Below are 142,491 nucleotides of genomic sequence, written 5' to 3' on the forward strand. Positions count from 1 at the left end.
TCTAGTGACAATCAATTCTTGTTGCTTGAAGACAGTTCTTCAAGTGATTCAAATAGTTATTCCCAGTCTTCATGTGATTGTGTAGAAAATTGTCTTTGTCAAATCCACCAAGTTAACATGATATCTAGTGAAAATAATTTTCTCATAGAAATCATAGAAATAAAAAAGAATACTTTAAAAAATTCTTAGAAATTCAAAAACAAAGTAATCAAAAGAGTCTAGAAAATAATAATAACTACAGTCTAAAAACTGTGTTAGACAAATTTTCTAATAAACCTAAGTCAATAGGAATACATGATCTACAACATGAAATAAGTGAAATCAAACTTCAAATCAACACTATGCTCGTTCAAAATGAAGATTTAGATTTAAGACTGAAAGTCTTAGAAAAATGAAAAGGTCAAATTAAAGAATCAAAAGAAGAAGAACAGTTGGAAGAAGGAGAATCTTCTCAACTATTTGTGAATACTATTACAAAAATGATTAGACAAAAATGGCATATCAAAATAAGACTTTTTTATCAAACCTGATTTTTCAAAAAACATTATCGCATTAGTTGATTCTAGTGCTGATATTAATTGTATTCAAGAAGGATTGATTCCCTCAGAATACTTTGAAAAAACTCTACAAAGAGTTGTTGGTGCAAACAAACAAGCTCTTGGTGTAGAATACAAAGTTTCAAATGTTCATGTTTGTTATAAAATTTCTCTTCTTCTTGTAAAAGATATGAACAAAGAAATGATTTTAGGAACACCTTTCTTAAGCCTTCTATATCCTTTAACTGTTGATAAAGAAGGAATCAAAACCATTTATGAAAACCAATAAATTTGTTTCTATTTTCTAAAGGCTCCAGAAATAAAAGAATTAAATTTTGTAGACAAGCAGGTTAATTTAATTCAAAAGAAAAAAAACAACAAATCAAATTTCTAGGAAAAGAAATTCATCATAAAAACTAGAAGAAAATATTTTAAACAAAGAAATTCAAATCAAAGTTGAAAAGATTAAAAACCAAATTGAACAGGATTTATGTTCTTCTATTCCTAATGCCTTTTGGAATAGAAAAAAACATAAAGTTTCTTTGCCCTATGTGGAAGGATTTGATGAAAGTCAAATACCTACCAAGGCAAGACCTATTCAAATGAATACTCAGTTACTTGAGTACTGCAAAAAGGAAATAAAAGATTTATTAAACAAAAATCTAATTAGAAAGAGCCAATCTCCTTGGAGTTGTGCTGCTTTCTATGTTCAAAAGCCTTCAGAAATTGAAAGAGGTGCCCCTAGACTTGTTATTAATCACAAGCCTTTAAATAAGGTTCTCAAATGGATAAGATATCCTATACCTAACAAAAGAGACCTTATTGGCCGCCTTCATAATGCTTCAATTTTCTCAAAATTTGACATGAAGTCTGGATTTTGGCAAATTCAACTTCATGAGAAAGATAGATACAAAATTGCATTCACTGTTCCATTTGGGCATTATGAATAGAATGTGATGCCTTTTGGTTTGAAAAATGCTCCATTAGAGTTTCAAAATATAATGAATGACATTTTCAATCCCTATACTAATTTCTCCCTAGCATATATTGATGATGTTCTTATATTTTCAAATTCTTTGGATCAACATTTCAAACACTTATAAACTTTTCAAAAAATTGTTAAAGAAAATGGTCTTATTATTTCTGCCCCTAAGATCAAACTGTTCCAAACTAAGATTAGATTTCTAGGATTTGAAATCTACCAAGGTACCATAAAGCCCATTCAAAGATCAATAGAATTTGAAAGTAAGTTCCCTGGTGAGATCAAAGACAAAACTCAGCTTCAAAGGTTCATAGGAAGTCTAAACTATGTGTTAGACTTTTATCCCAACCTTAGAACCACAATCAAATCTTTGTTTGCTAGGCTTAAGAAAACTCCAAAGCCTTGGACACAGGAACACACAGACATAGTCAAACTAGTCAAAATTTAGGTTAAGAGTCGTCCTTGTTTAGGAATCCTCCACCCGGATGCCTTTCCTATCATAGAGACAGATGCCTCTAATTTAGGATATGATGGTATACTTAAACAAGATTTTCAAAACAAAATCTCCGTTATTCGATTTCATTCAGGAATATGGAGTGGACCACAAGAGAACTATTCAACAATCAAAAAAGAAATTCTAGCCATTATCTTATGCATTCAAAAATTTCAAGAAGATGTTTTTAACAAAAAATTCCTTCTTCTTGTAAAAGATATGAACAAAGAAATGATTTTAGGAACACCTTTCCTAAGCCTTCTATATCTTTTAACTTTTGATAAAGAAGGAATAAAAACCATTTAAGATAAGTTATCTCATCACTTATCATATTTTATATTCAACCAAATATGAGATATGTTAAGAGATAAGTTATACATATCACATGTATCAAAATTTTATTTTATTTTATCAACTTTTTATTTTTTTATAATATACTCATTTTACAAAATATTTTTTTTATTATAAATTAAATTTATGATTAAAAAAGAAAAACTAAAAAAATATTTATAAAATAATATTAATATATTATATATAAATTATATATATATATATATATATATATATTAAATAACACAATATTAAAAAAATATAAAGTTTAAATATTTTAATCATAAATATTGTTAAACATAACAAAATTTTCATTTTTGTAAAGATAGAAAATATTTGAATGTGATATAGTTTTTATTTTAAACATTGAAAATAATATATTTCATATTATTATTATTTTTTATTTGGTAAATCAAATATAAATATAAATAATATGACATATTCCATTAAATAGGCTACCTTAAAATATTATGTCCATTCAATATATATATATATATATATATTGTGAAACCAAGGTTTGATTAATCTTGATTTTGATGACAACAAAACAAGGTTTAGATCTAATGATCATATTTCAAGTGTGATTAGGTAAGACGACTTCCAAAGTGGCAATCCAAAGACAAATCAAGTCAAGGAGAAATCATGAAGAAGAAGACCACCTCAAAGAGAAGAGTTTTTCAAGACCAAAGCTTCTTAAGATCTCTTTGCAAGGTTGTTGGTGCACTAGGACTTTCATGCATTTCATTCTTTATTTATGCACTAAAATCATCCAAGAGTAATATTGTTTTAAATATATTAAGAATTTGATGATTTCATGTTTTCAACTAAAACCTTGTGTTAAATGATTTTCAAACTTGTGTTAAAAGGTTTTAAGTTGAAAAAGGTTGAGTGTTGAGCCAAAAAATGGCTCAACCGGTTCAACCGGTCGACCGGTTGTGCTCGTCCGGTCGAGGACCGGTTGAGGGAGGCTAAAAAGTTTATCTCTCTCCCAGTGGCCTTCTCTTCCCGGTCAAGGTTGAACCTCAACCAGTTGAGGTCCGGTTGAGACCCAACGGTCACTTTTCCTAATGGCTAGTCAATCGGTCGAGCTAGGTCGAACCCCCAACGGCTAGTTTGACTTTTTTTCTTCTATAAAAAGGTTCCAAACTTCATTGTTTCAAGAGCTTAACCTTCCCAAATCATTCTTGAATATATTTGAGTTTTGGAAGAGTGTTTTTGAGTGCACCATTGTTTCATAACTTGCATATCTTTAGTGCACCATTCAATCCTAGTTTTTTTTGTATTTTTGAGCCTAAAGTTCTATTACTAGGATTTTTGTGAGATCAATCTTTGTATATCTTTGAGAGGAATTTTCTTAAGTGAGGGGTATCACTTAAGAGGTTGTTCAATAGTGGGATAACTTTTGAGAAGTGTAAAGGGTGCTTGGAGCCAAAGTCCAAGATGGTGAATTGGAACCATAATCTAATTGTAAAAAGATTGGAAGCTTGGTTGAAGCTTCAAGATAGTGGAACCCTCACTTGGTTAGGAGGTTGAGGAGAGTGGACGTAGGCAAGGAAGTGTCGAACCACTATAAACTCTCGTGTTTGCACTCTCTCTTCCCTAACTCTTTTAAATTATATGTAATTGTGTTTATTTTGTTTATTATATATTTGCATAGTCTCTTATCTTTGCATAGTTTAAATTTGTGAAAAAGAAACCATCACCCTTTTACCCCTCCTTTAGGGTGATTACCATAGTTTGGATTAGCCTCAAATTCCAAATTCCTAATATATATATATATATATATATATATATATATATCTAAAGATATCCTATCTCATTAAAAACCATATCGTATCAAATGAGATATATAAAATAAGATATACATATCGTATCATATCCCACCTACCAAACATAACTTAAATATTTTCTTAAAATAAAATAAAAAGGTATTACCATGAAAGAAATTAAATAATTTGGATTTTTTTAATTATTAAGTGATATATTAAAGATAAAAATAAATTCACATTAATAATAAATCTATATATAATTTATTTATTATTTGCAACTAAAAATAAAATTGAACTTTATTAAAAACAAAGTTTTTACTATATAATATGCACAATAATAATCTAACAATTTAGTGTCCATTTAGATGTTTTTAAAAGTCAAACATAGTATAACTTCTTTAAATAGAATTGTTATGATGAGTTGCTTTGAAGATTGGATTTCAATTTTTCAATGCCTCTTTAAGTTTAAGAATTATTTTTAAAATTAACATAAATCATGTAAAAAAAAAAGAAGAAATATATTATTAAAAATAATGAAATAATTCTTAAATTGTGAATCTAATTATTTCATGTTTTTTTTTTCTCAAAAACTAATATAAATGTTATTTACCATTTCAAATATTTATATATAAATTTTCAAATAATTTTTTTTTTAATAATGAGGATATTTTTATCAAAATAAGACAAAAAAAAAAGTATTAAGGATTAAATTTCAAAAATTAAGTTTTCACTTACCCTTTTAATCAAATTATCGAAAAAAAAAAAAATTCTTTCAAGGTTTTTCAAGAATTGTATTATTAACAAGAATTATGATTTATATTTACGACCCATGTACTCAAAAGTTTGGGAATTTAAAATATTTTTATAAGATAAATTGAATTTTCCTTTTTATCCGATTATGAAATGGAATCGTCCGACCCATAAAAAATAATAAATTAATTTTGATTTATATATATATTAAGGTCTTTTTTGTGGTGGGGTGGCAGGGGTGGATGTGGCATTGCTTGTTACTTGTTACGCGTTACGTTACATGAGGATATTTTTAGGAACACGTTGCTTACTTCCCCTTTAAGGCTTTAACTACTCCTCTGCGCCACGCCTCCACTCTTTCTTTCTTTCTTTCTTTCTTCCTTGATACTCACAAGCTTGAATCGTGTCCGTTTGGCTTCTCAGAAAATTTTGTTCACCGACCCATATAGACCTTGAATCAGTGAGCGACTCTTTTCTCAGGGGATGCACAACTCTAATGAAGACGGTGATTGGTGAAGAGAACGATGGGAAGAATTAATATAATTTTAAAATTAAATTATATTAATTGTTCCCACCGCTCTCCTCATGAGAAACCGGTTTGTACAAGATAACATTTCTTTGTATTTATTTTTTCTTTTGATTGATTGTGGCTTCTCTCTCGTATCGTATTTTTGTAATCATTTATTACATTTTGTTTAGATTTTTCTTGACCTAAGGTATATAAATTAATTTGATTTAAGTTAGATTTCTTTGAGACAAAATTGAGAAAAAGATAAGGGTTTGTTTGACGATTGTTTTTGAGAATGAAAAACTCTTATCAAGAACAAAAAAATAAGAAAAGAAGTTTAACAATCAGAATCTATTTTTTATTTTCTGTTATTAAAAATAAAAAATAATTATTTTATACGGTTTTCACATATTTTTTTATAAATTTGTTTTATAAATAATTATATAAATATGTAGAATGATTAAAAATATAATATTGAATCTCAAACATATTTTTGTTTTACAAAACATTTGAGGATAATTTTAAAAACTATTTTCAAAAACTATTTTTTAAAAAGTAAAGGTAAGTTATAATAGATTTATTCCTTCTTGATTGATCTTTCTTACATTTTTTTTTTTTTTTGGTATTTGTTGAATATAATTCTTATGAGGATAATATTTATTATATTTTCTTGAATCATTTGTTTCATTTTTTATTGATTTTTTTTTTTTAATGTAAGGTATAGATTTTTATGAGGCAAAATTAAGAAAGAGAAAAAAAATACGTTTTTAATTTTTTTTTTAAGTAAAAGCAATAAATTAATTTGATTTAATTTGGATGTGATGAAATTGAGAAGGAAATAAATTTTGGGCTTATTCATGTAATATAGAGGGAAGGTTACAAAGATGTAAATTTTTTTAAATTTTAATTTTCTTTAAAATATTTAGCATTCTTTAAAATGAAGAACAAAGTTTTTTGTTTTTTTTATTTATAGTTTTTTATTGATTGATTTGGCTTTTCTTTCTTGCATTTTAGAATCATTGCATAAGAGCTTCCTACATTTTTTTAAAATTTTTTTAAAGTAAAAGCAATAAATTAATTTGATTTAATTTGGATGTGATGAAATTGAGAAGGAAATAAATTTTGGGCTTATTCATGTAGTATAGAGGGAAGGTTACAAAGATGTAAATTTTTTTAATTTTTAACTTTCTTTAAAATATTTAGCATTCTTTAAAATGAAGAACAAAGTTTTTTTTATAGTTTTTTATTGATTGATTTGGCTTTTCTTTCTTGATTTAATTTGATTTAATTTAGGATTCATAAGTCCCATTTTCAATAAAATTGGTTGTCATTTTCTCTTCAACAAACCATTTTCCAATTTTCCCTGTTTTTAAAATGTTTTAAAATAAACATGAACTTAATCCCATAATTCCGAATAATGGAGTTAGTGGAATTGATTCATGCCAAATAAAATAGGGTTTTGGTGGAGGCCAAACATCAAATAAATTTTCTTTAAAATAAAAATGGCTTTCAATAAAATGTCATGCATGCTATTGGTGGTTTTTCATCTTGTTTGGTGATATGAGTGACATATTTTGTATTCATTAATTATGCACTAACCCCATTTCTTGATAGCGCATGGTGGCTCGTCACCTAGGTACATATCCACTCCCATTCTAGTAATTCTCTATGCATGTACTGTTTCTCACATGTGCATGATCATTTTCAGTATTAATTGATTTACTCATCAATTGGCATGACAACTTCATTTCATTAGTAGAGACCCGACTTTAGGGACTTAGAGGGGTGCTACGGTCTTTACTGTATCTTCCCGATAAGTAACCTGACCCCCGACCCGATCTCGTTTTTTTACAGATCACCTTTTCCAAAATAAGGAGTCATACTTAAAATTTTCTTTCTTATTTTGTTTACCCTTTAAAAATAAAACAAAAATAAGTGGCGACTCAAAGTCATTTTCTTAATCAATAAAATCATTTTTAAATAAAAATCAAACTCGCCATCGAGTGGAAACGTGTGAGCTGAAATGCGAGGTCCATATTACCATATTAATCCTCTTTTATTATGAACTATGTGCTTATTTAGTTAGCTTTGCCTCCATTTCAACGCTTAGGATTGCCTCATCATTGGATTAGATTTCCTATAAATTCATTTCTTCAAAATTCATTATTTGAATTTCCATACATTTACCTTTCTAAAAAAAATAATAAATTCTATATTAAAAAATAGAACATCTTATAAAAAAGTATAAATTCACTTTATATTTTTAAAATAAAAAAAAAATTCAATACCTCAATTTTAAAATTATTACTTTTTCGATATAAGCTCTAAAAATTGTTATATAGTATGACATTATTGAGTGACATTTGAAGTTAGGGTTATGTTTTCTTATTTTGGTTTGGATGGTTTTTGGGGGATTTTTATAAATATTATTAAAAAAAATAGTTGTTTAAAAAATAAATTAAAAAATATAATATATTTTTATCACTTATTTTATTTTTCAAAGCAAGTATATTAAGGAATAAACGGAAAGAGAAAAGAGCAAGAAAGGCTGTGCTTCCAAAAATATAATATGTTCTAACATATTTATTTCATTTTAATCAATTTTTTTCCATAAGTTATAGTATATTTATTTGTTTTTCACAAAAAAAAAAATTATAAAAAAACAATAAATTAATTTGATTTGAGTGAGATTTGTGTGAGACAAAATTGAGATCTGTTTGGTTGTATGATTTAAAAACAGTTTTTTATTTTTAAAAATAGAAAACTATTTTTAAAAATTTATAATATTGTTTGCCCATTATTCTTTGAAAACAATTTTTTAAAACAAACTAAAATAAATAACAATTTTTAGAGAATAAATAGGAGTTGTTTTCAATAGTTTTTAAAGACAAAAGAAAAATATGAACCGATTTGATTAAGCTTTTTAAAACTTGTTTTTAAAAATTATTTTTAAGTTAAAAAATAAAAAAGCAGTGTTTAAAACACAAGTTTTATAAAACATGGCAAAAATGGGCTTTTATTTTTTTGGAAGTAAAGCTAAGTTTTAACATATTTTTTTTTGGTATTTATTGATTATAGTTTTTATAATAATCATATTTTCTTATATTTTTTTGAGTCACTTGTTTCATTTTTATTGATTTCAAGAAGGAAATGAATTTTGGGTCTTTTCTTATAGGGAGATTGCAAAGATGTAAATTTTTTTAATTTTAATTTTTTTTAAATATTTAGCATTCTTTAAGGTTATGTTTTGTTCCCAAAAAGTACTAAGAAAAATTTTAATAAAAATAATATATAATTCAGATTAATTAAAATTTTATATATTTTCAAATTATTTAATCTTTATATTGAAAAGTGAAAATGAGTTAAATGAGATTGAAATAGCTGTTAAAATAATTTATTGATTTTAAATATATTTTTATTTTTCCTCATTTTTTTCCTTTTATTTTTTTTCTCTCGCATTTTTCCTTTACATTTTCCAAGAACCAAACATAGCTTAATATTTTCAACTTCCTTGAGAATAATATTATTATTCTTTTAAATTCACAATCCCAAATTTAACTTCTTTTTCTATGAAACAAAATTGAAGTTTATTTTATTAAAAAATTTTATATTTTTTTATAAATAAATTAAAAAAAACATAAAGATTTTAAAAGAATTTAAAAAATAAATGCAAAAATATAATATTTTTTTATTACTTGTTTTATTTTTTTGGAATGAATTGATCTCTCGCTTAATGGGTGTTTGATAAACCAACTTAATAACTTAAATAATTTAATAACTATTAAGTTATTAAGTAAATTAAGTATATTTGATAAAATAACTTAATAATATGATTTAAAGTAAAAAATAATTTTAAGTAATAAGTAAAAACAATTAACTTATTCATTCACGTCTTCATTTTATTTTTTTACTTTTATTTATCTTAATTATCTTTACAATTTTTTTTACTACTCCATGATATTCGTCATTTACCCAAGTTATAATTTATGAAACCAAGGTTTGGTTAATCTTGATTTTGATGATAACAAAATAAGGTTTAGTACTAATGATTATATTTCAAATGTGATTAGGCAAGACGATTTTCAAAGTGGTAATCACAAAGACAAATCAAGCCAAGGAGAAATCATGAAGAAGAAGACCACCTCAAAGAGAAGAGTTTTTCAAGACCCAAGCTTCATAAGATCTCTTTATAAGGTTATTGGTGCACTAGGACTTTCATGCATTTCATTCTTTATTTATGCACTAAAATTATTCAAGAATAATATTGTTTTAAATATCTTTAGAATCGGATGATTTCATGTTTTCAACTAAAACCTTGTGTTAAATGATTTTCAAACTTGTGTTAAAAGGTTTTAAGTTGAAAAAGGTTGGGTGTTGAGCCAAAAAGTTTATCTCTCTCCCAATGGCCTTCTCTTCTTGGTCGAGTTAATTCTCTTCCCGGTCGAGGTCCGGTTGAGGACCGGTCGAGGTTCGATTGAGGCTAACGGTCACCTGCCAAGCATTTAATGCTAACGGCTAGTCAACCGGTCGACTCCTAGCTCGACCGGTCGAACCCCCAAACAACTAGTTTGACTTTTCTCTTCTATAAAAAGACTCCAAACTTCATTGTTTAAAGAGCTTAACCTTCCCAAATCTTTCTTGATTATATTTGAGCATTGGAAAAGTATTTTTGAGTGTACCATTATTTCAAAACTTGCATATCTTTAGTGCACCATTCAATCCTAGCTTTTCTTGTATCATTTGAGTTTAAAGTTCTTGTGCTATGATTTTTGAGAGATCATTTTATTTGTAAACCTTTGAAAGGAAGTTTCTCAAGTGTGAGGTATCACTTGAGGGGTTGTTCAAGAGTGGGATATCTCTTGAGAAGTGTAAAGGGTGTTTGAAACCAAAAGTCCAAGAGGGTAAATTGGAATCATAATCTAATTGTATTGCATGAAGGTTTGGTTTGGAAGCCTTTAATTAGTGGAACCTCAAGTTCCGGATTGAAGCTAGAGGAGAGTGGATGTAGGCCGGGTTGCGCCAAACCACTATAAATTCTTGTGTTTACATTATCTCTTTCCTACTTTTTAATTTATATGCAATTGTCTTTATATTGTTTATTATATACTTGCATATAATTGTCTCTTCATTCACATAAGTTTAAATTTGCGAAAAGAGACCATCACCCTATTCACCCCCTCTGAGGTGATTGCCATGGGTTGGATTAACCTAGTATTTCTAACATAATTGATGATGATAAATATATCAATTTAATAATTTAAAATAAATTTTAAATTAATTTTATAAAATAATCTTAATTCTAAAAGTAAAAATTAACTAATAAATTTTAGGTTAATTACTTAAATAAAATTTAACTTTTGAATTAAGTTATTATTACTTGTTAAGGAAGTTAAGGAAGAAAAGGAAAGAGAAAAGCGCAAGGAACACGGTGCCTCCAAAACACACGCTTGCCGTTGCTTCTCCTTAGTCCTAACTACCCAATTTCCGCCAGTCACGCCCACGGCCTATCCTTTTTCGTTCTTTTTTCCTTATTTAAAGCCCCAACCTAATCCTCCTCACAAGTTTGAATTGTGTACGTTTTGGCTGCTGAGAAAATTTTGTTTACTGACCCATATACAAAAAATGGACCTTGAATCAGTGAGAGACTCTTTGATCAGGCAAGAGGATACCATCGTTTTTAGCCTCATTGAGAGGGCCAAATTCCCCATCAATTCTTGGGCCTACTCTCCCCCTCAGAATGGAGTTGATGCTTTTTCTGCCTCCTCTTTCCTTCACTCCTTTGTCAGGGAATCCGAGGCTCTTCACGCTAAGGTACCTCTCTCACACCTTGTTTTTTTTCCTTTCCTTTTGTTTGATTTTCCCCTTGACTTTGTCAATTCTGTTTTAGACTACCATATACTAATTGTAGAAGATGATATAGATTTCAGTTAGGGTTTTCGTTTTCAGTGTTAGTTTGGATAGTGGAATCATGACCCCCTAAACGGGAATTCTCTCCCATCTGCATTTTCTTAATTCTTGAAATGGTTTCTTTGCTTTTCCAGAAATGACTCCAACTCAAATGGGTTTGTGGAGGACTGTCATTTAGGGTTGGCATCCCTTTCAGAGAAACTTAATGGTCTGTTTGGCCATTTTGTTTCCTAAGTTAGGAAATTGTTTTCAAGAATATGTACCAAACAGGCCCTAAATTTCAGAATGTGGCTTTTCTAGTCCTAAATTTTTCAATCTTATATAGAAATTTTGACTGGATGTTACAGGCCGGTAGATATGAGAACCCAGAAGAAAATCCCTTTTTCCCAGATGATTTACCACCTTCAATGGTGCCAACCCATGATTATAAGCAGGTAACACCTCCCACCCGGTTTCTCCTGTCCAAAATCAAAACCTCTGTTCTGTTTTTGTCCACTACTAATCTAAATTATAGGTTTTGCATCCTGCAGGCTCTTCCATTAATGTAAACAAGACTATATGGGATATATACTTAAACAAACTGCTTCCATTGTTTGCTGCTGAGGGCGATGATGGCAACTATGGACTAACTGCAGCTTGTGATCTTGCGTGTTTGCAGGTATATCATAAGTAATAACTTTTTAGTCAATGATTCGGTGTCTTATCTATTCTGTACCATGTTATATCTTAGAAAGAATAAATTGGCTTTTCAAGGTCTTTAATATAGTATTGATGTCTCCTTTTGGAGATGAACATTAGGAGCTTTGGCCATGAGTGGCTTCAGTGGCGGAGCTAGGAATGTGGTCCAAGAGGGACAATGATATATAGTGTAGTGAAAAACCGCTTTCCCTTTAAGAATAAGGACAAGGGTTCAAAGCCCCTATTATAATTTTACCCCTCCTGGGCCTTCACTGGCTCCACCAGTGAGTGGCTTGATTGAGTACCATTACAGTTGTGTGACCTAAATTATTTCTTGCTGCAGGCCATCTCTAGAAGGATTCACTATGGAAAATTCGTGGCCGAGGTTAAATTCAAGGAATCCCCAGAAGAATATGGGCCTGCAATCCATGATCAGGTATTTTTGGTTGATCTAGGAGACTGGAGAGTAGTATCACAAAAGAAAAGAAGGAAATAAAGAAAGAAAGAGTGAGAGTAACTTTTCAAAATGGGAAGGTCACATTGGCAATGATGAAATAAGGAAAGGGAATAGGAAATCAATGTTATTTCTATTCATTGACGTGTTCGATTGTTTTCTAGAATATGAATAAAAATTCATGGTTGCGGAAACCAAATCTCATTCTCACTAGGATTTTGATTTCTCTCTTCTACATGGAATTATGATTCACCCTATCCCCCCAATCCTATTTTCATTCTTATTCCCGCATAAGAGAGGAATCAAAATCCTAATGAGAGTGGGATTTAGTTTCCATATGTTAATTTTATACGCCGGCCAGTAACACTTTTGAGGTGGGTATATTCTGATATTGTACAACAATTTCTTGAATGGAGCAGCAAGTGAGAATGAAACTATTGTGTTGTTTTCCAGGATAGAGCAGGTCTGATGAAAATGTTGACATTTGAGAGAGTAGAAGAGATGGTGAAGAGAAGGGTGGAGAAGAAAACTATGGTTTTTGGACAGGAAGTGAGCCTGAGCAACGATAGCAAAAGCAAAGAAACCTATAAAGTCGATCCCTCCGTGGTTTCTCGGCTGTATGAAGAATGGGTGATGCCACTCACCAAGCAAGTCCAAGTTGAGTATCTTCTTCGCCGGCTTGACTGAAATCCTGGGGAGTAGTTTGTATGCATAATTTTGATCAATTTGATCATCAAGTAATACTTGTTGCAAAATAAAATGCAGTTGATGTATTTGCCAAAAGATATCTCTGTATTTGCTGATGAAGAACCATCAAATTTTATATGAAGATGTATTTAGGCATATGGCATTATATTTGTGTTACAAATATATGAATAAAAAGAAAGTTTCATTACGAATTTTTGCTTCAAGTCTAAGGTTATGTTTGGTTATTGTAAAATTTAAATACGAGAAAAAGAAAACAGTAATAAAAAGTGAAAGAAAAAAAAAAAAAAAACTTTTAGACGTTATTTGAAACTCATTTTATTTATTTTAACTATTTGATGTAAAGATTAAATAATTTAAAAATATATAAATTTTTAATTAATCTTAATTATTATTTTTTTTATATTTTTTTGTAGAACAAAAAAAAAAAAGGGGAAATCATCAAATTTTTTTTAAAATATTTAATTAAAATATCCTAAATTCAATAAAATAAAATAATTTACATTAAAAATTGAAATTGTATTTAATTTGGCATATTCAAAATTTCGATCTATTCTAATATAACAAGATTTCCCATTCTCTCAGGGGCATACTCGTCTTTTTACAAGATTGCCCAAATCAAGTCCCGGAGGGGCCATTCTCGGACGGGCAGACCCACCCCATCGAAGGGCAAAGCAGGAAAAAAGGTGCCACTTCCAATTCAGTCATCTGATTTCATAATTTAACCCCTCAAATTCCATTACTGTTTTACCAAAAGTATACACCTGAGAGGGTGGTACGGTCTTTTCAAATTGTCTGAGTACCATGAATGAAGCGCTCTGGTGCATTGAAGTGCCTCGTCTTCATTGTTCACTCTCACAAAAGCATTTTCTGTTCTCTTCACGCAGAGTGCGTTGTGTGTATGTGAGATACACCGTACGGAGTTACCAACCCTAGGAATTCTGCTCCTCCTTGTGGGCATCAAAGTGTAAACCCTAGAAATTGCAAATAGCAGGGTTTTAGTGTCTTTGGTTGGGAAGTCCTCGTCCAAGTGTAACGCATTTCGGAGAATCTCAATGTAAGCGACTCTTTCTCTACTTTCTCTCTCTAAAATCTGGAATGAAGTGTTTTGTTGTGTTTTTTTATTTTATTTCTGTTTATTTATTTATTTTTTTTTAATGTTTGGTTTGGTTCTCTGAAAAATGAAGAGAAGCCACTTTGAAACATTTTCCTTTGTTTTTTCGTCTCTTGTTTTTGTTTCTCTTTGGCAAAGGATTTGTGCATGTTACCATCTGTTTGGTTATCGGGAAAATAGAGGAAAACGTCTGAAAAATGAAGCTTTTTATTTTTATTTTTTTATTTTTAGGATTTTGCGGTTTTCCGTTTTTTTTTTTTTTTTCTTAATAGCAGAGCCCTAGGCCTGTGAAGAGAATTCATGGTATATTAGAGTATCATAAAGCTTAACCTCTCTGCCTTTATCTCTCTCTCTCTCATATATATATATATATATATATATATATATATATATATATATATATATATATATATATATTATTCTTTCTCTCGTCTGTCTCCCCATCGAAAAGATGCCAAAATATTGTTGGTAATGGTGTTGCTAGCATCTATTTGGTTCCCGGGAAAGTGAAGGGAGGCTTAAAACTAAAACTCATTATAATCATTTTCCTTGCAATTCACACAAATGTTTTCCTGAGAAACAATGGTAGCCTCACAGTCAGTTTAGCGCAAGGGTAGGGAAAGGAAAGTAAAGACATATTTAGCTTCACTTAAAAATGTCTGCTTAATGCTTAGGGTTAATGGGGAGTCCGATGATTCTTAGTAAACAAACAAATTAAAAATCATCCAGACAAATGTTTGGGTTCCAAGAAAATGTAAAAAGCTACTACTTAGGTCCTGTTCAGTTATCTGATTGAATGAGTCATAAAAAGTGTTCTTATTTCTGAGGGAACTAAACAAGTCACAATTGCAGACGGCTGATTTCTTTTCCTCAGATTTTTTTTTTTTACAGAGTTTGGGGTTCAGGTTTATAATGATTCGATATCAATTTGATTCTTTTTCTTTTAATGTTCTTTTTCTCTTAACAGATTTCAACTCTAATGGGGGCATCTGATGCCAAGGGAGATTTGGGCATGAGCAGTAGTATGGGTGAAAAGCTTTCAAATGGAGTCCAAATGGAAATAGATGATGATCTGATGGGCTCAATCGAGATAGACGACTTAAACAAAGAATATTTGAAAACATTTTGCAAAAAGGTTGCGGTATCATTCTTTAATGAGTATGGACTCATTCAGCATCAGATCAACTCCTTCAATGACTTCATCAAAAATGGAATTCAAAGGGTTTTTGATTCTTTTGGCGAGATCCCTGTGGAGCCTGGGTATGACCCATCTAAGAGGGGAGAGGGTGATTGGAGATATGCTTCTGTGAGGTTCGGGAAGGTCACCCTTGAACGGCCGAGGGTATGGGCTGGTGAATCAGATGGTAAGGAGTCCCTGAATTTTTTGCCGAGACATGCACGTCTTCAGAACATGACGTACTCATCTCGGATGAAAGCTCAAGTTCATTTCCAGGTCAATATATGTGATGCATTTTGAGTAATATTTTCAATTTATGTTTAGTTTCTTTACAATTGCCTATTTGTTATGAATGGTGCTGCAGCTTTTGTGCTATAAGCATTTGGCATGCTAACTATAGATAGAAAAGGTGTTGCAGCACAGCCTTGGTACTGAAAATATATGTTTGGTGTAGCCTATAGGCTGTAGTTAATTCAAAGTTAATTGTTGGAGAAGAATGTTTCTTTTTTACCTCCATGACTTGTATACTGGTTTTTTTATACTGCACATTTTTGTGCAACTTGTTCAGTTATATTTTGGAATAGTTAGCACTCTCTTTGTTTTTCAATAGATTTTGTATATTTTGTAAGAATTTATCATCCTTGGTGTAATTATTAATTAACATCAATGTGTTGTTGTTTCTGATAAAAGAAAGCCATATTGTCAACTAGGAACTCAGCTTGAAAAACTATGATATGGAATCGTGTGGTTATCTTGGTGGTAGTTGGTCTCTGGTGCACATAGAACTTCTACATAGAAATTTATAATAACATATGCAATGTTATGCTTTATGACTAAAGCTTATGTATTCAAATAGCGTTCTTTTTCCAGCTTTCAATTGCTCATCCCTTGTATGTTAGTGCAATTGAATGCAGCAAAGTTGGACTTCATATATGCATGTAAACTGAACTTTAATCTTATTATTTTCTTGGTTTTGCACTTAATGTCCTGCCCTTCTGATGTAATGGCTCCATTGCTGTCTGTGGCATTTAATTTATGAACTCTTTAGAAAAGAGTTTTACAGCTGGAAATCTGCAGCTCAACTTTGTAGTTTGGATAATTGCTTGTTTATTTTACTTTAATGTTTCCCTTTCAGTCAATGCTCTCCCATATACAAACAACTTACAGTTTGTTTGAAATAACATCTCTTGAGCTGATAGTTAGAGTTATCTGGGTTTTGTTGCATTCTGTAATCTCTCAGGTATATACTCAGAAACTTGTAAGAAGTGACAAGTACAAAACTGGAAAAGACAACAAGTATGTTGAGAAGAAGGTTATATTTGAAGATAACAGGGACATATTAATTGGGAGGATCCCTGTGATGGTGAAGTCAGAACTATGTTGGATGAATGGTGTCGAGAGAGGTGACTGTGAATTTGATCATGGAGGATATTTTTTGATCAAGGGTGCAGAGAAAGTGAGTATCCAGTTTTAATTTTTGTTCTGTTCGTATCTCTGTGTCTTTTTGTGGGGAGGGGAGGGTTGTTCGGCTCTGTTAATTCAGGGTTGCAATTCTACATGATAAGTCTTTATTGTGGCATGCTGAGGTAATGAAATAAATGTTATAACATTGATGCATATTTTGCTCTATGGAGGAAACTGAATTTCATATTGAGATCATCAAATGTCACCAAAATAGTTTTAGTAATGTCCTTATCCACAGATTAAAGTAGATGGTATCCTTTTGAATTGAATAACAGCATAGGCAGCCTGGTTTCTTTTAAAGCTATTTTGAGCTTCTATTGATTGTTTTTTACTTTTAACTCAAATTGTTGACTTCAGATGTCACTACCACAATCTGAATTTACCTGTTATAATTTTTTATTATTTAAATGATAATACAGCCAGTAATCAGTCTAGTTATTTACTACATTTGGGGTGCATCACCACTGGAGAATCTATTAGCTTCATAATAATTTGGCCAGTTGTACAATTTACTCAGCTTATTACCATGCAGTTAAAAGTTTTAAATTCCTGGACAATCTGGCTTTGCTCTCCCTTTCTTTTCTTTTTTTAAATACCATTTTTTGTTGTAGAATTTATATTAGCTTTCTATTGGACTGTAGGAAGGGTTTATCAATTACATAGTGGTGGATGTGGCTTTTTTTGGAATTGAGCTAGGATTTTTTACTTCACTAGTTAGATTCATAATGGCAGTAACCACTTTTCTAGGTAGTCCTTATATGTCTGATTTGCATAGAAATATTTTGAACTAAATTGTGCCAACTGGAAATTTTTATGGGATGTATTGGTCTATTTCTATTAGTCAACATGTTCACTTCTGGTAAAAGTGAAAGGGGAGTTGCACTTCTGCTTGTCTGCTGCAGTGAGTGATCATTTGTGTCACTGTAGCTTGTTTCAACTCATGCTATTAAAGAAATGCACTATTGTGTTCCCTTTTAATATTTATTGTTTCTTTTGCTTATTTTTCCTTCTATTAGTTTGGGCTAGAACAGGGCCAGCAGATTACCACTTAAATTTAAATTTATTTTATTCCCAGGGTCTAATTTAGCCCTTTCCATAACAGCATAAGCTTTTGTATTAGGTGACATGGTTTTTCCCTAAAGTTAAGTTTGCTTCTGTGAGCCACTCATCTTGGAAATTTGTGTCCTTACATAGGCTTTCTCTCTCTCTCTCTCTCTCTCTCTCACACACACACACACACATATTTTTCAGTTTCTTAAAAAGTTGATTTTGCTTATGATATCCAGTGAGGGTATTATTTTAGAAGAAAATAAAGTTGAAGTTTTTTTTTTTTTTCTGACAAGCTACTCATTTTGGAAATTCTTGTTATTTCATAGTTAGTCTCTCTTTCATCTTTTTTGTGCTTTATAATAGTTGAGGTTGTTTCCACGTGCTATCTTGTGCTGAAAATCCTAGGTGTTACCTCTCTCTCCCATTGTCTTCATTTCTATTTTCATCTATATTTCTTCTCATATGATGTTCTTTGAGAACCTTTCTTTTAAATAAGTTGTAAGTTTATTCCCTATTATTTCACAAAAACCCTGAGTCAACTCATCAAGCATGTGTGATTCCAACAACAGTGGAAAAGCAAAAAAGAGTCCTTCTTCTTCAGAGTTTTGATTGAGGTGCCTGCTTATATTGCATCATAACGCTCGTCTTGGTCATGATTCCATAGCTCACAGTGCTGGGCGAATATGACATTTACACCGTTATTATATTGATATCTTGTATTGTCCTTTTTTCTAAGTTTATTTTCCACATTATTAAACCCTCTAAGACTCTCATAAAAACTTCTTTCATATTTTCTTGGCTTTGCAGTTTTATACATAGCTTGTTCTTGATTTCATTTAGTTATGGCGTTTGGTTCCTTTGAAATGTTAAACATGACTCAAGTGTATGCACGGTTTGATGATTATAGTTGGCTTCTTATTTGCCCTTTTTCCTTTCCCCTGTTTTGTCCAAATAGATCTATGATGTCTATACCATGTTTATTGCAGACATTCATTGCACAAGAACAGATTTGTTTGAAGAGACTGTGGGTTTCCAGTAATCCAACTTGGATGGTTGCATACCGGCCAATCTGGAAAAGGAAAAGAGTATATGTTAAATTAGAACCTCCAAAAGATGAAAATAATAGAGGAGGAGAAAAAGTTCTTACAGTGTATTTTTCATCAACAGAGATTCCCGCTTGGATATTGTTTTTTGCACTTGGTGCATCGTCAGACAAGGAAGTTGTTGATTTGATTGATTTCAACATTGATGATGCTGGTATTTCAAATATTCTTGTTGCATCTATTCATGAAGCGGACAGGGAAGCAGAAAAGAAAGGCATGTACTTCCGTAGACAAGGCAATGCTATCAGTTTTGTAGATAAACTTGTGAAAAGTTGTAAATTTCCTCCTGGAGAGAGTATTCAAGAATGCATTAGCAAGTATTTGTTTCCCAACTTTAGTGGCGTCAAGCAAAAGGCTCGCTTTCTTGGGTATATGGTGAAGTGTCTTCTACAAGCCTATACTGGGCGCAGAAAATGTGATAACAGAGATGATTTCAGAAACAAAAGATTAGAATTGGCTGGTGAGCTGCTTGAGCGAGAGCTTAGAGTGCACATTAGACATGCTGAAAGGCGCATGGTAAAAGCTATGCAGAGAGAACTTTATGGAGATCGTGACCTGCGACCTATTGAAAATTATCTGGATGCCTCCATTATCACCAATGGTCTTTCCAGGGCATTCTCAACTGGGCAATGGTCCCATCCTTTCAAGAGGATGGAAAGGATATCTGGTGTAGTGGCAACTCTTAGACGAACAAATCCCTTGCAGATGACAGCTGACATGAGGAAAACACGTCAGCAGGTCCAATACACAGGAAAGGTTGGGGATGCCAGATACCCGTAAGTAATCTCCTGAACTCACATTAGTCCTTGAATGTCATGTTTATTTGTTTTTTCACATTACAGCTATAACTTTACATTATTTATCTGATTGGTAATTGGTATGTTACTGTCTTATTTTTAATGCATGGACCCAAAAAAAAAAAAACCATACTCCTTTGATGCATGAATCATATGAAAGACTGTTCTGTCAACTTGTATGTCATTTCAGTTCATACCTTGTTGCTTGACCCTTATGATTTCATGATCAGAAATTTTGCTTCTGATTGTTCTCTAGTTCATGAAAAAAATTATTCTAGACTTATGCAAATGATTGGATATTGGTGGCTAATGATATCTGGTCTTTCAATTTCACTCAAAGCACTGGTGTTAGGGTATGGGTTCCGTGTTGGATATGTCATTTTTTCATTGAACGCATACCTGCACCAGATCCCAGCATTTGAAGTTCTCTAATTTATTTATTCATTTATATTTTTTTTGCACATTTGTTCTTGATTTATTGTATGTTAAAATTTTAGATAATTGCATTATTTTTTTGTTGGACGTTGCTTTTAAATGCTTGCATTTTGATCTTTTTGTTTCTTGGATTGAACTTTGAATTATAGTTGATAATATATTGGCTGACGCAAAATGCTTGCATGTCCAAATTTGTAGAATTTAATAAAATGACATGCATCCTAGGCTGCCTCACTTCACTCAAGTGTGTACCTTGGGGTACATGCCTTTGGTTGTGCCTTTTGCCTGGCCCAAGAGACCTTTTCATCCTATGTGTGCCTTGCACCTTTAAGAATTATGGTTTGAACATTGATGAAGTAATTATCTGAAAATACAGGTAAAGATTTACTAATTTTGCATGTTATATACGTTGTGTGTGGTTTCATTGTAAGCATTTGTTTGCATTAACATGAACATAACTGAGAGGGATCTAATTTAATCATTTGGGGGATTTGGTCATTTGACTCTGTTTATTGTTTTGAATGTTTGGCAATGATTGTGCCATCTTATTTTGATGGAATTTGCATGATGCAGACACCCTTCTCACTGGGGGAAGGTTTGCTTTCTCTCTACTCCGGATGGTGAAAATTGTGGGCTTGTAAAAAATTTGGCCATTACAGGACTTGTCTCAACAGAGGTATTGGATCCATTGGTTGATAAATTGTTTGATTGTGGAATGGAGAAACTGGTAGATGATACCTCTACCAAGCTGTCTGGAAAGAATAAAGTTTTTCTGGATGGTGACTGGGTTGGAGTATGCGAAGATCCCATTTCATTTGTTGTGGAGCTAAGAACTAAACGGCGGCACAAGGAATTGCCTCAACAGGTTCGCTCTTTTCTAATGCATTATGAAGGCTTTTCAGATTCACAATCATCTTTCTTTTATTCACATACCAATTTTGCAAATGTTGTAATGTGGGAAACAGATCAAAAAATGGGCAGGATAAATTTGATGAAACAACTGTTAATATTTTATATGACCTGGTGGCATCAGAAAGTAGATTTAACCCAACTATATCAATCACAAGCATGTGAATTCATCAAAACAAATGATAGTGCAGTCTGTCATAGGCTGCCTCACCTTAGGCATTCTATAGCACAGTTCATAATCTAAATCTAAACCAGCATCTGACAGCCAGGTACCAACAGGCTACCCTGATGGTGAATGCCTTACCTAGTTGGTTTGTTCTCTAATGAATGAGCCATGGGAACATCCTACTGTAACCCTACCTAGGAATCTTGTTCTTTATATTGTTTCACTCTGAATTGATAGAATCTCTGTGGCATCTATTACTCTCTGTTTTTGTCTAATTCACCTTCAAGCAATTAATATTATGTTGTATATGAATGAATATCATATTGTTCTAATTATTCATGCTGATATTAGTTTCTTTATCTTCTTATTAAAATCAATTGTAAGTCATCCATTTTTCCATTTTTCCATTTATTGAGCAAAATAAGTTGCAATGCTAATTAAAAGTGTCTTGTGCAGATAAAAATTCATAAATTTAAGATTTTCTTTGACATGATTAAGGTTGTTAATTTACTGAATTGGACAAACTGGTTCTGGGAGACATCAAGAATCAATTTCTCTTTCCCTTGACTTTAAATCTGCCCAATTTTTGATTGTTTACCTCTTTAAGGCAATTCTCCTTGGGTCTCAATTTAATTTGCTCGTGTTTGTAGTGGTTTTTTTAATTTGTTTATTTTTTATTATCACTCTACTCTTCCTTCTCTATTTAAATTTTGTTTTCTATCCTTTCAGATTAAAATTGCTAAATTAACATATTAATATTTTATAGTTTTGTAGACAATTCCCTCATCATGCATTTCACTTAATAGTTTCTCCAACTGAAGTTGGGTTTAAATCCTTTATACACTTGATATATGAGGTCCCATGCTCTCGCCCTACCATTTTATGACGCAAGGACATTTTGGTGTGGTTTGCCCGTGGCAGTTTTACATTGTAGAATGTGTTTCACAAATTGAGCAGACACATCCACTCTATAGTAACTTTTATGGTAAAAAAGTTCTCTTGCCAGGTTGTTCCCATTATAGTTGTCAAAAACTTATGATACATGATACGAAACAACAATATAATAAAAGACCTTTGATTATTGTTAATAGTTTCTAAGAAAATTTGAATTAATTTTTTTTCTCAAGGAGTTATTATATTCCTTGTATAAAATGTACTTTAAGGTTAGAAATAGATGAAAAAAAGGAAAAGAAGCATTAGAATGATCTATGTGAAGCACTACAAACATGTTGTGAAAGATGCATAGGAAAGATTGAAGCTTAACTGCAAGGATCACTGCAATAAGTATTGGGGAGGCATTATTTGAATGATTTGAATGATGTGGTGAAAATGATTATGATGGAGGCTTCTGCTTAATAAATTGATTTTTCCTGGGGGAGAATGTGACGAGTTTGGAAAGTTAGTACTTTGAAGATAACACAAATTACACATCCATTGTTTATTCAAGCATATTTGACTAGTTGAAAATTGTAACTAAAATTTTTGTTGGAAATGAAATATTTTTTTGTGGATTTTATGATGGATCTATGCCATAAAGTGCCATAGTTTGTTAGTTTGATTTTGTTATGTTTAATGTTTTCATATGCATGATATTGAAGAATGCCTATTTTTAACTCTTTCAACATTATAATCTTTCATGAAATTACTTATCAAAAAAAAAAAAAAAATCTTTCATGAAATTAAATCTTTATTGCTCTATACATCATTCATGCAATTTATATGCTGTTCAAATAGGTATAAATATTTTTTCTGTTTATTTTCTTTTTGTATTTGAAAAAAACAAATCACAAGAGATAGTATGATATTGTACACAATGTGGAAAGGAGAAAAATGATAAATTAATACTATTTTTGAGTTGATAATTTTGGCTCACATAAAAACTATGCAACTTTCTTCATTTCAATAATTGAACCTTGAATAATCAAATGATTGACAAGGTCTCTTATATTGCCAATGTAAGTTGGGTCATGTTAAGGTCTGATCATGGGTTGTTTTGTACACCACTGGAGGTCTTTTCAGAAGTGTGTCATGTTGTGTGCTTTTAAGTATTTAGAAGGATTGCTACAGGTAAAAATGTTGAAGATTGGGGTCTTTCAATCTTAAATTTGAGGGTTGTCTTAAATCAATGTTGAACTCATCATTGGATTTCTTGTGGGAATATTCCTAGCTTGCATTCTTTGCATTCATACTTTGCCCTGTTTCTTTAAAATAAGTTTCTCTAAAATAAGTTTCTTTTCAAAAAAAGGCATATCCCTTTCTCAGTTAGGTTTATAGTTTTGCAGTAATTTCAAAGATATGCAATCTGTGGTATGTTCTAAAATATTCTAGTTGTCTGATTGTCTATCTTAATATATTTAATACTAGCCTCCCCACATTGGTAATTATCTTTCTATGATTGTTTGTGAAGGTTCTCCATTCAAACATTGCTTTTAGACATGGGAATATTGAACACTGTTCCATTTTTAAAGGTTTTAAGCAGTGAAATTATGCTACTTTCTTTTCTTTGGCTCCGACTTACAAGGTTGGCTTTTCTAAGATTTTTTATATTGATGAATTCACTTATTTGTTGCTTTTTTAACATCTTTAGTAATGATATTCTCTCATAGGTGGAAATCAAAAGAGACGAACAACAAGGAGAAGTTCGCATTTTTTCTGACGCTGGAAGGATTCTACGTCCTCTCTTAGTAGTTGAGAATTTAAAAAAGGTTAAAACATTTAAAGGGGATGATTTTACTTTCCAGTCTCTTTTGGACAAGGGAATCGTGGAGCTCATTGGAGCTGAGGAAGAAGAAGATTGCTCTACAGCATGGGGCATTAAATACCTCTTAAAGGGACATGATGACCCACCGGTGAAATACACACATTGTGAACTTGATATGTCTTTTTTATTAGGGTTAAGTTGTGGAATAATCCCTTATGCAAATCATGACCATGCAAGGAGAGTACTATACCAGTCTGAGAAGCACTCTCAACAGGCTATTGGTTTTTCCACAACGAACCCTAATATTAGAGTGGATACCCTCTCTCACCAACTATACTACCCTCAGAGGCCACTTTTTCGGACAATGATTTCTGATTGTCTGGGAAAACCAGGATATTCAGAAGGTCATAAAGGAATAGTGCCAAGGCCTGAATACTTCAATGGGCAGATTGCTATTGTTGCAGTTAATGTTCACCTGGGGTACAACCAAGAGGACTCATTGGTAATGAACCGGGCTTCATTAGAGCGTGGTATGTTTCGTTCAGAGCACATAAGAAGTTATAAATCTGAGGTCGACAATAATGAATCATTGGACAAAAAACGAAAGTCCGAGGACTCTGTACATTTTGGAAAGATGCAGAGTAAAATTGGACGTGTTGACAGCCTTGATGATGATGGTTTTCCATTCATCGGTGCAAACCTGCAGAATGGTGATATTGTCATTGGAAGGTGTGCAGAATCTGGGGTTGATCACAGCATAAAACTGAAGCATACTGAGAGGGGCATGGTTCAAAAGGTTGTGGTGTCAGCAAATGATGATGGAAAGAATTTTGCTGTAGTATCTCTGAGACAGGTAATTTCAGTATATCATTCAAGTTAATATCCCTTTACATGCATCTAGGAGCACTAGCTTGTCCATGCACACTAGCATAATTTGTCATACACAGAATATGGCCTGTGGAGGATGGCATTTAGAGTTAGATGATGCAAAAGCACAAATCATACATGGGATGCTAGCAATTTTGTTAGATGTGCGTAAGACATAGTGCTGGATAAAATTTTATTGATTTGCTGTTATGCTTTTCTAAAGTTGACACACCGTAAGAGAAAGTTACCATTCATGAACCATATTCCTGACCCTTTTTTGCAGGTCCGAACTCCATGCCTTGGAGACAAGTTCTCAAGCATGCATGGGCAAAAGGGTGTTCTGGGGTTTCTAGAGTCCCAGGAGAACTTCCCTTTCACAATACAAGGAATAGTTCCAGATATTGTAATAAACCCACATGCATTTCCTTCACGTCAGACTCCTGGTCAATTGCTAGAGGCTGCTTTGGGAAAGGGGATTGCCTGTGGTGGTTTGCTGAGACATGCCACCCCTTTCTCCACCCTCTCTGTGGATGCAATAGCAGATCAACTTCACAGGTAAATTTGCTGCTATATAAAGCTTCATTGTTTATATGCATAAATCAAAATGTATATTTTCCTTGGATTTGTCGTCTATTGCAGTTCATTTTATTAGAAAAGCCTGGTGTTATACAAAATCAGGAGATGCCTGTCTCTACCATTCATTTCAAAGCGAAGTGGGCCTTATCCATCAACTTAAAACAAATTTATATAGTTTTTTTTTCCCACTTTAAAGCATTCTTCTACTATCTTGTGGATACCATCCACATATGTGCTTGTGGTATATTTTCATTGTAAGATCCTGCAACATATCACTGCCCAAAACAGAAATGCAGTATGCTGCTATTAATTTGATTTGAATGCCCCAAATTGCTGGTGTACAGTGCAAGAGTTGACTTTAGGCTATCTGCAAAATAGATTAAGTCATGAAAGAAAAGAAGCCAAGAAAGATGGCCGGTAGAGGCTAGTTAGTTTCTTTTAAGATTGTTGCTGTTGTGTGATATAGTAGTCCCTGGATGGTTCTGTTAATGTGTCAGTTCTGGTGTTTCATGTTTGCTGTTCTGTTGGTTTTCTGTGGCTTGATTTGCTAATGTGGTGCATGGTGGTTAGGATGCCTTCTGGATCTATGGTGGTGATCAAGATCTAGAATCTAGAGGTCCCAATTCTTCTACCTAGTTTCTTGTATAAAGGGATCTGTAGCTTACTCTTTATGGGTACCTTTTTCAGAAATAAAAATCCAGAAATTTCCAAATCTAGAGGGAAATCTCTTAGTCTTCCTTTCTTAAACAAGTTATATGGAGTTTGTTTCTGATGTTTAACCTAATTTTTCTAAGAACACAAGTTACCCATTTGTGGTGTCATAAGCATTTCCTTATTTTTATCTTGGAGATGAAACTAGAAATGCATTTGCTTAATAGGTTCCTTTTAAAGAATTAGAACATGGTTTGTCTTCTAGTTTAAGAAGAAATCGAATACACCTTTACTCAGTCATTACTTATGGCCATGACTCGACCGTGCTTGAATGGGTGGGCCACCATGTTTTGGAGGTGGGTGTAGGGAACCTAATTACGGTAATTACTAAAATATTAAGTCGGAAGGAAATTCCGGGTTTCCCTTGTACATGACAGGGCTAAAATCCCAACTTCATGACAACTTTCAGCCACCGGTCAAAAGTGGAGTCACATTGAAAACCTCATTAGATGTTATTTTTGGTGTTAAGATTGGCTGAGCTTAATTACGTCTTGATTAGCTGCTCCATCTCAAACTTACTTTCCATTAAATAACCGATTGCATATGATGAAATTGTACTAGCTCGCATTACATGACTTAAGAAATGATCTTCAAACAGTATGCTTTTCATATGTTTGGCAGGGCTGGATTTTCAAGATGGGGACATGAAAGGGTGTACAATGGACGCACTGGAGAAATGCTTCGCTCACTCATATTTATGGGGCCAACATTCTACCAGCGCCTGATTCACATGGCTGAGGATAAAGTAAAGTTCCGCAACACGGGGCCAGTCCACCCGCTCACCCGTCAGCCAGTGTCGGATCGGAAGCGCTTTGGTGGGATCAAATTTGGGGAGATGGAGCGCGACTGCCTCATTGCTCACGGTGCTGCAGCAAATCTACATGAACGCCTCTTCACCCTCAGCGACTCATCCTATATGCACATCTGTCGGAGATGCAAGAACATATCGAATGTGATCCAGCGTTCTGTGGCGGGTGGGCGGAAGGTAAGGGGCCCGTATTGTCGATACTGCGAGTCTTCTGAGGAAATAGTGAAGGTGAACGTGCCATATGGGGCGAAGTTGTTGTGCCAGGAGCTCTTCAGCATGGGCATATCTTTGAAGTTTGAGACCCAGCTGTGTTAAAGAGTGCAGGCTCTTCAAGTAACCAGTGGAGGACCTAGTTGTAATTACAAGACAAACATTGGTATTATTATGAATGGCATTTTACAAGCTTGGTAGTGTAAATTTTTGTTGGCCCATCGACTATCCTATCTTCATTTCCATGGAAATATAATATATATATTTTTTTTCAAATTATGCTTCACTTTCACTTTCAGTTGAACTCATTTAAGACCAAACAATATTTTAGTCCAAATTTGACCCTAATTTGGTGTTCGTTTTTAAACAATTCATTTATCTAGCCCTTTCTGCATATATAGGCTCCCTTTTCGAGTTTTAAACAAAAATAATATATTTGAAAAAACCCTAGAAAGTGTAGCTCCTGTCAAACTAGTTTATCTTATTCACTCATTTATACATGTGACTTAATATTTTTTTTTCTTTTGATGTTATAAAATGGTAGTTAATAAATATAATTTAAAAATTTTTGAATATAAATTTATAATTGATGACTATGATTTTTACCGTTATCTTAGTTATCAATTACAATTTTGTGACTTAGTTAGAGAATATTTCATCTTTAAGTTTGATAATTTAATTTTTAATGTATAAAAGTTGATTATATTGATTTGGTTTAATTTTAATACTCCCTCTATTTTTTTACTTTAGTTTTTTAAAACTTAGAAAAATACTACTATTGTGAATATAATTTTAGGAAGTAAATGTTTTTATAAAACAATTAATAAAAAGCGTTTTTAAACTTCATATGTTTTTACATATTAAATAATAATTTCACATAAAATTTTACCTACAAATTTGTCTTATAAGTTTTAAGTTATTTTTTAATTAAGATTTGTTAGTTTTTTATTTGGGGAAATGATTTATAAATCAGATAATTTATTTGATTTGATTTTTTGAAATAATTAATAATATTATTGATATTTTTTATTTATGTAAAATCAAAGTTATTTACATCAGATCCGTTTTCATTGAACACGCGTCTTAAGAGATAAATTGAAGTTGTGAGTTAGCAACTTAGTTACTATTGTCTTTAGAAACCGGTATTGGGTATAGCGGTTTCATCAAAATCAAAACACATCTAGAGCGGGAAAATCTCTGTCTATACATCTCCATCTCTCCTTCCTCTTTAGTTCAGTTGAGCACAATCAGACTTCACTCTCTCTCGTTCTCTCTCTCCCTCTCTCTCTCTCTCCATTTGAATTTCATCTCCTAAACAAGAACAATGTCGAAATTCGAATACCCAATGCTCCCACGCTCAGATATCATAGCAATCCTTAACGAATCCAAAATCGCAACAGTCTACGAGGACAATCTCATCAATCCCAACCCCGATTTCGTCTCCGACCTCTACACCAGGCTCCTCATTCACCTCGATTCTCTCCAGTATTACCCTTTTCCTATCTTCTTCTTCTTTTTCCTTTTTCTCAGATTTCAGACACTCCCTTTAGCGAACTTCTCTATTGCATGGCTTTTCTAGGTCTCTAAACCCTTCTTTGTTCCCATGGGTATCTGAACATTTCTTTTTTCTTTCTGGGTTTTGTCGGTTTTGCAGGGAAGATCCTGGGCAAATCGAATTTGCCGCATTGGAGCAGCTTGAGAACCCAGATTGGCACCGTGATTCTGTTCGTGTCATGAATTTGTACAGCAAGATTAAGGAGCTTGTGGCTTCTCTGGAGTGTCCTAAGAAGTTTACCCTCAAAGATCTTATACGCCCCGATAGGGACAGGACCGATCGGTTTCTCGGCACCATACTGAATTTCTTTCTTCACAAGTATGTTACACACTTCCGTTTTCATTTTCTCTTCTTTTTTTTAGAATTTTGTTTGTGATTTTTTGGCTGTTTGGTTGCTGAGAAAGCTTAGGAAAAAAAATGGGAATTTTGCATTTTGGAAACTGAGAAATAGGTCTGGACCCTGGACTTAGGTACATAGTTATATGGCTTAGTTGCGTTGAAATTTATGTTTTCTTGGATTTTCCCAAATTTTGAGAGTAGTTTAAACAGTATTGGAGAAGGTTACTTGCAACTGTTGCTGGGATTTTGTTAAAAACTGAAAAGAAAAATACAGCATTTGGTGGTGAAAATAAGCACTCCTTTGACTTTTGGAAAAGGGGAAAAAGAAGTGACTGACAAAAAAAAATGTCTGATCACATACTTCTAGAAATTTTTTCAGAATTTGTCATGAAAATAGGTCACTGTTAGAGAGTACTAAAAGTATTTTTCTCACATTTTAAAAAATTCATGTAATTTTAACGGTTTAAAATGATCAAACTTTTTCATTGTTTTCAATTTTGAAAATGAAAGCTTTTTGAAAGATCATTTTTATTTCCACTGCCAACAAGCCATTTGGTTTTGGTGTAGTGACAGTGGGTGATCCATCAATGCCATGTCATTGTCTTGTTGGCATCTAGGTATTAGGTGGCACATGGAAATAATGGGGGGTTCAACACTTCACAATGAGCTTAGAAAGCAGCAGGAGCCATTTACTGATTCATTTCAATACTGTGCGTAGGAACTACCATTATGTATTAGTTTACTAACTTGTCTTTAGTAATGGCACTTAGTTTTGTAAGTTTATCTTGACTATCTTGAAAATGGGGCAAAAAAGTTTGCTTCCCTAATAGGGAAATGTAACTCATCCCCATTCCACATCTTCTATAGAATCTAGAATGATCTCCTGAAATTGATGCTCTATGCTATCAACCAAACAGAAAAAGAATGCAATCTAATTTCCTTAAAGCTTCTTGGTACTCTAAAGTTCTCAATTGCTCTTCTGTTTGTTGATTTGGCAGTCCCTGGGCAATCAATAACAGAGCTGCCCTGCATAATCTCAGTTAAAACTGCCATAATATTAGGTGATTGCATCTGCTTTACTCAGTAGAGTAACAGTGGCATTGATTCAATGGGGCTGGCTGTTAACCAAAAGGTTCCCATGTAATTGATAATTCTGTTGTGGTTAGCGCAAAAATTCTATAATGCCATTGATGTTGCACTTATATAACCAACCTTACTTCGTCTTAACATGATTTCTCCAAATTGTTACATTTCTTATCAACTCAAAATCAATCTTAACTAGCAATTTAAATGATTTTCATAACTATGCAACCACAAAAGAATGTTAACCATATGGTTGTTGTAGTGATCAATCCAACAATTATTATTATTATTATTATTTTTTTTAAATTAGAAACAAGCATATTTGTTCATTGAATGATTATACAAAGAAGGACGAACAATCCTTGCAACGTGTACAATTGCTGATTAGAAAGTAAACAAGTATCTTGCTCTGCAAAAAACTAGAGTCAACTGCACAAACAAAAGAAAAAACAATGTACACACCAGATAAACTTCATACACTCAAAGGGGAATAAAACTTCCAACAAAGGAGACCAAGTGCTTTGCTCCTTGCTTAGCTAACCTGTTTGCAGCTTGAATAGCTGAACAAGGGGCCAAAGAGAAGGAGCATCCTACCTCATCAGCAATGTCTATTATTTTGCAAATCTAGTTGTCAAACTTTCATGAGCCTTTCTCCCTATTAGACACATAAGATATTACGGTAGCCGAATCTTCCTCTATTGTTAAATTGAATGATCTCTTATAATGCCTCCAATACCTAACAGTCTCGGACTGCCCAAAGAATGTCTGTCAAAGTTTAACCTTACCAAACCTATTGGAGGTGGTAATAATCAATCATAATTTTCCTCTCCAATCTAGTAGCAAGCATTCTTCCAATTTGAAAATAGAAAATGCAAAGGAATATCCCCAAAAGGCTCAATGACTAAGACCCATAAGGAAGAGACAAAGTAAGTCAAATTCTAAATAACATCCATAGGATCTCCATCTACCCTCAAATATTCTAGCATTCCAGTCTACTGATTTCCTATGTGTAATTTCGTTTTTTGTTTTCTTTTTATTACTCAGTAGCCTTACCCCTGATTTGCTTTTCATACCAAGTGCTCTGCAGATCTTACATTGTGAAAAGAGAGAATAATTCCTACCCTATTATATGAAGCATTCTTCTAGTTTTGAACAAGGAAGATTTCCAATGAACTAGTTTATGGGAAAATAAATAGTGCTAATGAAATATTAAGACTCTTTTAAATGACATGAATTTCTCTGTGTGGCTCTGAATTGGTGACTACATTTTCAGACAGAGGCTTTCTTAATGGAAACAAAAATAATTTCTAGTTTAACTTATGAAGATGGTCATAAGTTAATCTTACGGATAGAAATGTAAATTCATGATTCTGTTATGCACATGACATGTTTCTTTTATTTTGTTTCATAATTATTTGTGCTTTCATTTTATTCTTGTTGTTCTTTGGTTCTCCCACTCTCAGAGATTCAAAAATGAATGAACTAAGACCAATTGTAGAGGAATTGACTCTTCTAGATGAGCAGCGTAACCAGTTCAAAGATAGAATTTCCCAGGTATCTCTCCTGAAAAAAGAACAGAAGAATGCTGTTTTGACTGCAAGCATCAGTTTTATCAAATTTTATTTGAAGTTATCTGTATGCATTGCAGTTGGATGCAGAGATTGCAGACTACAGTGAAGCAAGAGAAAGAGAGAGGCCGCTTGTTGAAGAGGTAGAGGTAAAAGTTAAAGAACTGCGTCAGACCATTCCAAGCCTCAACAATCAGCAGATGTCATTGAGGGCATCTTTTCGAAAAATGAAGGAGAAGGTCACAGAAATGGATGAGAAGGTCAGGTGTTGACACACTAGCACTTATTATTTCTCTTCAGCTCAATTGAATAAGCTCCAATTAAGGTTATAGAGTTTATATCTCATCTCAATTTTGTAATCTCCTTCAGGTAGGGAGTTCTCCTTTTTATTTTATTTTATTTAAATTTATTTACCGACATTTTACATGAACCATCATTTGTGAAGTTTCATGTCTACCTTCACAACATTTGGAATCTAATTTCTTTTATGATAACCATTGCTTTATTTTTCAAGATCATTTTTTTGATGGCTGTGGACTATTGTCATTTATTTACTAAGGTAGCAAATTGTATATTTAAGTCCCCTCTGGTATGTTTCAACTCTGATGTTCTTTTGGAAGGGTGTCATTCCCATGTTTTTACTTAAAATTTCTTTGTTGGGCTCCACTTTTGTATGTTTCAACTAGATGTTCTATAGGAAGGGTCTCGTTCCCATGTTTTTACTTAAAATTTCTTTGTTAGGCTCATCATGAAGTTAAGTTATTGATTTTGTTTTTTTCCTTTTTAATTGGAGCATTTAATGCTGTTATTTTATTCCTTTTTTGTTTTTCCTTTGGCTCAGATTTCTAGCGCTGAGTTTGCCCTTGTACAAAGTGTCCAAGAAAATGCCAATCTACGTTCTAAAATCATCCAATCACCAGATAAACTACAGGTACACTTGATCTCACTAAGTTTATTTAGAAAGTCATAACATGGAAATTTGTAATGCACTACTGTTGCTGTATGATATCCATGATATACTTCATGAGCTTTTGCCAACTATAAGAGGTGTTTTCAGCTACAAGTAAAAGATGGTTTCCAATGTTCACGCGTAGAATGTGAAAATATAATGCCTCACATGACTAACATTTGTAACCTTTATTATGTTATTAGGACTATATATGATGTAATGCTGAAACTGGCAATAAAACTGTGGTATATGAAGAATGATTTAGCAATCTCCCTTATCTAAGTACGTTAGTTGTATATTTTATGATCTTATTGATAAATTAACATTTTGCGTCTTATCTTTTAGTAGCTTGAGATCTCATGTCCCATTGATGTTGCCTTATGAAGAGTGGACAATGCCAATTACTGCAATTAAACAAAAGTAAGAGAAGAAGAACCAAGGGGAAAGTTGAAGCAATTCATGTTACTAAACACAAATAGATGTTAAAACTAAAGATTCTTAAAACTTTTATGAAATATTTATAATCATCCCAATCCAGGATGAGTAGGAAAATAATCCTAATTGTAGTTAGCTTAGTTACCTAAAGATAAAATATGAAATTTAAAAAGGATATATGATGTAAAAGATGAAAAACCAAAAAGAAGGAATCTTAGAAATTAGGGGGAATACTAGAAAATAGGAAACACTCTATGAAATTGTACAAGGATTCTTATTGTTTCCAAAATTCTTCAAGGACTAGGATGCATTACCTCCCCTTTTAAATCATGATCTCATGTCCATTCACTCTGATCTGGTGATGATTTCACAAAACCAGCCATAAAATGGGGAAGAACAAAATCCATAACCCCAAGCAGCTGTATGATTTCAGCTTTCAATGTGACTGATATATTTACTTCCACCTTTTTCAGTCCTAATAACTGATATGCTTAACAGGTTTATTAAGATGTGGGTCTATAGGTTATCTCTTTTAATTAGGTGAGAGGAAAAGGAACATTGGAAAACATATGGTCACATCTCATCTCAATCCTTCCTATTTCTCCAATCTTTTTGGGTCCAATTTGGGCTGGGAAAAATGAAACTGAACCTCCCTAATAGTAGCTCCCAACATTCATGTATCAATGTGACTGAAACAGGGAAGAGAGAGAGAGATTCTGAAATTGGAGTGACTTCGTTATATGGACAACTTCATGGAGAAATTCATCGGTCTTTCCTATTTTCCCCTGATTTAGTTTGTTGGCTAACCTCTTCTTATTATGTTCTGTCATCCCAGTTTGAACATGATGTCAAATTTGTGTTTACCAAAAGCAGTAACATGGGATCTAATTCTTTTTTGTATGTGAAGAAACCTTGATGTACATCCAGCTAATCATGCCTTAAAAATAAAGGGTTTGCAGTAGCAAAAATTGTAGTAATGCAAAAACCTTTCATTCGTCAGTTATTAGTTCTTTTTCCTGCACTTCCTATGCCTGTTTTCATTTCTCTTTCTCTCTCTCAAATCTTTCCTTCTTAAAATTTCCAATGATTTTACTGGTCAACCCTTATATACCTGGGTTTCAGTTATGAAAGCTGTCTTATATTCCCCATTCTTTTCTACCTAGTTATGCATGAGTAACCGTTTTGCAAGCTTGTATACAGACATCAAATTTTCATATATTTCCCTTTTCATGCATGTAGCAATGGCTATGAACCTTGATATCATATAGTTCTGGTTGCTAAATAAGGGCCAATTATATCAATTTTTTTTTCATATCCTCTTCTTTTTAAGTAATTGTTAAAGAGCATGATATATACATTGTAGGCCCAAATCCTACAAGCTTAAGCTTTTAGGAAAATTGGTTTTCTAACATGGTATAAAAGTCTCATTTGGCGGTAGGTCATGTGTTAGAGTTTTACTGCATAATATTTATTTCCTCAATTTATTAAGCTTACACGTAATAATGTTTATTTCCCCACTTTATTAAGCTTGCATTTAAGTCTAAAAGAGACTGATCGTGATTGTTTGCCTACAGACCTGTGTGTCTCTCCATGTGCACCTTATGAGGTCGCAAGTGAGGAAGAGTGTTAACAAATATGATATACATTGTGGACCCAAATCCTATAAGCTTAAGCTTTTAGGAAAATTGGTTGTTACATTGTGGACCCAAATCTTACAAGCTTAAGCGAAAATTGGTTGTCTAACAGTAATAATTCATTTTGTTCATTTTTTGTTAAGATACTGCTTAGAAAATTTCTTGCATCTTCAATCAATTGTCAAATGATGGATTTTCTTTTTGTTGGTTGTTTCCATTGTTTGCATACTATAATTTGTTTTCTTTTCCTGAATGATACTAATTGTTTACCACTTTTTTTTTTCTTTTGCATAAAGAGGGCTTTAGAGGAGAAGAAATCAGATCGAATTGAGGTGAAGAATGCTGAAAAATCAGCAATGCAATCTTTTCAGGAGAAGTCTGCTATTCTTGAGGTTTACACAAAGGTACTTTCCGATAAAATAATATGTTAAACTTTTACCATCTTTCATCAGCCTTGCAGCTTGGAAAATAAAGCTCATTCATTTGGCTAATTTTGCCTATTTATTTGTAATGCTGCCTAAACTTTTTGTGTACATGTCAATGTAGGTTTGCTAGTGAAAAGGTGTCTTATTGCCTTGATGTTCTTAGCCTTATTGTTGATACTATTATAATGTTCATTTGGTTAGTCCTTTGAGGTCCCTGAAATCTTATACTAGAACTATAGATATGATACTTAACAAATATGGCTTAAGATTCCATTAATTTCTACAATTTGCATGCCCTTTGTAGAACAACCAGGTGCCTTGAACTTCAATTATTATATAATGAAATAGTATTTTAGTTGCGAACTTCCATTAATATCCAAAAGTAGGAAGTGCACTCCCCTTAACTTTCATGCATGGGGTTCCAGTTCTATACATAATGAATTTATCTAGAAGATGAATTTTGGAAAACTGTTTCAGAGCTATTGCCATGGAAAAGTTACCAATCCTATTCAGTTGGGGAATAGGATAAGTATTGTATTTTATTTGTATTATTTTTTGATTGATTGGTGTTTAAATTCTTAATGCTGGCTGTATACAGCTGATGGGTATTGGAACTCTTTGTCCATTTGTTTATTTTCTATTTTTAGAATAGGAAACTGAAAATCTTTTATTAGAAAGAGAGAAGAAAGCACTATTAATCATGAGCGACTGATCTAGCCAAACAAGGAAAAAGGAAAAAGGCTGGAGCATATGCACATATATGCATAAGACCACCTTAACAAACTAAGTAAATCCTTTCTTAGGAGGCATCCAACCGGCTACACCGCCCACCCTGAGAAACCCAAGAGCCATTGATGTGGAGCCACCTTATTCCTGTGTCTCTGTGCTAATACTTTGCTAATGAATCTGAGCAAACCATATTGTTTATTTGGATAATCCTTCACTAAGCCTATTAAGGATTATTCAAGAGCAACTTTTCTGAATCTTCTAACATAAAATTTCTCTTATGGTTTTCATGATATAAAGTTGCATTACATTTCTATTCACTGATGGTTGTTCTCATGTCATCAATTAAGGTCACCTTTGCTCCTGAAGAAAAACTACAATATCCTAACCAATCTTCTCTTAAACAAAAAAAGAAAAAAAGAAGAAAAAGGCACAGTGAGCATATTCCTTGAGATTGTTAAAAGTTTCCTCTCGACCATCCTCATCCGATCATATATTAAAAGCTCTAAAGATTGCCTTTGTTATTTTTAAACTTCTTTAATGTCTGATTTTCTTGTTTCATTAGACAAATTTTTTAGAACAGACTGCTCTCTAAATATCAATTTTTGGCTGGATTTATCAAGAAACTAGGTATATTCAATACATGGAAAATACATTTCAAGTCAATCACATAAGTTGTATTACTTTTCAGTGAAACTTGGAGGTCAACTTGTACAAGATTACTGCATGAATGCCTAGATACACAAATGCATAGAAAAATTCCTAAGATCTAGTCTAAAAGGTAATTGATGGTACTTTTGCTCTTCTTGTTTCTCAGGCTGGCAAGAAAATGTCCAAGCATTTTGCCCAAATGCAGACTATACAAGAACAGGTTTGCTTGTATCTTAGCTGGTCTTCTGCTCTACAATTGCATAGTTTGGTTTGATGATTCATGACCCCAGGAGAAGAAACCTCATAATGAAAGAAATCAAATACACCGTCAGTACCATGGTGTCCTTGAACTAGAGTTTAGATTTAGTGTTAATGATGGCCGTAGGAGAAGAAACTTCTTAATGAAAGAAATCAAATCTTCCGTCAGCAATGTTGTGCCCTCGAACTAGCATTCAAATTTAATGTTAACCTAGGAACTTCTGGGGCCCAAAATCTTTCTGAATTTATGCTTCCAGTGTAAATTATATTGACTCTTATATTACATCATCATCATTGATTGTTGGAGAACAAACTCATGACTGGTATTTCGGCGATTTTTAAAATGAAGGGGGAGGGGGTTGTACCTTGGCCTCTCCCATAAAATGCAGGCCCTGTTGCCACCAGGCCAATTTAGCCTTTGTTAATATATACACCCATATATAATACCATATTTTTTTCTTTGTGTATTCCAACTCCAAAGCATTAATTTTATATCCATATAGAAAATGAAATATTAAAATTAAAATTAGTAAATAAATTAATTTTAATTATCTCATTTCAAATTCCAATAAACTAATTCTTCAAAATATAAAAACTAATAATATTTTGAATGAGTTTGTAAATAAAATTATAAACATATTTTAACAATCGTCATTTCTTTCATATTCTTAAATACATCCAACCTAGATAGATGTCATTTCAGTATTAAATGTGTTGTTAAGTACTACATATTGTCTAATGTTACAAATTTTATCATATATTTTGCTTTTTAAAAAAAAAAAATATATATATATATATATATATATCTTCAACATGTGTATTATTTCTTGGAGTTTTTTCTCCAATATTTATAAGAGCACACCGATATGTTTTTCTGCTGATATTTTCAATATTTCCAGAAATTTCCTTAAAAATCTAATCATTGATATTCCAACAATTTCTAATATTTTTATCCTCAAACATCATTGCTCTTTCCTACTATTCAAAAGGATTGGATAGATTGGACAGTTTCAATGATATAATCAAGTTTTGCTGATAGTCTAGTTGCATTTGCCAAGGTTTTCCTCCTGAGAAAACTTTGTCCTTGCCTATCTCCATTTCCAGTAATCATTATCCAAGGTGTGTTGCTTGCTAAGATTGGCCCTGTAACAGGTGAATTCTGCCAAAGCCATTGAAAAAGATCTTAAGGTTATAAAAACTAAGCTGAGTGAAGAGGGAGTCTTGGATAAGTCTCTTGAGGCTAAACTTGTTGAATGGCAAGGAAAAGGTACCTTTTCATTTGGGCTACCATGAATTATTGTTTCAGCAAGAACTCATAACATTTCTTTTCCCAGTGGAACAGTTGGATGACCTAAGAAAGCAATTAGAAGAAGAACGAGATTTTAAGTGTGAGGAGGCTGCTAAAGAATTGAATAATGTCAAGTTGACAGTGGAATCGAGAAGGCATGAGTTGGAAGCAAGGCAAAAGAAGGTTGAAGCCCAAGCAGCGGAGGTACTCTTCATGCACTATGATGCTTATACTGATACAAGTCATCTTTACATGAAAATGTTAGATATTTACCTTTTTCTTCTCACCTTCGATTTTCAGGTTGATGGTATAACTTTAAAGATTAATTCAGTAAAAGAATCTGGAGCAGCTAAACAGCAAGAGTTGATCAGCAAGGGTGAAGAGATTATGAAAGAGGTACACTTCCATTGATATCCTTTATTTGTTATGTGCACGAAACTATTAAGTAACTGAAATTCTGACTTCATGCTTGACTCAACCTGCACCAAGATCCAGAGATAAAATTTTAAAAGTTTGCAGAAGTTCAACACAAACATGCACATACAGAAACACAGTTCAATAAGTTCATCCTTTTCTTGGCATGGCACAAAGGAAGCCAGACTTTAAATCATTGCCTAGAGATACACTGAATCTCTAGACAAATATTTTAATTCCTGTTGTCCTCCTTGTGCTTTATTGGGGATCATCTCTACCCTCAACATTACTGGGTTATTTTCTATATTGGGGTTTTTGGGCTCTTCATAATTATCTTTTGCTGTCTGAGTACTCACTAACTTGGTTTCATTTGATGGAAGAAACCCTCATCCTTGTATATAACTTTCCTCTCTCTCTCTCTCTCTCTCTCTCTCTCTAATTCTTCTTTGATTTCTAATATATATTGTTTGATGTTTGAGGGTATATGGTAAATTTGGGACTAAAGAAAATTCCTAATGTTGTGTGTACATGTTTGTAGTTCCACCTATATGCGAACTCTATTGGGGTCTTGCTGCCAAGGATTCAAGTGGAGACAGAAGTTGATCGAGAAATGTGCACATCCAACTAAGTCTAGTCAAACTTGTTGGGTTACTTGTCTGGTTGACAGCATGCAACATCCTTTTAAAATTCCTTTGTAGCACAACTGAAGTCAGCAATACACTATCCTTGCCTTGATGCAGACGTGAAGTTGGCTTTTTCCTCAAAGGGTTGTTTGTAATTTGATATTGGCAGCATTCAGCATATATCTTTGTATGGGTGTAAATGAAGTCAGTAATGGGGCTGGTCAAGGTTAAGTTGGTTTAACATGGATCAAGCACGATCAGAAGTTTTATGCCAATACCTTTACCATAACGGTATCCTATATGGGCTGTTTAAGGCTGCGTTTGGTACGTGAGATTGATAAATTTTTTATTCATATTCTCATTTTGAAAAACAATATAAACACATTAACGATCGATAATTGATTTTTCATTCCTATTCTCTATTTTAGCATTTCGAAAGTGGTCTTATTTTCTCGAGGGTTATGTTAACGCCAAGTCTATCTAAATTATACTTAAGTCCAAGTTTAGCTACACTTTGTGTCATTAAATCTAGAAACACTTTTACTAAAAACAATTTTAATTAATATCAAAATATTTTTAATCATGAATACATAATAAAAGCAAAATGATTTTTAGAAGTATCCATGAAATGTAGTGTGAAAATCACTTCAAATGATTCTCAAGTTTTTTTAAAGGGATTTTTAAAACTATAAAAAATTCCCAAATGGTACACACACTTTGATAAAAATACTATTAGTTAGAAGTAATTCTAGCAAAATCACAATCAAATTTAGGGCCTATTTGGCAGTGATTTTAAGAAATGTTGGTAATATTTTTTATATTTGAAAAATTTTATAATTCGGGTGTTAGATTAAATATGTTTTTTATAATCACTATCAAACACACTCTTAAAGTATGTTTGATATTGATTTTAGAAAACATTTTTAGACTTTTTAATATTTGAATGACAAAAACTTTCAAGTGTTAAAAAAAGTTAAAAGTGTTTCCTAAAATTACTACTAAACAAGTTCTTATTCTTATTTCTCGTAACAAACAAGCAATAGAACTATTTTTGTCAAAGAAGTAAAAAAGATTCCACATTATTTATATCTTCAATATGGTGACATTTTTAAATAAATTTCGATGTTCATATTTTACCTATCTTATTCATCAGGTGTATTTCATAAAAATGATGTTAAATGTGATTTATTAAAGAATCCATTGTACAAAACAACGAGGCTAAGGTACAAAATAATATGACAAAATGATGGAAGTTACATCTATCGTTATAATTTTATCATTTGAGTGAAATTACAAATATTAGAAGTAAAATTTACTTGTAATCGGAGCATTTTGCGGTTAACACATATTTTATTTTCACCTTATAAATTGAGATTCCAATTTATGAGAGTGGCCAAAACATTTACATGAGCAATTTGGTTTTTAACATACATTGAAATTCTACCCTCTAAAGTAAAATTACAACATTTAAAAGTAGTTTGTCTAATTTAAGGCTATGTTTATTTGAAGAAGAAAAAAACCTTTATAATGCATTATGCTTTTGGAACTCAATGACTCTATTTCTATAACGACCCGCTCCTAATCGTGTAGATATTGTTTGCTTTAGACCAAAAAAGGACCCTCACAACTTTAAAACGCGTTTACAAGATTACGAGAAGTTCATACTTATAAAACGCCAAAAACTTTCCCCCCTATCCAATATGGATGTCACAATTTCTTTCCTCAATCCTCCTATGTTGGCATCATCCATCCACAGTGAACATCTCCACCCTACTTTCTTCTTCATTTCCATTTTCCCACTCCATCATCCTTCATCTTTAAAATTGCAAAATGGGTACCCGCTGTAGGGAGCCATTGATTGTTCTCACTATACATGACAAACATTGTTTATTAAAATTTTAACACTCGAAGGAACTCCTAAAGGCTTCTGAAGGAAGGGTGCTTCACTGACACATTGCCCCTAAGTATAAATTTGGACAAAAGAAATGGGCATTATGGGATCAGTAAGTATCTTGATAGGTCCTCCATTACTTTTACTTTCTTGCCTTGTCATGTTTTATGAAGTGAAAATAATGTTATGATTGGGTGTTGGTGTGGCATCATGGATCATATGGATCTCAATAATAATTTAATCTTTCAGTTGTATGGTGAAATTTGGTTTCCATGTTCTTTTAAGTCTTTTGTTTGTATAGTTTAATGTAGGTGACTTAGTCGGCTCGGAATAAAGATAAAGGGGTACGAGTCCTTGTGGTGCACTGAGAATGTGATTTGAACGAGGCACCAATCATCATGAGACATAAAAGAATAATTAAATTCATGTTTGGTCGGAGGGAAAGGTGAGTAGGAATCGAGGTAAGTAGGAATCGACATCTTTTTTTTTTTTTTCATCTATTCATGTATATAGACAATAAAAATAACAATAGAATTGAAATAAAAAATGATTTTAAGAAGAATAAAATCTTATCCATAAGTGAAACTTTAATAAAAAGAAAATTCAATGTGTAAAGGTATTCGTATTACTAGGTTTTTTTTTTGTTCTCATTTTCATTATTACCAAATCATGAAATGGAAATAAATAATTATCCAAATCCTATATTTATAGGTATATTCAAATACAAGAATTGAAATCATAAAATTCATTTCTATTCAAGAAAAATAAAAATAAAATATTCATTTTTATTCCTCATTCCATCAGAGTTTCTTTAACCTAACCATTAACTATTAGGCATCCAACTTTGGTTACTAGCAAGATGGTTTAAGTGACATTTGTAGTAGCACTTAAGAAGAACAAATTGGTTTAAAAGAGTAGGTTATTAACCTTGTTAAACTATAGATATCAGTTCATGTAGAGTTTATATACAGTAAATAGTAAGTCGGTGACCCAAGTTCTTATATGTTATTGTAATATCTTAAGATATTAGAGTGTAGTTAAATATTGATAGTAAGATGATAAATCAACTTCAGAAGTCAATTATATGCCTATGGGTCTCAAGGATCCCGACTCTAACTCATATTCCTTGATAGTACAGTCAATAAGATTTAGGTTAGTTATATTTCTTGTTCACTTATGTGCATAAAGTCATTTTCATAAATACATAAGGTTACACATATGCTTATGAATGATTTTTCTGAACTAGGCTAATTGATTCATTGAAACCAAATGGGACTAATTAATCAATTAAGACCTAAGTAAACTAGCTTATGTTGAATTTGGGTTAGTTGAGTGGATCGAGTTACATAATTTAAAATCTATTTATAATGTTTTATAAAAAAAACTTTTTTTCATACATTTATATAAACAATTAAATAAAAAATATAACAAAATTTTAAAATAACAACAAAAAAAAGTAAAAATAAATTTATTTGTCACTCAAAAAATAAAAAATAAAAATAATATAATATAATTTTTTCTTAAAACTCTAATAAGAAAATAAATATACTATATAATATATTATAAATATTATAAAAATATTAAATAAAAAATCCAACTCAAGTCTAACTTGAGTATTGAAAATAATTACCCAAATCCTCTTAAATATCGGATTGGTTTTGGATTTGGTCACCCGAACCATCCAAATTGCAGGAAAAGTATATTTTGGCAACGTAGCAGAAATGTTATTTTTATTATTATTTTAAAAAATACAAGAATATAATAAAAAAAAAGCAAGAGGAGAAGTTCCAGAATAAATGTGAAGTGTAATAAATAAGGTACAGACGTATAGTCGATACTGGAGACAAAAGAGTCCATCTCTCTCTGTGGCTCTCGGAATCAAAAACCAAAGAACACCTGGTCAATGTGAGTCAACAAAGTAGAGTTTAGCCTTTCTTCCTCCTCCCACCAACTCCATGCAATATACTCCTTTCCACCCTTCTTCAACTCTTCTTCGTTTTCTCTCTCTCTCTGATCCTCTTTTTTCATCCCTCTAAATCTCCACTCTCTTCCATGGCCGACCACCGCTCTCAAACCCTAGCCCCAGTGCCTCACCCCTCCCACTATGATCACGATTGCCCTTCCTTCTCTGACCTCTTCAACGGCGTTACTCACTCTGAGTTCCCCACCATTCAAAATGTTGGGTTTCAGGTTTACTTTTTTTTTTTTTCCTTATTTCTCAAATCATTTCCGTTCCGAATGGATTCTTGTGTTGCTGTCTTGTTTTCATTCTCTGTTTTGTGGGTTTTGTCGCATTTTAAATCTCTATTTCGACTTTTGATGGTTGATGATTGCCTTCTATTTGAATTTATTGTTCTGGAGGGTAGAAAAGTTATTGCAGTGGATATGGTGCCTGTATTGGGTTGTGGTATTACAGGTTTCTAGAAATTGGGTCTTCATATGGGTGATTAGAACGCTCTCTTCGGATTTGTTTTGTGGGTTTGAGTTCTTTGTTTGTGTTTTGGGTGGTCAGTAAGTGATTCAGTTTAGATCTTAAGTGGGGATTTCTAAAGTTGAGGGAGTGAGTGAAAGGTTTAGAATTTTATGTTGGTTTAATGTATTTGATTGAATTTTTGAATGATTTCTTAATTTAATCCATGTATAGTTTCATGCAATCTTCTTTAATTTCTTGAATATGTTGAGAAGTCGTTTCTGCTTTCAATTTTGTGACTTCTGTTCTACAACCATTATTGTTGTCTGTAGGGACAATTTGGGATGTCCCATCAAGAAGTTTTGGCAAGTGTGACAGCTAAAGCTGCTCAAGCTCCGGTTCAGATGGATCAACCTGTGTGTATGCATTCTTCTACTGAATCGTCATCTGTTCCAAAATCTGAGATATCCATGCCAAATTCAACACCAGGTGTAGAAAACCCATTAGCATTACCCCAAGATAATGCCTCCATCAAACAAAGAGCGGACCAGAAAGACTTTTCTGATCATAAAACCCAGCTTGCTGATACTGTTGTTATGAACATCCCCAATGATGGGTATAACTGGAGGAAGTATGGTCAGAAACAAGTGAAGAGCACTGAAAGTTCTAGAAGCTATTACAGATGCACATATTCTGATTGTGATGCGAAGAAGAAGGTTCAACAATGTCACCAGTCTGGTTTTGTAACTGGAGTTATTTATAAGGGTTTTCATAACCATGATCCACCTCCAAAGATTAGATGCACTCAGCTAAGGAAGTCTGCAGCTGTTAGTCCTGTTGAAGGGAGTGATACTGTATATCCTACAGCACAAAAGCTCGGAAATTCAGATCTATCCAATTCTAAGAGTGAACCTGGAAAAGCATCAGTAGCAACACCTGAATTGGAGCAACAGAACTCCAGCAATTCTGATAGCAATACAGGTATTAAAGCTGAGGAGGAAAGTGGTGATGTGGTAGAGCGAAAACGAAGGTAACTTCCTTTTAAGAATATGTCTCTCTTGAATTGTTTCTTGTACATTGTTCTGCTGCTGCTGTTTAAATTATTATTAATCATAGTGATGTTATTTTTACAATCCTGGTGTAATCAGGATGAAACCCCAAGAACCACTGGTGCTTCCATCAAGACGGAAACAGAGAAGTTCATGTGGTTCAAATGAGATTGTCAAAAAAGAAGTTGGGGAATGTGGTGATGAACAAAAACCTAAACAAAGGCATGTTCTTCAAAAAAAATTATTCTCCTGAAACTGTCTCAGGTTCTCTTTTCAACCTCCTAATTTATATGTTTTTTGTGAACAAGTAGGATGAAAGAAGGAGGTTTAGCATGTTCAGCTCCCCTCTTTAAAACTATTAAGGAGCCTAAAATTGTTGTCCATGCTGCTGGTGATGTGGGGATCTCAAGTGATGGCTACAGGTGGCGCAAGTATGGCCAAAAAATGGTGAAAGGGAATCCTCATCCCAGGTGAAATTTTATTTAATATTTAATTTATCACTAAGCAGATCAATTGTGGTGTTTTCCTATAAATCAATACTTATAGACTGATTAAACTTTTATTTATAAATGCCATTTAGCTTATATTAAACATTGAGAAGAAAAATTGTTTTTATCACGCCAATGAGATTAGCCACTTATTAGTTGCAAGAATGGTATTGGTGGATAGTAGGCTTACTTTAACATATTGAATCAAAAGTTTAATCTATATAGGATTTCTAGATTGACCAGCTCTAGTGCATTTTTCCTTGCTTGAGAGCACATCTATTACTTTAGTCAATCCCTTATTATACTAGATTTTGCCTCTTTGGTGCTTTTAAATATTTTTCTTACTAAACAATACAACATATTTCCCTTTAGATAAATTTGTTTGGAATATAGATCTCTAATTATTTGGGGTTTGAGGTTTTAACCCTCATAGAGTGATTGTGATTTTAGTTTCTCATAATCTTTTCTGTTCAATTGTGTGAGGAGGCCCGTTGGCCTCCTTCATAGTTTTTTTCTCCTTTATATTTTATCAAAAAATAATCTTTAAATATAAAAGACTCTTGAGTCCTCCAACTCATGTTGTTGTATGGATATATGAGGCTCACATCTGGAAAGAGCATTTTTGAGGCGTTTATGATGGATTTTTTCATGCTTTCTTTATCTGTTTGAGTAGCTACTGTATTTGGTTTATTTTATTTTATTATTGATAGGCAAATAAGAATATATATATATATATATATATATATATATATATGAAATCTAACAAAGCTACAGTAGCTAAAATGCTACTTTAGGACTTGGAGCACAACCATTCTATAAAATCTAACAAAGGATATGGACCCATTTGACTGTCAACTAGAAGATACCCACGAGATCACATGTACAGATTAGCAATGAGAGAGTCCTTCAAAGATTGGATGGTGCATTGCTCCCCTTCAAGGTTCATTAGTTTCTTTCCTTCCAAATTGTCCAAAAAAGGCAAAGAGGAGCTGTTCTCCAAACCTTCTTTCTCTTCTTGCCCACAAAGTTCTCATGTCAATCCAATAACAAGCCCTTCACCATAAATGGGATAACCAACGAGATGCCAGAAAAAGAGGAGAAAAATATCATAACTCTCTAGCTTTCCCACAATGGATGAGAAGATGAGCTACTAATTCTTCTAAATTTTTTGCACATACAACAATAACTCACCAAAACCCATCCCCTCCTTTTAAGTTGGTTCATGGTTAGAATCCTTTTCCCAAGTAAAAATACTTACTTTGGTAGGAGCCTAAGAGCCCCATACTAATTTTAAGGGGAAAGGCACTTCACCCTTTGCTTTCAATGAAGAGCAGAAGGACTTCACTGAGAATACCCCACTTTTTGCTAACCTTCCAAACCATTTTTTCTTCCTCTCCTCTATTTCTTCCCAACTCATATAGTTTCAAAAAAAATTCCTCAACAACATCCATCTTCCAATCATGAAAATTTCTTGAGAATCATGAGTTCCAAGTGACCATCTTGTCTTCAACCTCCTGAACATATTCCACCCATGCTTCCCTGAAAGTCACAATGGTGAAAAGTGATGGAAAAGAATCCTTTAATGGTATATTATTATACCACACATCAAGCCAGAAGTTGATTCTTCTCTCATTGTCCTCCTCAAATCTTGTTTTGTCTTTAAAATTTCCCTACCCTTTTCTAATCAACTTCCACAAGCTAACACCATAACCTTATCTCCCTACCTAAGAGCACTAACCTCGTTCTTCTCCAAACCATATCCCTTTCCAAGGTGAATCTTCAACACCATTTACTCACAAGTGCCTTATTTAGAGCGGGCAAATCCTTAATGCCAAGATCCCCCTTCTTTTTATCTTTGTAGGTTGTTGACCAATTCACTAGATGTGTTCTCTTCTCAAGAGCCCCTCCTCCCCATAGCCACCCATTTAGGAATAATAAAAAGGGATATGAAGTAAATTGGTAAGTTGCACAAAGTACTCTTCAGCACAAAGTACACCTTTTGAGACATATTGCCTTTTCCAAAGAGCCAATCTTTTGAAGAACCTCTCCTCCACTACATCCCAAACAGCTTTAGCCTTAAAGGGAGCACTGAGGGGCAGGCCCAAGTAAGTGATTGTGTGGTGGAATTTTCTCCTAGTTATAGTCCTCAATTCCTAAATCATACTCTCTACTTGAGAGAGATATACTGGTTGGTGAAGCCTAATCTTGTGAAAGACACCACATAGCTGGAAGGGAAAATAATTTCCTTTATAAATTGGCCGTTAAATTGTACTGCATTTCTTTTTCTTTAAAAAAATCTACTACCATCAGACAAAAACTAATGTGTAAAAATGAATGATTTTCTTATATAATATTCTAAAAGAATTTCAAAAACATGAAAAGTATCCAAAGTTAGGTAATGTACTAATGTACTTGACTAGTTTCCACTACACATGGTGTGGAATGTCTAATTAAATTAATGTTCATTGTGTCGACCAAATTGTTAAAAGATGTAGATTGTGGGTTCTCCACAAATAATAGGGCAGCAGGCCTTGTATGTTTGTTCTTGAATTTGAGTCATGATGATTGTTAGTTCTTCATGAGGCTAACCGTCTCAAGGATGCTCAGAATGCTGCTCTCATCATAAGACAACTCAACAAAGCTTTGATTCTCCTTGGATTCAGCTAAAGCATCCTTTTAGGTCTTCAGCTGTGTCCAGGTTCACATTCTTTGTTAAATCATTACATCTGTTATCATCATCTTGACCACATTCTCTTTGGTATTTTCTTGTTATAGTAGTGGCTTCAACTTGAATCAAATCAACCCTCAGTGTGCAGTTATATCTCCCTGCTAGTGCCTGGTTTTGGGTTGCACTTTGTTTTGTTTTCCCTTGAAAGATGTGTAGCTTGTTTTTTCTTTTCCATAGGAGTGGCATAGGCATACTTTTCCTTCTGTCAGTTTTCAGAAATCTTGGAAGGATTTCTTATCCTTGTTTGTACTTACGAAATTCAACTCAATGAATTAGTTTGTTTCTGATACAAAAGAAAGGGGCAAACTTCCTCACTGATCTTAATCATTTTCAACCCACTTGCACCTTGGGTCTTGCTTCAATCCAACCCTGGAAACCTTCCCACTCATAGTTGTGCTAGAATAATATTTTACTGTTGCATGAAATTTATTAGAAAAGGTAATTCAACTATTCAAGCAGTATGGCCATTGGAATTGTTTTAGCATGCATGGCACTTGCATTGTTTCATATATGATTTCTTTTTATTTATTTAGGTAATTTTGAGATTAGAAACAACAATTCCATTGCATTGAAATATTAAGTACAAAGAAGGATGAGAAATCCTCCCCAAAAGTACACAATCCTCTATAAAAAGTTTATAAAAAAGATAGATAAGCATATACTAGTTCAAAAAACACAAATCTAGATACAATTCACAAAGTTAAAAAAAATCTCCTAGAAAAGAAACCATAAAAACTCCTACAATTCTCCAACTTATAGTTAAGGCCATTACATCCCTATGGCATATACATGGTTGCATGTGCTATTCAACTTGAGATATTCATCTTTATATTCCCTGTGTGGTGGTTTGGTAACTTTAGGCCAGGGACTGAATGTTAGGTGATGCTTTTCTTGTAAGTAGCTCTATTTTATTTTATTTTATTTTTCTGTGGGTTGGGGGTAACAAAATTGGTTACTTCCATTTCATCCTCAGTTAGCTATGAGCTTGTGTATTTTTAGCTTTCTTTACCATTCTTCTTTTCTCTCTTCTCCTTTGCGCTCAGTTTGTTTGCTAGGAAGATGGAGAGAAAGGAAAGTGAAATTAGAACCTTATAACTATTTAAGGTTTAATATTTATCAATAGATTCCCCCTCATGTATATTTTTGCATCTTCTGTCACTAGGACTGACCCTATAATTTGTCTTGGCCACAAAATGTAAACACCTCCAAGGATCTCCTTATTCAGTTGTTCAGATGTTTGGTTACCTATTCATTCTAAGATTCTGGAAAAAATCAAAACACCTCTGACTTGTATTCTTCCCTTCCTTTTCTTATTCCAAGGTATCCATAGCTATTATAACTTGAATTTCTGGCATGACCTTCTAATCCCTTGAATTGAAAGCATATAGTTTCCTCCCCTATCTGATCTACCCCTTGGGTAAATTGTTAGGAGCTATTACAGGTGCACATCTGCTGGTTGCCCGGTCCGGAAGCATGTGGAGAGGGATACAGATGACAAAACAACCATCATAGTAACATATGAGGGGAAACATGACCATGACAGGCCAGTACCTAAGAAGCGGCATAGTCCACGAACTGCTGCTTTTCTTATAGCAGCTGCTGCTGCTATGAACAACAACCAATGCAAGAAAACAGAAACTTTGGCAAATCAAAGATCTTCAAACCAGCAGTCAGCTGACATTGAGCATGATTTAACATGTCAGAAGGCCTTGGAACTTGGAGGTGAGAAGGCATTGGAGTCAGCTCGAACTCTTTTGAGTATTGGAATTGAAATCAAGCCTTGTTGAGAAAGAGAGCAGGGTGGTTGTTGATGCAAAAGATTTTACCTTCTTGAGCCTCTCTTCACTGAAGTTTAAGTAGTGTTATTTCAAAGTATTAATGTTAGATGAAATTTTGGCCATATTTTGTTCTTTTTTCCCTTGCTGAGAAAAGTCCTGTATATTCCAACTATCCTACATTCTCACATCTCTTTTTCTTTTTCCTTATTCGTTATTTTTCCCGTTTGTTTTTATAGCCTTCAGATATTTTGTTAAATTCTGGCTTTGTTATTAGACATCTCTGTTTTTCCCTAGCTTCTGGGAGCATCAGGCTTTCTTCTCCTCGGGCATTGGAGATGGAGAAAGAAGCCAGTTGCTGTGTGATGGATCCATCCTGAGAGCACCAGTCAAAGCCTTGTTCAACACGACAAATGCAAGTACTTGTGAACATGGTTTGACCTATCATTAACCGCAGAATAGACAATGTAGCTCCGATTAAAGCACCCTTGGTCTAATACTTTCTAGCAAGTATGCAAGCAAGTTGATCACAGCAGTTGCTTCCAAAACTCCCTCAATGACAGTCCTTGAAGGGGTTTGTACAAGATGGTCCTAGACAGGCCAGTGTGTGAGGGAGCCAATAAATTTGTTTGTTGACCTTGACCACACTCCTGTTTTCTGTGAAGCTTGTGAAGATCATTGGTCAGAAACTTTGATCTCCTCATGCAACACTTGGGCCATGGTGCCTTGTCGTTATTGGTTGATCAAGGCTACTCCAGTCAGATGCCAGTGGACAAACTCCTAATGGTGGGATAGGTTAACGCATGCACTTATTACTCTACCTTTAGGGGTAGGCCTACCAAGGCCGACAAAGCTAGATGGCCTCGTAGACGTGACTTTTTTACAAAGTTCCATGGAGCGCAGCCAGTCACCGTACACAACGAATTGGATAGACGTCATGGGCCTTCCTATTGCTAGGCCTAGTTGAACAGTGAACTAAGTCACATTATTGTTATTTAAAGGGGAGATGTGGGTAATAGAATTCCTAACTTGCATGCTATATTCTTCCATGAATTTCTTCACGTCTGAGTCTTAGATATTAGCGTATGTTTTTGTGTCCACCCATTTGGTGAAGTTGTTAGTCCACCCTTTTGGCGAAGTAGTCAGTGGTAACAAGGATGACCTAGCTCGTAGTCAGTGGTAACAAGAATGACCTAGCTCTACTTTCCTCAATGATCAGGTTCACATCTAGGAACACGTCGTTCACTACCATCTCCAAATAGGTTTATGGCAACCAGCAGCTGAGCCACGGGCGTCTCTCGCTCGTCTAGGTTCTAGTAGGAGCCGCCTGGTAATTGCCATTTGGCATGATCTTGCTTAGTTCCAGTTACATCTTCCTATTGTAGGATGGGGCCTTGTGCGATTATATCTAGTGGCATCGTCGCGCTAAGAGCTGGTCCCCAAGGATAATGATCTGCCCTTGAGTGGTCAAGTAACTGATTTTCTAGTGATAAGTAGCTGGTACCGCCTTCATCTTATGAATCCAAGCTTTCCTCATAAGATGAAGGGTCCTCCAGTTCTGATCAGAACTGAACCATCACGATGACTGGCTTGGTAGTTATAACTTATTACTTATTAGCAACATGGCGTCCCCAAGAGAGATAATGGTAAAGTTATTGATCCCAGTGAACAATCTGCTCGCACACTATATATAAGACTGTAAGTGGGAGACTCATATGTCTGTAAGTAGACACATGCAGTAGGTCGGCCAAGCTACCTTGGTCATCTATCAGTACCAAGCTTCCAGGCGCAAGCACACATTGCAAATGACTAATCTGGGCAGCCCAACAGCACCCTCACCCTGTTGCCAGGTGACTAAACGAGTCGATTGATTCCACTAGATCGAGATCCTCCAAAGAAGGGTAATTGGGAGAGTCGACTAAACCCCTTCAACGATCAAGTTAGTCCAAAACCACTTAATAAACACTTGCATGAAACAATTAGGTCTAGGTTAAGGGTGAAAACCTTCAACACTAATGGATGATGGATTTGGGTGGCTAGGAAGACGGAAGACCAACTGGGTCCCCTCCCTAGGACCTGGATATCCTCACATAGTTTTTGTTAACCATAGTTGGTTGACCTTGATTGGGTTAACAGTTACTTGGGCTTGTTAGCAAGGATAAAAATATCAAAAAAAAAAAAAAAAAGTGAAAATATTGAAAATTGAATTTTGTAGAAATATCAAAAGAAAATATTAAAAACATTCTCATTTTCCTTCTGGGTGTACAACCCCCCACCCCCACCCCCATGCAATTGGTGCACTGCCCTTTTAGGAGTTGTGTTGGATATATATCATCGTGCTTGCCTATCAAATATAACTAGGAAAACAAAAATAAAAGATACACATCTTTCAAATGCTATGGGAGATAGGTTGGGAAACAAGGACCCCAATTTATTGGTTATCAGCTGTGAATAATGTATAGAAAACTTGAAATACACATCAAGCCCTCTTAAAAATAATGGCCTTGGGTGGCAACCTTGAGCTAACAGTCTATTACAATACATAATTGAAATTAAAAGGCGTATTTTCAGATATCCCTCAGCACTGCTGCTCACAAAAAAATTGCAAAATTTTACACTTGCCCTCTGAATACATGGGAGAATCTGCATCACATGTAAGGCTCTCGCAATGCCGTTGGTAGCTCTAGTTCAGGCTCGAATTCATTGAGTCGGGTGAAATAGCAATCAACCATGTCTTTGGTTACTTCTCCCAGACTTGGAGGATCCCACTGCATTTTCAGGATATTCATCAATATTCTTTCAGAAAAATTAGTAGGCAATTGAAATATAAGAGTGATTTCTACCTTTGGAGCAAAGTCCTTGTCCACCAACCGTGCTCGAACACCCTACATGTAAATATATTGAAACAAGCAGCAAGATCAGAATGAGTTCTGGAGGATGTTCCTACATAGGGATGATGACTTGAGAAGTTCATACCTCACAGAAATCATCAGAGACCCGTTTGGTGATCCCAACAAGAGATATGCGATATTCTCTAGCCAGACACTGATCAAGAGGTTGAAATCTACCTTCTCGTATCTTAAATGTGGCAAGTAAAACAAGTCAAAACAGAGTGTAGAAGGAAAGTCGAGGGCAAATGAATGGAGACGTAAGGGTGTGGTAACTCACAGATCGTAAAGTAACCTTTAAGCTCAATGGGGAGGCTTCTTTCAGCTTCTTGAGGGCTGTGGCAGACCATTCATCATATGAACTGGATGCCTCATTTTCCTGAGCAGAACAATATCAGAATGATATCTTAACCAGAAACTACAATTTAATATTACTGATTTTCTTGCAACTCAAGACAACCCTATATGTGGGTTTGCATAAGAAAGTTCTACACATGTGGATGTGCATATGTAATAAAGTTATTCGGGGAAAAAAAATGCCCCAAAACTACTGTGATTTGAGAGGTCGAGTTAAAATATAATCCTAAAAATAACAAAGAACATGAAGAAAGTCTGCTCTAAGTGGAAAATTTTAGGAACAGATAGCCACAGCTAATCACAGTTGCTTTTCTTATGACTTCCTACTGAGAAAGTACTGTACTGCAAGATCTTGTCCATTGAACCAGGGAGCTTGATTGGCATGGGCCTTTTTCCCCTTCTACTTGGTGGACCCTTCAACCAGCATCAGCTGGTCATCATAACCCCATTCTTACAACTAGTCTTAGACCTGAGTCTGATAGGCAGTTCTGGGACCTGGTCTGGGTCATGGACCATATTGGGGCAATCCTGGCCTCCTAAAAACCTGGCTGCAGACAACCACTATTAAGAGACCCAACTTACATGAATATACAGCTTTGAAGGTTCACAATATTAAATTTTTCCCATGGACAGAAACCAAAATGAAAAAAGGGAGTGCAGCATCTGTGTCCATATCCCCGAATGCACCCCTCTCTTTCAAAAGGATTCGTAGCCCACTGTCTAAATCTTATCCTCATCAAAACTCTACCCACAAGCACTTAGGCTAGCAAGTTCAATAATAGAAATTCAACTTGGTTTAACAATTTCATCTGTTCAATTGAGGAAGAATTCAAAGAATGTTAGGGAACATGCTTCTTTTGGACAGTGAAAAATCCATCAAATCAACCCAATTGTGATGGGTACCAAATCCTTCCATGATGTTGACACCATGAGAATTTATCAGAAACCAATAGCAAATAATCAGAAAACTGTAAGAATGTTCTTTGAAACATTATATATATGTATGTATATGTATGTATGCAATTGCAAGCTTACCAAGGCATTAATAATTTCCTCAACCGTATCATGGCAGAAACATTTATCAATTGTCTCAATCCTGAAAATTTTAAGAAAAGGAAAAATAAATCAGCATATGTTGAAGTGAAGCATTCAGCATATATTGTTGTATAAAAAAACATAAAAGTTAAGTCTTCTGTTATTGCAAGAAGATTGCAAGTGTAAATGGCATCAGTATCTTAACAATTTTTACTTGAGACAAGAAGAATGTGGAAAGTCAAAACTAATACATAAAAGATTTAAGTTCACTTTTGGTGAGCTTTAGGTATTAACTTCCACACATGAAACAGACTGGAAAACTTATAGGCTCAATTTTCCCTTACATTCTCATGCATTTTCAGTCTCAAGCAATTAGGGTTCTGAATCAAAGTGTCTAGTCACCAATTCAAGGAGGGACTATGGTCAAGAATTATCAAAGTCAATGAGGTCCCAGGGACCTTCTCTACCAAAGCATCAGCTGCAACTTGGTCATTTAAAAAATAAGAACATAAAGAAAAAATGGAAACAGGCTTTATTGGTTTCCATGCAGCATGTCATTATTACGAGTAGTTCTATAAAGCAGCCAATTACACTGCCTGCATACAAAAGCTAAACATTAGCATAGATTCTAATAAATATCATATTATTCCAAAGTTTTTTTTTCTTTAATAAATTTTCCCAGTTTAAGTTTTTTCCGACTACCAAATAGCACCTAGGCCTTTTATTCATGACAGGACACTTGTAATTATATGAAATCAAAAGAACTATAGCTTGGCATTGAATACAGAAAGAACTAAAACCTTTTTTTTTTTTTTTCCTAAATCAAAATTCACAAGGAAATATGGGTGTAAGATTTTCCCACTTCATCTCTGATCCCATTTCATCAGAGGACTTTCATGTCTATGGGGTAATGTATCATGGCCACGATATGAAAAGGAAAAGTGTATTCTTATAACATTGACAGAAACGATATGAGATGGCTATTTCAAAGCCTTGATTTTAACTTTAATCCAAAGCAAAACAAACAAGTTTTCATGGTAAAGACCAAAGACGCCAAAAAACTGGTAATAGAAGTAGAAAACCATAAGATAAAACATTACTTATGAAGAACACTCCTCTTATCTGGGTAGACAAGGTCACCATATTGCTCAAGAGAAGACTCTATGACAGAAGGATCATCCGTGATCAATTTACCAAGACGTTCTTCAATCAAGGGAAGTCTCTGTTAGGGAAGTTAAACAGAAAAAATTAATGACATACATGAGGAATGAAACCGATCCTGTATAAAGAAGTAAGGCACAAAAAGGACAAACTGCAGTCAGTGAGTAGTGTGTAGCAAGGCCACAGGCAATCATTTCTACACCATTGAGCTTTTCTCCTGTTAGAGCCAAGTATTCCCCTGTAAGAACAACAAATTCCACATTTTGCATTACGTGTTATTTTGGTTTTTACATGAGAAGGAATTTAGAAAACAAGATACTTGCATCAAACACAGAAATCATAAGATGACTTCATAGACCAATAGGCCATCAAGATATTGATATTCAATTTGTATTCTTGAAAATGTTTGTTCGGGTGTAGAAACCAAAATAGAAGATATGAAAATAATGTCACTAGCCATGATCAATTCTATTATTAAGGGGTTGCATGGGTTCAAATCAATAATGCAGTTACAGCTTCATTAGCATATATGCTTAATAATGTTCCAAAACTTTAAAACCCTAATATCAGATGTTCTTAAGAGGTAACCCCAATTATCATAATGTTGGGCATATGGACATAGAGCTACAGGATATAAATTCAAGAAAGACCCTTGCATAGCACAAAAAAGTGTCATCATATGAGCACATGCCATATGATCTTAAAGATGTGATGAAATCAAATTGCTCAAAAAGAAAAGGATCAAAATTGGCTTGATTGGTGATAAAATGTTAGACGTGCAATAATATTGAATAGCTAGAGGGCACCATGTATAAATTTGTCATGTTGAATAATAAGAGGGACACCAATATTTTTTTTTCCTTTATTTATTTATTTATTTTTTTGGTGGAGTTGGGGTGGAGCACTTTGAGGTTAAAGCAAAAAAAACCTGCCACTTGTGGTCTTTTCAAATAAAATCCCCAAGTTAGATATCAAAGTTGTTTTCATATGTCCTTCAAGGAGCCTTAAAACATTTATATAAACCTCAGAGAAGGGCTGAAGAACTCAGCACCAAGTCATGACCCTCTAAAAGATCCAAAAGTGATGTATCATCATTTCCAATGATCCCAGGTAGCACTCTCTTTTCTGTCACCCTGCAGTTTGAGCTTGCATTCTAATGTTACATTGAATATCATAGCTACAATGGGAAGTTTACTAATTTTCAATATCAATGGGGTGCAAACCAGAAGATTCTATTTACAACTTCAATTTAATGTTTTAACTATTGAAATCTGGAAATTACATACTAACTTAAAAGACATTCGTTCCTCAGTTCAAGATGATTTCGTGAGAGATAACTGCAATTGAATATTGAGAAGAAGAAAAAAAATCAAGCCATTGTTAGAAACTACAAAAGCAAGCAAGCGGATGAAATAGAAACATTTTTTTTTCCCTTTTCTTTTCTTTTCTTTTACTAACTAGCTACTAGCTGTGTATAAATGCAGGTAGAGCATCTAAGGTGCTTAATATCAAGGACGTTAGCTATGCAAGGGAAAAAGTGATATTGCAAACCATATAAACATGATGTTACCTAAATATCCTGGTAGACGAGAAAGATAGAATGAAGCACCAGCATCAGGATGGAATCCCATTTGAGTCTCTGGAGTGGCAAAAACCTGCTGGCCTTAGTGCATCAGTAAGAAGCAAGTAGCACCATTCCATTTACTTTAACAAAAATAACAACTGCACACCATCTTACAATAATACGCCAGAAAGAAATAAATTAAAGTTTTTCAACTCCAACTATGCTCAGCAGACAAACATTTTCATTGAGATGGCTTTCTCTCTGTCCTTTTTAGCCCCTGTAATATTTTGGCAAGCTATAATTATTATCCATTAAAACATTTCTTGCAATTGCATCACTTTTTAGAAGTGGATAGGATCCATTCCCTAAGAAATTCATTACAAAATGCTTGAACCTAAGACATTCCTCTCACACCTGTAAAACACAACTGAAATTCTTTGCAAGCCTAACAAGCTGAACTTAGGTCCGCTTGGGCACAATGATCAAGCTGGGTTCATTGGCTAAATCAAAATAGCTAACCCTATCCCTAAGCAAACCAAGCCTGAGCTGTTTGTGACCAAATCGTTTCAGTTCTGGCCATAGCCTTAAACAACTGACAAATAAACCACTCAATCAACCTTGAGAGAGACCAGAAGCCACCATCTCATGGGTCCTATATAGTACATTCAGCGGCTTCAGCATACCAAAACTGGCATTACCAGTGATACTAGTCAATTGATATCAATAAATTCTTTGAACACTTGAAAGGCATCTGAGAATGTGTTAGAAGTCATGGTTCAAGGGAACAATTAACCATAGCAATCACCATAAAAGAAGAATGCTTTTTTTAAGTAATGATTCCTGTCCTGGTAAAGGTGGATTCAATGCAACTCGGTATAAGAAAGATGGCTTTATGTGATACACTACAATAAACAGAAATAACGATAACAAATAAAAAATAAACCATCAAAAATCAACCAAAAAATCCACATTGGAATAATGGAATCAAACAACAATACATTAGACAATCCCAGTTAATGAGAGTTTTTTTTTTAAATTTTGGGTCACAGGACCCTGCTCATCAGACTATGTCTGCAAGCTAACCTCTCCAAAGTGTTAAGTTGTGGACTGAAGGCAGTGTTTTATGAGGCGAGGTGTAAGCCTTGGGGCAGAATGAGGCATAAGCCTCAACCTAAACAACTCTTGAATAAATAAATAAATAATAAAGAAAATAAAATTCTCAAAAAATCAGAAAATAATAATAACATGACATGAGAATTGAATAATAAGAAAACAATAAATTTATAGTAAGAAAATTATTTGTTTGTCATCACAATTAATTTTAAATTTAGTCTCTCATTTTCTCTCCTAAAATCCTACTCTCTCTCCTGGTTTCAATAAATAGTCTTCAACACGATCATCATGATCACTGGTAGGATCCTTAAGGAATCGTAATCATATCCAATTACTCTATCATCCCCACTATCAATGCTAAGATCCAATCATTATTCTTCTTCATCCATTAATCGCAGTGGTCTTTTTCTTCATCCATCAATATAATAAGATGATTATTATATATGCCCAACCAATACAACAGTCAACAACTCCTCTATTTCTTCTTCTCGATCTCTTTTTACCCCCTCCTATCAAAAAGTTAAATGGAAGCCAACTAAGCCCTCATTTTGTAAAAGGTTTAACCCAAAACAAAACTTATAAAATCTATACCAAAAGCCTAAAAAAGCACAACACCCATTAAAAACCACTGAATATTGAGGCTTAAGCCTCTTATTAAATGTATATCAAAAACCTACAAAGCCCCAAAACACTTGAACATTTGAGGCTTAAGCCTTAACAACCTCAAGGCTATAGCCTCACGGATGTAAGCATTAATACAGTTTGGTTTAAGCCTCAATTTCCCTATACTAAGGCTAACCTCAGGACTAATTTACAGAGCCTTACCATGAGCCAATCCTTATGGTGCACACCTTAATAGCCTTTTAAAGCAATGATATTAAGATGATGCCACACAAGTTTTCTAGTATGCCACATATAAGTTGAATATCAACTAATGGGTGATATATACCATGAGACATCAAGGTACCATTCAATAACTGAGACAAATTCGCCGAGATGAAGCTTTTACTTGTCAAGTCTCAGATATAAGTCTGAAAAGAATCTTGCTGATGCTAAGCTTTGGGAGATATGAGCTGGCATTAGAAATCATAAAGCATGTTAAATAGTATCTATATCCTACATCTGATGGACCCAAATATCAACAAGTCAATTGAACATCTGTAAGGTATCATTTGGTTAACCTACAATATTTGATTAGTTATTTAAGCATTTGATAAAAAAATGAAAATATTCTGAGAAAAAGAAAACACAAATTAGATAGGTAAGCCCCAATCAAGTTGCTTTTTATCTACTTTATCTGTTCCTACAGTCAGTCAAGATTAAAAAGGATCCAAATCCAAACTCAGTTAAAAGTGATGCTAGGTAAAGCCATTCTGCAAAACCTTATTTTCATTCTTTCTAAAATATCCTAGAATGGTCAATCAAACATAAAGCCCAACTCAACTACATATGGAGCATATTATCAGCAAGATTTGACAAAAGGCTCCATGATAGCTATCAACTTAAGACAATCCTCCTTTCACAAATCCTGGGACAAACTTCTGCATTCAGCACACTCTCGAAGGATCTTCAGTCTCAGCAATATCCTTAATTAATATTTCAATTATATAATAGAAGCATGAATCCTAATAAAACAAAGTGTCCTCATGCAAAGCTAGCAGCAGAAATAATGATCAAATCTTAAAGTACTTGATCGAGTATAAAGATACCATTAAACTGATCTAATAATTCTAGATTCCCAACCCATGCTCATTATCAGGAGGAGCAAAATGATACATGTAAGTCATACAGCAGGGTGAATGTACTTTGATCCATCAAGGGTTGCATAATAAGTCATCAATCTAGTGATAAATAATCCAATTGGGATATTTAACATGATGCAAAAGTGAGAAGAATATTGAGCACTCGACAAAGCAACAGTATCTATTAAAAATCATTGCATTTATTACTGTGCTGCAGAACTGACATACCGTTTTATCAGTTACCACACGAAACATTGCCGGGATGGAAATTCCAGCGCCACCTCCCATGGTAATACCATCCACGATAGCCACCTGTGCAAATGTCAGTTTCATGATGATCAATGACTTAATGAAACAGTGATACACAGAGTTAGAGGTAAGTAAAACTTTAAAAACTTCTTTTTTTTTCATTCTGAGAAAAAAAATCTACAAAAAGATTATAATAATGATTATGAATAATCTCTAGGTAAGAAATACAAAAGAGCCGCCGTTAAAATCAAAATGTGAAACTCAAGTTCCCTCCCCCCTCTCTTTCTTTCATCTACTTTTTCTTTTTTCTCTTTTTTTTTCTTTCCTTTTTTTTCTTTGAGTGGAAAGCAAGAGAATATATTAAAGAGCACCAGACAAAGGGGGTGGCACCCAAATACCTCTTTTTTCTTGGTTTTCCATCCTTCTCTTTTCTTGTCCTTCCTATCTATATCATATATTCAAGATGCATTGAAAATCCCTTGCACCAGCAACCATAGCATCACCAACATTCCTTAGCTCTCTCTCCCCTCTGAAGAACTCTAGTGAAAGTTATATCAATCACCTAACCTTTTCCAGATGTTTCAACAACTATGAACCATACTATGCGAATTCCCATTACAATACTACTATCCAACTGCATTAGCTGAACTAAGAAGTCAACTAATTCGCACACTCATAAGAAATATAAGACAATTAAGCCAACTAACTCATTCCAATTTACAGCTCCACTTGTAGCCCTTGAACTGGAAGACTTTTCAAGATATGTTCAAATAGAAAAGTAAAAGTAAAAGAAAAAATTATATCATTAGTTTTTGATAAGATATTATTGGTTTATTTTTAACTATTTACTGATTAACTTTGGACAGTTCCTGATGAAATGATATTCATTTAAGATTGCTTTTAATAGGTAAAATATGTCTTAGAAAAACATCGCAGGTGGCATGACCCAAGCATACAAGAAGTATAGAGTAATAATATCCACAAAAATTAGCAGATATGCAAGAATAAAGAGAAACAGAAATTAATGGTCAGTTCACCCCTCAACACCCTATATAAACCATTCTTTAAAGAAGATTAAAAAAAGAAAGGGAAAAAAAAAAAACTAAAAACAATATCCCCCAGCCTCTGAATGATTCTCCGTCCAGACATACAAAGGTCACAACACATTTGTTTTGAAGATTGTTTGCCATCAAATCAACTTACTTCAACCACTGGCCTTATGGCCTGGTGGTATCACTGCATCCCCATCGAGGAAGGTCAAGGCTCCAAACCTGGGGAGTGATGAAGCCTAGCTTATGGGCTAGATTAGGGTTTCATTGCTCCAGAAAGAAAATATATATATTTTTTGCATTTAATAATGATTGAGGATCTGTTAGAGAAGTAAGGTGCTCCATAGACATCTCCACAGAAAAATCAGTATGCCTGGAACATGGGACCCTCCACAAATTAAGAATATAAATCCTAGATGAAAAAGCTCAAAATCCGAAATTATCTCATTTTTCAACATACAAAATTTCTTAAGGATTGAATACTCACATTTGGCTTCACATATGTTCCTAGAAGGTATACGAACTTATACAACGTCTCAAAAAACTTTTTACACTCCTCAACTTTCCCTGCACAACACCAAAATGTGGTTGAGAAGAATTTCAGAAACAATTCCATGTGTAATAAACAATGCACAATCAGGACTCCATAGACATGAAATTAAGATAACTTTCTAACTAGAAATAAATTTTATTTATATATATCTATCTATGTATCTACCTAGAACTAGGTTGCCTGGACTCAGGTGCAGGTGCATATCTAGGAGTCCCATTCTTTTAACTCCAAAATTTAGGATATGGGGAAAGAATTAAAAAGGATTCAAATTATAGCTATGGATATGGGGAGACAACTTAATAAAAGGGGGAAAAAACCAAAGAAAAACCTATTAAAATTAAGTAAAAAGATATCTTTGAGAAGAACTACCTATCTTTTTTCTTTTATCCGTATCTTTTCTTTCTTCTCCCAAATATTCTTAAATTCTCTTTTTTCGTTTTAACGCAATAATCTGCTAAGGAAGTTGAAATAAAAAATAAAAAATATATCAAAATCAAAGCAACATAGGAATATCTTACTAGAATCCTACACTCACACCCATGTCATGTTGACATGGGTACACTAGGTATAGTTGGAGAGTGTGGGTATCATACTCCAAGAAACAACAAATTATTGATATAAATTAAGTATATTGAAGGACAAAAATCAAGCCAAAAATATAATATATGATCAAAACAACAAATAAATAAATAAAAATCTGCTTCCACCATATGAGCAAAACCAAGCATTCAGCTGAAGAAAGAGATAAGAATGTACAAACCCGAAAGGACCAACAACTCAGGGGGTATAAAAATCACCTTGAGACCAGCTACCTGGATCCTCAATTGGGTAAACAAACTGCAACATGTTATGCTAATCAGGAAGACCAAGAGAAAATGCAACTAACTCACCATTGATATCTACAAATTTGGTATAGCTTTATATCATACTTCTATAGACCTTTTTTCATTTCTTTGACACCCTAAAATAAAATTGCAGCATCACCTTCCACAAAATAATAGAGAGACTCAAAGCCCTAACTAATTGCAAACCCTTCAAAACTGCTAACATGTCTACCTCAATGGTGAAACCCTCTCCATAATGATCTATAATCCTACCTTCAATCCTTAATTGCCTTGGACTATCCAGAGAACATGCATCAAAATTTAACTTGACACAACATGATGGAGGCAAATCCAACTCTATATGCTTTAATATGTACTAAAAGGTGCCTAACAAAAAGGAAGCAAAATCCTAGTACACAGGAGGTATAAAAGATGCATTTGGGAGAAGAAAGAAGAATCCCACTCAAAATGTTCTCCTCAACCAACCTCCTGACTACAAACCAGATTCCAATCCAGTAGAAGACAACTCAAAGAAGTTCTTGCAAACTAACAGAAGCCTATAGAGACAAAATAAGTTGAGTCCTAAATGACCTACTTAGACCTATATCTAGATCCTTAAATATTATGGCATTCCCCACCCTCTATGTTATCCAAATCGAAGTGAGAATAGCCATACCTCAAAGGAGTTCAGCTGAGCCTCTAAAGAACATGTTTGTAGGCTTCTAGGAGACACTCAGTCTATCCCAGCAAGAAGGATTCACCAAAGAATTATATCAAAGCCCCAAGGAAAGTAGGTAATGAAAAAAGAGATGATCAATTGATTCACTACTTCCTAAACACATAACACAACAATCCGAACCCAAAGCTTAGTGATCTCCTCACAAGTAGAAGATCATTGGTCTTGATCTTCTTATTAGCAACTAATCATGCAAAAACCTTAACCTTAGGTTGGCTTTTGGATTTCCAAAGGCTTTTTTTAATTTTTTTGATAGGAAAACAAAAAAGATATATTTATAAAGAAAGCACCTGAAAAAAGAGCAATAAGGTGTACATGACATATACAATTAGCGCCAAAAACAGACAAGCAAAAAAGAAGAGAACACAAAAAATAACCCCCATCTTACTTCAAACTCAACCGATCTACAAAGTTTATCATTGACATAAAAAGTTCATCTATCCATATGCTAGCCCAATTCAAGAAAATACACATAAAGGAAGATTTGATAGCTTGATCCAACTGTTTTACTCCTTTAAAATGTCTCCTATTTCTTTCCTTCCATGTTGTCCAAAACAGGCATAAAGAAACACTCTCCAAACTTTCTTCCCCAAAATAAAACCCCATGTCAACCAAGAAGATTGCCTCTTACAGAAGGCTGCATCAACCAAGCCACACCAAACAAAGAAAAAACCAATCGCCATAGCGTTATTGCTTTAGAAGCAAATGATCAGTCGACTTTTCATCCTCATTACACATGTAGCATCTATTCAGAACACTCCAACCCCTTCTTCTAAGCCGATCAAGAGTTAAAATCCTTCCCAAATAGATTCCTAAAGAATCTCACCTTCATTGGCACCCACGGATTCCAACTAAACTTGCTAAGAAAGGCTCACTTCTTCTCTAGGCTAAGGACACACAGAAAGATTTTTCTGTAAACTTGTTCATCTTGGTTATCTTCCAACCCAAGCTGTCCTCTTTGTCCCTTCTAATTGAGATTGATTGCTGTCTCCAAAAAAAGATCTCCAATCCTTCCAATTCCTAATCATGGAAGTATCTGTGAAAGCAAGAACTTCACTGACCTCCCTCCCCAACCTATTCCCACATTTCTGCTATCCAAAAGTCTTTATCAATGGCTAAGGAAAATAACATCGAGAAAGACTTCTCTAAAGAAGATTTATCTCATCATTTGACCATCCAAAATTTTATCCTTCAGCCAGTACCCATAATGAGATGAGTTCTACTTCAAAAAACTTCCCACCTATTCCTAACAGCCCTCTATAACCCCACCCCATAGCCATTCCCCACCACCCCCAAGCACCATCCTCCTTCTTTTGCTCCATACTTCCCTAATATGACCTATTTCCATAGGGACTCTCTCTTGGTGCAAGTCCCCCATTTTGTCCAACTTATGTCAGGATTTCTACATTAATTTTGCTCCTTAACCAGATTGAGATTGAGATTGATTGCTGTCTCCAAAAAAAGATCTCCAATCCTTCCAATTCCTAATCATGGAAGTATCTGTGAAAGCAAGAACTTCACTGACCTCCCTCCCCAACCTATTCCCACATTTCTGCTATCCAAAAGTCTTTATCAATGGCTAAGGAAAATAACATCGAGAAAGACTTCTCTAAAGAAGATTTATCTCATCATTTGACCATCCAAAATTTTATCCTTCAGCTAGTACCCATAATGAGATGAGTTCTACTTCAAAAAACTTCCCACCTATTCCTAACAGCCCTCTATAACCCCACCCCATAGCCATTCCCCACCACCCCCAAGCACCGTCCTCCTTCTTTTGCCCCATACTTCCCTAATATGACCTATTTCCATAGGGACTCTCTCTTGGTGCAAGTCCCCCATTTTGTCCAACTTATGTCAGGATTTCTACATTAATTTTGCTCCTTAACCAGATTGGATCTTCAAATGAACATAATGTCCTCAGTATCTCTCACCCCTAATAATGTGTTTGGGAAAATTTTCAATGGCTTCCACATAAACATAATGGAGACCCTATTTTTGTTGTGTCTAATAACGTGTGAAATTTTTTATGCACCTAACAATAATGATAATGGTGATCATAACCAAGGACCAGTACTTAGCCCCATCTTTTTTACATTGTTCATGGATGAACTTACTAGGCATAGACAGTAAAGTGTCATATCGTCAATGATTTTTTCTGACAACAAAGTTTTAATTGACAAACCTTGAGAAGAGTTTATTCTAAGTTAAAATTATCAAGAGACACCTTAGCATCTAAAGGTTTATGACAGAATATGTGGAATAGGATTTATAAGATTAAGAAGTAAAAATGGGACAACAGTAATAAAAAATAAAAATAAATATAAAAAATAAAAAACGTAGATAATATACACACAAAATTAACCACTTCCTTTATCTTGAATTAATTGTTCATGAGGAGGGTGAAATAGGGGAGGGTATTGCCTGCTAAGTTTTGTCAGATTGTAGAACACATATCAAATTAAAGGGAAGAATATTATGACATGGTTTATAAGACAAGATATGTTTATGACCACGATAGGCTTTGTAGATTGGTTGAATTCCAAGGAAAGTAAGTGTTTTTTTTATATCTCCATTTAAGTGTTTTTTTTTATATCTCCATTTTTTTATTTTTTTTATTTTTGCTTGTATAATAGCACCATTGGTATACAATTGCTAAAAGGACATGGCTGCTTTCTCGGAGGGAGAAGGAGCTCCGAAGGGGGGCAAGAGCTGGTTTGCTGTGGAATCAAAGACATTTGAGATCTCCATTGAAGAGACTCGAGGCAAACTGAGGGGGGTTATCCTGGAAAGAAGCAAAGGTTTCTCTTCTTGGATAAAATTTGGAGAAAAGAGCCTCAGTTCTCTGCTGGAAGGAGTGGAAGAGTGGTGCAGAGAAGAATCAAGCTCGAGGAGCCTTAGAGTTTGGGAAGAAGGAGGAAGGAAATATAGGTTGGAATGTCGTTCAAATGCTGCAGGTAGGTATCTGCTATGTTCGGTGAGGGACTTGGAGGCGAAGAGGTTTTGTCTAGTTTTCCCAGAAGGTAAAGGTTTAGTAGGTGGTTGGTGCATGCTGGCTCAGAAGCTAAGAGCCCTTGGTATTACTAATCAACCCATGAGGAAGTTTGAAATGGGGAATCCCACCTCTGTAAAGGAAGATTATAGAGGTAAAGGAAAGGAGAAAGGAAAAGGAGTTATGCCAGATGCTGTGAGAATGGAGAAAGGAGAGTTAGGGGAAGCTTTATGGGTACATGTTGGGGAGCGGGACTTGACCAGAAGGGAGGTGCAGCTTAGTCGCTGCTTGGTAGGATGCTTTGGTGATAGTGTGGAGGATGCCCCGCCTCTGTCCTTATTGGAAGCTTGGGCTTATGAAAGCTGGTCTCTCAAGGGAGGTTTAAAAATTTCCCGGTTGGGTGGAGCCCTAGTGCTGTTCGAATTTGAAGATAAAGTGGAAGCGGACTGGGTGCTATTAAGGGGTAGCAGAAGTTTTCAGATGAGAGAGTTTTTCTTGCAGAAATGGGGACCTGAAGTGGGTTGTTGCAGAAATGGAAGCCACCCAAAGGAGGTGTGGGTGAAAGTAATCGGTCTACCACTTCACCTTTGGAGTAGAGATGTGTTCAAGAGTATAGGAGAGAGATGTGGGGGATTCATAGCTGTGGATGAGGATACAGCCTTTTTCTCCGAGCTACAGTGGGCTCGCATTTTGGTGAGAGCTCCTGGGAAGATTAGACAGGGTACGTTGCAGGTAGTAGCTGGGAACTGTTGTTGGACGGTGAGTCTTTGGTGGGAAAATCCTCCATGGTTCTCGGAGGTGGTAGCAAGATCAACTTGGTCTAATGAGGAGAGGCGGGAGGTCAGGGATGAGGGTAGGGGGGATACACGCGCCTGTGGGAGCGTGAGAGGATGTCAAATTGACAGAAGTGGTCTGCAGGCTCAGGGGTCAGGGGCTCAGGTTGAGTGTGGCAGTGGGCAAGGTGAGGCGGCAGGTGCAGAGGTGGTTGAGGAAAGGAGGCCCGTCGCAGGTGTTCTGGGCCCTTCAAGCAGCGGGTTTGGGCCAAGAAATAATAAGGTGCAGGCTTTTAAAGAAAGTAGAGACTTGGGCTTTAGTAAGGAAAGGTTTTGGGCCAAAAGCCCACTTCCTGGTAGTTTTAAAATGGCGGGCTGGGGGTGGGCTTCAAAGCCCAATTCTGGATTGGAGTTGGAGGAGCGGTCCTCCTCGGTTAGGGCTTTCTCAGTTCCAGCGGAGGCCGAAGAGGAGATGGAGCCAGAGCTTATGGCGATCCAAGCTGAAAAAGATGTTGGGTTGACGTCGCGTGAATGGAGAGGCACCGACGAGGCTCTGATGGAGGAGGCTTCCAGGTACGATGCTGGTCCTTCTTCTCTTTCTCAGTTGGGGCATCGGGGACACTTCTACCCTTCTTCTTCTTCTTTTGGGGGCAACGCCGAGGCTATAGGGTCTCCGGAGGGGGTGTTTTTGGTGCGGAAGGGGAGTTGGAGTGTTATGAGACAAGAATGGGGAGAACCAGTGTCGTGTCAGCTTGCGGAGACAGGAGGGGACATTTTCGGGACTCGGGTGATGCCGAAAAAGGAAAGGAGCTAGCTCTGGTACCAGCTGGGGAGGATTTTATGAGCCTCTATGAGGAAGAGGAAGCATATCACATAGAAGAAGGGGGAAGTGGGGAAGGGTGGAGCACTAGTAGCCTTGCAAGATTCAGTCACTGTTTGGGGATGCCGACGGAAGGCTTCGAAGAGGAAATCCTATATCTCTTAAGGAGAATGAAGGGGAGAATGGAGCAAAAGGGCAGGGAAGGGGTGACGAGGAAGACAAGCTTAAAAACTTCAAAATCCAGTAGGGAACTTAAGAAGTTGGAGTGGACTGTTAGTTACAAAAAGGCGAAAATGGGAACAAGCTCGGGTATTATTGGAGGGGCCTCAGTATCAGGGTGTAAATGAAGATAAGAATTATGTCTTGGAATGTAAGAGGGGCTAATGACAGGGATAAAAGGAGGATCATCAAGTCAGTTATTAAATCCCAGAGACTGGACGTGGTTTGTATTCAGGAAACTAAAATCAAAGAAATGACTATGGGGCTTGTTCGAACTTTGGGGGTGGGAAGAAATATAGAGTGGAGAGCAGTCAACTCTAGGGGAGCAGCTGGGGGTATTTTGGTGTTCTGGGACAACAGGGTGGTGGAGCTGGTGGGATGGGAAATAGGCGTATTCTCAATTTCGTGCCGGTTCAAAAATTGTGTGGATGGTGTGGTGTGGGTGTTCACTGGGGTGTATGGGCCGGTTTGCAGTGGGGATAGAGAGGAGTTTTGGGAGGAACTTGGGTCAGTTAAAGGGTTATGGAGTGACCCTTGGTGTGTGGGAGGGGATTTCAACTTGGTAAGGTTTCCAGAGGAGCGTAGCAGGGGAGGTGGTCTTACAGCTGCTATGAGGAGGTTCTCAGAAGTGGTAGAGGATCTGGAGCTCAGGGACTATCCATTGAGGGGGGGGCCGTTTACTTGGAGAGGGGGTTTGAATAACCAGGTCCAGTCTAGGCTGGATAGGTTCTTGGTGACGGATAATTGGGATAATATGTTCAATGGTGCTGTCCAGGGCATTCTACCCAGACCTGTCTCGGATCACTTCCCCATTCTCTTGGAAGGAGGAGGGTTGAAGAGGGGCCCTTCCCCTTTCAGGTTTGAGAACATGTGGTTGGAGGAAGAGGGTTTTAAAGACAAGTTGAAGACGTGGTGGGGGAGTTTAAATTTTACAGGGTCATCCAGCTACATTTTAGATGCTAAATTGAGGGCCCTTAAAAATATTCTGAAGATTTGGAATAAGGAAGAGTTTGGGTTAGTTGAGGCTAAAAAGGGTGAAGCTCTTAAGCAGGTTGAGTATTGGGATGAAAAGGAGAAATATGATGTTTTAAATATGGAAGATAGTGAAGCAAGAAATGGAGCAAGGGAGGCCTACAAGTCTTGGGTGATAAAGGAAGAGATTTTCTGGAGGCAGAAGTCTAGGGAGTTGTGGTTGAAGGAGGGGGATAATAATACCAGATTCTTTCATAGGATGGCGAATGCTCATAGTAGAAGAAATTGGCTGTCCAAGTTGAAAGTTAATGGCGTTTGGCATTCAGAGGAAGATAACTTAAGAAACAGTGTGGTGGGGGCGTTTCAAGAGCTGTACCAGGAGGAAGAGGGGTGGCGCCCTAGTGTTGAAGGGATCTCTTTTATGAGGTTAGATATTAGTGAGGCGGAGGGGTTGGAGATCCCTTTCTTGGAGGAAGAGGTGTTAGCAGCTCTTATGGACCTAGGCAAAGACAAAGCCCCGGGGCCAGATGGCTTTACAATGGCGTTTTGGCTTTATGGGTGGGAGGTGGTGAAGTTTGAAATTATGGGCTTTTTCAGAGAATTCCATGAAAGGGGCAGATTTGTAAAATCCCTAAATGCAACCTTCTTAGTTTTAGTCCCAAAGAAGGGAGGGGCAGAAGATTTGAAAGATTTCAGACCGATTAGCCTTGTGGGAAGCCTCTACAAGTTGTTGGCCAAGGTGTTGGCAAATAGAATCAAGAAGGTTATGGGAAAAGTGATTTCGGAACCCCAAAATGCCTTTGTGGAGGGTAGACAAATCCTTGATGCAGTTTTGATTGCTAATGAGGTGGTAGATTCCAGATTGAAAAGCAATCAAGGGGGTGTGATGTGCAAATTGGATATAGAGAAGGCTTATGATCATGTTGGCTGGAAGTTTCTGATGGCTGTGTTAAAGCAAATGGGTTTTGGAGAGAGATGGATTAAGTGGATAGAGTGGTGTATCTCAACTGTAAGATACTCCGTTCTGATAAATGGCTCTCCTTCCGGATTCTTCCAAAGTTCAAGGGGTTTGAGGCAAGGTGACCCTCTATCCCCTTATTTGTTCGTGATAGCTATGGAGGTGTTTAGTTGCTTAATGAGAAGGGCCATCAGTGGGGGCTTTTTATCTGGGTGGAGGGCTAGAGGTAGGGGTGGAGAAGGGATGTTGATATCTCATCTGCTCTTTGCGGACGACACCTTGGTGTTCTGTGAGGAGTCCCAGGATCAGTTGACGCATCTAAGTTGGCTTCTCATGTGGTTTGAGGCTTGCTCAGGTTTGAAAGTCAACTTGGAGAAGAGTGAGCTTATACCGGTGGGGAGGGTGAATGATATAGAGGATTTGGCTCTGGAGTTGGGTTGCAAGGTGGGCGGTCTGCCTTCCAGTTATTTGGGTTTGCCTTTGGGGGCACCTTTCAAATCAGAGGTGGTATGGGATTGTGTTGAAGAGAGGTTTAGGAAAAGGTTGGCTATGTGGAAGAGACAGTATATTTCCAAGGGGGGAAGACTCACCCTTATTCGGAGCACACTTTCCAGTTTGCCGGTTTACTTCATGTCTCTTTTCCTGTTGCCCAGAAAAGTAAGGATGCGGTTGGAGAAGATTCAGAGGGACTTTCTGTGGGGGGGAGGCGCTCTTGATCAGAGGCCTCATCTAGTTAGGTGGAATCTGGTTTGTTTGGAAAGGAACAAAGGTGGTTTGGGGATAAGAAACTTAGCGTTGATGAATAAAGCTCTCTTGGGTAAGTGGAATTGGCGTTTTGCCATTGAAAGAGAGGCGTTGTGGAAGGAAGTGATCAGTCACAAATATGGTGTAGAGGAGGGGGGTGGTGCACTCGGGCCGAAAGAGGGAGGCATGGTGTAGGGCTTTGGAAAGCTATCAGAAAGGAGTGGATGGGTATGTATAGCAGTTCAGCCTTCCGAGTGGGCAATGGTCGGAGGGTGAGATTCTGGAAGGATAAGTGGTGTGGAGATGAGCCTCTCTACGAATCCTTCCCCTCTCTTTTTGCCATTTCTCAGGCGAAAGACGCGTGGGTATCGGAAGTGTGGAACCAAGATGGAGTAGGGGATGGGTGGACCCCTTTGTTCTCAAGGGCGCTGAATGATTGGGAAATTGAGATGATGGAACAGTTTATGCTTAAAATCCAAGCTTTTAGGGTGCAAAGGGAGAATGAGGATAAGATGGTTTGGACAGCATCTAAAAGTGGTGTCTTCTCAGTCAAGTCGCTCTACTCTATTTTGGAGCCTGGCGGTTCAGCTATGTTCCCGTATGTTGGTATCTGGAGAGCAAGTGTGCCGCCAAAGGTAGCCTTTTTCTCATGGGAAGCATCTTGGGGCAAAATCTTAACTCTAGACCAACTTCAGAGGAGGGGTTTTTCTTTGGCAAATAGGTGCTTCCTTTGTCTTGCTGAAGAAGAAACAGTGGATCATCTTTTACTCCATTGTGTTATGACGAGGACATTGTGGAATCTTCTTTTTTCTCTCTTTGGGGTGGAGTGGGTTCTCTCTGGTACAGTTAAGGAAACTCTCCTGGGGTGGCATGGAGCTTTTGTGGGGAAAATCCGTAAAAAGGCGTGGCAAATGGCCCCCTTATGTATATTTTGGACAGTTTGGAAGGAAAGGAATTCGTTGGCTTTTGGGAATGAGGTGTTGTCAATCCAAAGGTTGAAACATTCTTTTGTAAGTAATCTGTGGTCATGGGCGAGAATGTTTATAGTTTTGAGCCCGCGGTCTTTGGTTAGCTTTATTGAGTGGCTAGGTTTTTGTTATAGGTAGGGGTTCGGGCTCGCTTCCTTGGGTTTGAGTCGAGGGGCTGCTTTAGTATACTCTTTGTATACCTAGAGGACACTAGTTTGGTGTTTCCTCTTTCATTTTAATATACTTCTCTTTACTTATCAAAAAAAAAAAAAAAAATAGCACCATTGGTATACATCATGTGTACTTGAGTGCACTCTATAATACTTTCAATATTATGTCTAGCATGATGAAGATAATGATGATAATCTAAGGATTCATATAAAAACTAAAATAAGTTTAATGAAAGAAGCATATGATCCTAACCTAATCAAATATACCAACTAAACATATCCTAATGAAATATCAAAATAATCCTACTTTCAATAACCTATTTCTCAAATAAATGGCCGTGATGTATCCGAGTATGTCATCAACAGTATTATAATACTTCGTACTTAATTTCTTCGAGAGATGCCTCCAACTCAAAATTTTGAAATGTAAAAAAATATGCATAAAATATTAAAAGGCCACACACCTTCATTAATCAGCTGATTGAGAGCAACAACATCTCCACCAGAACATAAGGCCCTGCCACTACCCTTCAAAGAATTCAAGATAGCAGCTAAGCCACCAAGGATAATCAATAAATGAAACATAAAAGACATGTTTAGCTCCATGTCTAAAACCCTTTTCAATTCCAGAAATAAGAATGTAGCACATCAAAATCATTTAGTAAACTCTGTTAGCAACAATTACTCTGAAAATATTATATTTTCCAGACATAAAATCTGTGAAAATAATTCTTTCCATGCTTTCACTTCCATGTTGTCTTTGAAAAAAAATAAACAAAAAACTCATCCAACAGTCAAAAAATATTTGCCCTTTTTCATATCAAAGTTCTTGAGAGTTCACAAATGCATTTCTGAAAATGAAACCAAATGCACCTAAAAAATGATTTGAAGATTAATGGAATACCTTCATTATGACAAATCCAAGATCTGAGTTTTCTTCCCATGATTCATATAGTCTTTTGAGCCGGGCCACCTGGAAACAAAATCAACTTCTAAATATGGACATTCTACAGAGGTACGGACTGAGAAACCCGTTTGGCTAGCATTTCCAAACTACTTTTCTTGCCTAGAGATTAAATAAGTACAAAAAACAACAATAAAAATAAAAACTGCATTGATTTTTATCTCCTGAAAGCAAGAAAAATGCTTTCAACAATGCTGATAAAACCAAACCATACGGTACTCAAACAACAAAACGAACAAACCCACAAACAAAAAGTGTAGTAGTTTGAGTTAATAGAGAAGAAACCATTGGAATAGTGAGAGCATTGAGATCAGATGGTCTATTGAGAATGGCTGCCCTTGACTTTGCCCTCCCTTCCACTAACACCTGTAATTGCCAACATAAACACAACAACATTTGAGAAAACAAACATGGGTTTCAAAAAAAAAAAAAACCAATTCCAGATAGAGAAAGAGAGAGACGGGTTCATGGATTTCCTTCCCAAAAAAACAAAAAAGAAGTGGGGGGCCTAAAATGTGCGTGTTAAATAGATGGGTCTATGGGTTTTAGGGGTTTAAGGTTTTCCTGCAAAACAGCCTAAACGTGAAATGTAGAGAGAGTTTTAGAGAAAGAGACTCGCCTGTTCTTGGAGATCATCGTTTCGGGCATAATTTGGCAGAGCAGAGAAGCTTCTGTGATGAGAGAAAACCCCAAATCTCTGTAGGGAACACCTCACTGCTGGTGACAACACTGCTTCAGCTCTTTGCATCTTCGCCTCTCTCCCTGTCACTGCCCAAAACTGCCTTAAACGTTCAGCTACTCGGCTACGCCTATTTCAATCAATCCGGTTATCCCAGCCGCCAAGTTTTCTTCACACTGATTTTGAAAGCAATGAGCCGTGGGGGCGTGTTTGTTTTGATTGAAAGGGGCAGGGAAGCATTTTCCCTGGAAAATTATTATTACTTTTTTTTTATATTTTTTTATTTTCCTTAAAAATATAAAAATAAAAATACCACCACAAATACTTATATTCCCAAAAATAAAATTATTACATAAATTTGAATTGGTTCGAATAATATGGTCCATTTTAAGTTGAAGAATAAAAAAAAATAAATAAACAAATATATATATATATATATATATATATATATATATTATATAAAAATTAAGATAATTACAAGTTATTTTAAAATTTTATTAAAAATTTGAAAAAAAAAACTTGTTTGAATGGTTATTTTTAAAAATGTTTTTTATTTTATTTTTCTAAGAAAAATTATAAATTAGATGTATATAATATTAATTTAATTTAATTCATTTTTTATTAAAAATTAGAATATTTTTATAATTATAAATAAATTTAAAAAATAAATATTTTTTAGTAAAATATGCATACTATTATTATAATAATTATATGATGTATTTTTTGGTATATGTTACAAAAATATGAATACTAACATTTTCATGAAAGCATAATTGATTTTTTTAAAAAAAAAAAAATTAATAGTATTTAAAAGAATCATTATTGATAATATTTATTTTAAATTAATTTAGAAACAAATAAAATTTAACCTTCTTATCATGTAAATAAATGGAGTTCTTAATTACATGCATGAATTCGTTCGATTTAGTTTGTAATTAATTTCATCATTTTTTTGAATTTCAAATTATTTTTAAAAATTAGAATGTTTATTAAAAAATTTAAAATATTAATTATTTCTCATTAATTTATAATCTATTTACTTAGTGAAAATATAATAATTATGATTGATTTTAAATTTATCTATATAGAAAAAATAAGAAAAATATGGCTTTACACATAAGAAAAATAATAAAATCATTTTAATTAGATCCAACACATTAAGTCTTATTTGATTTGATTTGAAGTTTATTTATATAATTAACAAAAATCATAAAAATATGATGATATTTAAAGGAAAAATTAGCTAAGTCATTTGAAATAAATTTTGGTATGCATACTTTTTATGATATTTATTTTTTTTATATTTTTTTATTTTTAAAAATCGATAAAAATAACTTCTACTTATTCTCTAAAAACTATTTTCAAATTTCAATGTGCTTTTTAAAAGCCGTTTCCAATAACAACGGTCAAATAAATTTTTAGAAACAGTTTTTTTTTTAATTTAAAAAAAAAAAAACAAAACAAAAAGGCTCATGAGTAATCATCCATGGTAGGTTGAAGAAAATGAATGAATTCTTCCTGTAAGTGATAACAGGGAGAGAACAAGAGATGCATTGATTTTGCTCATTTACATTAATAAGAAAAGAACAAGTTTATTTTGGCAGTACAAGTTCTCCAAATAAATTAGGGTTTGGAGCTAAAATATGATCAACTCAAAGCTCATTTAACCAGCTCAACAGTGTAAGGTTTGAAGGACCTTCAAACCTTCCACAGGCTTCTAAAAAAAATCCGATACTCATCTGCTTGAATGAAATTGACCTTCCTCCAGAGGTTCAACTGGAACTGCATATGGTGAATTCCAGTCAGCATCAAAGATTTCTTGCAGTTGCGAAACAATGGCAGGGTTATATGTTCCGAAGCTGACACCTGCAGTTGAATAGAAGTAATCCCATACCAGGTTGCTCGTCCCGATGTGAGCTCGAACATCACTGACTGCATATTTGCCATGGTTAACCCTGGTAAAGCCTGGGTAGATGTTTCCTGTACTAGTCCCATTGTGAATGGCAGGCCCTGTCAAGTTGAAGCCCGGCACCTTGTAGTACTTGATCTCAACTTTGCCTGAACATTTGTTGTACTTTGAAGAGTAGCAGAGGACATTGGAGTAGAGGAGAGACTTCAGATACTGATCTGTGTTGTTAATAAAATGAGCCCAATATGCTACTAGAATCTTGACCTTAGCGTGCTTGGAGAAGACAACCTAGTATTCAGAGAGTTTGTTAGAAGTTAGAACATGAAAATAAAGGATTTCGATGGATGCTGCTCATAAATTCAGGGACATGGGCATCAAGACAATAGCAAGTTGTTGATGCTTCTGCTTGAAGTTTCCCTTCCTCATCCTTTTAGACTCCCAACCCTACTGACATATCATATCGACTTCCTAACTTTAAGACTATAATATGCTAGCTATCATGGAAGATTTCCAGATTGACAAACTCTGGGGGTATGAATTATGATCCTTGTTCACATTATAATAAGTGTTTGGGAGGTTGAATGGAAGATCGGTAAATTTTAAGGACCATCACATGTCAACTTTGGCTTGGTCTCAAAGTGGCAATCAAAAATAAAACTTCCATAAGAATGCAAATGGTAGTAGCTGTGCCAATTCTTATACAATGATGGGACTCTAAGAATGAGCCATTATATATGATGTTCAAGAAAATTCACTATGAAGAAATTTCAGGTTACCTCTGATACTGCAGATGAAAGGGATGACCAATAAACTGTTTGTTGCATGTACTGAGATTGACCTAGCCAGTCCATGCTATTAATTCTAACAGTTGCCCCAGTTCCTACAGATTTAATTGTATCCACCCATGCCTGTTCATCGGCCTGGTGCTTGCCAAATGACAACTGCAGACCATAGATTATGTCAGAATAGATAATGCATAAAACATAACACACTTGAAGAAGTACAGAATTTTTTTACTTTCAACATTTTGGGAGTACTTCTGTCGCCCCTTAATGGACATAATTATTTCATTGTTTGAGTTTTTGCTCTCAAACTCAATAATTGTACTTAAAAAGCATGCACAGGATTCTAGGGATTTCAAGAAATGACAACATTTTAGTTTGGTAACTGCCAGCCTTCCACACATGTAACAGTCCTATTCTGAGTAATGAGTTTATTCCATAAATACCATCCAAAAAAAAAATCAACATGCAGATGCAGTGACCACATTCTTGAAATGCATCAGAACACAAACGTTAGCAAAGAAAATCTTAGGGATTGGCCCATTACCTCTGGAGGAGCAAAAGACAGATAGCTAGATTGAGGTTTTGAAGTGGAACAGTTGTGTCCAGGAGTTTGAATTGGTGTTTTAAACATACGAGGGTCTGACAGTGTTGGATACCCGACCACATGGGGAACTGCCACATAACGAGGTAGAGGCGACCTGTCAAAATGTGAATTTATATTGTTAACTGAATCACAAAGCAGCAAAATGTTCTCATGCTCCACTTGCATGCATAATAGACAGTGAAACAAGACAAAATTCGGAATATTTTCCTCTAGGGAATGAACATGATAATTATGATTACAATAAGTATGGAAGCTCAACAAATTCACAAGATATGACAACAAAAAACTTATTTCGGATTTCACTAACCGGAGGCGACCTTCCCTTGGGGATCTTAGGCTTAGGCATGTAAAGATATGTCTTTATGGGTGCCTCCTTTGCATCACCATCTAAGGTTCAGCATTGGGTGGACCGCTGATATTTCATGAAATGCATGATTTGCTGTGGCTAATGAATTCTGATTCTAAATTTGCACAATTTGGCTTGCCTCATGTGATAAACAGAATCAGTTAAGATTCGGAGCATGCATGATTGTCTAATGGTGAAGCTATTTTAAAGGGCATCAGGGTGATAATGATGCAAAACCATATTAGAGTTGAAGTTAAAGATTGTCATACTAACAATGGATTGCATTGGCAAATAATATGAACAACAAAACGAGATGATATCATCTGCTGGTACCAAAAGCTTCCAAGTTCCAAGCTTCCGCTAAATACATTGGTAAAAGCAATATTCAAGATGATCATTGGGCAATCATTAGAAGTGTAAAATGAAAAACTAATACACATTATGGGAGATTTCTGAGAAAAAAAATGAAGTCCCTGACTTTTCCAGTGTCTCAGAGGAAAGCTCTTCATGATATCAAGCTAAAAGTGATCCATTAGTAGGCTCGGGATTTTTGGTTAAATGTACCACAGAGGCACTTATACTGTCATGCCTGAGGGAATGTTTTAAGTGTAACAGAAAAATGTAGATTATATTACAATGAAATTCAGTGCAATAAAAAGTGACTAAACAAACTAAGGTGCATAATCTATTGTCAGAGTTTTCTTTTCTCTCCTTTATTAGGGTTTAGATGGAAAAAAACCAATCAAAACAAGGGCACCATTACATAATCTCAAGGATGATGAATTTATTTAAATGATAACTTACAAAAACCATATCCTACCCTATACCACTTGTAAGGGAGACTCAGCTTTTCTAGCCAGCCTACATAAACGACACTCATTTTGCCTAACTTGAGCGTCCTCTCTAATTAAATACTTCTAATTTGTCGTGCAATTTTAAATGTTTCTTCCTTTCCCACTTCATCTCTCTCACATATTTTTCTTAAGAAGAAAAGTCATCAAATAAACAATGTACAAGCCAAAATTTTATCTTCATAATTTCCTTTTTGTCTTTTTTCTATTTCAACCATTTGATTGCATAAAAGTTGAAATTATTATTTATAACCATAGTTTCAAAAGGCTTTTGAGCTTATGGCTTGAGGTTCATCCCAAATCCTCAAAGTGAGACCCAAAAGAATACCTACAAGCACGAAGGCTTAAGTGACTTGAAGTTCACACCTCAAGGGGTGAGGCTCCTGTTTGACATTCACCTCACACTGTAAAACTTGCTTTACATTCGAAACATCCATCTCATATGCCAGCTAAATTTTATCCCTTCTGAATTGTTGGTCGAATATTAGATTATCTGTAGCTTTGTAGCCTTAAATTCTTAAATATTTGTAAAAGATCATGGCCATAAATTACCAAATATTCTGATGTTAAAGGTCTCAATATTTAACACTAATAATTTATTCATTAAACTTAAATTTGTTTAAAATGATCAAAGTAAAATCAACCACAAATAAGTTTCGTTACTAACCTTGGACTCGTGCTGGACATCCTATTTTAGTTTAACATTTTAAGTTAGCCTAGGGGATACAATGAGAGGAAGGAGAAATTAGATTATTAGTTGCGTTCCCGTGTCCATAACACTACCAGGATCAGACACACATACCCAAGTTCACATGACAATTTTTTTATAATATATTAGTAAACAAGACCAATGTGCATGAGATGCCCAAATGCTGAATCAGTTATTTCCTACAGTGATATTAATCGTAAATTAGGCATAATCTACCAAAAATTTCTTCTTCTATCAACTAGGAAATTTTACTTTCCATATTCAAAATACTGGAATTTGACAGTGCAGTTTGGTCATGTGATCAACGAAAGGTTCAACCTTTTAAAAGTAACAAGATATAATTGAACTTCATTTGAGCATGTGCCTTCTGACATACCTGCACCTCTCTCTGGGAGTAAGAAAATGTGACCAGCAAGGAACTTGTCTATTGATCTGCCACTGTTGATCCCATACTGTTGTTGTGTAAGCTGAAACATTAAGAGAGGCAAGTTTCCATAGATTGTTATAGTAGATCTCAACCTGTCTTGCTATACTTGGGCAATCAACAAGATAAATTCCAACTTCCTTCACCTAAAAACAATTAAAAACCAGAATATTTAGTCATGTAGCTCAACTAATTACCAACAAGGTGAGACAAATAGAGGAAATAATTTGTCATGGCCAAGTTTTATGCATGAATACAATATTGAAAAAGATAATTTAAATGTAGTGGCTGGGGACAGACACAAGGCTATTATATTTCAGTGTCGGGATAACATCAAAGAAACCACTTGTGTGTGTATGTGTGTATGTGTACCTGTTGTTTTAAGATTTAAAGCAAGGGGAGGGGTTTTTTGTTTTTGTCCTTGCGTTTATTATATACTCCATGTGTACGGTGCTACCCCTCCTCTTGGGCGCTTTTAATATATTTTCTATTTTGCCTATCAAAAAAAAAAAATCTGGCATATGGCAATGTTCACCATGGTTTCCCTTTGATAAATATGAGTTTATAGCATTCTTTGTTTGGCAGAGTGGACAGAAAAAGATGCATAAGAAAGTTAATACTTTTCTGCCCAATCCATCCCAGATCTACACGCCACTGAACCTTACCATTAAAATGCATCTTGATTCCTTTAAACCAACAAACTAGGTGGGGAAGTGTTAGGACCTTTAACCCAAGTATGTCAGCTTGATATACATTATTAGCTCATTACCTAATAATTTAAACTTTTAGGTCAATTGATAGCTTAATAGGAAGAAATAAGAGGTGGTCCTCTCTAGTTAGGTGACAATATTGCCATTAAACTACATAATGTTTCAGGGTACCTGCGTGAGAGATTTCCAATCATTGTTTGCAGATCCAATATAGACATCTCGACTGTCTGATATCCAAACTTTAGCATGGACTATGCCTGAACCCCACCATTCTCCAAGCAATAAAGTCACATTCTCCACATTTGGCCTTCCTGATGCAAGGTCAGATGGTTCTTTGGTATAATCAGGATATACTCCTGAGTGCTGTAAAAGCCTAAAATAAATTTAATTCACAAGGTATAGATTGGTTAGTTTAGATTTGTGAACAGAAGAATAATCTCTTTTATAGATGATCGATATAAAACATTACACTGAAGAAAACAAACTTGGTGGTAAAGAATAATAATGGCATCATTCTTATATATTTTTAGAAAAGAGGATAGAGATAAAAATTATTTTGGCAACTTCCATCTCAATAGCCAATAAAGCCATTTACTAAAAAGGGAAGATCAATAAGTGAAATGTAGTAAAATGTAAGGATATACTTAAATCAAGTGAAGATTCAAGAGCACTTGACAATAAGGGTTCTTCTAGACTGAAATGTTCACAAATTTTAATGGGCAAATGTCACCAACCAAGCAACCTAATGGGAACAGTTTTACTTCTTTTAAGCATAAAAGGATTACACTTGAACATGATAAGTAACCACTAACTAGACCAGAAGAAGCATATCTCTGCATCCCACATTTTCACAAGTAAAAACTAACAAGAAATTATGAGCTTGAACATCAGGAAGCCATGTTTACAGAGGGATGCATAAAAACCATTTGTATCTGTTTCTTAGGGTCATCTGCCAACCCTTGATCTGTGCCTTTTCACCCAATCATTATAGTGAATACTTCCAAGACCTGTGCTACACCAATTTGATATCCAAATACCATACACAAGAATTATGAAATTAAAGCATTAAGAAAATGGCATCACAGGAACCAGCAGATGGGAAGTTCTTAAAAGTTAATGTGATATAAACCCATTTGAAAAAAACTGAAGTAGCAGAACTTCTTCATTGTGACTGATGGTGATAATGAAAGTACAATTAGAGCTAAAATTCAGCTTTAGGCCAAAATAATCATTTAATACAGTTAACCCATTCTATGCTTAGTCCAGAGCAAGAGACTCACACAATGGTTCCAACATAAAGGGATAACCCAACCCCATGTTTTGGGTCATAAAACTAATAAAATGATAAAGCATATAAAACTCAACTCAATTCTACGTTTTAATGTAACAAGCTGTAAACATTGAATTCCAAAGGTGCTAGTAATTTTAATCATGGAACCATATTGAATTTAACTGCAAAATGTATACCTGATACTAATATTACGATCAGCAGCATTTTCTAGGGCTCTATAGACATCAAAACCTTCATGAGCACCAAACTTATGCATATCAGCTTTCGAGTATCCATAATCCCCGGAAAGGGGATCATCAGGATGGGCATTTAGTTGCCAGTATTGAGCTATTATATCCAGGCTCAAGGAAGAGTTTCCAGCCAACCACTGGAACACATCAGCTAATCATAGTTTGAATTTGACAAAGAAAGTCACAAAAATTCTAGTCAGTTTAATTGAAAGATAAGGAACAGAAACACTATTTGGTAGCCAAGAAAATTAAGGAAATAAAAGAAAATAAAGCATTTACACTTCATGTTATACACTGTTTTGGTTTCAAAAAATTAGCTCAACTTAAGCGAAATGGTTGTATCAAACTCCAATGAGGCAATTTTGTGCTCTTGTTCCCCGATCAACAATCAATATTAAGATTCAAAGCTCACTTTCATTTCACTTCCCTATATTCCCAGTCTCCAAACATAAAGAAAAGAGGAAATTTAGGAAAAGCAATTCACAGATGTGCCTGCCTTATTTAGTTCATACAAAGAAGTCAAACCTTCCCATTAACTTCTAAGAAACCTAAGGAAAATAGAAGAAAAGAAAATTCTAAACATTTACATTGCATGCTATTATGTTTCAATTTTATGAAACACTCCCTCCTATAGAGCCTAATAATTGTACTAATAAACAATGAAAAACCCAATACCCAAAGTATTCATCTCATTTCCTACACTTTCTCAGCAACCAAACTGATGTAAACCAAAAAAATAAAAGGAATAAAAAATAAAAACCACACAGACACAAACCCCATTTCCTTTAATTGCTGAGCAAACCGAACAGAAGGAAAGAAAAAAGAATGAAATCCTTTCTTTCGCTTTTCCAACTTCCACACATTTTCCCAGTACCCAAACAACAAATATCGAAATAAAAGAAAACTTACCAGTAGAGAGAACGCCAGAGACAGGAGGAAGGTGGGGCATGTGGGTGGGGATTGACTGGACAATCCATGCTTTGCATTGAGAAGACGACTTGGCGTTAACACCAAGAGCTTGGATTACCAACAACACAATGAATACAGATTTTAGGGTTGTGAACTTTCTCATCTTTCTCATGAAACCTCTGCCTGATTTTGCATACGATTATATGGGAATACGGGTGTCTGGTTGAAGATGGAAAGTCAATGACAGACGCCATGATCTTTAGAAATTCAAAAAAATAACAATAGAATATGCTAATAAGCTTACTCTATTCACACTGTTGTCCTCTTTTCCCATATATGAAAATGCCATCATTTTTGTCATTTATTTAGAAATTGTGTATGGTATTGGAACTGAATTGGAAAATGACTGACTTTCCTGAATAAAATTAAATTCTTTCCCCAGATTTTATTCTTAGATTTAAATATGGGTATGGTAGGGGTAGCTATCACTATCATATCTCTGAAAAATAAGTCATCATTTGAAAGTAGACATGAATTTTGAAAGAAGATCATCAACGTGAGTGTTTGTGTTTTTAATTGAAAATCAACGTGAGTGGATGTGTCTTTTTAATTGAAAAATAGTTGTAATTTGGATGGATTGGATCGAGTCAGTTAATTTGGGATGGGTTAACCTGATTCAAATTTAAAAAACCAAATTATTCAACCTTCTCTTTCAAAATTTTGATTAAAGACTTTTTTTCTAAATTTTGATTAAAGTATCAAGTGGTTTGACAAGATCGAATGATTTCATTTATAATATATTTTTTAAAAAAAACTTATCTATATTTATATTAAAATTTAATTATCACATCAAACAAAATTTCAAAATAATAATAAATAAAATAAAATGAATTTTATATATATTTTATGAGAAAAATAATATAATATATATATATATATATAATATGATTTAATTTGATATTTTTACTTAAAATTTTTAAAATAAATATTATTACATAAAATATAAATAATTTTTAAATATTAAATTAAATTTCAATTAGATTTCAATCAAGATTCACCCAAATTGAGTCCAAGTTGAAACAAAAAAAAAAAAAAAAATCTAAACCCAATTCAAATATTAAAAATGAATGTCTAACCCTAAAAAGATTGAATTGGATCCAGTCAACCCACCAGAGAAGAGAAATCTTCATGCTTAGGCTCAAGTCCAAACCCATATGTGAGAGTTCAATTGACCCAAGCATATTATTTAAATACGAATTTAGACAAAGTAAATATCATAAACTTCTTACACATATACCAAAAGAGGTAAAAGGAGTGATAAATGCAGTGTTTTTTTAGACAAAAGATATACCCCAAACCACATTAGAAGTGCATGAGTTGGGTGTAGTCCCACATCAATTAATCTATCTATATATATACCTAAACCCTCAAATAGTGGAAGAGATCAAACTCTGAAGACCATTAGCACCCAATGAAGTAAAGAGGATAGAAAATTCCTACTTGGAATCTATATTAAGACCATAAAGATAATATTACAATGGGAAACACCGGAATCAACAAAAGAAAAGGAGCCCAAAGAAACTGATTACATACTACATTTTTTATGCAGAAAAACCCCCTTCCTGGATGACTTTGCACATCTAAAGATAAAACCCATCATCACCTACAAACCTACAACAAAATCCTACTAATTTTTACACTTCAATACGTGTTCAATACCTGTTTATCTCCTTTGCTTGTTCGGTTCGTGTAAAAAACCTTGTCTAAGAGATGGAATGCCTCCTCTGTCTTGAAGATGAACCGGATGACTTTGTCTCCCCAGGTGCCACTGAAGTTGGGCTCTGGGAACTCCCTGAGGTCTCAGAGCTTCTGTTCTCTCCATGCTTTTTACCCACTGCCCATAACTTGTCAAACATTCTCCTTGATCTAGAAGGCAGCAGCTGCACACCACTTCTGCTGTTTTTGCTACCCTTTTTAGTCAATTTCCCGTTTTTCCGAAATCCCTCATCTTTTATCTTCATTTGATTCATCTGTCTCCTCAGGGATTTGCAACTCTCTGGACCTCGTACTATTGCTGGCTTCTCCCATTCTTCATCCATGTTGGTCATGGCTTGTGAGGTATCACGGGGAATACTGTTAGGGGCTTGAGCCCCAGCAGCTGCTCTAACCTGCTCAAAAAAGAGGACTTGGACTACAACCCGGAGTGGGAGACGATCATTCTGAGCTGCATGCATGGATGCATCCATTGTAAGTTTCTTGACATCCATCAGCCCACAAAGCTTCTTTCTTTCAGCTTTTGTCAAGTTCTGGTGTGCCTGAAATAGATGCAATCCCATCAGAAAGGTCACATTTTAAATCCCCAATGGTTTTTACTGGAGAGCTAAGGCGCTCCAGCACACAGATCATCATTTTCTATGCTAGTGTTCTCTGTGTGTGTGTCTGTGCATGTGTTTTAAGGAGCCATTTTCCTACATTGCAAAGAAATGCAAAATTTGTTACAAATAATCTAATGTGCTATCCACCTCAATTGTCTCAGCACCAAACATCAGGGTCCTGACATAGATGTAAAGTACCTAATTTTTTCACCCCCTCATGTCCAGTTTACCTGGAGCAGTCCCCTCCAGGTAAAGTAAATCCATGTATAAAACAGTTCAAGGATTTGGAAGTGATGATGCATAATTATCCACCAACCCCACATCCAGATCCCACAGCAACAGGGGTTCCAATTTGGTTGGTTACTGAGAATCCAGAAGAAACTATCAAATGGTGGTTTCTAATAATGTGCATAAAAAAGAAATCCAGTATAAGAAACACTTGATGGCATCCTGAAAGAAATATTTTTACGTGTTTTAAGAGCTCAACCAATCAAGCTGAGAAAACAAAATTCGTGAACATGGAATAAAGGGCCTACCTTCAGGTAGATGTCAATAGCCTTGTATAAGCCATCATGAATTGGTCTTGCTGATTCGGGAGTTGACCGTACAATATCATTGAAACTGGAGAGGGTGAGATTTGGATCATGAGCAATTTCAGCAAGATATCCATCCATCAGTTTACCGACTTTTAACAAAGGTCCATGGCCCAGTATAAAATCACTGGTTCCCTTCTCATTCTTCTCAGAAATATCCAAATCCTGGCAACGCTTTTCATGCAACACAAATCTATTCACAATGGACTGCACCAGTTCAACATCGTAAACAGTTGTTTGCGGAGATCGAGCTCGGATCAATAGATCATTGACAGAAGCCTCATCCAACTTCAGACTGATCCTTTTTACCAATTCTTCCCTTTGTGAATCATCTGCTCCAACTAGAATAGCAACTTTCAATAATTTGAGCAAAAAACTGCAAGAACAACCCACACCCTTATCAGATGGCAATAAGCAAATGATTGTTTCCACCAAAGATTTGTTCCTCCTGGTATGATCATCAGAAACCAGGGCGTCAAGGGAATCAGGCAACCATCTAACTGCATAAGTCTTTAGTGCCTCTCCAATCACATTTGCATCCATTCTTCCCTTTGATTTCACAGCAAACATAACTCGTTTATAGAGATCAATCTCCAACTCACAGATATCTTCAACCCACCAATCCTTTGGAACAGACTCGATTCTCTCTTGGAGCTTCATCCCATCCTCAATAATTTTATCTGGCACTGCTAATTTTCGATTGTAAGTGTAAGACCAGCTGATGTTAGCCGGGTCCACGGAAGTTTTAGATGCAATGGAATCTATGCATCTTCCAATCACCTTTAGATCTTCAGACCATGGTATCAGAGATTTGGTCGTTTGAAGAACAATAATAGAATCTTTCCAGCTTCGGAAGACACTGGAGTTCAGAAACACTTCAATTTTGAAAATTAGGTTGCCTCTATCAACATCCTCAGTCATCTCAAGGTACTCAGCTGCGCAACGGGCAGCCACAACATTGTAAGCATTTAGTGTTACAGTCATCCCATAGCAAAATTTGGCGCAAATTTCAAAGGCTTTCGGCCCACCAGGAAAATCAACCAGTCGAATTTCATCAGAATTTTCCTCACTGGCTTTCACTACCAACTTTTGCAGGCGATTGCTCTTGGACAAGAGAGGGAACTGCAAGAATGGATTGAAGCAACAGATCATAAGACAGAGCAAGCCAACTAGTTGGAGAAGTGAAAGATAGTAGTTTTTTAGCTACCCAACAATTGTTCCATTAATGGCAAGGGATTGAAATCAAGTGGTAAAAAAATTCATGAAAACCTCCTATTGTTTGTTGTATGAATAAAAAAGGAACAGCATAACAGTCATTTATTTTCATATAGTACCACTAAATTCACATTATTTTGCTATCAGGCACTTTTGTACTTAACTGTTACAAAATAGGAAAAGATGACCATTTTTCATACCCATATTATCAATTCAGGCCAAATACAGCCACACTGGCATGTTAAAAATAAATAAATAAATGACTAACATAACCCAAACACAAGCAAGCTTCGGTTGATGAGTCCCAACCCACCCTGAGGTCAGGTACAGCTCAGTTTGAGGCTTCACCAACCTAAGCTCAAGCCTAAGCCTGGCCTAACAATTCCAAATAGCTTTTGTTAGGTCATGCATCAAATTAGATTTTAACTGTTAGGCCTGGCTCAGCTATTTTTTAGATGAAAATCAAACTTCCCCTTCCCCAAATAGCTTCCATTAAACTTTACAGAGATCCAAGAAACTTTTTAGATGCCTAAAGTTCAGCATGAGCATGAGGAATATCAAAGTAAAATTACCAGTTACAAACATACAACTTCATTTAACTTTATAAAAGAGTTCACAAACGACTTTACCTTGTGAAGGTAAAACTTGACTCCTCCAACAATTATGATAACATCAGTTGCCAATTCGGATGAAACATACCTGCACAAGTAGACATCCTTTGCTAAGTCCACTTTGAGGACTAGAGAACATTTAACATGTAAGAGAACAGAAAATATATAAAATAGCAGAAGATCGATGGAAGGAAAAATTATAGGGAAAATATAGCAGACAGATATTTGAACTTTATATGGTACCTAGAACCTACTCTACTGAAAAGGTATACATAACAACCAACTGATCTAAATTCTATTCAAAATCGAGTTACATATACCAAATTACAGGGATCTTATAAGTTCATCACAAATACCACAACTACCTCAGCCATTCAATTTATAACATAGCCATTGAGAGGTCTAAAAGGATGAAATTGTTGCATAAAGAATAACATGGCTATATGAAACTTAAACAAAGTCAAAATTTTCCAGATGTGACAATGTTTACCGCAGATAGATAGGTTATAATTTTTTTCTTTTGGAGGTGGTGGGGGGAATACATTTTTTGCCCTATTGGAGATCAAACCTAGAAACTCAGCATCAAGGTCTAAGCATGTCAATATCTTGGTTCCCCCTACAAGTGAAGCATTCAGGCAACTCAACTTCCAAGATTAAAAAAATGCTAAATTGAACCTATGGAAAATGAATACACAAAACACTGGTTATATGACACTATATGGTACAACGAACAGGAATGTTTCAATTGATGATGCTGAATTAACAACCAAATGGTCAAAAACCTTGAGCTTGGAACTCATCCTGAATGCACACAAGGAAAATTGTGTGCACACCATCATAACATAATTAAACATGAACCCACCAGTTGACCACCTAACTAAATCTGTTTCAGCCAGTAATTTCATCATCCAATTTGGAATAGCATACATTTGAAGTGCCACTTTCATCATATAATTAGGCATAGGCCACATAAAAGATATCAAATAACCAAAGACATCCATCCCCCAGTCCCTGATAGGTCAAAATGCAAATATATTAAAAACGCTTGAAAAAGGTGCACCAAATACACATGAAGAATACAAAAAACACCAAAAGGCAAGCAATGGAAATAACCAGGGAGATTATGATGACAATAACCAACTCAACTAGGTGAGTATCAAAACTAACTATACTATGGATGCCCATCAAAAAACAAAAACTAACCATACCAGTAACTCGCTATTTCTCTGAAAAGTCTGATATATATAGTATGATAGCTTGAAGTTTGCACAATTAGCACTTAATTGGAAACAAAAAAATTATTTGATAATAAGATGAAAGGATGTTGTGTTTTGCAAGAGTTTGGTGGCCATGATCATTAAAGAACTTGTCTGTTCTATACAACATTACTGTATTTGACCACCAAAATGGACATAACCAGGACAATCTGGACCACTTATGGCCTTGTGCAGTTATTGAAACATATCATTGGGTGAAATTTTTTATGAAGTTTCAAACAGCATTTCAATATCTACCGTGAACAAAACAAATTTTTTGTTAATATAGCCTCTCTAGATATGGTACTCAAATATAAGGTCCCATGTTGAGTCTCAAAAAGGACACCAAAATAAATGAAAAAATAAATAAATAAAATCTTATCTATCTACCTATAGAGTGTGTTTAGTAATCCAATCAAATGGCCTGGCTAGAGGACCACAAATAGAGTAGTGAATATTATAATACAAAAATAAAATTTTAAGCCGCTTTCTCCAAAGTCTCATAACATGCTAGTTAGTTAATTCTAAACATGCAGAGTGCTGGTTGGTTAGCCAAGACAAATAGGTGGGATTAAGCATGATTGAGCTCTATTGTAGTGGTTGAGCCAGCGCCAAAACCAGAATTGAGAAAGTCCCTGAACAAAAGTGGCTAAACAACATAAAATCGGACAGCATTCAAAAACAATTTGGACACTGTTTGATGAGCAACCGGACAACCTAAAACCTCACCCCACTCAATGTAGATGTCCAAATTTCAAATCACCACTTAGCCCGTTTGCCTAGTGATGTTTTATAAATGTGTTTGTACATGTTAAAGCTTCCTAGACAGCATGCATCTCCACTTGCTCTCATCAATATACAAACCATCCACCAATCCAGCACTGTTTCACCTGACATTTCATTAAGCAACTATACATAGTGAACATGCAGGAGGAAATGACCTATCCATGAAAAAAGGGGGCCCCCCAAACAATACAAGATGAAAACAACCAACTCAACCCAAATGCTCAAAACCATCTAACCTAAAATCGGACAGCATTCAAAAACAATTTGGGCACTGTTTGATGAGCAACCGGACAACCTAAAACCTCACCCCACTCAATGTAGATGTCCAAATTTCAAATCACCACTTAGCCCGTTTGCCTAGTGATGTTTTATAAATGTGTTTGTACATGTTAAAGCTTCCTAGACAGCATGCATCTCCACTTGCTCTCATCAATATACAAACCATCCACCAATCCAGCACTGTTTCACCTGACATTTCATTAAGCAACTATACATAGTGAACATGCAGGAGGAAATGACCTATCCATGAAAAAAGGGGGCCCCCCAAACAATACAAGATGAAAACAACCAACTCAACCCAAATGCTCAAAACCATCTAACCTACAAGCTTACTCGTTTTTCCCCAAGCAGTAAAATATTACACACCATGCCAAATCCAAGTGTCCATGTATAAAAGTTCACCTTTTTTGCCTATTAAAAAACAAAAAACTATAAATTCACCGTTTCTTTGGGGACAGAAGATGCTTATCGGGAGTGGAATAAATGTTCTATTCTACAGGAGGAATCTGGTAACTGCTAGGATTAAAGGCCTTGCCTACCCTACATGACTTTACACATTTGGACCACCAACTCATCCAAATCAAGACAGTTCACTCGCTGGACCACCTCCTGAATGTCCTCACCACCTCATCCCCTCACCCCGCGCATAAAAAAACAACAATATACACATAAACAAACAAACACCCATGTGGTTAATCCATCACCTTTCAAGCCATTCAACCTTTGGATCAACACCTACCAGTATTTCACCACTTCATCCTACATCAAAACATATATTTCTGGATATCTTAAATAATAAACAACCCTTCTAACAAAAAATGACAACAAATAAATATATATATTTGAAAAGGTAACTCATGGAAAGATGCATCTATTCATCACAGTTATATATTAAAAATTTAAGCCTGGTAATCAAGCCGAGGCCAAAATCAATAGAACATTAAATTTAGAGGGGGGAAAGCATCAAAGCAAACTTTACAATACACAAGCTGGAAAGCAAAGCGGGGGGGGGGGGGGGGGGGGGGGGGGAAAGAACGAAACGAACAGAAAAGAGCAAAGCAAGATTCAGTTCGTTTCCATGGAAAATAAAGAACGAAAATGAACCACTTCTCACCTGACAGAATTGCCATCAGCTTGAAAGGCATCAGGCTTCGAACCCAGCTTCATAAACTTCATTTTTCTCCACAAAATAGCCGCTACAGAGTATTAAAATCACAGTATAACCCCTTAATGGAACTACAACAAACAAAGCCTATGTTCACTCTAAATCTACTCGAATGCCCTCAAAACCACACACTTCACAGAGCTCAAAACCAGGAACACTTTATCCCTCTAGAAATTGACAAAAAAAATAATAAATCCAACCCAGATTTGGGACCTTCTCTCCCTATAATCCACCCAAAAGGGATGTTTTGGAAACGCCCTCTCTCTAAAGTCTAAACCCACTATCTCACCAGCCCAAGTAAATACCAGGACACAGGCATAATCTCTGGCTTAGACCCCCCACCAGCGCCTCGGTTTCGAAGCCATTGATTTCAAAGCCTTTATGATGACATTGATGATGCTGCGTTAGAGAGAGAAAGAAAAGAGAAAATTCAGAGACAAAATGCAGAAAAACAAAAAAAAAATGGCGAGACACAGATGGAGACAAGGGGAGCCAGCCCAAAACGCAGCGTTTTGTGGGAGAGAGAGTGAAAATAGCCCAAATACAAATGGCGTTAGAGAGAGAAAGTGAGAGCCTCTGCACTCTCTCTCATCGCCGCCTTTGCTTTAAATCCCCTGATCTGCGAAGATCTCCTAGCCGCGCAAATCTCAAGATGCTTTCTTTCTCCCTCTGTGTGAATACGTGAGTGATGATGATCGGTGGCGTCTGCTGAATTTCTCTCTCTATATCAGAGAAATTGCAGAAAAAGAAGAGAGAGAGAGAGAGAAAGAGGAGATGGGAGTGGGGGAGTAGACTAATGTGGTGGGATGTGGAGCACTGAATCGGAGCTGTGGGTGTGTGTGGAGAGTAGGGGACTGTATAACAGAGTGGCTCAGAGCCTTTTAAGGAGGCTTTATGCCGTTAAGGCACGCCACCCTTTGTTGGACACTTTTGCCCTTCCTCTCTCTCCCTATTCTTCCTCCTGCCCCTTCCCTCCGCGCGTCTCTTTCACTCTCTGGCCCCATGTGTTTCGGGCCTTTTACTGTTTGGAGGTTGAGGAGCAACTCTACACTACCGGTCTGTGACTCACCGTCTGAGAAGAATTTGGTGGGAATCCCAAAATTGGGATATTAAATGACCCTATCTATTTTTTTATAATATTATTATAATAAAATAATTTGAAATTCCAAAAAAAAAATTAATATCTCTTATTATTTTTTAAAAATAATAAAATCTATTAATATACAAATTTAAACTTCTTTTGCGTTATGTTTGGTTGTCAATAGTATTAAAGAAAAAATATATTAAAAATTAAATATAATTAAAATTAATTTAATGAAAATAAATAAATAAAATTTAAAAAAAAATGTGTAAAATAATTTATTGATTTTAAATTTTATTTAAAAAAAAAAAAGGATTTAAAAGGTAGAATTTCAAAATTAGGAGGTTGAATGTGTTTTAAAGGTAAAAGCAGGTAACATTCTAAGAACCCACCCCACTTTTGCAAGGTTTGTTTAAATAAAAGCTAATTATCATAACCAAAAAGGTACACAAGGTTCCTTTATTTATATACAAGTTACCTCATAACAAGTGTACTTTCATAATTAGGGTTTTTGCTTAAGACAGGTTGATCCGATCCAACGTTAATCCAACCCGATATTTGGATGGTTAGTGTTTTTATTATTTGATTTAGATTGAAATTAAAATTTTCAATTCAAACCTAATTTGAGTTGGGTTGGATTTAGTTTAAGTGTTTGGTCAATTTAAGTCTAACTCATGTTTAATTTAATATTTATAATTTATATTATTATAAATAATTATATTCGATTTATATACTTTTGAATCATTTTAAAAGATAAAATATCAAATTTAATTATATTATATATTATATTAATTTTTAGGATGATCAATAATTTATTGATTATTATTATCTAAAAAAGATATGTTATTTATTAAGCTTTTGTATGAACTCATAAAAGATAATAATTGATAGGAACAATTATTACAACCCTGGTTTAATTTAATAAACTCAACTCAAAAAAAAAAAGTAAAGATGAATTATGATCAAATTTGTTGGAGTTGGATTAAGGTGGAGAAGTGGGTTGATTCTACTCGACCCAATAAATGATAAAAATAAGTGGAGCAATTTTTTGAAGCTTTAAAATTACAAATTTCATTTTTTTTAGATTCATGAAATTGTCATTATTAAAAAAAAAAAAAAAAAAACTCCATGTGAGAACAGTCCCTCCCTGAAAAACTAGAAAGAAAATAATATATTTTCTTATTTTTTCCTAAAAACAAAAGAAATAATATAATTCTCTTTCTAAAAAAAATGAAAGTTCTCTCTCTTAAAATTTATTTCCCTATTTTTTCCGTAAAAACGAAGATTGAGATTCTTATGTTATGGAAAAAAATGGTTTTTATATTCATAGTTTTATTCATAACTTAAGGCAAGACAATTGATCACAAACAATCACGATTCTTAAACATCTCAAAATATAACTTGAAAGTTTTATTTTACATCAAAATTAAACACTTTGAGTTAGAGACTACATGATTAGGTTCAAAAGAGTTTAACCCTATTTACACTAATCGCTTCTTATTTGACTCTAACGTTCCCTTACTAAAACAAGACAAGCAACTATCACCTCATCTCTAGAGATAACTTGAATCAAACCCATATTAGTAGTTTTGCAATAAGTAATGGTGACCTAATTTAAAAGTCACTAAACATTCAAATTTATCGATATGGTATAATTAAATGATAATGGATCTTTACTATTAAAGATGTTTTTTCTCTATTTTTCTTATCCATAACTTCGATCAAAATAAATAATAAGAGAATAAAAAAATTAATGTTAAATACAATTTTTTTCTTTTTCTACACTTTTTTTTTAATTCAATAAAAGGGTATGGAAAGAGAAAAAATGAATATTTATTAAAAAAAAAATAGAAGAAAAGAAGTAGGGTATTCATATCTTTATAATGATATAGGTGATAATATCTATGCATTGAAAGAAAATGAAATGGGGAATAAGTAAATCATATTTTCTCTAATAAATAGGTTTAAATTATTTTTAAAAAATATATATCTTCAATTTATTTAGATCAAAATGGTGAGCACCGTCTTGGATATTCATGTATGAAATTAGTTTTTGAGTAATTACGTCAAATACTTTTGAGTCTAGAATAAAATTTGTTACAATCATTTTTTTGGTTTAGTATTAAAGGGCATATTAATATTATTTTTAAATTTTTATTTTTTTTATTTTTTAAAACTTACACACCATTAGCACTTATGATTTGTCTTTTAACTCCTTGTGATGAACACAATCATTTGTTTTGAAGACCTTAAGCAAATGGTAATCAATAATTGAGCTTTATGATGCATAAAGGAGACAATAAAAAAGAAAAATATAAAAAGGAAAAAAAATATAATAAATAAAAATAAAGGATCATCATGGAGGTTAAATTCAATATCTTAATAATTTAATGTTAAATGATTTATCCATTGAAAACCCTATTTGATTACTAAAAGGTACTTTTTATAGATATCAGAAATGGTCACCAATGATATTAACCCTGCATATATATTTTTGAATTTTATGAATTTGTACCCGAATTTCATTTACCAGTATCATAATTCCCAATTATCGTCCTTTATTTGTATCTTCATTCAACGACTATGTACTATTATTCAAAGATCTAATTTTTATCATACATATTCAACAATTGAGGTGAAGAATTTAATAAGCACCGATATAACAGCTTCATCATAATATTTTCCATCGATCGAGTTAGAGCGATTATGGTCACATTAATGAGGATGGTTGATTGATGCTACCCACTTTAGGCCATTTTCATGTTGGGTCCATAGGTCCCGTCACTAGGGCTTCCACTATAAGTATGGATATGTGATATTTTTTCAAAACACATAGTAGTGGTGTGTTTTTATGGTGTTGTTAGGTAGCATTCATGTCTCAAAGTTTCAAGAAGAGTGTAGTAGTGTCATACAAATTGAAACCATCAAATAAGATGAAAAATCAAATGATGAAATTTAATTTAATTTAATTAGCTAGGAATCCCATCATCTTCTTTAACATAAATCACTTAATCATGAACCTTCCATGCATCATTTGTAATTGAAAATCTTAGGACATTTGTATTAATCTTGAATAACTTAAGCAAAATTTAAAAATGTATTATTTTCTAGTCATAAGAGTGATGATGCCCATTGCCCAACTCTATCAATCAAAGAATCCTAATGGGCAAAAAAGATATTTTATGAGGAGACTTAAGTATTGTGAGTTCATAATGGCTGCATGGTCCTTTCCATCTAACACATGGTCCCAAAGCCCAAAAGTGGGGCAAAAAGGAGTAGGGGACATATATGTTCACCCACACTCCTTTGGCTATTTAGTAGTTTTGGACCAATATTCCTTTCAACCCACCAAATTCCTCATCCTCACCCACGTCTAGCCTTATCTAAGTCTAGTTATTTTCCTACAAAAAGTGATAATGAAAGCTCTGTTTATATTTCTCCACCCACACACCCCAAGTTGTTTGTATTTCTTTGTACTTATAACCAATTCTTACTTTTATTTTTGCTTTAACACTTACTACAATTTTGGTATCTTGAAAAATGTTACCGAGTGTTTTTATAATTTCATCTGAAAATCAATTTTTCGTATGAGTGTTCAATGACTACCATCCCGCACCACCCAATTTATTTGTATTTCTTTGGACTTATAACAAATTCTTACATTTACATTTGCTTCGACGCTTTAACACTCACTACAATCTAACATGAAGGGTTTCTATCATTTCATCTGAAAATTAGTTTTTCATAAGAATATTTAGCGAGAATACAACATTCGACTACCATCGTTTGAATGACTCATTCATTGCACCCTAACATATATTATTTGTTGTTATTTTAAAAATTTTGTAGTTCATACCTTAAACTAAAACATTATTGACACGATAGTTTTATCTCTAATAGCATATTCAACAATGCTAATATTGTGTTTGACGGTAATTCTAAGAAGTGTTTCTATCATGTTTAATACTTGAAAATTTTTATTTTTCAACTATTAGAGAGATTAGGAACGCTTTATAAAATCATTACCAAATGCATTTTAAGTAATTACATAGAAATGATTCTCATAAATTTTAAAACTAATTTTTAAAAATCTATGAAATGTCTAGGCCCTGTTTGGTAATTGATTTTCAAAATAATTTTCTATTATTAAAAAAATAGAATAAATACACTTGACAATTAGAAAATATATAATGGTTTTTTATTCTTTAAAAAAAAAATAAAGTGTTTTCAAAAAACATTATTTAGTTATTTCCAATCATTTTCACTTATTTTCTCATAATTATTTTTAAAAATAATTATATAAATACGAAGAATAATTAAAAATAAAACACTATATATAAAAATTATTTTTAAAATATATTAAAAACACACAAAAATAAGTAAAAACATTTCAAATTTTCAAACATACTTTTAATCTACAAATTATAATAAACTTATTTTGAAAACTGTTTTTAAAACTATTTTCGAAAATGTTCCCAAACATAATCTTAATTATTATTATTTTTTTTTTAATGAACCCCCAAGATCACCCCCTTTTCAACTCTCAAGCCTTTGATATCCAAGTTAAAGCTATCAAAGTGAAGCTTATAATTTAAGCTTTAATTGAGAACTTCAGTCTAGCTAACCCAACTAATAACTTTTACCATCATTACAGCTAACCACAAAAATCATTAAATAACTATCAACATTACACTATCTCTATAATTAGAAGTATACTTTGTATGGTTGATATAATTAACTAATTATTAATATATTTTTAAAAATAATTCTAAAAACACTAATGTGATTATAAAACATTATTCTCTTTATCTTTTCAAGGGTTTTAACAAGACCTTAAAAGATTGTTTTCATTACTATTTGTAAGGTTCTTAAAAAATGAATCTAAAAATGCTTGACAATAGCATTTCCATGGCTTTTATTTTTTTCCCACCAAAAAAAAAAAACTTAAAATTATTAATACTATAGGGACCACCCCTAAGCATACATGTGGACACGTGGCACATCCCACCCCATGTTCGGACATCCACGTGGCACGTCCTACCCTCTGTCCGGACGTCTAGTCTGAACCCGGTAGTTGTCATCCCAAACAGGATCCCTGACCATATTTCGCGGGCAATCATTACTCATTTCGCCAAAAGCATATTCGACAAGACATTTTCAGGTCTTTTCAGGCGACCTGCTATGACTCGTCCTGCGCCACCTATAGAGTAAAAAGACAAGTGGGACGACAAATCATCCCCCAATAATTTATGTCAGCCGTCTGTAAGATAATGATGGCTCTGCCACCCTCTAAGCACCATCATGACTGCGAAAGTCAAAGAGTCTTCCCACCTTCAAAGTGACGGGGCTCCAAACACTATAAAAGGCCCTCGACAACCTAGTCAAAAAGGGAGGTAAGCATTCTTTAAAAAGCCCCTAGAATACCAATATGTTAGATCGTCAAACTGACAAAAGCTTTGGAGGGTGCATCGTTTTCAGTTGAGGGGGTGAATACTTCAGGGAGCTACAGTGCCTCTAGGACTTCCCGCATCAACAAATACCATTTTTTTTTTCAACACTGTTCACAATTACAAATCCTAGATGAAATTAGAAATTTAATATGGACATCTCTTCCATTTTGGGACAAGGCTTGAGCCCATGCTCAAGAGGCCCCATTAATAAATTTAGATAAAATTCACATTTTCACAAAGTTTTATTCTTAGCAAGTAAAAAAGAAGAAAAAATAATAAAAATAATATTTATATTGAACACATTAATCTTCAATACAGAAATGTAACAATTATTGAAAATATTTTAATTATTACCTTACTTACAAAATTTGAAATCGATATTTTTTTTTTACTAAAAATAATAATAGTTTTTTAAGAAAAAGAAAAAAAATAGTATAACATTGTTTTCAAATTATAAGACTTTGTTTAGTAATTATTTTCGAGAGAACAGTTATGAAAACTGTTTTATAGAACAAAAATATATTTAAGAACCTAAAATATTTTTAACTTATTTTTAAATGTGTTTTAAAAATAATTTTTATATGTATCATTTTATTTTTAATCATTTTACATGTTTGTATAATTATTTTTTAAAACAACCCTAAAAAAATAAGTGAAAATAATATAAAATAGTTAAAAGATATTTGTTGAAAACACCTCATTTTCTATTATTAAACACAGAAAACAGAAAACAATTTTTATTTATCAAGTATTTTTTCTAATTATTTTGTTTTGAAGAATAGAAAACTGTTCTCCAAAATAATTGTCAAATAGACCTTAAATTTAGGAACTCATTAACTAAAAGAAAAAAAAAATCAATCTTTTTCTAATCCTCAAAAGAGATTTATACCTAACAAAATTAGAGATTCCCATTTTCTTTCTTGCCATCCAAACATGGATGAGCTCACTTTAAGGAGGGTTGTCTTGTGGGGCTTATAAAGGAATTTAACTTTATACTAATATCGTTCTAACCAATTGGGCTTGTTGGGATTAATAGTATTATAACCTTGAAAATCAAAGAAAATAATTAAACCAAAGTAAAGTGTCTACATTTTAGTCAATTGAAAATGTTTTTTCAACACAAAAAATATTTTATTGTTGCTTAAAAACAGTTTTGCTTCATAAGTAATCCATAATAACTCACGAAGCCCATTACCATCATAACTATAATGATATAACTTTAAACTTTGATCATGTTACTTGAACTACCATTTCCCATATTACAATCATAACCACAACCAAAAAAATAAAAATATAAAAACATTATAATGATCAACAAAGATAGCCATCTTCATCGTTGTCATTATTATGGTGAACTACCATTGAATTATTTGAAATTAACCTAAGTCCATAAATTAAAAAAAAAAAAATCCTATGAAAATTAATTAGAATTAGGATCTTTTTTGGAATAAAATTTGTGGAGAAAAATAAAGGTTAGGGGGTGTTTAATAAAATCTAATAACTTAACTTGACTTTAAGTTAAATTATATTTAAATTATTAACTTAAAATTTATTATTTAATTTTTATTTTAAGTATTAAAATTATTTAATCAAACTAACTAAAATTTATTCTAAATTATCAAATTGACATATTTATTCTCGTAATTTATAATTAGGATAATAAAAGTTGAGTAGCAATAAAAATCATGAAGATAAAAGTAAAAAGGTAAAATGAAGATGCAAACTCAAGAATAAGTTAATCGTTTTTATTTATCACTTAAAATTATTTTTAACTTTGAGTCATACCATTAAATTATTGTATCAAACATACTTAATTTATTTAATAATTTAAATTAAATTATTAAATTACTTTAAGTTAGTAAATTTACCAAACACCCACGTAATAAACAACTTTTTTATGATTTCCTAGAATTAGGATATGCATGACTTTTTGAAATCCTAATGGAATTGCTTTTTAATGGTTAGGTACAACATTTCAACCCAACAACACCTTTTGAGAATGTTTTGAATATATCTCTCAAACATGAATTCCATGTGATTTAACTTGATTTATTTATGATTTTGAAAAGCAAAATCATATAATAACACTTTTAGAATACAATGACAAACCCAATATCTAACAAATTAGGAATGATACTTTTACTTCTATTTTGATTCATTGGAAATCGTTATAAAGTTCTGGTCGGGAAAATTACGAAAAATTCTAAGGTATTAGTATAGTATATATTAACCTCAGTGATTTTTAATTGTTGAAAGTGTACGGTAAAATTAAAATTATTTAATAATAATATAAATATAAGAGATCAATGTATAAATAAATAAAATTAAAATATAAATAATAAGACTTAAACTGGATGTAAAATAATAAGATTAAATTATGTATATGATGTATTGAATTATCTATTTTACTGACTTAATATTATAATAAGACCCTTACAAAACGAAAAAATATAAATCATATTTTTCATTAAAAATAAATACAATATAGAAAGTAAGTATCTATTTAACTAAAAGAAGTTTACTAAAACATGGAAAATATTCTTATAAAAAATATTTTTAAATAAAATTCAATCAAATATCAAAATCATAAGTTTTACTTTAAATAGGAAAGTCAAAAGCTCCGGAAATAGTTGCTAAATATGGGTTGATTCACATTTATTTTATTTTTGGAAAAAGAAAAAGAAAAAAAAAATCCTAACAAGAATTTGAGATGTAAGTGTGGGAGAAGTGGGGTAGAATCAAATGGAGATGAGCCCCACTAAAAGGTGGGGAAGAGTGGGACACAGAGCACATCTGAGTCAAATGATCTCCATGTGTGGCTCTAACAATGTAATTATTGTAGAGATTAGGCGTGAGCCTCTGTCATCATATATAAATGATGATGGGCATATATATAGAGGGAGAGAGAGAGAGAAAGAGAGAGAGAGATGCATCTCCCTCCCTCATTCCCTCTCTTTGGTCTTTATTGGCCTTTTGCTTTCCCATTGGGGGACCATCCCCTTTAGGCTTTATTCCCCCTTCTCCAAACCCATCTCTTGTATTTACACAAAGCTTTTTATTTTTTATTTTTTGGGTATTTATTTAATTATTTTTTGGGGGGGTTTGTACTAATATTTTTTGGCTACAAGCTCTAGATTCTCTCCAGGTTTTATGTTGTTAAAGCAAGACATGATTGTACTTACTCCTTAGTCCTTTACCCACACATCAACCTTTGCTCCCCAAAATCTCTCCCAGCTCTGGTACGCTTTTCCTAAAGTTAATTCCTTTACAACCACATATGGAATTTTTGGGTGTCCTTTCACTCATCCCATCCACCCCCACCCCATTTTGCCTTTCTGATTTTGATTGAATCGACCCTTGTTTCATATAGCGTTAAATTTCTATGGCGCTTTCGTCTCTGGATGTAATCGGGGATGCGACATTGGGCCCCTTGTGTTTCTCCTTCCTACTACTCTCTCTTGTTGTTTATGAATTCTACCATTGACTATTCTCCAACCCACTCCATATTTAAATGGATCATGTGAAAGAATTTCTACTACTAAGAGATAAATTTAGTCTAGGTGTTCCTCAAATCAATTCCACAAAGACTATAAGCTCGAATTGATTTTACTAATCATCACCACTCATAAGATTCAGGAATAATACACATGAAAGATGTAACACGATTACTTAAGCTAAATTTTATACTTTTTTATTGAAAAATATAATTATTTTAATTATAGATAAGCTTAAGGTTCAGTCCAAAATTTTTTCATGACTCGTAAAAATAAATGAGGTTGAAAATAAATGCTAAAAAAAGGGTTTGACTACGATACCAAATTAATAAAAATAAGATATAAGCTTGCAAGCGATGGATGAAGAGATGGTCGGTTATCTTCTTTCTCCCTTCTTGCCCCTCCCTTTCATGAAAGGGTTGGGATGCTTTATATGTTTTCTTATTCACAACCCTTGTGTCGTTTTGTGGTGACGCTTTTCAAAATACTACAAGCAACTTTTCAATGAGATCATGATTTGTGCCAAATATTAGGTGTTTTCTTTTAATGAGGCAAAATAAATCTCCCTTTAGCATAACGTGCTAGTCAAATTGTTTAAGTCGGTGGTAATTCTTAGGGAATGTCTTCCTTTTTGCCTCTCTAGGTTATGGATGACATAAAGGATGAGTTTTTTTTTGTACCTACCCCACCTCGCTCCTAATGAAATGACTTTGAAACTTAAATAAATAGGTTATGAACAAGTTTGAAATTTAAAAAAAAAACCTAGGATGGGTTCAAGGCGGGTTCAAGTATTGCTTAGTCTGCTCCGCCCGTCTCCTCCTAATAGTATGTAAAATTAATTTAATTTAAATTTAATTTTCTTATTTTTAATAAATAATAAAATATTTTTCAATAAAATAAGTTTAAAAAATATAATATTTTAATTATTTATAAAATATATTTATTTGAATATAATTAAAAATATTAAAAGAAAAAGTTAAACTTCATGTCCCACCCCATTCCATTTAATCTTTTTAATACGATGGAATGAGAATTATTTTGAATGAACAAAGTGAGGTTAAGATGGGGCAACGTGTCCCAAACCCACTTCATTGTCACCCTACTTTAAGTGCATATGATCAATTATATTGAGTCACATATATATTTTGAACTTATGATCTTATGATTTTGTAACACGTTTGGTCTCTTTACTTTATACATTGATCTTATTGTTTTATATCTTTATCTCATTCTTTGGTACAAGATTTCATTCTTTTGTATTTTAGTTCCAAATATGCATAAAATTAAACACATAATGATAAGAATCCACTCTAGTCAATATTTTCATAAATAAAAAGAATAAAATATTAATAATATTTGAATTTCTTGATTTAAGAAATAATATTTATTTTATTTAATTTTAGGATATTTTCTTTTATAATTTACAATGCATTCGATGTGAATTTTAGTCCGACTTAAAATAGTGACAAGCATACCAAGTTTCCTCCTCTTTGTAGGAGAAGGATGGTGCGAGGATTGAGTTGGGCTGGACCAAGTCAACTCAAATGGCCCAAAATTCAGTCCCATCGAGAGCCGGCCACGTACAGCTTGGGTGGTACGGCCCATATTTGAATTTGAGGAGGCCCAAACAGAAACCTACCAAGATTTCAAATGGGCTTTGCATTTGTACCATAAATCTATTTGGGTCACACTGAAAGTTAAAAAATTTTAAAATACTTTAATCGTTTTCCCACAAATTTAAGAACCAAACATAGCCTGATAAAAAATTGAGCTCAGTATATTTTTCTCTCACTCCAATTTTCACAACTTTAAAAAACAGAGATTTGGTTATTGAACAGATTTATAACTGGGCCATGTAAATTTAGGCCGCTTTTGATAATGAGCATATTTTTGTAGGCCCAAGAAAAGTATAATGGGTCTAGGTTTGGTCTTGGGCCTGGGCTTGATATTGCTAGCCTATTACAAGAGCAATAAAAATTACTGAACCCATTTGGTTTTGGTGTTTGAAAACGTGTTTTTAGAAAAACAATTTCGTTCTCATTTTCCAAAAAAGAAAAAGAAAAACAAAACCGATGTTTTAATTTATTTACTATTTTAATTTACAAATAAATTTATTCATTTATAATTTATTTAAAGTATATGAAAATATATTCCATATTTTAATTTAATCAAATCGTCAAATTATTTCAATGATTTTATCTACACGACATAACTTTGTTTGATGCTTTGTAAATTAAAACCAAAAAATAGGTGCAATGTTTTGAACTTTTAACAAATTATGGTTACGAATATGAAGAAAAAAACTTAGAAGCGCTTTTAATATTTCTAATATTTTGAAAATTTTTATCATTTAAGTGTTAAACATATTAGAAACGTTTTTTTAGAATTATTCACAACCGCACTCTAAACCTAATTTCTTTTCTTATAAGCGATCTTATAACATCACTTTGTTGGCATGCCAAATCCATTTTTGGAGAAGAATACCCTCACTTTTTTCTTGTAAACAACTTTTCTTTTAAAATACATGCCAATAATAAAAATATTGAAGGATATTTATGTAAAAAATGAGTTACTTTTTAGATTAAAAAATGAGAAAGGTTAGTTTTACAAATTTAGATCTTTTCATCAATTTTAATTAATTAATCTTTTTTTTTGCAAGCTATTTCGATTATATTATCATTTTTTATTATTATATTTTTATATGCTAATTAATTTCTTGAAATATAAAATCATCTTTGCCTCGTTTTTGTTGAGGCAAGGGAGGATGAAAAAAAAAAATCTTTTATTTTCTTCCAAGAAAAAAAAAAAGGAAAGGAAAAACAAATTTTCAATTGGGTTTGTGGGATGGTGGGTCAATTCATGGGTCCTGTCGTCTTGGATTTGATTCCACCATATAAGAAAATAATTGGTTAGAATTTATCTCTTATATTTTTGTTTAAAAAATAATTTATTTTTAATATAAATGTTTTTAATAATTTCAAGTGTTTACAATATATTTTAAAAGAAATAGCTATTTTTAAAAGAAAATGATAAGAATATTTTGGTCAAAACGAGAAAAAAAAAAAAAGTTAAAATTTTCAAAATTAGATTTTCAATGAATTTTTTAATCAAATAACCCTTAAAAAAAAAGGGCACATTTTTTATGGTGGTTTACTTAGGGGGAAGAAATAACAAAGATTACAAATTGCAAAACATGGTTCTATGTCCATGGGTTTTAATAAAATATGAATAGAAATTTATCAACAAATTTATAAAAATAAATAAATAAAAGAAAATTAGAATAAATACTCTATTTTATAACTTCAAATATTTTTTGAAAATATATTTTAATCATTTTCACTTAGTTTTAGGATTGTTTTAAAAAATAATTATTCATTTATGAAAAATGATTGAAATTAAAGAAAATTTCACATTTCCAAAACATGCTTTTATTACAAAAATTAGAAGAACATTTCTCAAAAACTTTTTTTAAAATTTTCAAAATTTTAAATTGAACTTTGGTTACTTTTGAGTAAAAATGTTTCTTTTAGGTTATATTTGATTTTCGAAAAATCTGAGAAGAAATAAAAAACTTAAAAGCCAAAAACATTATAAAAAAAATATATTGACTTTCACTTCACTTGTAACAATCGTTAGTTAAAAATATTGATGTTGACAAAAAGAAATACAATAGAAGCTAATATTTTATTTTATTTTTTAATTTTTAAGTTTTTTGGTTTTAATTGTATTTTAATTTTTAAAATTTCTTATTTTAGTATTGTTCGATATTCCTAATGATGTTTGTTTTTGGAGAAAAAAAAAATCCTAAATTAGGTACATGATTAAAAAAAATGGAACTAAAAGGGAGATCGATTATTTACGATTAATCATTTAAGTGTTTATTTATTAATTGGTGTTATTAACATAATAAGTAAAATGGTCATTCCAAAAAATAATTATCTAACTTATGAAGAATTGACATATTTAAAATTTTTTTAAATGGATTTTAAAGGATGTTTCACTTCATCGTTATACCTTCTTCATAGATAATTGAACACCAAATTCGGTTTATGAACTCTTCTTATCCATTTATGAAATCAACTCTTCTTATCCATTTATGAAATCGAAGTTTTTATTTCTTATTTTTATTTAAGTAATTAGTAATTAATAAACCAGACCTAACTATATAATCAAAGAATATTAAAGCAACTAGTGGGACCCATTTACTATTTGTGAAATATTATGCCACATACTTGAGAGATCCTTAATCCCTTCATCGTCTAAATTTTTTTCATGATTCTCTCCCTTCCTATTTATTGATTTATTACTCTGTCAATGATTAGTAGTTATTTGAGAAGTTCATGTTATGAATGAAGTAATAGGTTTTTGTCGTTACATTTTATGGATTCTAATCCATATCATAACTAGTTGTTGTAAAATTAATAATTAGTAATTCGATTGTGTCAATCTCTCTTTCATTCATTAAACCAAGAGTGGGACCCATTTTAGTTATTTTATGTGAAATAAGAGGGTGTTTGGTACACGAGAATAGAGAGTGGGAATAGACATCTCATTCATTTTCTCCCTTATTCCTATGTTTGGATAAATGTTAAGAAGGCGGAAATGAAATAAAAAATTATTCCGGCAGAAATCAAATCCAACTTATGAGTCGGATTTGCATTCATTAAAAGTAGTATTCTGATTCATTAAACCTATTTGATAATATAAAATAACCTAAATTACTATTTTACCCTCTTATCTTGTTCTTCAAACCCGATGTTTATCTTCTTTGTAAAGGTAGAGATCCATTCATCATCCACTTCTTATCTTCTTTGCAAAGCTAGAGACCCATTCATCATCCAATTCTCTGCAACAAGTGATTCTTCCAAATTGAATCAATTAAACATTTCATGATATTTTTTTTTTAAAAAAATCAATTTCTAATTTATAGGGTTTTGGATGTTCATTTTGATTGTTGGATCTAGGATTCGTCATTGTTTGCTGCAACTAGGTTCTGAAAACTCCCTTCTACATCTTTGATCAGGTTTACCTTATTTTCTCTTTTTTCTTCTACTTCTTTATATGTGTTTCTTCTTCTTTATAAATCGATTAATTTTTTTTTATTAATTTATGTTTGGAATCTTTGATGTTTCTTTATCTTATATTAATAGAAACTGGAGAGAAAAATTGAAATGGTTGGAAAAAGATTTTTCGATTTCACGTGTTTACAATATTAAAAATTTTTAATGGTTAGGAAAAAAATAAAAAGAAAAAAACAAACAAAAACAAAACTTTTGGTTTTTTTTCCCCTTTGTTTATTATTATCGGCATCTTCCTTTCCTAGTTAAAGCTATGGATTCTGCCGTCTCGTAGAAAATCTACTGCGTTTTCGGGTTAAAAATTATTCAAATTTTTAATAAAAATAATAATTGAATATTTGTGCATTTGGGTTATACGATTTTTTATGGTTAATTTTTTATTTATTGAGTATATATATATTTTTTAGTCTTATTATTTAATAACAAAAAACCTCTCAAATTTTATTTTTTTTAAATAAAAGTAAAAATAAAAAAATATTTTAAATTATATGTAAGGATATTATTGTAAATTTATTTTTTTTTCATTTTCATTCCTATTATTATCAAACATTGGAAAGAAAACAAATAATCATTCAAATTTTGCATTCCTAAGTTCATCCAAATGTTAGAAATGAAATCATCAAATTCATTCAATTCCACTAAGAAATAGGAAAGGAAATAAAATATTATTTTCATTCCCTATTACGACGTACCAAACACCCCCTAATAGCAATGAGATTCCCGATATTATGCTAAGAATAACTAGGATTTTCATATGAAGATGTAATTCATTTGATCGAGAAATAAAAAGGAATATCGGAAGAAAAAAAAAAGTTTTTTTTTTAATTTGTTTAAAAGGGTCTTTTTATTTTATTCTGTTATGCGCTATTCATGGTATTATCGTTAAAAAAAATATATATATTTCTTTGAATTTGTTTAAAAGGTCTTTTTATTTTATTCTGTTATGCACTATTCATGATATTATCGTAAAAAAAATACTTTATTTAAAAATGATGATGGTGAAATTGCCGCTAGAATTGAAATTTCATTTAAAGAAAAATATATCAAATATCTGAAGTTTCTTTTTGTAGTAGATGATTAATTAATAATAACAATTTGCGAAAAATAAAATAAAATATTATTTCTAAAATCCCATTTTTAAAAAAATATTATTTATTTTTGTGTTTTCTATTTTCTATTTATTATATATTGTTATAAGATATTATATGAAATGAGATAAGAAATTGGATAACATATTTTATATCATATTTGGTAAAGAAAATCTTATTACGGTTCTGATGAATGATGAAATGAGAGATAATATATATATTAAGAATCACAAATTTAGGGTATGTTTAATAACTGTTATTTAAAATAGTTTTTGAGAACAATTTTAAAAAACTATTGTATAATATTTTATAAAACAAAATTTTATTTTGAAACATAAAATACTTTTAACATATTTTTAATAGTTTTAAAAATAATTTTATATCTAGAGTTTTGTTTTTAATCATTCTACTTGTATAATTATTTTTTAAAACAATTATTAGAAAATAAGTAAAAACAATAGAAAATAATTAAAAGATATTATTTAAAAACATTATGTTTTCTTTTCTTAAGAATAGAAAATAGAAAATAGCTTGTTGTTACCAAACTTGTTTTTCTAGCTTTTTTGTTATGAATAACAGAAAATTGTTATTGAAAACAATTACCAAACAAATCTTTATTATTCTTTTCCATTTTCTTTATTTTTAATACTTTTCTATTACTTGATTTACAAAATAAAAAAATTTTGATAAAAAAATAAATTTGTAGTTCAACAAAAAAAACTAAGAAATATGTATAAAATGTATTATAAAGCAACATATATATATATATATATATGTATATATTATTGTTTTACAACATAATATAATTTTTTTCATCTAAAATTTTTAAATATTTTAATTATTGATATCCTTAATAGAAAAATATTAAATTATTTATTAAATTATAAATTATAGGACAATTTGCAAACAATACTCAATATAGGAATTTTTTTTATATTATTTTTTAATAGTAAATATCTTGACGTAATTTTAAATAAATGTACAACTTTGAAATGTAATATGCTTTTCATTCCATTTTATTATTATTTTTATAAATCAAATACTAATATGATAACTTATACGACTTGATATAATATCTTATGATATTTTTTCCTTATATATAATATGATACAATTATGCTTTAAGTGGATAAAATTGATAATGGATTTAAGTGTAAAATTCAGCTTAAAGATTAATAAATATTTATAATTAATTTGAAGGATATGATATTTTTTTTTTACATAATCTAAAAAATACTCAAATGATATGAAAATTGTATAAAATGAATTTGTACCGTATAACTATGTTGTATAGTCTACAATGCACATTACTTTTTTTCTTAGACTTTTAATTCTTAATTTATTTTTCAAAATGATAAAAATAAATCCATATAGTAAAATCTTGGTTTGAAAAGTTTATTTCAACATATAACTTTAAATTATTTTTCAAAATACAATTTAAAATGAAAATATTAAAATTATTTTTTAAATGATTTCAATATTATTTTTTATTTCATATAATAACAATATATATAGGATGGAAGTTCTAAAATATATACAAAAAGTTATTGTTCTCTTTTAAATATATGAAAATTACATTTCAAAAATTATATTATTAATATTAAATTTTAAGGAAAGTTTTATTAATTACTTTCAATAACATTACAAAAATTTGATATTTTTAATAATACAATAAAATATTAAAATTAAACTAAAAATAAATTTAAATTATAGAAAATATTTGTTTTTACTTAAAATTTAACTTATTCAATTATAAAATATAAAAATTAAATTAAATTAAAAAAAATAAAAATAAAAATATATAACTAAATATGTCCATCGTGCTTTCCATAAAAAAATAAATAAAATATTTTTAGAAAATAAATTGAAATGGTGAAATAAATGTGACACTTGGAGATCAATGATGGAGGAGTAAAGGAAAAGGAAAAGAATATATAAAAGTTAAAAAATTAGAATGATGAGATCTATAAACACATTCACTTTTTATTTTTATTTTTCGCGATCATATTTCATATCCTTAGCATCAATTATACTAAATATGTGGACCTTATATCCGTTATTTACTTTAACTAACCCTAAATAATAATTATCTCATATAATATCCATTCGTATAAAAGATAATATCTCGAAAGATATCTATTCTATCGGGGTGGATTTGGTATATTAAAATACTAATTAATTAAAAAAGATTTAAAGAAAAAAAATATATGTGATTATATTTTCCAAATATAATAAAATCATTTATAACATTGAATGAGTGGGGGCAAAAACAACATTTATAACAAATGAAAGAAAGTACGATAACATTAATAAATTGCAAAATAGAATGGTATTAAATTTCATTTTCTTTGACCTAACTCTTGATTTGGTGGGGTGGGACTCTTATGTCACTCCTCACCTAGAATTATAAATTCAATATGTCCTCAATCATCCTCCCCATTTTGTTTCCATTTAATATGTCACCTTTTTTTATTTCGATATTTGATACTAAATTTCAAACATTATATTAATAAAATTATAAAATTAATAAAAATATATGCCCATAGCCTAAAATTAATGTGATAATTGGTAGGTAACACATTAAAAATATAAGATTAATTTTATTAATCTTTTTCTATATTTTAACTAAATATATTATATTAATGAAATGTCTATCAAAATAATAAAATATATGCTCATGACTTAAAATTAATGTGATAATTGATAGATAACGTATTGATAAATATAGGATTAATTGACCTTCTCGGAAATTTCAATTGAATATACTTAATTCTCATTTACTTGAGCTTTCATCAAATATATTTTTTTTCTTATTTGATATTTTCGTTCGTCTTTTTTTTTTTTTTTTAAATTCAAAATAAGGGTGAAATATGATGAATTTTTAAATTAATAAATATTAATTATTTTATTATTGAGAAATTTACACGTAAGCGCATCTAGGGAAATGAACAATGATTTAATATTTATTTTTGAAGGAAAAAGATGAAGTGGATGAATCAGAAAGGGTCACCGACACTGAATCACCAAAAATCAAGATCTGGTACAAGTCCACTCCACCACGCCCAATGGCGTGAGATATATAAGGGAGAGATCCAAACGCAACACAACGCCCAACAGACAAAACTCCGAGGAGAGAAGGAGAGAGGGAGGCATTTTCTCAGATCTAATCCATTTTCTCGGCATTTTCTCATGGCGTCCCCGCGATCTATCGTCTTCGTTCGCACTGCGATTCTTCTCCTTCTGATCCACGCCGCCCACTGCTTCTACCTCCCCGGCGTCAGTCCTCAGGACTTTCAGAAGGTCAGTTCCCTCCCTCTTTCCGTGTTTCCGTTTTGTGTTTTTTGCTGGATCTGTGTGAATTCTGTTAGATCTCGCGGGTTGCGTTTGGCTTCTGAGAAAATGGAGGAACAATGAACGGCATTGTTGTTTGAGTTTTGTGTTTGGTGTTGTTTTGGCTTGTGTGGAAGGAAAAAGGCGGATCAGTTGAATTGGTGTGTGAGTTTCTCCGATTTTCCTGTTTTATCTTGGCAACCAAATGGAGAACTGCGTTGAAAATAGTCGTTTCTTTTTGGCTTTAGTAATTTCTGTGGTCTTTTGTTTGGGTTACCTATTATAAGATGGGATGCAATGTCATTTTGTGCCATGTCATTAGGACATGGAGATATTGATTGGATATCAATGGCGATGTCAAATTGGAAAGAGAGTAGAGGTTTTTTTTTTCTTCAGTAATAGGTATTTCGGATCACCTATGCATAGATATTGACAGAGATATTGGCACATCAATGGAAGAATAAGAGTTAAGACCAAGGTTAAGAGCTTCACTTGGAGCACCGCAGTCCTGTTTATTTTTCTCATGAAGGATGGCTTCTGGTATTGAGCATTAGATGTTTAGAGCCCCTTAATTTGATATAATTCTGTTGTCTCTAATTTCATTTTTTCAGACAAAAGTATGGAAATGAAAAATGTGTGATACTACTAGATATTATTCTTGTAGCAAACTTGAGAACTAAATTTTGTTTTCATTTCCCCTTTTTCCCCAGTCCTCAGAAACGAGAAGTTTACCTAATAAGCAAGCTGGGTAATTGTTCCCCGCTTACCGCATGCTACCCTTGGTTTGAAAATTTGGATGTTTATAGTGCTGTGAAGTACGCTTTAAGGGATTTCTGTTGATCTAGTTTTCCAAAATAACAATAGGGGATGTAAAAGAAGAGGAGAGAACTCTGAGAAGAATAATATAGGCCGGTTCTTCAACATATTACAACAATTAAAAAATCACCAAAAAGGAAAATATTTAAAAATTATATTGGTCAAACAGAAAATATGACATATAAAACAAAATAAAGTTTTGAATGGTAAGTACGGGAGAAGAAGATCTCACGAACATGTGAGAAACTGTTATAACTAAAAATAAAAAAAATTTCAACCAGAAATAATTGGCAGGATTTCAGGAACATATGGTCAAACCTTGTATACTGAGATTGAACCTCCTATCATGGAAATAAATTTTCAAATTGGGATTTTGAACACTAGGTAGATTTTAGAAAATTCAAATTATGAAATTTTCAGAATTGGTTTGAAAATTTATTTGTGGAAATCAAGACAATGGCAAACAAATTTCAGAAAATTAATTTTGATTGGCTAAACTTGAAAATTTTGAAAGTTGAAAACAATTATAGTAAAATTGGAATCCACTCATGGAATTCAATGGCCATGTTGAAACACTTTTTGATCATTAAGGTTGATTTTGGACTATGTTTTATTCCAACAACACCCTTGATTGATGTGATCTTGGGGAAATAGTTTGATCTTCTCTGACGAGTTTATGCATCTTGGTTGGCTTTTTATTGTTAAAAATGTGTTCTTTAGGAGGAAGAGAGGATAAATAAGGTGGTTAATCTGCTAGCAAAGTCTCTTTGAGATTGGAGATGTACCAACCTGGAATCATAAGGCCTCTTCATTATGATGATGGAAAAAAAAACTGTTCTTTGTTTAGCAATGCTGCAAGTAAGATTTTTCTATTCAGAAGATGACGAAAACACAAATGGGACTCTTTGGCTCATCAATTTTTTCATATTTACAATTTTCTTTCCAAAAGTTTAGTTATGTCTATCATGTAGGGCCTGGTTTTCCCTATGTGACTCTGCATTTAGTTATTGGAATGACTGAATTCTATCCTTCATAGAGCAGCAGTCCATTTTGAGATGGATCTTATTTAATTTACCGCTAATTTTTTTTTTTGGTAAAGATTGTTTTAATTCAGTTATTGCTGCTGCATTGGATCTCTCAATATTTTCTAATAATTCTGACTTCTTGATGACTTACCATCCAAAATTCCATTTGAAACATATAATTCTCTATTAATATTTGTCCCTTTGGCATAGGGAAGAAGAAAAAAGATTCTCTGTTTTTTGGGTTATTGGGGATGGGTACGTTTCTGTAGGCTGCATTTCATATGGAGGACTTTGGGCAGAAAAACTAGGAATTAAATTGACATTACTAAGTGTAGATGTTTGGAGCCAACATTAGTAGCAGGAAAGAAAGTGGTGAGGATTGGTTCTGAATACATATTTGAATTCCATCCAGCAGTAGTGGGATAACTTTAAAAGCAAAGATGTCAATGTACATTTCCTTCATGTTTAGAATTTTTCCTTTTCCAAACAAGAGACAGAAAAATGATATTTCATTCCTTAAATTTTATTCCCGTTAATTAAGTTCCTTTCTCTTAGGGTTTGCTTCCATAAATTAAAAAGATTAAACTAGCTCGTTATGTTGCCTAGTTGGTTAGGATGTGTGGTAGAGGCATGTGGTGTCGCTAGTTGAATGCCTTGAATTACCTGATGCTGGTTGTAGTGGGTGTGGTCAGCATCCCAAGGTTTGGGTCCCCATGGAGAGTTCGAAGGGCTCAACCATGGAAAGTTCCTTGGTTATAAGAAAAAAAAGGTTAAATTATTCCTTGTATTTTGTAGGATTTATGCAAGAATTAGGCCCTCCTGTTTGCCTATTAAAAGAAAATTCTTTCAGAAATTTGCCAATTGCACCTTTCCAAATGTGATAAGTTCCTGAATGGTAACCATAAGAGATGTTTTTTTGGTTTTACAAACATTTTCATCCAACGTGCAGGCACAGAGCTAGTAATTCTCACAACTATTTTTGGGAGTGACTTTATGATGCAAACTTTCTTGACAGTGGGCTAGATCTTCTTTCTGTAGGGACTGGTTAATAACTCACATGCATTCTGGGATAGTATGACACATTGAGATTGTTCAATGATCCCATATTATGTATAAAGCATGACAAGGGCATAGTTGGAAGTTAGGGCAGAAAGGAGAATAAAAAAGAAAATCGATTTCCAGATTTAAATTCAATTTGGATGTGCTGTGATATGTTCAACATTTTGCATTTTATAGACCAAATTACTGGCTTGACTAAAATGTGATTTATTTGCCAGAAATATTGACTTTATGCTGCATTGTATCTCCCTCTTATGATGCTCTATGTTCTTCTCTGTGTCAAAAATATTATTGAGATCATCAAGGGTTAATGGTGAATTGGGATTGTATGTTTTTTGATCTAGGGAGATCCATTGAAGGTGAAAGTGAACAAATTAACCTCTACGAAGACTCAACTTCCTTACACGTACTATTCTCTGCCTTATTGCCGCCCAGGAAAAATTGTGGACAATGCAGAGAATCTCGGGGAAGTGCTTCGTGGTGATCGTATTGAAAACTCCCCTTATGTGGTCAGTTTTAACATCTTGCTTTTTTGACAAGTTGAGGGCTACTTGTTTATGTTAATAATTGACTCTTTTAGCTGAGTGGATTTGTTGCAGTTTAAAATGCGGGAACCACAGTTGTGCAATGTTATCTGCCACCTGAAACTCGATGCAAAAACTGCGAAGGATTTTAAAGAGAAGATTGAAGATGAGTATCGGGTCAACATGTGGGGCCACCCTCTTATTTGGATCCATAATTCATTTTACTAATTTCCATGAGAATTTCTTTGAACCGCATCTTTTATTGAATCAACCATTCATGTGACAGGATTCTGGATAACCTTCCTCTTGTTGTTCCCATAAGGAGGCTTGATCAAGAATCTCCTCCTCTTTATCAGCTTGGATATCATGTTGGGCTTAAAGCACAATATGCTGGAGTAAGTAGATTAGCTATTAGTAACAGGAATCTAGTTGTTGCCATTGTGCATGCTTTTCATTTGCTTACTTTATAATTATATACAGAACAAGGAAGAGAAGTATTTTATCCACAATCATTTGATATTTACTGTCAAGTTTCATAAAGATTTGCAAACTGACTCAGCAAGGATTGTGGGATTTGAGGTCAAACCATTCAGGTGAGTTCTTGCTGGTCATTGACTATTGAAGTTGATCTTTCCCCCCAATAGTATATATACTGATGACATTATAATATTTGCTATTGGATGCATCCAGCATTAAACATGAATACGAAGGGGAATGGAATGGCAAGAATCGTCTATTGACCTGTGACCCCCATACAAAACGCACTGTTATTAATTCCAACTCTCCTCAAGAAGTTGAAGTGAACCAGGAAATTTTATTCACATATGATGTTGAGTTCCAGGTAGGCTGTTGGACATCAAACTACAAGTAAATTATGTTGACTGCTTACCCCTATTGTTAGTGGCATGAGCATCATTATATCATCCATGGGCACGAAGAGGATATCTGTCTGAATCTGTTATATATGTGGATATATCTCCACCACTGTCAGATGAATGTTTTAGTAACGATTTCTTGATCACATTTTATCTTTGGCTGGCACAAGTAAAATTTCTTTATTTATGGATATGTCCAATATCCACCACCATCAGATAATTTGGTGAAGATTTCATAGTCACGTTTTATTTTCTAATAAATCATAATGTCAATACTACGTGTTTACACATGCTGTTTCTTTTTGGAAGTGCTTTGAGATATATAAATTATTAAATTTATACACTGAGTAAAACTAATATAAGATTGGTTTGCCTACATTCCTTTCTTCCTTTGTTTCTTTCCAGTTCTTCCTGTTGTTGAACTAATTTATTAATTTTTTTTAGAAAATAGATAATACTTGTAAAATTTAATAAATTTGTAACTAGCTTGTTCACCATAGTAAGCTATTAATAAAACAAACAGTTTTTAATATTTGATTCTTTGCTTAGAGTAATAAATCTTTGTTAGATTTAGACCATAATATATTCCAGTTTCCATAGATATATTATTTTAGTTTGTAAAATATTGATTTATTTACCAAATTGATGCCCCGATAACGCGGTAAAAATCTTTTTTATATATTGTTCTGTGCTTGGATATGATGCTGTTGAAGCAGTAGGTATTTCCTGTAACCTAATTTTTGGTTCTTTGCATGTTGCACATCCAGCACCTGTACAGTTCATTGCATTTGCTTCCAATCTTGTTTGTTACTATCTAATTATTTCTTTTATTGGATGTGGAAGTTGCATTGCAAATTCTTTTCTTACTAATTTCCGCACTTGCCTTTTTTCTCTTTCCCAGCATTAACATTACAATTGACGTCCAATATCTCCATTAGTGTCTTTTATTTTTTGCTTCTTGACATTATTATTGACATTGGTCTTTCTCTTCCTTTTGGAATACATTGTTAGATGATTAGCTGATTTTTCTATGATTGATTCCCATTATATCCATTAACCAAGTTTAATAATTGGTGAAAAGCCAACTTGCTTGTTGCCCCTGTTAAGGTTATTATGATTCTTATGGTTTTTTTTTCTCATCTCTGCCATACAGGAAAGTGATGTGAAGTGGGCATCTAGATGGGATACCTATCTTCTCATGAGTGATGACCAGATCCACTGGTTCTCAATTGTTAATTCTTTGATGATTGTTCTCTTCCTCTCGGGCATGGTAGCAATGATCATGTTGCGGACACTATATCGTGACATCTCCAAGTATAATGAACTTGAGACCCAAGAAGAAGCCCAGGAAGAGACCGGATGGAAATTAGTGCACGGCGATGTTTTCAGACCACCAAGCAACTCAGATTTACTCTGTGTGTATGCTGGAACAGGTGTTCAGTTTTTTGGGATGATACTCATCACCATGCTCTTTGCCGTCCTTGGGTTTCTCTCACCTTCCAACCGCGGTGGGCTAATGACAGCCATGCTTTTCCTCTGGGTCTTTATGGGTCTTTTTGCTGGTTACTCCTCTGCTCGATTGTTCAAAATGTTCAAGGGAGCAGAATGGAAGAAAATTGCTCTAAGGACTGCATTCATGTTCCCAGCCACCGTCTTTGTCATCTTCTTTGTCTTAAATGCTCTCATCTGGGGCCAGAAATCATCGGGGGCAGTGCCATTTGGGACAATGTTTGCTCTGGTTTTCTTGTGGTTCGGGATTTCTGTTCCCCTTGTGTTTGTGGGCAGTTATGTTGGGTTCAAGAAGCCTGCAATTGAGGATCCTGTGAAGACAAACAAAATCCCAAGGCAGATCCCAGAGCAAGCTTGGTACATGAACCCAATGTTCTCTATTCTAATTGGAGGCATACTCCCCTTTGGAGCAGTTTTCATTGAGCTCTTCTTCATCCTTACCTCAATCTGGCTGAATCAGTTCTACTACATCTTCGGATTCCTCTTCATAGTCTTCATCATCCTCCTCATCACATGTGCTGAAATTACGATTGTGCTTTGCTACTTCCAGTTGTGCAGTGAGGACTACTTATGGTGGTGGAGGGCATACTTGACATCAGGCTCGTCAGCACTATATCTCTTCCTCTATGCAACTTTCTATTTCTTCACGAAGCTTGAAATCACAAAGCTGGTTTCTGGGGCATTGTACTTCGGGTACATGCTGATCGTTTCCTATGCATTTTTTGTGCTAACGGGTACAATCGGATTCTATGCATGTTTCTGGTTCACAAGGCTCATCTACTCATCGGTGAAGATTGATTGATTAATGCCAACCGAATACTGTGGAGGCCTTTTCTCCTCAAGGGGGAATTCGAACTCATGCCAGGTAAAGATTTGAAATGCTTTATTATGCCTCTCAAATGTGGCCTTTTGTGCTAAATTTTTAAAAGTGGGAGGATTCATGATTCTGTCGTCATAGTATTCTTTTAGGAGGAAGAATACCAGCTTCTGATAGTAGTTATTGTGCTCCTTTTTTGTTCTGATATTCTTTTGGATCTTATATGGTGTCTCATATTTGTGATAAGAATCCTATTATAGATTAAAGGATTCTTTTAGAGTTCCTCTGATCTTTTACTAATGGTGCAAGTGCAACCACCTCCCAGCTTTTTTATTTATTTTTAGTTAAACAAATTTCTTGGGCAGAGTAAGAGTATTCACCCTCTCGGGGTCTTCTGAATACACACAGTGAAATTGGCGGTGGTGGCTGCCATGAGCATGCCCGCCCACCGCCAAGTTGTAAGGGCAGCACTGCTGCGTGTGGGGACCTCAAATATCAAACTTATATTTTCTCTGTAAATCAAGTTGTAACTTGAAGGAACACTATATTTTGCCTTCTTTCATCTCATTATCGTTTAATTGTTTCAAATAGCAAGAGCATCTTTGTTTAATATCTAAATTTATAACAATTAACAAAATCAATAAAAATAAAAGTGCAACTTCCAAAATATTGACAAACAAAATCAATATGTTCTTGCGAGTTATATAATCCATTTTAGAATAGAATCATAAACACCCAGGAAGATAAGTCATTCAAAAATCAAGTTATTATTAAAGAATAAAAAGTTATAAGCTGAAAACAATAACATAATTTCTAGAGTTTTAGGCCAACCCTTTTCAATTCATATTAATATCATAAATAAGTTCTAAAGGGATTGGATGGGGCTACGAATTACAGCATAGAAGACACGAAAGATAAAAGGGTAAGTGGGGGTGCAATAGATTATTAATACAAGAGAGGTAAAAACCAAAAAAGCTAAGTGCAATTTACAACCACCCCAGAGGCCTGAGAGTGGTGACTCTGAGATCAAGCGCCGCCGGAGGTTTTACGGTTGTCGTGTGGGGTGGTTTCAGGCTTTTTCTTGTAGTAGTAGTAGTAGAAGGCACCGGTGGCTGCTAAGAGGAGGCCCCCCCCAATTCCCACCAAGTTACGGCGGTTCTGCGTCATTCCTCCATAGTACTTCTGCCCCTGTTTTCCTCTCGCATCTTCATCGCCTCCCATCTCTCTCTGCCACTCTGATGCTTCTTCAGGGTTAAAGAGAGTCAAAAGAATTGTTAAGAGTCTCAAGACTGTGTGGCCAACCCAGCCTTGATAAAGGCGGTGAGTTTGACAACTGTTGCTTGCTTCATTTTTGTGTAACGACACCTGTCACTACACATGCAAAATTTCATTTCAAAATACCAATAAATAAATTGGTTCACCACAACCTTCTGGGTTTTCCCTCTCTTCCTCTATCCAATGAAAACCAAGTAATCTATTCGTATTATAGAATTAAAAATATAAATGAAAGCATCCTCTCTCCTTGCCTAGCAAAAATGTTAAATAATTCAAAATAAAATTATTACATAAAAACAAGCACAGCAATTTTTCTTTGTGCTAATTTTGGTAAAGCTTCAAGGTCATTTGGTAGCATTCAAAATCAAGTGGATGTGCTCTCTTTCATCTATCTAGTGCGTTAGAGTTTCTGAAACTTCTTCTCAGGGAGATAGTGAATTTTTTATGGTAGCTGTTATAATTATTGTCGTCAAAATTTAATATTTTTATTAGTTGCAAGATGAAAAGAGGAATTAAGTTCTTAATCATCTCTTGCTCCATATAAATCTAATCTATTACTATTTTAACTAAAGTTTGTTAAAAAAAAAAAATTATAGAAAATACTTCCCTATGTTCCACATTTATTTATAAATTTTCATGCCTAAATTATAATTATTTTAATAATAAATCTTAAATAATTATATAAAAATATATTTTCATAATATAATTCCATTAGCCCAGAATATTCACTAATATTTCTAAAAAGATATTAGAAACATTTTGGACTTCTTAAACGTATAATAAAAATGTTTGAAAGCACAAATCTTTGCAGTCTCATAAAAAAGAGAGAATTTTAATGGTGGACCCATGGGCCATGGATCGGGTAAGCCTGATACCTATGCAATTGGCGGATTTTTTTATAAGAGTACGATAGTTTTTTAAAATAATTCTTAAATTACTGTAATAGAAAAAATAATTTCAACTCTACTGTAGTTTTATCCAGATAGGAAGAGGAAAAGAAATTGTAAGTAAGAAATCGTCTCTTGAAGAGACTATTTCAAAAAATACAAATGTGAGAATTAAGTGAGAAATCGTATTTTAAATAGATGATTTTTACAAATAAATAAATAAATTAAATTCTCACTTTAATTTTTTTTATTTAAAAAAAACACTTAAGTGAGATTTCACAAAAAAAAATAATTCTCAATTTAAAAAAAAAAAAAAAGAAGAAGACAATTTCCACACAAAAGTCACCCCCCGCAAAAAAAAAAAAAAACAAAAATGAGAAATTCTCACTTAAAAAACAAAAAACAAAAAACAAAACCTTAAAAAATCTATTTTTTTTTTCATTTTTATTATATTTATACAATAATACAATTATTATAAATATATATTATAAAATTATTTAACTTATTTTTAAAAATATTTTATTCATTTTACAGTGAAATTTTAACTTAAATATTAATATTTTTAGTAAATAAATAATTAATAAATTAATAGCATATTTGTTTTTTAAACTCATTTTTCACATAAAATTGATAATAATTGTTTAATTTTTTAATTCCAAAGTGAAAAAAAAAAATAAATATTATTTATCTTATATTAAATTTAGTATACTATTTATAAATTAAATTTAGTAAATAAAATTAATTAATTTTATAATATATATTTTTAATAATTGTATTATTGTATAAGTATAATATGGAATAGAAAAATGGATTTTTAAAATTTATTTTTTTGAAAACTGTTTATAAAGTTTTTGTTTTTTTATTTAATAAATTAATAACAATTTTTTTAAACTCAATTTTCACATAAAATTGATAATAGTTTTTTTTTTTTAATTCCAAAGTGAAACAAAAAAATAATATATAAATATTATTTATCTTATATTAAATTTAGTATATTATTTATAAATTAAATTTAGTAAATAAAATTAATTAATTTTATAATATATATTTATAATAATTATATTATTGTAAAAATAGAATAAAGAATGGAAAAAAATGGATTTTTAAAGGTTTTTTTTTTATTTATTTATTAAATTTTTAAGTGAGAATTTCTCACTTTTGGCTTTTTGTAGGGAGGGTGTGGTGACTCTTGTACGAGAATTAAAATTTTATTTTTGTGGAAATCATCTCTTTAAGAGACGATTTCTCACTTAGATGTTTTTTATTTAAATCGTCTCTTCAAGAGGCTAGACAAAACTACAATAAAAATTTACTTCAAGAGGCTAGACAAAACTACAATAAATTTAGATTTATTTTTTTAAAACTGTACTCACTCTTATAATAGCTTATGGGCTCCTCGACAGCCAACCATTTTTCTGCTTATTTGAAGTTGATTGCAAGGAGCTTAAATTTTCGAAAATCACCCAATAATGAAATTTTAATAAGTTCCATAGACAGCAAACAAGTAATTTGGTTCGGTTCATCCAGAAAGCATTAGAACTGAATTGGGGTAGGGGTCGCGCGGACGCGAACCCCCTCTATCACAAATTATGACGTAGACTCTGCCACTTGGGCAGATCTTAGGGCAGTGCCCCTCCTGAGTGCAATGGAGGTCACTTCCCTAGGCCATGGTCCTTCTGGATCGACCATAGACCCCGTCCAGGTAAGTATGGTCTAAAGTATTAGACCTTGCCTATTTATAGTTCATTATACCCCTCCTTATTTGAACTCGCTTCCGATGTGGGATTGATTTGACAACTGCAGCTGCAAAACGGATGGCCCGTTTAGAGTTTGGAACCCACCTGCCCTTGTGACACATGTTTCACAAATTCTCTCAATATTAAAATCGATAGTTTGTATTACAAGTCAAACTTTTTCATTAAATCATGTATTATCTCCTACAAATTAAATTAATTCTACAATGAATTCCTTTTAACTTGAAGGGTTATTTGATTTTGAAAATTTAACTTTCTATCATCTTTTGGTCTTATTTTAATAAAAATATTCATACTTTTTTCTTGTAAAAATGATTTTTCTTTTTAAAAAATCCTATGCCAATTTTTTCGTTAGACAAATAAACTTCAAATTATGTAAGGCTTAATGCAATCATTTCATTAATTGAGTTCAATAATTTTTAAAAATAAAATAAAACTCAAATTATGATCTAATTAATACTTGAAATTTATTAACAAAAATTTATTTAAAACAATTATATTATTATTTTTCGATTTTTTTTACTAAACAAATAAACTTCAAATTAAACAAGATTTAATACATTTAGTTCATTAATTAGTTTAGTAAATTTTTTTAAATCATTTGAAACTCAAATAACTAACCTGTTAATACTAAAAATTTGTGGATAAAACTTGATTCATGATAACTTTATTTATTTATTTTATACATAATAATATTTTTATAAATTTTCTTGCTAGAAAAATAAATTTCAAATCAAGCAAAACTTTGTATTAAACATATTAATGAATTTAATAATTTTTAAAGTTAATTTAATACTCAAAAAATAAATATAATCACTAAAAAATATAATTGATAAAAAAGGATATATTGTAAATCATGAATTTATTCTTTCTTTTAGACCCGTAAATCTTTTACACCCATAATTGTATCTTTTACATTTTCTCACTAAAGAAATAGATTTTAAATTAAGTAATTATTTAAATTCTTCAATTTTTAAGAGTAATTTGAAATTTAGAAAATTGATCAAATAAATTAAAGTATAGCATGTAATAAAAGACCTTGGTTCGTTTATATTTTAAAAAACTTAAACTTTATTTGTTATTCATTCATTTTAAATAAAATATCATTAACAATTATTATATTTAAATCATTATTATTGTTAGAAAATATATGAAGATATGAATATCCTTATATTTATAAAAAATATAGTTTATGATTTTATTAAAATCTATTTATTTATAATTACAAAATTATTTCATTTTTAATATGATTTAAATTAAATTAAATTAATATTATATAAATTAAATTTACAATATTTTTATAAAATCAAAATAAAAAAAATTTAAAACGAGTTATCTAATAATTTATTTTATTTTATTTTTAAAAATCGTTTTAAAAAACAACCTTCCAAATACCCTTATTTTTATAAAATATCAATTATTTTTTTTCTTCAACTTAAAAACAAGTATCCCTAAATTTGTTCACGTGTTTCTCTCTTTCTCCTATTTAAAAATAGAAATGAAAGCATTCTCTCTTTTTGTCTAAAATAAAATTGTTACATAAAAAGTATGGATAATGTGCGCTACAACGTAAAAATAATTAAATCACTAAAAAAGTTAATTAGTAAGAGTTTCTTAAACTTGTTATATTGAATTTTCCGAGGATAGATGTTATAATTATTGTCTTCAAATTTCTCGGTTATAGGCCTCAATTACTGTATTTTTCAGGACCATTAATGAATAGAAGATTAGATATATATTAGTACACTTTATTAATTTTTACTGCAAAATATTTAAAAAAAATCAATATTTCCATTAGTCATCTCTTGCACCACATAAATGATAAATCGAATCTTGTAAAAAAAAAAAATTTCCTATGTTCCACATTCATTTATAATTTTTCATGCCTAAATTATAATAATAATAATAATAATTGTATGAAAAATATATTTAAAATGCATAATATAATTCCATTAGCCTAGAATATTCACTAATATTTCTAAAAAAAATTAGAAAAATTGATAGAAATAAATTATTTTTGAAAGAGGTCATGGGCCCAAATATTGGCAATCTTATAAAAAAGGTAGAAAAATTTATTGGTAGGCCATGGGTAGGTCGGGCAGAGCCTCATAGGCTAGGCCGCTAGGCTATGGGTTACGGACGAGGCTCGTGGGCTGGGCTACAAGCTGTAGCTTGATGGGCTCTCTACAGACTACAAGTACAACCACCATCTCTCTCTCATATGAAATCTCTCCACGTGGCCCAATGAGGTCTGGCGTTGGTCAAATCTATAAGACCTTGCACCACATGATAATCTCACAAGATTACTCTAAAAGCAAGGGCTAGAGTGAACATGGGGTTGTTGTGTGGGATTACATACCAAAATCCCTGAAAAAGCCCGCTTAAGTCCTGTAAGTAGAAATTTCATAAGCAGCTTAAATTTTAAAAAGCATCATTAATGAAATTTTGGAAAGCTTTCCGTACACACCTAACACACTTAATTTGTTTCATCAAGAAAACATTAAAACTGAATTGGGGTAGGGGCCGCGCGGACGCGAACCCCCTCTACCACAAATTATGACGTAGACTCTGCCACTTGGGCAGATCTTAGGGGAGTGCCCCTCCTATGTGCAATGGAGGTCACTACCCTAGGCCATAGTCCTTGTTGATCGACCATAGACCCCGTCCAGGTAAGTATGGAGAAAAGTCCCAACTCTTCCCTATTTATAGCTCATCCTACCCTCGTTATTTGAGCTAGCTTCCGATGTGGGATTGATTTACAAGCGTAGCTACAAAATCAAGCGGGGCGTTGGAGTTTGGAGCCCCGCCCATCTCTTTTTGGCTATACTCGTCTAGTTTAGAGTCTTTATACCATTTCGTCTTTGCCCATTCCAAAGCCTACTGTTTACAATTACCTCACCGAATTGCAAGAATGATACTATGTTATTCGGATTTGGTGAATTAAAAATCACAATGTGTGCGTTACCTCTATGTTCCAAGTATTCAAGCAGCTAGCCCTCTTCTCTCAAATTAATCACTTTTCCATTCTTGAATTCCCCCTGTAAACCTTTCTATTTCCTTACATTTTTCCCCCAACCCAAACGGCCAAACCTCATTTATATCATTGAAGAGAACAAAAACAACGGTTTTAATTTTATTTGTAAAGGATGGATTCATAGACAGCTAGTGAGGTAAAAACATGAAGAGAAAATCAACAAAAACTCAGAAGAATACACCCCACATGATGATGATGATGATGATGATGATGATGATGATGATGATGATGGGCGGCAGTGGGACATTACTTGCGAGGATGAGTGTCCTGGGGCTCCGCCGTGCCGGTGGCAACTTTGGCCACATCTTTGGCAGTGGCCTCAGGCTTTTTCATGGCGTACAATGTGAAGTAGCCAAGGGTGGCTGCAATGAGGAAGCCAGCAACCGCCATTGTTGGAGGACTGTAAGGCAATTTACGCCTCTGGTGCAGCACTTCCCCTGGGTTGTGTCCAGGCGGCCTCTTGGAAGCCTCTACTCCCTTTGCTTTAACCTCTTCGTCCTTCATCATGTGGGTGTCCGCCGTCTTCCTCCACTCCTCCTTCCCACTCATTCCCATCTCTCCTAGTCTCCCATAGTCCCATCAACACCTCAAGCCTGGAAAGGTTTAAAAGTGGTTCATGGTGGGCTGACACGTTTCAGGGAGGCACTGAGTTGGGGTTTGAGAATTGGGCACGTTGCGCCTCTTGTCTTGGTGTTACGACAAGTGGGCAGTCACTGGTTTGTTTCCGGGCTTAGAATGGTACACGCGTCACTGCCTCGGTAATTTATTTGAATGAGTTGTCCACCGCAAAATTACCGAGGATCAACGTTAGTTCAATATCTCTGTATTTAAGAGCTGGCCCTAATTTTAGGAATGATTTTATTCCATCTAACACTTGAATAAAAATTTTCAAAAGTTAGAAAATTTTGAACATTTTTTAAAATGAAAAATTGTGTTTGTTAGTGATTTTAAAAAGTATTTTAATATTTAAAAAATAAAAATTTTAAAGTGTTACAAATATTAAAAATGCTTTTTAAAATCATGATTAAACAAATTCCGAATGATTTTTTAATAATATAAGTGATTTTTAAATTTGTCAAATACCTCATTTTTTTTATAAAAAAAATACTTTTTAAACTAAAAACACTTTCTATAATCATTATCAAATATTTCTTTTATTTCTTACACTCCAAAAATTTTATATTACAAGTATTAGAAAAACAAAAAACATTTCTTAAAATCATTATTAATTACGGCCTAAGTTTCATTCTTTATATATTTATTCACTATCTCATTTTTTTTGTAGGCTTTCCATTTCAACCAAAATTTGTACGTCCTTTCGTGAATGAGAAAGAGTAGTTTGGCAACATTCAATGACAAATTAAGATATGCTTATAATTGTTTTCAAAAATAGTTTTTTTTTTTTTAAAGAACAAAAGTAGAAAAATATATTTGATAATAAAAAAATAAAAAATATTTTTTTTTTCAAAAATAAAAAAATAGAGTATTTTCAGAAAACATTTTAAAATCGTTTTTACTTTTTTAAAGATTAATTTAAAAATATATCTAAAATATAAAAATATTTTAGATTTTCAAACAAACTTTTTTACAAAATATCATAAAAAGGTTTTTGAAAATAATTACCAATCAAATCCTAAAATACAAAAAAAGTGGAACATATGATAAATGACAATCAGATATTTTAATATAGTATTATTATATCTATTGTAGATAGAATAAAAAAAAAAAGAATAATATATCATATAAAGTATGATAAGTGATTGAATAACTTAAATGATAGATGTGGATTATACCAAAAATCAAACATGACCTTAATGATTTAATAACTTAAATATGATTTAATTTCTTAAATATGATTTAATTTAAATTCATTTTAAATAATTAAATATTAAGTATTAAAAGTTATCAAACATACTTTCAAATTAATATTAATAAAATATTTAGAGATTAAATTGAGATCATTTTTATATTTCACTCCATAAAAAATTCTAATTTTGCTTCATGCTACCCTCATAAAAGAATAAAATTTAACAAAAATTATTAAGAGAAAAGAAAAATTATATTTTCAAATTCAATATCTTCATAAAAGATTAATTTTAAAAATATTCACCTTAAATTCATTTTATCTTTTCTTTTTCTCAAATTCTCTATGATTTAAAACATCTCTCAATATTTATAATTTTTTTGCAATCTTTAAACAAAAAATAAACAACTATTTGATATTCCGTTGAGATTACCAAAAGAAAAAAGAAATAAAAATAAATAAAAATTCAAATAAATATGAAACGATGATGGGGGCATGAGGGGGTGTAGCTCAAATGGTAGAGCGCTCGCTTTGCATGCGAGAGGCACGGGGTTCGATCCCCCGCACCTCCACTAATCCCTTCTTCCTTTTTTTCTGCTTAGGTGGCATCTTTTAATTTGGTTTCCCTGCATAGGTGGCATCCTTTTTATTGTGTCATCAAAAGCCTTTTGCAGCACAACTTTTTATGTTTTTAATTTTATTTTTGACCGTTGAAACCTTGTTGTCTCTTTTTCACTTTTGTTTTTTTAACGTTATGCTAACGGATAGAGTCACCCATATCCTTGAATACCCAGAAAACCACCTGGACCACTTCAAACCTGCCATCAGACTCCTCCTAACGGCTAGTTTTCTTCCCCCACATTTCTCCCCCTCTATAAATTCAGAATCCTCGCAAGTCTTAGTCACATCTCACTCTAAAATTTTTACCTTCTCTAGAAAATTCACACTCTTGTCTTTCTTTCTCTTTCTAGGCAGGCAACTCCCATGGCTGGTTTCTTGAGAGCTGTGTGTTATTCTCAGGTTCTGGTATTTTTACTCTCCATCACCTGCTCAGCAGCCAAAGAATTCTTGGTTGGAGGCAAGACCAATGCGTGGAAGATCCCATCTTCCCAATCCGATTCTCTCAACAAATGGGCTGAGAGCTCTCGCTTCCTGGTCGGCGACTCTCTCGGTAATAATAACAATAATAATTTCATCTTCTTCTATGATCATCATCATCTCTCATTCTTGTCTGTGATTTTAATAATTTATTTTTTTTCACGTGTGTGTAGTGTGGACATACGACAAAGAGAAAGATTCAGTGTTGAAGGTGAGGAGGGAAGCATACATAAGCTGCAACACATCAGACGCCATTGAAGAGTACAACGGCGGGAACACCAAGGTGTCGCTGGATAAATCTGGGCCTCACTATTTCATCAGTGGGGCTGAAGGGCACTGCGAGAAGGGGCAGAAGGTCATAGTGGTGGTGCTGTCTCAAAGGCACAGGTTGGTTGGCGTTTCTCCTGCCCCTTCTCCCTCCGAGGTAGAGGGTCCTGCCGTGGCTCCCACTAGCGATGCTTCCAGTTTCAAGGCTGGGTATTTGGTGGCTTTAGGGGTTTTGGTAGGGTTTGTGTGGATGTAGGGATTTGGGAATTGATTCATTTGATTATGGAAGGTGGGGGGAGTTTGGTCTAAATTTTTTGTTGAAATTATTTAATTTTTTTGGTTGCCTTTTTTGGATGTGGGCTTTCTCATGATATGTAGTTGAGACTAATTCATTGATTATTTTATTTATTACTCATGCGCCTTGTTAACTCCTTCAATCTGAACACTATCCTAATAAACACATTGTTAATCAAACGACAACACAACATGCTCAGTACAAAGGGAAAAGAGAAACTGGAGGTGATGTGCGAATGAGACCCAAAAAAAACACCCTTGAATTCCTCTGCAACTCAGTACAAAACCCAAATGAATTCCTGGAAACCAATGAATTTCAATCATCAACGTCTTTATTCTGTGGGATATTTAAAAACACTCTCATATTTTTTACAGTTGCTTCAGAATAACAACTTGTCAAATAACAATAACAAACAACCCCAGAAAATCATCTCAACAATTTTGATTATGCTTCAAAGAAACCAAAGACAACTTATTTGTACCAAAAAAATGTTCCTCAAAAGTTTACTCAAGAATTCCCCAAACTTACAAACAAACAAATCAATTAGCACCATCTTCCTCATCCAAGCACCATCACTGGCAATTCACAATAGTAGTTAAGATAATGAAATTCAATTGCTTAAGAACCGGTTGCTTTTTAGATAGGAAATGGAAATCTATTAAACTGGGGAGAATAAAGAAAAAGGAAGAATAAGTGGGTTCTTTCAATATAGCAATAAACAAACAAGAAGAAACAAACAACCCAATCACAAGCCCTACTTACTCAAACAATAATGAGAAGAAACATTAAACATCTTAAGCAACCTAGCCCATCTCATCAAAATTAAAACACACACGCGTACATGCACACACACAAAAAAAGCCTTCTTCATATTAGAATGCCTTCTTCATATTAGAATGTGCGACCCAACTGAAGGAGGTGCCCATACCCCAAGAGAAATCTAACCCTTGTCAAATGATCAGAATGCCTAGATAGCTACTATCTTCATAGGTATAGAAGAGGCCAAGAGATAATGCTTTCAATAGAACATGAGCCTCCATTCTGTGATTAATTAGAACTAATGACTTCTACAATATTTGACCAAAAGCAACTGGTTGAACACAAGCATGATATGTGCTGACTTAAAATTCTCTAACCTTTTCTCTTTTACTCTCAAGATGAATCTAGCACGGTTCTCCTAATCATTACTATTAATTTGATGATAACAAATTACTGTTAGCCCAAGGGTTCTCCTAATCATGTTTTGATGATAACAAACCATGGTTAAGTTACTAATTGGTTTGAATTATAAAGAATTTTACGTGTTAATTTGGATATTCATCAAATGACCTAATGGATGCAAGATCAAGATTTTTGAAAGACCTTTTAATCATAGGAAACATATGTAAGATGAATGCATGGGTGCACTTAGGATTTTCATATCATTTCATGCAATTTTGAAAACTCGGTTTATGCATTAAAGTTATATTTATATCAAAATATGAGTTCTATTTTTTCTTATATAAGTAAAGACATAGAGAAAAAAATATATTAGAAAAATGGCACCTTAAGGCTAACCCAAAAGCATACAGAGGCATCAAAAGGCATGAACAAAAGAAGAGGGGATACAAAAATCACCAGCCTTCATCTAGAACCTAACCAATCAAAAAAATTGAATAAAGGAAGAGGACCTTCATTTGCAACCAACTTAGTCCAAAACCAAAGGTTACATACAAAAGAAATTTTCAACCTATGAATCGAAAACTCCTCATTTTCAAAATATGAGTTTTATCAAATGAACCTTAGGCAAAACGTTTCAAAATTGACATATTATTTTACCCAAAGACCTTACCTAAGTGCTAGAAACAAAAAGACCAAAAAAAGATAGGTTTTTAGGAAAAAAATGGTGAACCGGTCGAGGCACTGGCCAACCGGCTAGGGTATCAACCGACCGATTACTCCTTCCCGATTGAGGTCCGATCGAGAGATGCAAAAAACACTCCCTCTCTTCTAGTAGCCTTTCTCTCCCAGTTGAGAGATTTGCCTTCCCGGTCGAGGTTTGGTTGAGGCCTAATCGAGGTCCAGTCGAGGGTAACGGTCACCTACCAAGCATTTAATGCTCCAACAGCTAATGAATCGGTCGACCCCCAGCTCGACCGATCGAGGCTGCTTTTTGGTTTTTTGACTCCCGAGGTTAGAAACCTATAAATTAAGAGCTCACCTTCATTTATGAGTAAAAGAACACCTACATTTATTTGTTTACCCACTTATTCTTGCCATAAAAACTCTCATTCTTTTCTTGGTACATTAAATCTTCATTTGCATATTCTTTAGTGCACCTTTGTGATTCATCCTAATCTTGAGTTGTATTTGAGTCATTGTTGAGTAAGGCTGAGAGATTCAAACTTGTTAATTGAGTCTTAAAATCTTCAAGTGAGTAGAGACTTGAAGAGATTGTGTAAGAGTCCATTGGAACCAGAATCCAAGTGTAAAAAGTGATTAGAAGTTTGGTTGAACCTTCAAGTATAACTGGAACCCTCACTCGGTTAGGAGCTTGAGGAGAGTGGGTGTAGCAAGGAAGTGTCGAACCACTATAAATCTGAGTTTGCTTTTATAACCTTATCTCTTTATATTTGTGCTTCTTGTGTTTAAAAAGATTTTTTTTTTTTAAACTCCAATTCACCCCCCTCTTGGGTATTTTTATCTACTTAGATTAGCCCTTTATTTTCTCAATTACCAATGTACCATAACTTTTTATTGCAATGAAGGTTTTCAATTAAGCCCTAATTCAAATTTAAGGGCACCTCTATCTCTCTATCTCTGATATTTTTGTCACTGGTGATAGAGGCATTTGTCATTGATGCTATAGCTTGTATTCACTACCTTTGCAATGTTTTACTTCAATAGGCCAAACCATTGGCCAATGCAGGTCCCACCAAGAGCATTTCTTGGAGGGTTGAGTTGTATATAGTCCTAACCACCTATATTTTTGCACAAGTTACTACTCTCAAGATTTGTATCTGCATGCTCCTGCAGACCAAGGCTATGACCATTGCACCAAACAACGGTGCCATCCCTTCAACTCGATGTGATAAACTAGGATTGATCTAGGGCATATAGTGTTTGACAACTAAAGGCTTTGCTGTTCTAGTTGGATCATACATTGTTTCGGTGTGAGTGTTCTTGTTAATTTTCATAACTTAGATTTCTTATAATGAATGTTTCTGTTCCCCATCCTTGCTCTGTTTGCTCATGTTTTAAAATGAATTTCAATCCTATTATAAGGTTTTCTTCCTTAATTTTATTGTAAATTAACTAATTGCTTAAATGCAAGTATGGGTCATGGATTCAAGGAATAATCATGCAATATATATCATATAACATGCTATATTTGACATATAAATGGGGCAAATGCCCATGACAATAGAAGGGCTAGTCCTTGGCTTGGCTGCACGTTTTAATGATTACATTCTAGGTTTCACATACACTTTTGACCTAACTCAAGTGGCAAGGGATTGAACTTGAACTGTGGATAAAGGAGGTCTTGGGTTTGAATCTCTGTTAGAAAAAAAAAAAAAAATTATGGGTCCACATTTTCTAATGCTAAGAAATGCTTTACATCACATTATTGTGAAGAATACAAATAGATTAATCTTCTTTACACTGTTGATTTCATATGTACAATTCCTTCTCTGTCATGAAGTTCTTCATCTTCATGCATCTCCTATTCTATTAAGTGAAAATGTCCTATTCTATAGACCACCTTCTTCTTCATTGTACTAAAACAAGGGTCTTGTGGGAATTGTTCTTTACATTGGTTGGGGTGTCATGGGTGCTGCCTTCTTCATTAAAGAGACTCTCCTTAGTTGACAGGGTTCTTTTGTAGGCAAAAAGTGTAAGAAGGTGTGGAGAGCAGCTCCTCTATACATCTTTTGGACGGTTTGGAAAGCGAGAAATAGATTGACCTTCAAAGATGATGTGCTTTCGATCTAGGGACTCAAATACTTTTTTGTTTTTTCCCTTTAGTCAGAGGCAAAGTTGTTTATAGCTGATCACCCTCTAACTTTGGTTAGTTTTTTTGATTGGTTGGGCTCTAGTTAAGGTTGTTTTTTGACCTGATTGGGCGTTTATTTACTTGTAGTTTTTGGCCTGTTTGACAGTGGGTGTATAGGTATTGTATACCTTGAGTTGCTCTTTTGGCGCCTCTTTTCAATGGATCTTTTCTTTACCTATCCAAAAATAAATAAACAAAATTTATGGGTCCACATTTTCTAATGCTAAGAAATGCTTTACATCACATTTCTGTCAACTCAAGGAGGGCTTTAACTAGAGTTTTAATTAAATCAACTCAAGGAGGGCTTTCATGAGGGTGGTGAGGGTACTTAGGTGTGAAATGGCACCAAAAATGGGGCCTTTCTGTCAAATATTTTCACCCTTTCCTATCCTTAGGGCCTCCTGTCCAATTTTTAGACAAGGAGGTTTGGGGCTCAGGGGCTTCCCTCAAAGCATGCTCTTATCTGGGAAGCAGTTTAGGAGAAAATCCTAGCCATTGATCAGCTTATGAGGAGAACACAGTCCTTGGTTAACAAATGGTCATTATGTAAAATAAAATAGTCAGCATATCATATTCTCATTCATTATAGCAAGACTTCTATTTTGGTTCTCTTGCTCTCGTTATTTGGAATGAAGTTGTGTTTCTGCTGCTGCTGCTTTAAAAGCTCCTTTTCTGTTGGCATAGTAGAGGGATTGGTAAGTGATGTAGGAAAGTGAAGAAGCTCACTCCAGTTGCTTTTTTGTGGTGTATCTGGAGAGAGTGAGAGGGAGCAACAACATAATTTTTGAAGAGAAAGTGCAATGGATCAAGTGCTAAAAGTTTTTAACCTCAACTTTCCTTTTCTGTGCTTCAAGGTTATTTTGGGGAATGTCAATGTTTCTTTGTTGGATATCATAGATAGAATTACATAGAGGCTACCATTGGTGGTTTGAGGTTTTCTCTGTTTTTCTATTTCCTTTTGACATTCCTCATGTATACTTCCTGTGCACTTGGCTAGGGCTGCCTTTTTAAGACACTTTGCTAATGAAATTTCTATTTGCCTATCAAAAAAAGTTCCACATTCATACAAGTCCCCAACCAATATATACAACAATATGCCAATAAAAAGAAAAAAGAAAGGGAACCAAAAAACAAGTATAAATATTTACTTGTATGTATGTTCATATTCAAAGTGCCAACCTCCCAAGTACTCATTCATTCAACCTCCAAAAAAGGAAAAGAAAAATAATGAAAAAAAAGACTAATATATTAAGCAAAAGTCTTCATTTGTCATCATCCTGAGGGTCAACATTCAAATCACTCAAATAATACCTTCCTAATGCATGTTGATCAATACTTACATTTAAGATTGTATCTTCCACCGGTGGCTTTGTAGAAACTAGAAAGCATGTTTTATATAGAATCATTCCCACTTCTGCATATCTTGTCTAACTTAAAAGGACATTCTAAACACTTTATCTAATTGTCTGTTAAAAAAACTATTAAAGCTTGAACTTCTGAAAAAATATGTATTTTTTTTAATAGGTATTGAATTTTCTTTATAATATTTATTTAAAAAGTTGATAGGTGTCAGTCTCATATCTATCACAGATGTATTGCTAGATACACCTAAGATGTGATACATAATGGTGATACATGTTGCTTATCATTAAAAACTTGTTTTGCCCTTGAGGCCTGACTCAACTGCTAAAGGTTTGGGAGGGTTTATGTGAGGTTCCAGGTTCAAGTCCCAGTGGGGACAGAAATTTGCCAACAAAAAAAAAAAAAAATCACTAGAAACTTGTTTCATATTGTATATATCTTATCATGAGTTACAAGTTTTTGACAACTATGGTCAAAATATGCAGAAAACAACTCCTCCAATTTAACATGACCTAGAAAGCACATCAAATCAAAGATTCTTATCACTGAACAAGCTTGCTAGACCAGATTCTTGTGTCCAATTTTCTTTAGTGCCGATCAAACTACAGGAATTGTTTTAGCAAGGATCTTTCTAGTCCCTGAGCTTTGCCAGACCTTGAGCTTCTGGATTGTATGGCAACATATGACCCATCAGGACATAGCCAACTTGAGCAGAACCTAATTTCAAGATTCTTACCAACAGTGTCAGACATAGAGAATAAAAATAACCATCAAGAAACATCTTTCCTTTCCTCATCTTCCTTCTACTTCCTTCAGAAAGCAATCAAAAGAGGCCTTTTAATGCTGTATACTTTTCTTGAGCCCCAACTAGCATATATCTCTTTTTTTTCCTCACTTTTTCCTTGGATAGGTTGCGCCAGCAGATGAAAACAGCCGCACCACAGTTTGTTACTTAATCAGTTGATCCATTTCACTAGTTTAAACCCTGTCAAGTATGTGTCAAAGATTAAGTAACCAAGGGACCCAGATCCCTGGTCATCAGGCTTGTAAACCAATACTTTCTTTTCATTGATCAAACTTTCTACTTGCTCCCTTTTTACAACTAAAGGTATTAACCTCTTTGTTAAGGAGCATGATAAAAATTGTGGACCCAAAACTTACAAGTTAATCTCAGTTTTTTACAACGTCTGCAGACCCTTTTTCTTGTTTGGTTGAGGCCAACCCAAATTACAAGAGATCATCTCAATCACATTTCCATGCTAGAACAGAAAGTTGTTTGCACTACTTCAATTTTTGGTTAACATTCCAAGAATTTAACCAAGTGATCTGACAAGTGACTTCAATTTTCCATACTACAGGCAAATACTTGAGCAATATAGTTATCCTGTCCATTATGTTTCTCAACCATCTACCTCAAGCTTCTACAATTACAAAACCACTCCCCAGCATGTCAATAAAGCTATTCTTATCATTCCATTTCCAATAAAAACAACTGCTTAAACTTAAAATTTCAAACTTAAATCAAACTATTTCTGTTGTGATATAAACTACACTAAGAAATCAAATTGGCTGAGTTTATATTATTGAAGCCCCTTCTTGAGATTGAGGTCTGGATATGTTGCTTCTGGCCCCATAATAGCCTGTTTTGCAATACCTTTAATAAGAAAACAAAAATTATATGGCTTCTCACTTTTTTAAATACTATTCCATGTAACTAGCTGGCCCCAAGCAACCATATTTAGGTCTAACTTAAGTTGTACAGATATTACTTAAGTAACAAGCAGCACCAAAAAGGCTTGAAATCTTTCTATTATCCTAATATGTAAATTTGTTCTCCTTCCAACAACTAGCGATGTATGTTTTGGATAATATGCCAAGTTGTCTGTGGAATCACCCACTAATATACATGGACTCCCACTGAAAACCCACATATAGGTGAATGGAAAGGAATTGGATTTCTATAATTCCCTCAAAGAACCAAGAAAAGACAAGATTATGTCACAGAAAACACAGTAAAACAATGACATAAATTCAGCAGCTGATAAGCGAACAATTAACTTAGAAGGCACAAGGCGCACCTAAGATGCAAAAGTCATCGATATAGCTTAGGCTCAAGGCACAACATAAGGTGGTGTTTGAGCAAAGTGAAATGCTACTTATAACGTGTATCAATTTTATAAATATGATAAAAAAATCCAATCCAATTAACAAAAAATTTAAGATTCCAAATATTTAAAAGAAGCATTCAACAAAAAAGTAATGAAACTATGGCGCCTTGGCAAGTGATGCTCTGTATAACCAAGGAGTGGTCGTGCCTTGAGCCTATATACACTTCAAGCGCGCCTTTCACAACTATAATCAAAGGTGCATAATCATTTTTCAATTTTTTTTCCCCTTTTCAAAGAAAAAGAATTTGGCAACTGCTTGTCAATTTAAAAGTGAAACAGTAGCCAACAAGACTAGTGCAGTAGCGATAACTATAAAAAGAAACATATGCTACACATGGTAACTCTATGTCTCTATCTATAATATGCAATTAGCTTTTGCACACAAATAGAAAAGATTGTACTAAATGGCTTCAACTGCCCAGTACCAAGGATTGGGCATCTAGTAAATAAAACGTTTTTAAAACTCTTCAAGACATTAAGAGGCAGAACAACATTGAAGACACCAAAACCCAACAAACTCAAGGACAAAAACAATAATTAATAAGAACATAAAACAAAACTCTACCATAATAAACAGAGAATCAGTTGTCAGGCTTGTCATCTTCATCGGAGGAGTTGACTTGTAGAGGTCCCTTAAAACCATCTTTATTATCACCAAGAAGCTCACGGGCTGCCTTTTCAAGAAAAGCCTGGGCAGCATTTTGAATAGATTGTTTATCAGATGAATACTTCCTCTTCTTTTGACCACTCCTCTCTGAATGCTTAATCTTTGGCCCCTCTCCCCTGCTGATCTCCCTCATACTTTGCTTTTGCTCTGAAGAAAAAAGAAAGAAAGAAAAATATTTAACAAAACAATATCAAAATGGAAAATAAAGTCCTGCCCATTACAAGCAAATGATTAACCACCTACCTGGCGTAAGATCAGGCAAAGAATGTTCAATGAAGCGGGTTGCTGCCTGATGATTTAGGATAGTAGAAGGTCGCAATGGTTCTTCAAGAACAAATATGAAGTTTTGCAATCAATAATACATGAATAAATTACTGCCAACCAAAGTTAATATTCAAAAGCATGACTGTAAAGAGCATTTTCAAACAACAGGATTCTGAATAGAATATTAAAACCCATCATGAATCTCCCATCTCAAATCACACAACAATTGCATTTCCAATTATTTCAAAACAAGATGGACTTCATTCTCTCATAATATCAAAACAAAACAATTTTCAAATAGTTTGGGGAATATTGAATGGGAACAGATGTTGTCCATCATTTTTCCTTTCATTCCAAAACAAAATTGTTATTAGTTTTCCTTCCATTTCAAACAAAATGGTCATACAAAGTGCTTGTTTGGTAGTGATTTTAGGAAACATTTATAACATTTTTAACACTTGAAAATTTTATCATTTAAGTATTAGAAAGATTAGAAACATTTTCTAAAATCACTACCAAACACACTCTAAAAGCCCATTTGGTAGTGATTTTAAGAAGCGCTTCTAACATTTTTAGCACTTGAAAATTTTTATTTTTCAAATGTTAAAAGGGGTAAAAACACTTCCTAAAATCACTCTCAAACAGACTCTAAAACATTAGCTTCAAAATAACCATTACCATGTGACTTGAGATGAGCATTTGTTATCATTACAAACAGTATTTCCAACTGAAAAAATATTCACATATACCTTTATTTGACTCCATTAACCGCTCTAGTTTGTCTTCATACAACCTCAATCTCTCCTAGAAAGGAACATAAAAATTAGGTGAAACAGATTGACACTTCAAAACAGAAATATTCAACGATCATACCCAACAATAAGCAAAGATAACCCTCAAAACATTAGATTAACGTCTCCTACATTATACAAACAAATAAACCAGAAAAAAAAAAAAAAAAAACCACATGACCTAAAACCGGAAAGATAATCAATGAATGAATCCAAAAGTAAAAAATGTATACTCATACATTATGAAATTTAAAAGCGAAAGACAATTCCGCATTACCCATGAACTAAAACTTCGACAGAGAAAAAAAATTATCATAATGAATACAAGTAACATACCAGTTCTGATTTAATAGGATGGTCATCTGGGTTCACGCCCTTACACCTCAAGTTCACTGCAAAACATCAATTCAAGTAAAAACACAACCCAAAGCCTAAAGAGTAAAATTGGGATAAATAAAAAAATAGAATACATGCAAAGAGGGTGGTAGTGGCCTTGGCGAGCGTGAGATGAGCTTGAGCCCGTTGAAGAGGTGGCAATTGGGCAATGACTTGAGGGTCGCAGAGAGATAGGAAGTCCTTCAAATGGGTTTGCATATCTTTGACGTTGGCCAGGGTTCTACCCACCGACTCCATCGCCGATTCTGGCACCACACTGCCCTCCATGCTTCTCACCCACCTGAATTTGCCTCCGTTTCTGGCCACCGGGGCTTTAATAGGGCTTCTGTTGCCCAGCCTTTTATCTCGTGACTCCCACGTGCGGACTCATGACGTGGCATCACTCTTTAAAAATTAATGTTGCATAATGTTTGTCTTATTTTGTCATCAACAAAATTCATACATAAATAATATACCGTTAAAAATATAAAAAATTATCAAAATATCGATAAAACAAAAATTAATCAAAATTTATAATAACAATGCCACTGTTGGACCAAGGTTTAAAATATAAAAAATTATAAAAATATTAATAAAATAAAAATTAATTAAAACTTATTAAAATATTAAAAATTTTTAATAAATAATAAAATTGATATAACACATTTATGCTTACATATTATTTAATTATTTATGAAATTTTTACATTTTTAATAATAAATTAAATGGAATTTTAAAATTATATATTAATGTAAATTATTTGTATTTTATAATAACAAGTTTGGATTTGTCCTGGTGGAAGGTCCACCCTCCCAAATGAAGGGTCTTGAGTAAATTTGTGAATTTGGCATTGCAAGGGAATGGAAATTGAAGATTGGATGGAATTTTCTCTTTTCAAAAACAAAAATTTATTTTAAACTTAAATATGAAAAATAATTTTATTAATTTATTCTTTATCAATACAATGCAAAAATTCCTAAAATGTTCTTCATATTTTCATAGTTTTAAGTATTGCTCCAAACACTTTATAAAAAAAACAACCAAAAACACTTCTAACTTATTCTTAAAGATCAGAGAATTAATCCGGAAGAATTGATAACTATTAACTTGTTTGATTACGGATATTAGTTTGTGGGAGATTTAGAGTGCGTTTGGTAATAATTTTATAAAATGTTTCTACTTCTTCTAACATTTATTTTATTTTTTAATCTTTTAAGTATAAAAAATATTAGAAATACTTCCTAAAATCACTATCAAATACATTCTTACATGAAGTGAATTATAAGTCATGAACCCAATAAATTAATCAATTGGTAATTAATTTATTTATCTTAATTGAATTTTTATAAAATATTTGTGGACCCCGCATTTCGATTGCTCGATGCGTTTCCCACTCGATGGCGAAACTCGATTTTTATTTGAAAAAAATGATTTTTATTTATTGTTTTAAAAAATGACTTGGAGTCGCCACTTATTTTTGTTTTATTTTTAAAAGGGTAAACAAAATAAGAAAGAAAAACCCTAAGTGTGACTCCTTATTTTGGAAAAGGCGGCCTGTGAAAAACCGGATCAGGTTCGGGGGTCAGGTTACTTATCGGGAAGGTACGGTAAAGACCGTAGCACCCCTCTAAGTCCCTAAAAACGGGTCTCTACTAATAAAGTGAAGCTGACATGGCAATCGATGAAGTAATCAATGAACAATCAGCATGATAGCACATATGAGAATCACAACATGCATAAAGGATGATCCGAGTGAGAATGGGTACATACCTGGTGAGCAAACGGCAACGCACTATCATAAAATGAGGTTAGTGAACAAACACAGAATGATTATATGCATATCAAGGATCCAAATAAATCAATCACATACAGTTAATGGATCAATCAATCAGTCAATCAATCATAAGATCACATATGTAGGGCCCCCACCAAAGCCCGTTTTATTTTCGAGTGAATTAATTTCGTAAATTCTATAATTAAGAATTACGAAAATAAATTCACACTTATTTAAAAACATTAAAAAAACGAAGAAAATTTGAAAATGTCTTTTTGGAAGGAAAATTGTAGCGAATTTTTTTATTAAAAGGATGGAAAATGCTTAAAATCAAGGGGAGATAATAATAATAATAAAATAAAAATAAAAATAAAAATAAATAAATAAATAAATATAAAAGAATAGAATAAAAAAAATAAGATAAGAATAATGCACACTTAGTGGAAAATGGTAGGAACTGATTTATTTAAAATTGGATTTATTAAAAATCAAGAAAGAAAAATTAAAGAATTAAAATCATTTGAAAGAATTTAAAATTTTGAAAACTATTTGAAAATTGGGATTTGAGGGATTATTTTAAAAACAAAGGTGAAACAAAGACAGAAAGACATGTGGCTTGAAAGTGGCTATGCACCATGCAGTCTGGAAGCCTGAACTCGGGGCACCTTGAACACTAATTGCATGCCGTTTCTGAAGCCCCGATGAAGCTGGGATGATGAATCCTGTAGAATGATGAGTGTACTGAAGTTGGAGATTGAGTGAGAATCGGTCAAAAGTACCCCAAGATGGTCATGCAGATGAGGAGCCTTTCCATTCTTAATGGTGAGAGAGATATTATTGAGTTGGCAATTCCAACTTCGCCTATAGATTCTCTGTGCAATAAGGCGGCGATAGTTGTTAAACAATACTCTGATCTCCTTCAACTTGGCCTTGGCAACATCAACAGATTTCTTTGGAGGGTCCGAGGATTTCTCCTCAGTCCTGTCTTCAACTTGATTGGACCCACCACTGAGTTTGTTGATATTTAGGTTCTCAAGTTTCTTCAAAATGGGCATGACCCATGACATCGCTACTGCATAGCCTGCACACAAAGTCTTCCTCAAATTCTTGTAGTCCTGTCGGCTTTCTTTCCATCTTTCTTTGGCTCGTACATCTAATGACCCTCTAGTCACTTTCTGCATTATCTGAGACAACTGTTTCCGAGCATCGTTGACAAACATCATTCCTCGCACCTGCAAACCATGATCTTTGCACCAATTTGGATCATAGTCTGTTTGATCCCACTGCCCAAAGATCTGTAGCAACTGGATGTGATCACCCCAGCCAGAACCATCAGGAAGGTCTGATGGAGGGTGTTTCCTTTTCTTCTCAGTGCTCTTGCTTCGACCAGGAAGCAATGTTGCTTCTGCTGACAACATAGCAGCAACAGTCAAAGCCTGGGACAAGCAACCGCACTCATTTGCCTCCATTAACATCCTTGAGAGTGAAGATTCCAGTGGAAGCCCAGCCATTGTTCGTCCAACACTTGTAATTGATCCATTTTCATTAATAGCATCAATGAGATATAATTGCCTTAAAGCATCTTGTAGAGACTCAGAGGAAGGGGAATCAAGAAAATCAAATTTGGGAATATCAATATCAGGGAGATCTAATGATTTCAAATAAAGAACACTTCCAGCAAGAGAAGATCGCTGTATTTCAGGAACTGTTACATCCAGGAAGTCATCATGGGTTCCATTTGCTGTTAGGTAATTCAGCTTTGATTCTCCAAAATAACTCTGGTTGGTTTTATCAACATCAGCTCGAACCAGAACTAGAAGCCCCGTAGAGCCACAATTCCAACTCAAATGCACTGCTGAACATCGAAAAAAACTTCGTCGAGCAACAGGTTGACTCATTGAATTTTCACCACAAGCAAATATCTGGACGCTGGCAGGGATTCCCTTAGATTCTGGAATAAATGCAACCACAGGCTTTGATTCCTTGCCATCAACCAGTTTATCGGCTGGTTTTAACTCCTCATACTCGTCTAAATGTCCTATATTTATCCGAATAGATGCATGGCCCTTATCCCCCTTTGGAGTCGTTTCCACGTCGACATGTTGAATGTACTTTAAGTTTCCATCAGATAAGCATAAACTGAACTGATCTTGGCTCTTTTGAAGGTTTGGTATAACGCATCATGGCTTGGAGGTGGGTTTAATGGGTATTAGAAAAGATATGGAGAGAGTAACGGACTTAGTGGTGTGATTAGATGGATATTGGAAGAATAGGTGGAATGTATAGGTATGGGGATGGATGTAAAGAAACGGGTAGTGGACATGAGAATATAGAGAGAGAAAGGTGGTGACATGGGTAGGGTATTTCTATGCATGGCGGGATGGAGTTGTGAGTGAAGGGTATGTAGGGACATAAGTGGGTTGGTATGAAATGGGTATAGGAAAGTGAGCCATGGATGTGACGGAATTGGTGAGAAAAATGAGTGGAGGTAAGCTGAAGCTGTGAGAGAAATGGGCAGAATGGTAGAGTTAGAAAATGGGTATGGATGAGAGAATATGGGGAATGGATGACCTGAAGGGTAGAAAGACGATGAGGTGGAATGGAAGGGGTGTAGGAAATGGATATGAGATGTGGGTATAAAGAATATGAGTGACACACAGGGTATGGAAAAGTGTAAAATAAGTGGAAGGTTGGGAGAGATATGGATTTGATAGTGGGGTTGGAAAATGGGTATGAATGGTGTAGGAAGATATGAACATGGAATTGGTGAATTAGGTGGTGAGGGTTAGTGAGAAATGGTTATAGGAAAGGGGTTAGGTTTGCATGGTCCACCATGCATGTGAGTGAGTGATTTGAAGGAGCTCTGGACAGTCATGCATGATGCGAGAGATGGGCTATGGGTTGGCGGAATGAGCAAGGTGATTTAAGCCACTGACGGTGAGCAGGGCACGGGTAAGATGACATGTATGGTGAGCGATGTGTTCTGCTAAAGCTTAGAGGGACTCTGACGTTTCTCATACAATGGGCCATCCAACGGTAAGTTCCTGTAAATCCCTTTGCACTGCCACATTGAGTCTCCAAGCATGAGATACCAAAATCTGCCACCTTCACACACATACCTTCCCCAAGTAGTAGATTTTCTGATTTGAGATCCCTATGGAGTATCCCCTGAGAATGAAGATACTGCATCCCACATGCCATGCCTATGGAAAATTTCAGTACCAGGTCGTATAAAACTGAATGTGGCTCCTGCTGATGGAGGAATTTTCTCAGGGAGCCCCCAGCCAAGTACTCGGTGATTATACAGAACACAGGAGGTTTCTTACGTGCTGCACCAAAAGTGATGATATTAGGATACCGCAGGCGAAACAGCAAAGCAACCTCTGAAGTAAACTACTTCTCAAGCAAATTAGCCAGGCTCTCGTCTTCCTCGGGCTGGCTTATGAGCTTAATAGCCACATCCCTCTGCTTGTATATCCCTCTATAAATCCTACTGTGCCGGCCCGAAGCGAATTTACACCCTATGAATAGCTGAGACATATACGCGCTCCAATCTCCCTCCCCCTCTTCTTTTATCTCAGCACCAGATGACACCAAATACTCGGACCATGAAACTGCTCGCCTATATCCACCCAGGGAAAGCCTGCCCTCGGATTTTCTAATAATCCCATTCCATACCGACTCAAGGATCATATCAGAATCTCAGAAAATACAGCTTCCTCCATCCAATCCTCCGCCTCAAATTCGTCTGTTTCTCCATTCACGACCAAAAATCACCTCGTTCCTCGTCAAAACTGCAATCCTTCTACCGCAAAACAAAACAGCAGTAGCTTTAGGTCCACCAAATCCGCATTCCCACCAAAACCCACTAACACTGCCCTTCACATCTCATCTTCAGAACTCACATGGCTGTTGCAGAGAGAAATGAGAAAGAGGGGGTTGGAGCAGAGAAGATAGGTATCTTTCTGGTGAGGAGTGAGGGCATATGGATTGGCAGGAGCTGGCGCTTCCTTCTCCCACTCTCAAAAAAGCTTCCTCTCTCTTCTTTTCGTCCCCTTATGAGAATAACTATAACACCACACCCTTATGTTTGAATAGAACATCTGTTGGCTGACTTTTCTAGCAGAAAACCTTCGTATTTCCACATTAGAAAATGGGCGAAAACAGTGGACACCAAGATCCTTATGCTGTAAAGCAAAACTTCCCATTTTTCTTGAGCAAACCCCTATCACGCCAAGCTCGATGAACAGAAAACAGTCGACATCAGGATGATAAATAATGAGGCTCAGATCGAAATGTCACGATGTGGAACTTCAGCCTGGAAACACTCTTCCCGGGAAACATTACTCTCATTCAAGCCATTAGCGCCTCTTGTCTCAGGTAGTAAAACGGGGATCAAAACTTTCCACAAACTAGTTTCATGAGGGCAGG

At 33.7% G+C, this 142,491-nt stretch overlaps 11 protein-coding genes and 3 non-coding genes across 18 annotated transcripts; 7 read left to right on the top strand and 7 right to left on the bottom strand.

Annotated features, from left to right (window-relative positions):
- The first annotated feature begins 10,838 nt into the window (after positions 1-10,838).
- Positions 10,839-13,303, top strand: LOC117912186 (chorismate mutase 2). Its single transcript, XM_034826686.1, has 5 exons — positions 10,839-11,179; positions 11,623-11,709; positions 11,790-11,933; positions 12,297-12,389; positions 12,861-13,303. The coding sequence occupies exons 1-5, from the start codon at positions 10,991-10,993 to the stop codon at positions 13,092-13,094; spliced, it is 747 nt and encodes a 248-aa protein (XP_034682577.1). The 5' UTR covers positions 10,839-10,990; the 3' UTR covers positions 13,095-13,303.
- Positions 13,304-13,713: 410 nt separating this feature from the next.
- Positions 13,714-27,476, top strand: LOC117912797 (DNA-directed RNA polymerases IV and V subunit 2). 2 transcript variants are annotated; one of them, XM_034827513.1, is made up of 9 exons: positions 13,714-13,798; positions 14,000-14,169; positions 15,194-15,679; positions 16,644-16,859; positions 18,904-19,796; positions 20,826-21,117; positions 23,934-24,881; positions 25,179-25,450; positions 26,804-27,476. In XM_034827513.1, the coding sequence occupies exons 3-9, from the start codon at positions 15,206-15,208 to the stop codon at positions 27,303-27,305; spliced, it is 3,597 nt and encodes a 1,198-aa protein (XP_034683404.1). In that variant the 5' UTR covers positions 13,714-13,798; positions 14,000-14,169; positions 15,194-15,205; the 3' UTR covers positions 27,306-27,476. The 2 variants fall into 2 exon arrangements, with proteins under 2 accessions (XP_034683404.1, XP_034683403.1); XM_034827512.1 differs by lacking the exon at positions 13,714-13,798 and having other exon boundaries at positions 13,913-14,169.
- An 879-nt stretch (positions 27,477-28,355) lies between these two features.
- Positions 28,356-39,536, top strand: LOC117912251 (kinetochore protein NUF2 homolog). The gene is made up of 11 exons (XM_034826765.1): positions 28,356-28,685; positions 28,855-29,073; positions 31,641-31,731; positions 31,826-32,005; positions 32,587-32,676; positions 35,060-35,167; positions 36,732-36,785; positions 37,976-38,090; positions 38,158-38,315; positions 38,412-38,507; positions 39,064-39,536. Exons 1-11 carry the CDS (start codon positions 28,525-28,527, stop codon positions 39,151-39,153), a joined length of 1,362 nt encoding a protein of 453 aa, XP_034682656.1. The 5' UTR covers positions 28,356-28,524; the 3' UTR covers positions 39,154-39,536.
- Positions 39,537-42,890: 3,354 nt separating this feature from the next.
- On the top strand, positions 42,891-49,785 carry LOC117913389 (probable WRKY transcription factor 32). Of its 2 annotated transcripts, none has more exons than XM_034828352.1 (5): positions 42,891-43,229; positions 43,782-44,479; positions 44,598-44,720; positions 44,810-44,968; positions 49,144-49,785. In XM_034828352.1, exons 1-5 carry the CDS (start codon positions 43,092-43,094, stop codon positions 49,499-49,501), a joined length of 1,476 nt encoding a protein of 491 aa, XP_034684243.1. In that variant the 5' UTR covers positions 42,891-43,091; the 3' UTR covers positions 49,502-49,785. The 2 variants fall into 2 exon arrangements, with proteins under 2 accessions (XP_034684243.1, XP_034684244.1); XM_034828353.1 differs by having other exon boundaries at positions 42,891-43,217.
- A 2,110-nt stretch (positions 49,786-51,895) lies between these two features.
- On the bottom strand, positions 51,896-73,224 carry LOC117912777 (3-hydroxyisobutyryl-CoA hydrolase-like protein 2, mitochondrial). The gene is made up of 14 exons (XM_034827481.1): positions 72,960-73,224; positions 72,626-72,706; positions 72,281-72,349; positions 71,841-71,904; positions 61,135-61,214; positions 59,578-59,661; positions 56,501-56,585; positions 55,083-55,168; positions 54,870-54,991; positions 53,770-53,830; positions 52,658-52,756; positions 52,466-52,567; positions 52,333-52,374; positions 51,896-52,257 (listed from the first exon to the last, which is right to left on the bottom strand). Exons 1-14 carry the CDS (start codon positions 73,086-73,088, stop codon positions 52,138-52,140), a joined length of 1,224 nt encoding a protein of 407 aa, XP_034683372.1. The 5' UTR covers positions 73,089-73,224; the 3' UTR covers positions 51,896-52,137.
- Positions 73,225-74,527: 1,303 nt separating this feature from the next.
- On the bottom strand, positions 74,528-82,194 carry LOC117913706 (phospholipase D Z-like). Its single transcript, XM_034828764.1, has 7 exons — positions 81,788-82,194; positions 80,825-81,029; positions 79,529-79,730; positions 78,600-78,793; positions 76,258-76,411; positions 75,705-75,869; positions 74,528-75,216 (listed from the first exon to the last, which is right to left on the bottom strand). Exons 1-7 carry the CDS (start codon positions 81,957-81,959, stop codon positions 74,755-74,757), a joined length of 1,554 nt encoding a protein of 517 aa, XP_034684655.1. The 5' UTR covers positions 81,960-82,194; the 3' UTR covers positions 74,528-74,754.
- A 1,065-nt stretch (positions 82,195-83,259) lies between these two features.
- Positions 83,260-90,911, bottom strand: LOC117912684 (BTB/POZ domain-containing protein NPY1). Its single transcript, XM_034827367.1, has 4 exons — positions 90,017-90,911; positions 86,600-86,669; positions 84,699-85,877; positions 83,260-84,102 (listed from the first exon to the last, which is right to left on the bottom strand). The coding sequence occupies exons 1-4, from the start codon at positions 90,076-90,078 to the stop codon at positions 83,551-83,553; spliced, it is 1,863 nt and encodes a 620-aa protein (XP_034683258.1). The 5' UTR covers positions 90,079-90,911; the 3' UTR covers positions 83,260-83,550.
- Positions 90,912-109,298: 18,387 nt separating this feature from the next.
- Positions 109,299-116,774, top strand: LOC117912822 (transmembrane 9 superfamily member 8-like). The gene is made up of 7 exons (XM_034827555.1): positions 109,299-109,557; positions 112,832-112,996; positions 113,087-113,196; positions 113,298-113,406; positions 113,492-113,604; positions 113,702-113,852; positions 115,040-116,774. Exons 1-7 carry the CDS (start codon positions 109,447-109,449, stop codon positions 116,195-116,197), a joined length of 1,917 nt encoding a protein of 638 aa, XP_034683446.1. The 5' UTR covers positions 109,299-109,446; the 3' UTR covers positions 116,198-116,774.
- Positions 116,775-119,923: 3,149 nt separating this feature from the next.
- On the bottom strand, positions 119,924-120,084 carry LOC117913719. Its single transcript, XR_004651154.1, has one exon. It is a non-coding gene; the product is annotated as a U1 spliceosomal RNA (small nuclear RNA).
- Positions 120,085-122,644: 2,560 nt separating this feature from the next.
- On the bottom strand, positions 122,645-122,805 carry LOC117913720. The gene has a single exon (XR_004651155.1). It is a non-coding gene; the product is annotated as a U1 spliceosomal RNA (small nuclear RNA).
- A 430-nt stretch (positions 122,806-123,235) lies between these two features.
- Positions 123,236-123,766, bottom strand: LOC117913571. Its single transcript, XM_034828570.1, has one exon. It carries the CDS (start codon positions 123,715-123,717, stop codon positions 123,409-123,411), a length of 309 nt encoding a protein of 102 aa, XP_034684461.1. The 5' UTR covers positions 123,718-123,766; the 3' UTR covers positions 123,236-123,408.
- A 1,699-nt stretch (positions 123,767-125,465) lies between these two features.
- On the top strand, positions 125,466-125,538 carry TRNAA-UGC. Its single transcript has one exon. It is a non-coding gene; the product is annotated as a tRNA-Ala (tRNA).
- A 336-nt stretch (positions 125,539-125,874) lies between these two features.
- LOC117913177 (early nodulin-like protein 3) lies at positions 125,875-126,746 on the top strand. The gene is made up of 2 exons (XM_034828133.1): positions 125,875-126,137; positions 126,238-126,746. The coding sequence occupies exons 1-2, from the start codon at positions 125,951-125,953 to the stop codon at positions 126,585-126,587; spliced, it is 537 nt and encodes a 178-aa protein (XP_034684024.1). The 5' UTR covers positions 125,875-125,950; the 3' UTR covers positions 126,588-126,746.
- Positions 126,747-126,935: 189 nt separating this feature from the next.
- LOC117913176 (nuclear nucleic acid-binding protein C1D) lies at positions 126,936-136,603 on the bottom strand. Of its 3 annotated transcripts, none has more exons than XM_034828130.1 (6): positions 136,382-136,603; positions 136,248-136,303; positions 135,870-135,924; positions 135,100-135,180; positions 134,755-135,003; positions 126,936-127,201 (listed from the first exon to the last, which is right to left on the bottom strand). In XM_034828130.1, the coding sequence occupies exons 1-5, from the start codon at positions 136,572-136,574 to the stop codon at positions 134,771-134,773; spliced, it is 618 nt and encodes a 205-aa protein (XP_034684021.1). In that variant the 5' UTR covers positions 136,575-136,603; the 3' UTR covers positions 126,936-127,201; positions 134,755-134,770. The 3 variants fall into 3 exon arrangements, with proteins under 3 accessions (XP_034684021.1, XP_034684022.1, XP_034684020.1); XM_034828131.1 differs by lacking the exon at positions 126,936-127,201 and adding an exon at positions 133,388-133,661; XM_034828129.1 differs by lacking the exon at positions 126,936-127,201 and having other exon boundaries at positions 134,485-135,003.
- Between the last annotated feature and the right edge of the window lie 5,888 nt (positions 136,604-142,491).

This window comes from Vitis riparia, chromosome 4 (assembly GCF_004353265.1).
Source record: "Vitis riparia cultivar Riparia Gloire de Montpellier isolate 1030 chromosome 4, EGFV_Vit.rip_1.0, whole genome shotgun sequence".
Taxonomy (NCBI): Eukaryota; Viridiplantae; Streptophyta; class Magnoliopsida; order Vitales; family Vitaceae; genus Vitis; species Vitis riparia.

What these genes read in the sequence shown, in the direction of transcription:
- LOC117912251 (XM_034826765.1), top strand. Translation starts at nt 28,525, where the DNA reads ATGTCGAAATTCGAATACCCAATGCTCCCACGCTCAGATATCATAGCA. An exon ending in TGCAGACTATACAAGAACAG is followed by an intron (nt 36,786 to 37,975) that starts GTTTGCTTGTAT and finishes GCCCTGTAACAG; the next exon opens with GTGAATTCTGCCAAAGCCAT. An exon ending in TTGAAGCCCAAGCAGCGGAG is followed by an intron (nt 38,316 to 38,411) that starts GTACTCTTCATG and finishes TTCGATTTTCAG; the next exon opens with GTTGATGGTATAACTTTAAA.
- LOC117913706 (XM_034828764.1), bottom strand. Translation starts at nt 81,959, where the DNA reads ATGAGAAAGATGAGAAAGTTCACAACCCTAAAATCTGTATTCATTGTG. An exon ending in CTCTGGCGTTCTCTCTACTG is followed by an intron (nt 81,030 to 81,787) that starts GTAAGTTTTCTT and finishes AACTATGATTAG; the next exon opens with CTGATGTGTTCCAGTGGTTG. An exon ending in TGTCTTTTGCTCCTCCAGAG is followed by an intron (nt 75,870 to 76,257) that starts GTAATGGGCCAA and finishes TATGGTCTGCAG; the next exon opens with TTGTCATTTGGCAAGCACCA.
- LOC117912186 (XM_034826686.1), top strand. Translation starts at nt 10,991, where the DNA reads ATGGACCTTGAATCAGTGAGAGACTCTTTGATCAGGCAAGAGGATACC. An exon ending in CAACCCATGATTATAAGCAG is followed by an intron (nt 11,710 to 11,789) that starts GTAACACCTCCC and finishes TCTAAATTATAG; the next exon opens with GTTTTGCATCCTGCAGGCTC. An exon ending in GTGATCTTGCGTGTTTGCAG is followed by an intron (nt 11,934 to 12,296) that starts GTATATCATAAG and finishes TTCTTGCTGCAG; the next exon opens with GCCATCTCTAGAAGGATTCA.
- LOC117913177 (XM_034828133.1), top strand. Translation starts at nt 125,951, where the DNA reads ATGGCTGGTTTCTTGAGAGCTGTGTGTTATTCTCAGGTTCTGGTATTT. An exon ending in CCTGGTCGGCGACTCTCTCG is followed by an intron (nt 126,138 to 126,237) that starts GTAATAATAACA and finishes ACGTGTGTGTAG; the next exon opens with TGTGGACATACGACAAAGAG.
- LOC117912797 (XM_034827513.1), top strand. Translation starts at nt 15,206, where the DNA reads ATGGGGGCATCTGATGCCAAGGGAGATTTGGGCATGAGCAGTAGTATG. An exon ending in GTTGGGGATGCCAGATACCC is followed by an intron (nt 19,797 to 20,825) that starts GTAAGTAATCTC and finishes TGCATGATGCAG; the next exon opens with ACACCCTTCTCACTGGGGGA. An exon ending in ACAAGGAATTGCCTCAACAG is followed by an intron (nt 21,118 to 23,933) that starts GTTCGCTCTTTT and finishes ATTCTCTCATAG; the next exon opens with GTGGAAATCAAAAGAGACGA.
- LOC117912777 (XM_034827481.1), bottom strand. Translation starts at nt 73,088, where the DNA reads ATGCAAAGAGCTGAAGCAGTGTTGTCACCAGCAGTGAGGTGTTCCCTA. An exon ending in TTGGATTTGTCATAATGAAG is followed by an intron (nt 71,905 to 72,280) that starts GTATTCCATTAA and finishes AATTCTTTGAAG; the next exon opens with GGTAGTGGCAGGGCCTTATG. An exon ending in AAGAGGAGTGTTCTTCATAA is followed by an intron (nt 53,831 to 54,869) that starts GTAATGTTTTAT and finishes TAAAATTTTCAG; the next exon opens with GATTGAGACAATTGATAAAT.
- LOC117913176 (XM_034828130.1), bottom strand. Translation starts at nt 136,574, where the DNA reads ATGGAGGGCAGTGTGGTGCCAGAATCGGCGATGGAGTCGGTGGGTAGA. An exon ending in CACTACCACCCTCTTTGCAT is followed by an intron (nt 136,304 to 136,381) that starts GTATTCTATTTT and finishes GATGTTTTGCAG; the next exon opens with TGAACTTGAGGTGTAAGGGC. An exon ending in ATCCTATTAAATCAGAACTG is followed by an intron (nt 135,925 to 136,247) that starts GTATGTTACTTG and finishes GTTCCTTTCTAG; the next exon opens with GAGAGATTGAGGTTGTATGA.
- LOC117912822 (XM_034827555.1), top strand. Translation starts at nt 109,447, where the DNA reads ATGGCGTCCCCGCGATCTATCGTCTTCGTTCGCACTGCGATTCTTCTC. An exon ending in TTTGAGGTCAAACCATTCAG is followed by an intron (nt 113,605 to 113,701) that starts GTGAGTTCTTGC and finishes GGATGCATCCAG; the next exon opens with CATTAAACATGAATACGAAG. An exon ending in CATATGATGTTGAGTTCCAG is followed by an intron (nt 113,853 to 115,039) that starts GTAGGCTGTTGG and finishes TCTGCCATACAG; the next exon opens with GAAAGTGATGTGAAGTGGGC.
- LOC117912684 (XM_034827367.1), bottom strand. Translation starts at nt 90,078, where the DNA reads ATGAAGTTTATGAAGCTGGGTTCGAAGCCTGATGCCTTTCAAGCTGAT. An exon ending in GCTGATGGCAATTCTGTCAG is followed by an intron (nt 86,670 to 90,016) that starts GTGAGAAGTGGT and finishes CTACTTGTGCAG; the next exon opens with GTATGTTTCATCCGAATTGG. An exon ending in TCAAGTTTTACCTTCACAAG is followed by an intron (nt 85,878 to 86,599) that starts GTAAAGTCGTTT and finishes CCATTCTTGCAG; the next exon opens with TTCCCTCTCTTGTCCAAGAG.
- LOC117913389 (XM_034828352.1), top strand. Translation starts at nt 43,092, where the DNA reads ATGGCCGACCACCGCTCTCAAACCCTAGCCCCAGTGCCTCACCCCTCC. An exon ending in TTCAAAATGTTGGGTTTCAG is followed by an intron (nt 43,230 to 43,781) that starts GTTTACTTTTTT and finishes TGTTGTCTGTAG; the next exon opens with GGACAATTTGGGATGTCCCA. An exon ending in GAACAAAAACCTAAACAAAG is followed by an intron (nt 44,721 to 44,809) that starts GCATGTTCTTCA and finishes GTGAACAAGTAG; the next exon opens with GATGAAAGAAGGAGGTTTAG.
- LOC117913571 (XM_034828570.1), bottom strand. Translation starts at nt 123,717, where the DNA reads ATGGGAATGAGTGGGAAGGAGGAGTGGAGGAAGACGGCGGACACCCAC.